The 144,179-nt window shown below is 44.1% G+C and overlaps 6 protein-coding genes, 1 long non-coding RNA gene and 3 pseudogenes across 11 annotated transcripts; 4 read left to right on the forward strand and 6 right to left on the reverse strand.

The window, feature by feature from the left end:
- Positions 1-18,073: 18,073 nt before the first annotated feature.
- Positions 18,074-20,261, reverse strand: LOC121270177 (gastrula zinc finger protein XlCGF26.1-like). Its single transcript, XM_041175484.1, has 2 exons — positions 20,219-20,261; positions 18,074-19,603 (listed from the first exon to the last, which is right to left on the reverse strand). Exon 2 carries the CDS (start codon positions 19,183-19,185, stop codon positions 18,094-18,096), a length of 1,092 nt encoding a protein of 363 aa, XP_041031418.1. The 5' UTR covers positions 19,186-19,603; positions 20,219-20,261; the 3' UTR covers positions 18,074-18,093.
- Positions 20,262-22,584: 2,323 nt separating this feature from the next.
- LOC121270178 (zinc finger protein 229-like) lies at positions 22,585-58,787 on the reverse strand. 2 transcript variants are annotated; one of them, XM_041175485.1, is made up of 5 exons: positions 58,776-58,787; positions 46,530-46,535; positions 41,723-41,828; positions 39,388-39,737; positions 35,533-36,982 (listed from the first exon to the last, which is right to left on the reverse strand). In XM_041175485.1, exon 5 carries the CDS (start codon positions 36,871-36,873, stop codon positions 35,833-35,835), a length of 1,041 nt encoding a protein of 346 aa, XP_041031419.1. In that variant the 5' UTR covers positions 36,874-36,982; positions 39,388-39,737; positions 41,723-41,828; positions 46,530-46,535; positions 58,776-58,787; the 3' UTR covers positions 35,533-35,832. The 2 variants fall into 2 exon arrangements, 1 of the variants encoding a protein (XP_041031419.1); XR_005941487.1 differs by lacking the exons at positions 35,533-36,982; positions 46,530-46,535; positions 58,776-58,787 and adding exons at positions 22,585-24,474; positions 32,734-32,783 and having other exon boundaries at positions 41,723-41,898.
- Positions 26,895-30,686, forward strand: LOC121270179 (zinc finger protein 239-like). The gene is made up of 2 exons (XM_041175487.1): positions 26,895-27,150; positions 28,418-30,686. Exon 2 carries the CDS (start codon positions 28,782-28,784, stop codon positions 29,622-29,624), a length of 843 nt encoding a protein of 280 aa, XP_041031421.1. The 5' UTR covers positions 26,895-27,150; positions 28,418-28,781; the 3' UTR covers positions 29,625-30,686.
- On the reverse strand, positions 52,228-58,769 carry LOC121270175 (zinc finger protein 239-like). 4 transcript variants are annotated; one of them, XM_041175483.1, is made up of 4 exons: positions 58,686-58,769; positions 56,038-56,156; positions 54,858-54,960; positions 52,228-53,597 (listed from the first exon to the last, which is right to left on the reverse strand). In XM_041175483.1, exon 4 carries the CDS (start codon positions 53,490-53,492, stop codon positions 52,371-52,373), a length of 1,122 nt encoding a protein of 373 aa, XP_041031417.1. In that variant the 5' UTR covers positions 53,493-53,597; positions 54,858-54,960; positions 56,038-56,156; positions 58,686-58,769; the 3' UTR covers positions 52,228-52,370. The 4 variants fall into 4 exon arrangements, with proteins under 4 accessions (XP_041031417.1, XP_041031414.1, XP_041031416.1 ...); XM_041175480.1 differs by having other exon boundaries at positions 54,858-54,965; XM_041175482.1 differs by lacking the exon at positions 54,858-54,960.
- A 3,088-nt stretch (positions 58,788-61,875) lies between the features above and the next one.
- LOC121270180 lies at positions 61,876-88,258 on the reverse strand (annotated as a pseudogene).
- Positions 88,259-94,897: 6,639 nt separating this feature from the next.
- Positions 94,898-101,335, reverse strand: LOC121270181 (annotated as a pseudogene).
- Positions 101,336-107,972: 6,637 nt separating this feature from the next.
- Positions 107,973-110,218, forward strand: LOC121270313 (gastrula zinc finger protein XlCGF26.1-like). Its single transcript, XM_041175617.1, has one exon. The coding sequence runs from the start codon at positions 107,973-107,975 to the stop codon at positions 109,305-109,307; it is 1,335 nt and encodes a 444-aa protein (XP_041031551.1). The 3' UTR covers positions 109,308-110,218.
- A 16,281-nt stretch (positions 110,219-126,499) lies between these two features.
- On the forward strand, positions 126,500-127,836 carry LOC121270182. The gene is made up of 3 exons (XR_005941488.1): positions 126,500-126,674; positions 127,069-127,191; positions 127,780-127,836. It is a non-coding gene; the product is annotated as an uncharacterized LOC121270182 (long non-coding RNA).
- Positions 127,837-129,489: 1,653 nt separating this feature from the next.
- On the forward strand, positions 129,490-133,596 carry LOC121270314 (annotated as a pseudogene).
- Positions 133,597-138,220: 4,624 nt separating this feature from the next.
- Positions 138,221-140,513, reverse strand: LOC121270552 (zinc finger protein 3-like). Its single transcript, XM_041175914.1, has 2 exons — positions 140,384-140,513; positions 138,221-139,855 (listed from the first exon to the last, which is right to left on the reverse strand). The coding sequence occupies exon 2, from the start codon at positions 139,754-139,756 to the stop codon at positions 138,890-138,892; it is 867 nt and encodes a 288-aa protein (XP_041031848.1). The 5' UTR covers positions 139,757-139,855; positions 140,384-140,513; the 3' UTR covers positions 138,221-138,889.
- Positions 140,514-144,179: the final 3,666 nt, after the last annotated feature.

Here is a 144,179-nt window from a genome sequence, read left to right on the forward strand (position 1 = left end):
CAGCAAAATTCACACTGAAGAGATGCCGTTCAGATGCTCTTCCTGTGGAAAGAGGTTCAGGCAGTCATCGACCCTCACAGCACATTAGAGAATTCGCGCTGAGGAGAAGCCATTCACCTGCTCCAATTGTAGGAAGGGATTTACTCATTTATCCAGTCTGCTGAAAAAGCAGCAAGTTCATACTGAGAAAAGGCCACTTATCTAACCTCATTGCACACCAGCAAGACCACACTAAGGAGATGCCGTTCACTTGCTCCTTGTGTGGCAAAGGATTCACTCAGTCAGCAAGCCTTATGTTACACCAGTGAATTCACACTGAGGATAGGCCGTTCAGCTGTATTTACTGTGGAAAGAGATTCAGGTCCTCATCCAACCTCAATGCACACAAGTGTGTTCACACTGGGGAGAGACCATTCACGTGTTCTATGTGTGGGATAGGATTCACCCAGTCAGCCAACCTGGTGGTACACCAGCGAGTTCACACTGAGGAGAAGCCATTCAGCTGCACTTACTGTGGAAAGCATTTTGGATTTTTATCCACTCTCGCTGCACACCAACGCACTCACACTGAGGAGAGACCATTCACCTGCTCAGTGTGTGGGAAGGGATTTACTCAGTCAGCCAGCCTCATGTGACACCAGCGAATTCACACTGGGGAGAGGCCATTCAGCTGCACTTCCTGTGGAAAAAGTTTCAGGCAGTCATCCGACCTCACTGCTCACCAATGAGTTTACACTGGGGAGAAGCCATTCATCTGCTCCTGTATGTGGGAAAGGATTCACTCTTTCATCTGGCCTTTGGTCACACCAGCGAATTCACACAGAAAACAAGCCATTCGGCTGTATTGTTTGTGAAAAGCGGTTCAGGCATTCATCTGATCTCAGTGTGCACAAGTGAGTTCACACTGGGGAGAGACCATTCACTTGCTCCTTGTGTGGGAAGGGATTTACTCAGTCAACCAATCTTCTGACACACCAGCAAATTCATGAGTGACTGCAGGGGTTGGATTCTGCTGTTGTTGCTGCTGTTAATCACATCCAGGATTGATTGTCTGTCAATATTTAGTTTGTTTCTGTTGATATTAGCAACACTATAACTGGCTGGAGTTTAATATTCTGAAGGTGTTGCTGACTTTCACAGTTGCAATGTCCCTTTTTAAAAGCACCATCTGTGATATTTCCCCTTGATTCAAGAACTCTTACCAGGAATTAGGTGAAAATAAAATTATGAACTTTTATTTCAATCCTAAATTGATCTTTGATGTAAAATCTACAATTCATTGTCTGAAAGGTTCCTTGATTAACATCTCCAATTAGAAAGTGCTGATTAATCCTTGCTGACAATTCTGACTGACTTACACATTCTTCAGAGTGACACGTCCATTATGAAATTAAGTTATCAAGGAACATAAAACAAAGAAGTAAAATATTTTATAGGCACATTATTAAAAGCTTCATCAATCAACCTTGATATTGATGAAGCTTGGAAGTCACTGAGTTCAATAATTTCTGATACAGCAGCAGCAACATTTGGTATAGGTGGAACCCACAACAAAGACTGGTTTGAGACCGACTCAGCAGAGATGACATCTGTCATTGAAGCAAAAAACAAAGCCAACCTGATGCGCAACATAAACCCAAAAGCTAGAACACTGCATAACTTGAAAGTAGCCAAGATATTCATGTAAAAGACAGGGAGACACTGTGTAAATAAAAACTGGATCAACCTACAAGAAATTCAAACTCCTGATGACAATGGAAATCTAAGTGCAATGCATGATGGGATCAAGAGGGAGCTTGGTCCAACCATCACCAAAGTTGTCCCCCTGAAATCGGCAGCTGGTGGAGTATTCTGCATTCAAAGTAAACATATGTCCTGCTGGGTTGAACATTACTGTGAGCTGTACTCCCATGAGACAGACATCTCCTAGCCTCTGTTTGACTCTCCCCAGCAGTTTCATGGTTGAATTGGACAAGAAAACCTCACCACTTGAACTCAAAAAGACCATTGAATGCTGAGCAAGCAGAAAGGTACCTGGCAAGGATGGAATTCCAGCTGAGCTGCTTAAGCAAGGAATGTCTCATCTACTGCCACACCTTCATGAGCTCTTCCTTCTCTGTCAGAAGGTAGGATCCTTTCCACAGGACATGTGTGATGGAAAAATCATCATAATGTTGAAAAATAAAGGTGACAGAGGAGATTGCAACAACTACAGGGACATTTCACTCCTTAAAGTCACTGGGAAGGCCTTCGCTAGGAGCATGCTTAAAGACTTCATCTACTTGCAGACTGAGTGTATCCAGAAGCACAGTGCGGTTTCTGTGCTGTCAGATCTACAGTGAGCATGATCTTCTCCATACACCAACTACAAGAGGAGTGTAGGGAACAGGATATACCTCTTTACCTTACTATCGTAGATCTCAGTAAAGCATTCGACACCGTTAGCAGGGCAGGACTCTACAAGATTTGAGAGAAAATTGACTGTCCCCCAAAGCTGCTCAGTCTCATCCACTCCTTTCATGACAACGTGCAGTGACTGTACAGTTTGACGGCACCACATCCAACAGTTTCAGGGTGAAGAATGGAGTGAAACAGACGCCTACACCGAAAACAACAACCCACAACGACACCTGATAACCCCGAATAATAATAACTTCTATCAGGGAGATAGAACAGGGAGATGTGACATTGATAATGAGATGAGTCATGAGATAAGTGCTTTTAAAGTCCAGAAAGGGGTTGTTTAAATCAGTGCCTCCCAAACTTATTCCCAGTGTGACCACATTTTAATTCCTTAGACTTCACCTGACCCCAAGTGAAAATTTGAGTGGACGAGAGTTGTTGTGTGGGGTAGGGACGGGGCTTCAGCGGTTGAGCAGGGGGGATTATTAAAGTATTTGAACTCTGATTATTACTGTAATAGCATCCTGATCATTCACCTTATAGGATCCTGATTATTGAAACAATTGGCAAATGGGCAAGATTCTTGAAACAATTATTTGGGATAGAATTAGCAGTCAAATGGAAATATATGGGTTCATAAGGAAGAGCCAACATGGATTTCTAAACAGGAAATTGTATTTAACTAATTGGCTGGAGCTTTTTGAAGAGGTAACAGAAAAGGTCGACGAGGGTAGTGCTGTCAATGTGGCGTACATGGACTTTCAAAAGGCATTTGATACAGTGCCATACAACAGACTTGTGAGAAAAGTTATTGCTCATGGAATAAAAGGAACAGTAGAAATGTGGATACAAAATTAGATGAGGAATAGGAAGCAGAGAGCAGTGGTCAATTTATATTATTCAGGCTGGAGGAAGGTTTGTAGTGGAGTTCCCAGGGAAGTATTGGGACTTTTGTTTTTCCTGATAAATATTAATGATTGAGATCTTGGTATGCAGGGGATAATTTCAAAGTTTGCAGATGATACAAAGCTGAGAATGGGCAGATAGGTGGCAGATAAAGTTCAATGTGGAGAAGTGTGAGGTGATGGATTTTGGGAGGAAAAATATGGACAGACAATATAAAATAAGTAAACAGTGTTGTTCAGCCTCAGATAGTTCCCAGGGAGAGGGATGGACTTGGTAGCGGTGACTGAAGACAATGGCTTTGGTCTTCCCAATTTTTAATTGGAGGAAATTTCTGCTCATCGAGTACTGGGTGTTGGATAAGCAGTTTAATAATTTAGTAACAGTGGAGGAATGGAGAGTGATGGTGGGGGGGGTAGAGCTGGGCGTTGTCAGTGTACATGTAAAAACTAACATGGTGCTTTTGGATGATGTCATCTCGTGGCAGAATGTAGATGAGAAATAGGAGGAGCCAAGGATTGGATGATCAGCAGTTTAGTGAGAATCAAGAGAGCAGAAGGCAGGTCTCAGGGACAAGGTGATCTCTGAGGGAAATAGAAGATAGAAGCAAAACTAGAGAAAGATGCAAGTTCAGGGCTTGGCCAATGGGAGACTTCAGAGACAGTTTTGCCCAGTGCGCTAGTGGAAGGGAGGGAAGCAGCAGAGGCAGCTGATCAGATTGTCTCAATCTTAGTGACAAAGAAGCTCTAGGAGCTCCTCACACTTGTTGGGGGTGAGGATGGAGGAGATAGGGGAGAGGGAGAGCCCTTCAAAAGGAACTAACTTATGTTAGAGATATTAAAAAGATTCAATACACCGTGTTTCACACAAAGCTGATTTATTTGACTTTTATCCAGAGTATTAGTCCATATGACTGGTCTGGAGTTTATGAACATCAGCAGCGACAGACGCCAATGAACATGGTTCAGTCCTGGATGTGATTAACAGCAATATCCCATCACCATAGTTACCTGTGAACTCGCTGGTGTTTCAGCGGGTGGATGAGGCAGTGAATCCCTTCCCACAGTCAGGGCAGCTGAATGGTCTCTCCCCAGTGTGAACGCGCTGGTGTGTCCGCAGGGTGGATGACTGAGTGAATCCCTTCCCACACATGATGCAGGTGAACGGTCTCTCCCCCATGTGAATTCGCTGGTGTGCAATGAGTTGTTCTAAGCCCCTGAACCCAGTCCCACAGTGAGAACACCTGAATGGTCTCTCGTCAGTGTGAACACGTTGATGGCGCATCAGGTCCCCGGAACTTTTATAGCACTTCCCGCAGTCTGGGCATTTAAAAGGTTTCTCATCAGAGTGAGCTCGTTGATCAGTTCCCAGGAACTTTTATAGCACTTCCCGCACTCTGGGCATTTAAAAGGACCCTCATTAATGTGAACACTCTGGTGCTTCAGCAGGGTGGATGGATCTGTGAATCTCTTCCCACACTCGGAGCAGGTGAACGGCCTCTCCCCAGTGTGAACTCGCTGATGTACAGTGAGTTCTTCTGATCGCCTGAACCCAGTCCCGCAGTGAGAGCACCTGAACAGTCTCTCATCATTGTGAACAAGTTGATGGCGCATCAGGTCCAGGGAACTTTTATAGCACTTTCCACAGTCTGGGCATTTAAAAGGTCTCTCATCAGTGTGAGCTCGCTGGTGTTTCAGCAGGTTGGATGACTGAGCAAATCCCTTTCCACACTGGGAGCAGGTGAACAGCCTCTCCCCAGTGTGAACTCGCTGGTGCGTCAGCAGCCCTGATGATCGAGTGAATCCCTTCCCACACTCGGGGCAGGTAAACAGCCTCTCCTCACTATGAACTCGCTGGTATCTCACTAAGTGGGATGACTGAGTGAATCCCTTCCCACACTGGAAGCAGGTGAATGGCCTTTCCCCAGTGTGAGCTCTCTGGTGTTGCAGTAGGTTGGTTGACCGACTGAATCCCTTCCCACATTCAGGGCAAGTGAACAGCCTCTCCCCAGTGTGACTGCATCGATGAGCTTCCAGTTCAGACGGGGATCTGAATCCCTCCTCACAGTCTCTACATTTCCACGGTTTCTCTCCACTCTGAATGATGTTTCTTCATTCCATGTTCAAAATGTGATGATATTCAGGTTATGGTAAATTGGCGACTCTGTCAGGTCCTGGTGTGATGTTTGGTTTGAATTTCCCGACTGCAAATCCTCCCCTTCTAATACCCTGTGAAACTGATTCGAAACAGAAAATAAACGAGTGAGAGAGAACCCACAAAATCACAAAGGCAGGTTGTGAAATTAAGCTGAATGAACCTGGTAATTTGTACAGATGGCACTAGGAAGAAGTGACCATTAAAGCTGCTGCATTTTTTGTAAATACCCAACTGGTTCACCAACTTCCTTTAGGGAAGGGAATCTGCCACCCAGTCTGGCCAACAAAAGACTCTCACCTCTCTAAGAACAAACACCCTGTGGAACCTGCTCCACCATTCAACATGATCATGGCTGATCTTGGTCTTCAACTCCACTTTCCCGCCCACTCCCCATATCCCTCGATTACCTGAGACCAAAAATCTCTCCAACTCAGCCTTAAATTTATTTAATGATGGAGCATCCAGAGACCTCTGGGCTAGAGAATTCTATGTACCAAGAAAGACAGAGAGAAGGAAAGGAGAGAAGCGGGAGAGAGAGAGAGAAAAAACATTGAGAGGAATCAGATAGAGAGAGAGGGTGGGGCAGGGAGTAGGAGAGGCAGAGGGAAATGGAGAGGCTTTTTATAGACCTACGAATGCTCCACAACTTGACAGAATCTCCCAAACCCTCAACCTCCACCATCTAGAAGGACCAGGGTAGCAGATATATGTGAACACCATCACCTCCAAGTTCCCCACCATGTCACACACCATCCTGACTTGACTGACATCCAATACTGGATGAGCAGAAATTTACTCTATGTAAATATTGGGAAGACCAAAGCTATTGTCTTCAGTCCCCTCTGTAAACTCCACTCCTGAGCCACCAACTCCATTCCTCTACCTGCCAACTGTCTGAGGATGAACCAGACTGTTCAAAACCATGGCAAAATATTTCACCCCAAGATGAACTTTCAAACACATATACACATCATCACCAAGACCGCCTATTTCCACCTTGGTAACATCTCCTGACTCCACCCTGGTCTCAGTTCGTCTGATGCAGAAACTGTCATCCATTCCCTTGTTATTTCTAGACTTAACTCTGGCTGGACGTTCTGGAGCCAGGGGAGAGAGTCTCAGAATAAAGGGCAGGCCATTTGGGACTGAGACAAGGAGGAATTTTTTCACTCAGATGGTGGTGAATCTTTGGAATTCACTGCCCCACAGGATTGTGGAGGACCAGTCATTGAGTATGTTCAAGACTGAGATCGAGAGATTTCTACATCTTAGAAACATAAAGCGATATGGGGATAGTGCAGGAAAATGGTATTGAAGTGGAAATGATCTCATTGAATGAAGGAGCAGCTTCGAAGGGCTGAATGGCCGACTCCTACTCCTATTTCTTATGTTCTTAGGCTCTCTCCTAACATTCAACCTCCCTGTAATCCTGATGTGATCCAAAATTCTGCTGCCTTTTATGCTTAATCACACCAAGACGTGTTCACCCATTACCCCTGTGCGCACTGACCTACAAAGGTTCCTTTTAAAAAGCAATAAAACTTCTAATTTCTCATCCTTGTTTTTAAACCCCACCGTGGTCTTGCCTCTCTCTATCTCTCTAATCTCCTCCGGTCTCACCTGTAACCATTCAATGATTCAATGATAAAGAACCGACATTGGAGACCAGGGACCAGCCTCTGGAACCAATGCCCAACCTGATACAAATGAGTAACAAAGTTGAAGAGAGTTGGGGGGCAGAGGTGAGTATGGTGGCCATTACCAAGGTGCTAGGAAAACTGAAAGGTCTGAAGGTGGATAAATCACCTGGACCAGATGGATTACACCCCAGAGTTCTGAAGGAGATAGCTGAAGTGGAGGTGTTGGTGGTGATCTTTCAGGAATCACTGGAGTCAGGGAGGGACCCAGAGGACTGGAAAATTGTTAATGTAACACCCCTGTTTAAGAAGGGAGTGAGGCAAAAGACGGGAAATTACAGGCTGATTAGCCTGACCTCGGTCGTTGGTAAGATTTTAGAGTCCATTATTAAGGATGAGATTTTAGAATACTTGGTAAAATCAGGCAAAGTCAGCATGGTTTCATCAAGGGTAGGTCATGCCTGACAAATCTGTTAGAATTCTTTGAGGAGGTAACGAGTAGGTTAGACAAAGGAGAGCCAATGGATGTTATCTACTTGGATTTCCAGAAGGCCTTTGAAAAGGTGCCGCATAGGAGGCTGCTCAGTAAGATAAGTGCCCATGATGTTAGAGGCAAGGTACTAGCATGGAAAGAAGATTGGCTGTCTGGCAGGAGGCAGAGAGTGGGGATAAGGGGGTCCTTCTCAGGATGGCAGCCAGTGACTAGTGGAGTTCTGCAGGGGTCAGTGTTGGGACCACAACTTTTCACTTTATACAGTAATGATCTAGATGAAGGAACTGAGGGCATCCTGGCTAAGTTTGCAGATGATACAAAGATAGGTAGAGGTACAGGTAGTATTGAGGAGGCAGGGAGGCTGCAGAAGGATTTGGACAGGTTAGGAGAATGGGCAAAGAAGTGTCAGATGGAATGCAATGTGGGGAAGTGTGAGGTCATGCACTTTGGTAGGAAGAATAGAGGCATAGACTATTTTCTAAATGGGGAGAGAATTCAGAAATCTGGAGTGCAAAGGGACTTGGGAGTCCTAGTCCAGGATTCTCTTAAGGTTAACTTGCAGGTTGAGTCAGTAGTTAGGAAGGCAAATGCAATGTTGGCATTCATTTCAAGAGGACTAGAATATAAAAGCAGGGATGTGCTGCTGAGGCTTTATAAGGCTCTGGTCAGACCACATTTAGAATATTGTGAGCAATTTTGGGCCCCATATCTCAGGAAGGATGTTCTGGCCCTGGAGAGGGTCCAGAGGAGGTTCACGAGAACGATCCCAGGAATAAAAGGCTTAACATATGAGGAACGTTTGAGGACTCTGGGTCTATACTCGATGGAGTTTAGAAGGATGAGGGGGGATCTGATTGAAACTTACAGAATATTGAAAGGCCTGGATAGAGTGGACATGGGGAAGATGTTTGCATTAGTAGGAGAGACTAGGACCTGAGGGCCTCAAAGTAAAGGGAAGACCTTTCAGAACAGAGATGAGGAGAAACTTCTTTAGCCAGAGAGTGGTGAATCTATGGAATTCATTGCCACAGAGGCTGTGGAGGCCAGGTCATTGAGTGTATTCAAATCCGAGATAGATAGATTCTTGATTGGTAAGGGGGTCAAAGGTTACGGGGAGAAGGTGGGAAAATGGGGTTGAGAAACTTATCAGCCATGATTGAATGGCGGAGCAGACTCGATGGGCCGAATGGCCTAATTTCTGCTCCTATGTCTTCTGGTCTAAACCGGCTCTTCATTGATCTGGGAGCTGCGGCCCCGCTCGGTGTAAACGGGGGGAGGGGGACCTGTCAGTTCATTTCCAGGGTTTGCGGTTTACACAACATGTTTCCGGAGCCTCTCGGTCCACGCGCCGGATCCATCCCTCCCTCTGCCCCACCCCCTTTTACCCATAATCCGCACTGCACATGCTTCAGTCACAGCCTGGCCCCGCCCCTCCATTCACTCCAATTGAATGGAGGACTAGACCCGCCCTCTCTTCCAATTGGTCCGGAGCTGCCGTCAATCACCCGGGCATTGTGATGATTTCAAATGCTGAGAGCGGCCACAGACTCAGTCTGACTTGCTGATTCTTGGCAGCATTTTCTCTTTGGGAATTAGAGCTAGAGATGGATGGTCAGTTCCCCTCTGTCCGGGGGGGATTCACACTCATTTCCCCAGTGCAGTGATTATTACATTTACTTTACATGAGGAAGTCCCCGGTTCAATCCCACCTGGAAACTTTGTGTTTAACATTGTTACTGATGAGGAATTAACAGTGAGTTTAGTTTCATGTCGAACAGGGTGACAGTTACTGTTGTCTCATTCCAGAGAAAACTGATCCACTCTGACCCAAAAGCAAAATACTGTAATACTCCAAGTGGAAATCCAACCTAGAACTTGGGGGTCACTGTTTAAAAATAAGGGGTGGCCAATTTAAGACAGTATTGAAGAAAATATTTTTCTCTCATCAGGTCACGAGCCTTTGGAATTGTCTTCCTCAAAAGGCGGTGGATATTTTTAAGGCAGAGCTCAATAGATTCTTGATAAGCAAGGAGGTGAAAGGTTATCAGGGATGGGCAGGCATGTGGAGTTACGGTTACAATTAGATCAACTCAATTAGATCAGGCTCAAGGACCGAGTGGCCTACTCCTCCTCCTAATTCGTACATTTGTTTGACATCAAAACATAAAATATTGGAAACTCTGAACCGGTCAAACAGCATCTGCAGAGAGGGAAACAGAGTGAATGCTTCAGGTTAGGAACCTTTGATCCAAACTGGAAAAGAATTAGAGATCGAACAGTTTACCAGCAAGTACAAAGTTAGAGAAAAGAGAGTGGAGGAGGATGGTGGGGTTGAAGGATTTTCTTATGATGAGAGACAACAGTGGATTTAAAGCTGTTTAAGGGTGAGAGGGACAGTACGAAAATAGAGAGAACCGTTAAGTATATTGTCTAAAATGTGGAAGTTGGATGGTCAGCAGTTTAGTGAGAATAGTGTCAAGGAAGCTGAAGGCAGGTCTCAGAGACAAGATGAGCTGAGGGAGATAGAAGATAGGAGAGAAACTGGAGAAAGATGCAAGTGCAGAGCTTGGACAAGAAGGTGCTTCAGACACAGTTTGGCCTGGTGGGCTAGTGGAAGGGAGGGAAGCAGCAGAGGCAGCTGATCAGATTGTCTCAATCTTAGTGACAAAGAAGCTCCATGAGCTTCTCACACTTGTTGTTTGAGGCGAGGAGGAGGATACGGGGAAAGGGAGAGCACTTCAAAAGGAACTAACTTCTGTTGGAGATATTAGAAGATTCACCACACTGTGCGTTTAGAACAAAGCTGATTTATTTGACTTTTATCCAAAATATTAACCACTATAACTGGGCTGGAGTTTATTAATATCAGCAGAAACAGACCCCAATGAACATGTTTCAATCCTGGGCATGATTAACAGCAAAATCCAATCAATGTAATTATTTCTGAACTCGCTGGTGACTCATCAGGGTGGATGACCAAGTCAATCTCTTCCCACACACGAAACAGGTGAATGGTCTCTCCACACTGTGAACTCATTGGTGTGTCTGCAGATGGGATGACTGAGTAAATCCCTTCCCACACTTGGAGCAGTTGAACGGCATCTCTCCAGTGTGAATTTGCTGGTGTTCAGTGAGCTGAGACGATTGCCTGAACCCAATCTCACAGTGGGAGCATCTGAATAGTCTCTCGTCAGTGAATACGTTGATGGGACATCAGATCCCCAGACCTTTGATTGCACTTCCCACAGTCTGGGTATTTAAAAGGTCTCTCGTCAGTTTGAACTTATTGGTGTTACAGCAGATTGGCTGATTGAGTGAATCCCATCCCACACTCGGAGCAGAGGAATGGTCTCTCCCCATTGTGAATTCGCTGGTGTACAGTGAGTTCAGATGATCGCCTGAACCCACTTCCACAGTGAGAGCACCTGAACGGTCTCTTGTCAGTGTGAATATGTTGATGGGACATAAGTTTATCTAAAGTTTGATAGCACTTCCCACAGTCCAGGCATTTAAAAGGTCTCTTGTCAGTGTGAACTTGCTGGTGTCTCATCAAGTTGGATGAAGAAGTGAATCCCTTCCCACACTCGAAGCAGGTGAATGGTTTCTCCCCAGTGTGACCTCACTGGTGGATCAGCAGGGTGGATGACTGAGCAAATCCCTTCCCACACTTGGGGCAGATGAATGGTCTCTCCCCAGTGTGAACTCTTCGGTGTGTCAGCAGGTTGGATGAATTGATGAATCCCTTCCCACACTCGGAGCAGGTGAATGGTCTCTCCCCTGTGTGAACTCGCTGGTGTGTCAGCAGGTTGGTTGAATCCGTGAATTCTTTCCCACAGTCAGAGTGGGGAAATATCCTCTCCCCAGTGTGACAGCGCTGATGAATTTCTAGCTTAGATGGGTAATTGAATCCCTTCCCATAGTCCCCACATTTCCCTGGTTTCTCCTCAGTGTCAATAGTGCTTTTTACTTCCATGTTCAAAGGCTGATGATATTCAGGTCCTGATGAATTGAGAGACTCTGTCAGATTCCGATGTGATGTTTGATTTAAATTTCCTGACTGCAATTCCTCTCTTAAATCAGTTTCATAGGATATTAGAACAGAAAAGAGGGACTGAGAGAAAAACCACAAAAATACAAGCGTAGGTTGTGAAATTGAGCTGAATGAATCTGGTAATTTGTGGAGCCGAACCAAACTGCATCACTAATATCCTTCAGGGAAGGGAATCAGGCGCCAGGATGTTTGACTTTCCCGTCCTTGAATCCTCCTCTTCTAACCCCCAGTAAAAGGAGTTTCCAAAATCCATCCCTGTCAGTCCAGGATAGAAATTCACACCATTCTCTCCTCCTGCTCCAGGATCAGTAAAGTGAGTTAAAGATAATTTCTCATTAACAAATCCATTGCTGCATTTCCTTCATTAACCCACATTTGTCCACTCGGGCCTGGCACCGGGAGAAAGCCCGCAGCTGCCGTTCCGTTCGGTGCAAAGGCGGGCCCGGTACTTTCTTAGTGAGGGTGCTGAGGCCTCCACTGGGTGTTTGTGAAGCCTCCCCTCCCATCCACTGCCTCTAACGCTGCCTCCGCTTATCCGCCTCCTTCCAGCCTGAAGATGAGACAAACAAGCGTCTATCCATGGACATAACCCGCACTGCGCATGCTCCAGATCGCAATGCCGGGGAATGATTGACGGCAGCTTCGGACCAATAGGAAGAGGGGACGGAGCTGGAGGACCGAGCCGGAGCGGCTGGTCCTCCAAGCAATCGGAGTGAATAAAGGGGCGGAGCTGAGCCCGCGTCTCCCTCATTGGCTGAAACTCTGCATCATTTTGAAAGCAAGTTTGTCTCAAACTCCAGGAGAAAACTGGACCTTTCTGTTAAAAGCAAAAAATTGTGGATGCGGGAAATACAAAACAAAAACAAAAATACCTGGAAAAACTCAGCAGGTCTGACAGCATCTGCGGAGAGGAACACATTTAACGTTTCGAGTCCGTATGACTCTTCAAAGTTCTGTTGAAGTCATACGGACTCTAAACGTTAACTGTGTTCCTCTCCGCAGATGCTGTCAGAAGTGCTGAGTTTTTCCAGGTATTTTTGTTTTTGTTTTGGACCTTTCTGTTTGTGGCTTTAACCAGATGAAACCCTGTGGGTGTGGAGCAAACATTTCAACATTTGTTACTGAAATAGATTCATTCAGGACAGACAGCAGGGATTATTTCAGGAAATTACACAGTGTAGCGATTGTTTCTCTTTGAACTCATCCCTTGGAGAACAGTGTGAATTATTGCAAGAATTCACAGGATGTTTAACGTTCCTTCCATGTCTAAAACCATTTAATTCCAGCTGATCTGTTGGTCCGGCTTAAACCGGGAGAGTTCGATGAACTCTCACAAACTCACACAGTGGGAGCGGTCAACCAGACTCACCGGACGTTCAGATCACGTAAACCTTTCCACCCCACTTTGAAAAGGGTTCTTTGCTTCCATGTTCAAAAGCTGATGATGTTCAGATCCTGATCAATTGAGTGACTCTGTCAGATCTTGATATGATGTTTGGTTTGTGTTTCCTATCTGCAAATCCTGCCGTAAAAGGAGTTTCCAAAAGTGATCACTGAAAGTTCAGGCTAGAAATTCAGACCTAACTTTTATTTTGGTTTGAATTAACTGTGTGTAAGTCCTCTACCTCTGAAAAAAATTCCAAAAACAATCACTGTCATAATACAATCAGAGACAACATAGTTTTCTGAAAGGGAAATCGTGTTTGACAATTTCATTCAAGTTCTTTGAGGATGTAACTAGCCGGGTGGATAATGGAAACCAGTAGATGTAGTGTATTTGGATTTTGAAAAGGTTAGCTATCACATAAAAGTTAACTGCACAGGCTAAGTGACCAGGTGCTGTGGTGATACAATAATATGGATAGAGGATTGGATAACTGACAGGATACAGAGGGTCTAGATAAATGGGTCATTTTCAGGCTGGCAAACTGTAACTGCTGGAATGCCACAGGGATCAGTGCTGGGACCTCAACTATTTACAACCTATATTGGTTTGAATAGGCCGAATGTATTGCAGCCAAATTTGCTGACAATACAAAGATGGGTAGGAAATCAAGTTGTGAGGAGACAAATAGCTAGGTTAAGTGAATGGGAAAACACTTGAAGATGGTGTATAATTTGGGAAAATGTTGGGGTTTCCACTTTGGCAAGAAGAATAGAAAAGCAGAGAAATATTTAAGTCGAGAGACACTGCAGAATGTTGCAGTACAGAGGGACCTCGGTGTCCTGGTGCATAAATTACAAAAAGTTAGCATGCAGGTACAGCAAGAGATTAGGAAGGCAACTGGAAAGCTGGCCTTTATTGCAAGAGGGTTGGAGTATAAAAGAAGAGAAGTTTTGCTGCAGCTGTACTGGGCATTGGTGAAACCACACCTAGAGTACTGTGTACAGTTTTGGTCTCCTTACTTAAGGAGGGATATACCCAGCATGTCCACCCTCCACTCCCTCTGTGTCCAGCACTGCCTGCATCCCTGGCACAAGGAAATGGAATTTCAAAAGAAGGAAAGAATCTGTCAGCATTTGAAAGATATTCACAGAGAATTGAAGGGCTCCTTGGAGAGTTAAGACATCAGACTGTCTCCTGTTAATATGGAGCTCCATTGTAGGGCTGGGACCATCTTTGAAGGAGCTGCCAATGAGTCCCTCTCCCCTGTCCTTTCCCCAGAGCCTTCATCAGAATCATAGAAGGAGGTCATTCAGCCCATCATGTCCATGCCCATGCCAGCTTTCTGAAAGAGCTACTCAGCCGGTCCCTATCCCTAGCCATTTCCTCGTCCACACTTTTTCTCTTCAGATAATTATCCAATTCTGTTTTGAAAGGCATGATTGAACCTTCCTCCACCACACTGTCAAGTCAGTGCACTCCAGATTCTAACCACTCACTGCATAAACAGGGTTTTCCTCATGTCACCATTGCTTCGTTTTCAATTCAGCATTAACTCATGTCCTCTGGTTCTCAACCCTTCTGCCAATCTACTCTGTCCAGAACCCTTATGATTCTGAGCATTTCTATCAAATCTCCTCTTAGTCTTCTCTTCTCTAAAGAGATCAGCCCCAGCTTTTCTGACCTATCCTCATAACTGTAACTTCTTATTAATAATCTGTTCTGCATCCTCTTCAATACCTTCACATCCTTCCTAAAGTGTGGTGTCCAGAATTGGACACAATACTCTAGTTGTGGTTGAACCAGAGTTTTACTCTAGTTTCTCATAACTTCCTTGTTATTCTCGGGGAGCTGAACACCAGCCTTTCTCCTGTCGTCATAGAGCTGCCTTATAGGGTTGTGGCCACCTTTGAAAGAGCTGCCAATCAGCCCCACTCCCCAGCCCTTTCCTCAGAGCCCTGCAAACTTTACCTTTTAACTGGAGATCCAACTCACTTTGGAAAGTTATTATTGAACCTGCTTCAATCGCCTTTCAGGCAGAACATTCCAGATCATAACTTATTGAGTAAAAAGTGGTTCCTCATCATCCTGATGGATTTTTGCCAATTATTTGATGTGACGTGTTTAATTGTTGATTTCCTGTTAAATACATTTCCTGAGTGGATTTAAGGGAACAGGCTCATGAAATCTTAGAGAAATCAAACACACGACACACTGTATGTTTGAAATAAAGCTGATTTATTTGATATACTAAAATATTAAACTCCAACCACATTACAAGAGATTGCTGAAAAAAGAGGCATGTCTAAACGTTGTCTTGCACTCATCAAGAATACTAATAACAACAATTTATATTGCATGTGAAGAGTGCCATTGCCATGGAGAACGCACCACTGATGGTGACTGACAGTGAACTGCCAAGCATTGTTTGAAATTTAAACCATGCAGCTTGCCCTGATTGGTTAAGGCATTGCCCTGAGAAATGAGTCAGCAAATGGCTGTCAGCTATATTGTTTAGCTGAGAAAGGCACAATGTATGCGCAGCTAAACAAAATAATTGACAGCCATTGGTTGATTCATTCCTCAGATAATGCCTTGACCAATCATGGACAAGCTGCCTGGTTTAAATTTCAAACAATGCTTGGCAGTTAACTATCAGTCACCATCAGTGGTGCATTCTCCATGGCAATGCTACTTGCCAACCAATCTGCACTCTCTTCACACACAGTATACATTGTTGTTATTGGTATTCTTTACACAGATTTTTAATCAGTAAGGAAATCAAGGGGTATGGGAACAAGGCAAGAGAGTGAAATTGAGGATTATCAGATGAGCCATGATCTCATTGAATGGCAGAGCAGATTCGATGGGCCGAATGGCCTACTTCTCCTCCTATGTCTTATGGTCTTATTCTTGCGAAGTGTCCTGATGAGTACAAGATGAAATGCTTGGCAATACTCAAGTCCTGTACGACCAAATGACTATTACCGGAGTTATTAACATCAGCAAAATCCAGAATTAATATGGTTCAATGCTGAATGAGACTAACAGCAACAATAACAGCAGAATCCAGCTCCTGCAGTGACTCACTGGTATCTCAACAGGGTGGATGAGTGAATCCCATCCCACTCGGAGCAGGTGAACGGCCTCCCCCAGTGTGAATTCCCTGGTGTCTCAGCAGGGTGGCTAACTGAGTGGACCCCTTCTTGCACTCAGAGCAGGTGAATAGCCTCTCCCCAGTGTGAACTGAGTTGGGATGATTCAGTGAACCCCTCCCGTTCCCAGTCATCTGCTAATTAGTTTAAATCTAAGCCCTCTGGTCATTGCCATCTCTGTTAATCAAAGTAGGTCCTTCCTATCAACTCCATCTGGCCCCTCATAATTTTATACATCTCAGTTAAATCTCCGCTCAGCCTCCTCTGTTCCAAAGAAAACAACCCCAGCCAATGCAATCTTTCCTCACAGTTAAAATTCTCCAGTCCTGTCAACATCCTCCTAAATCTCCTCTGTACCCTCTCTGGTGTGAACACATCCTTCCTGTAATGCAGTGACCAGATCTTTACTCAGTAATCTAGCTGCGGTCTACTAGTGTTTTACGCAGCTTTAGTATAACCTCCTTGAGCTTTTAATAAAAACAGAAAATGTTACAAATACTCAGCAGCTCTGGCAACATCTGTGGAGAGTGTAGAGTTTCAGGTCTGTGATCTTTCATCAGCAGAAAATGCTGGAAATATTTCCTGCTCTTGTAGTCTGTCTCAGTTAATAACAGAAAGTATCCTGCCTGCCTTTTTAATCACCTTATCTACCTCTCCTGTCACCTTCAGGGATCTGTGGACATGCATTCCAGTGTCCTCTACACTTCTCACCATCATACCAGTAACATTCTTTCCCTTTGCCTTGGTTTTCCTCCCCAAATGTATTTATTTCCTCACGCTTCTCCATTTAATCTCCATTTGCTCCTATTTTTGCCCACCTGATCAGTCTATTGATGTCTTTCTGCAGCCTATAGCTTTCTTCCTCACTGTTAACCACAAGGCTGCCAATATCTAAATCATGCCTCCTATGTTAAAGTCTAAATCAGTGATTTATACCATAAAGCATGGGATCCTGCAGTAAGCCATCCAGAGCTCCACTGCAAATAGCCTTCTGATCCCAAAAACACCTCTCAACCATTCCCCCTTGTGATCAGCCAGCACATGTGATGCATCCTGGTTTTCCCACATGGAACCAGATGTGCAATTCACAGGACTCGGATGCCCTGCCATCCCTTTATTTATCCAATTATTAATTCACTTAAACAAAATAAACTAGTGATTAAAATAAATAAAGATTCATTGGCTACTCTCCAATCAGCTTCTTCCATTGTGCTGAAGTCACCTTATTTTTATAGGAAATTAACAGAAATGTTTTTCTTAACTCTTATTACCTAAACACCTCAGAGTTTAATTTCTTGAAAAATTCAGACTTCTTCACTGTTTCAATTTCTGGTTAGTTTGCTTTATCATTATGCCCTAGATTTGATTAATTAAATACTGACTAATTATATGATAAATTATCAATTTGTCTTTAGTTTTAGGCTAAATGAGTACTTTATAGTTGATAAATGCAGTGAGCAGAGCTGTACCCAGTACTCTAGCTGTGCTCCAACTAGTGCTCTTACATTCTCATCCTCAGACATGAACGTGTCCCAAATACCTTTTTGACCACCTGCTCTACCCATCCAGCCACATTCAGGGATCTGTGGATCTGCACTCCAAGGTCTCTCTGTTCCTCAAAACGGGATGATGCTGAGAAGTATATTGTTCATTTCTTTGTCTTGTTTACCCTCCCAAATTCATTATCTCACACTGCTCCAGATTGAATTCCATTTGCCATTTTTCTGCCCATCTGACCAGTCTTTTGATATCTTCCTGCAGTCCACAGCTTTCTTCCTCATTCTCAACCACACCAGCAACTATTGTATCATCTGCAAACTTATTAAATGTAGGGGCAACGAGTAAGTCTAAATCATTGACATAAACCACAAACTGCGGAACCCCATTGGGAACAAACTTCCAGACATGATTCAGTCCTGGATGTGATTAACAGCAGCAATAACAGCAGAATCCAACCCCCGCTGTTGCATGTGAACTTGCTGGTGTCTCAGCAGGTTGTTTGACTGACCGAATCCCTTCCCACACATGAAGCAGGTGAATGGCCTCTCCCCAGTGTGAACTTGCTGGTGTGTCAGCAGATTCCTTTTACTTTTAAATCTCTTCTCACAGTCAGAACATTTAAAAGGTTTCTGATCAGTGTGAGCAAGTTGGTGTGTAGTGAGATGAGATGACTGACTGAATCTTTTGCCACACACAAGGCAAGTGTATGGTTTCTCCCCAGAGTGAACTCGCTGGTGTATCAGAAGGTCGGATGAATCAATGAATTCCTGCCCACACTCATTGCAGGTGAATGGCCTCTCCCCAGTGTGAACTCGATGGTGTCTCACCAGGTGGGCTAACCGAGTGAATCCCTTCCCACAGATAGAGCAGGTGAATGGCCTCTCCCCAGTGTGAGTGTGTTTGTGTTTCAGAAGATCCTTTTTGCTTTTAAATTTCTTCTCACAGTCAGAACAATGAAAAGGTCTCTGATCAGTGTGAACAAATTGGTGTATCAGAAGGTAGTATGAACAAGTGAATCTCTTACTACACACGGAGCAAGTGAATGGCCTCTCCCCAATGTGAGTGCGTTTGTGGTTCAGTAAATCCTTTTTACTTTTAAAGTTCTTCTCACAGTCACAACATTCAAAAAGTCTGTTGTCAGTGTGAACGAGTTGGTGTGTCAGGAGGTGGGATGACTGAGTGAATCCCTTCCCACACACTGAGCAGGTGAATGGCCTCTCCCCAGTGTGAGTGCGTTGGTGTGTCAGTAGATCCTTTCTGCTTTTAAAGCTCTTCTCACAGTCACAACATTTAAATGGTCTCTCATCGGAGTGAGCACGATGGTGAGTCCGGAGGTTTGATAAAGCATTAAATCCCTTCCCACATTCAAGGCAGGTGAATGGCCTCTCACCAGTATGAACATGCTGGTGTGTGTAGAGGCTGGATGACTGAGTGAATCCCTTCCCACACACGGAGCAGGTGAACGGTCTCTCCCCAGTGTGACTGCGTTGATGAGTTTCCATCTCAGATGGGGAATTGAATCTATTCCCACAGTCCCCACATTTCCATGGTTTCCCTATGGTGTGGGTATCCTTGTGTCTCTCCAGGTTACGCGCTTAGTTGAAGGCTGACCACACACATACATGTGCAGTCTCTCCCCGCTGTGAACAGTGTGATGTTTTCTCAGGCTGTGTAACTGGTTAAAGTTCTTTCCACAGTCAATTCACTGCAACACTGTTACTTGGGTGTGTGTCTGTCTTCGTGCTTTTCCAGTCACACTGATGTTTGAAATCTTTTCTCACAGACAGAATGGACAACATTTCTCCTTCCACATTCAAAGGCCGATGACATTCAGGCCCTCGTGGAGCAATTGTCTCTGTCAGATCTTGATATGATGTTTGGTTTGAATTTCCCATCTGTAAATCAAACCCTCCGAATATCCTGTAAAAAGGATTTAATTTGAAATACTCAAAATATGCAATGAACAAACAGGCCATTCTGTCCAACTATTCTGCTGGTTTTATGCTTCTCCTCCCATTCCATCCAAATTATCTCAGCCTTTCGGTCTATCTTTCTAATCCCTTTTCTCTCACGTACTCATCTAATTTCCTGTTGAAATTATCAATTTCCTTCCCTCAATGGTTTCCTGTGAGTTCCACGTCCTCACCACTCTCTGAGTAAAGAAATTTCAAGTGGAAACATTGTCTCCATATCTACTCCATCCAACCCATTGATCATTGTAAAGACCTCCATCAGCTCACTGTTCACTCTTCCTTTTCTCAAGAAAAAAAGCCCCAATCCAAACTTTCCCAACGCCTGTAATTTTTTTTTTGGTTTCCAAAACCCATCCCTGTCAGTCCAGGATAGAAATTCACAACATTCTCTCCTCCTGCTCCGGGTTTGTCACCGGGACATTTCCTCTCGGGTCCACTCGGTGCAAACGGGGAGTCGGTAGCTTCTCATTCGAGGTTTGCGGTTTACACAACATGTTTCCGGAGCCTCCCCGTCCACCCGCCGAATCCATCGCTCCCTCCACCCCGCCATCCCCCACTTTACCCATTGTGGATCCGGGAAACAATCGTTTGTCCCTGGTCATGACTGACACTGCGCATGCTCCCAGCGCTGTGTGGCACCGCGTCTGCGCACTGCTCCGCTGGGGTATGGATAGGGGACATTTTCCACCCGCGGGGTATGCTGGGTAAAAGCGACGCCATAGTCGCTTAATGCCATAGTCCCGATTGTAAACAGAATTTTTTATTGCTTTCAAACTGGGATCGGACGGCAAATAGATAAGATTAAATCCGTGCTGGTTTTCCTTTCCATATTTGTCGGCGTGATTATTAATTTTATCCCGAATCATTGATTCAAGAAGTTTCCCCACCGCTGAAATTAAACCTGTAGTTACTGGACTTATCTTTACCCTTTTTCAACAAAATTGTAATGTTTGCAATTCTCCAGTCCTCTGAACCACCTCTGAGTTTAAGTAAGATCGGAAAATTATGGCCTGTGCCTCTACAATTTCCATTCTCACTTCCCTCATTATCCCTGGATGCAACTCATCCAGTCCTGGTGCTTTATCGACTTTAAGCATAGACAGCCTACCTAATATCTCCTTCTTATCAATTTTAAATACTCCTAGTGTTTTAATTACCTCCTATTTCACCGTAGCCTGGTAGCATCTTCCTTGGTAAAGACAGATGCAAAGTATTCTTTCTCTGTGAAGTATTATTCTCTCATTTATTCTCTCTCCAGGAAGAATGAGTCCATTGCCCTTTGTTGTTTCATTGGCCTTTATTGCCTTTCATCATCTTATTTGGCCTTTGATGCGAGGGGATTGGAGTACAAGAATGAAGTTGTCTTGCTACAATTATACAGGGCTTTGCTGAGACCACAATTGCAACCCTGTGTGCAGTTTTGATTTCCAGATTTAAGAATACATTAGAGGTAGTACAGTGAAGATTCACCACCTTGGTCCCTGGGATGAAATGGTTGTCCTATGGTGAGTGACTGAGTAAATTGGTCTTATAATCTCAAGAGCGAAGATGAGAGGTGATCCCATTGAAACATATAAGATTCTGGAGGAGCTTGACAGGGAGAGGTTGTCTCCCTGGCTGAAGAATCAAAAACACAGGGTACAGTCTCAGGATTAGGAGCCAATCATTTAGGACTGAGAAGAGGAGAAATTTATTCACTCATGCTGTTGTGAGGCTTTGGATACTCCATTATTGAATGCATTTAAGGCTGAGATAGACAAATTCTTGGTCTCTTGGTGAATCAATGGAAATGGGGAACAGGAAGAAAAGTGGAGTTGAAGCCAACCATCAGCCATGATCATATTCAATGATGGAGCAGGCTCGAGGGGCCCAATGATCTATTCTACTGCTATTTCTCATGAACTTAGGTCCAGGAAATCCTTCTAACTTGTGAAACTGATTCGATTTCTGATTCCCAGCTGTTTGTGTTTTAATCTTGTCCCATTAAGTAATTTTAACGTGACTGAAGACGGTTTTACTGATCAATGGACATTGAGCTGTCAGTGACTGCAGTACAGAAACCATTCGTTTAATTGTTCTGTGTGGAAATGGGAAACTGAATAGGAAATGGTTAACAGGTTCACTTCTCTCCAATACTGAGGTTAGAGAGGGGAAATGCGTTGTTGACAGCAAGCAGTCTCAGGCATTTCATGTCTGATTGGATGTTTTTACTTAATTGGAAAAAATAGGCAAGTGTAACACAGAAATAAGAGAAGTTCATACACCACCACCCGCCCCCCTCCCCAACATTTTACATCATTATTTTGTTAAACACTCCAAGATTTAATCTTTTAAATCCCATTTGTCTTCAATACTCGACTTTCTAAGAGCTTCTTTTAAACTCTTCAACTCATCTGTGATGGGCCACTCTCTGTGCCAAACCTGCCTTTTAGGAAATAAATTGATCGTAATTTCTCTCTGTCAGGCTAACTTTCTCTCTTTCTATGTATCTGTCTTTCTCACTCTGCATCATTCTCCATCAATCCCACTCTCCACCGTATTTGGAAAATATATTGTTCTTCAATAGAAACAGGGGGAGGTCATTCAGCCATTGACGCTACTCTGAATTCACTAAGAGAATTGCTGATCTGCCTATCAGTATCATTCCCTTACCTCCATATTCCTCGTTCAACAAAAACGGAAACAACTCTGGCAAACCTCCAGGAGGAGGCTGGGTGGCGGGGGGGGGGGGGGGGGGGGGGGGGGGGCGGGGGGGGGGGGGGGGTGGTGGTATTCAACTCCACTTAAGCATTTGTTTATTGCGACGAGAATCTGTGTATCTACATATGTATCATTATTACACAGATAGAGAGATAAAAAGGAGGAAAACTGAAATGAATGAGGCGTATGAAGGCAGACATAAAGACAGAAGAATACATGATAGATGTATACTGCTAATAATGTACCTTTACTCTTCTGTGATTACAGATATCCTGTAACATGATAGTTCTGAACTTGATGTTGATTATCATATTTTGCTTCAAGATTCAAACATCCACCCAAGTTTGACACGTGGGGAATCTTCTCTGTTGCAGGGAGCTAGCTGCCTTTCCAGAGATTTATCAGAGGTTTCAATGATGATGATGGTGGTGGTGATGGTGATCATTACTATTATTTTATGTCTGTATAACAAAGAAACAGTGGAAAGTGGAAGGGATCCCCTTGTGACAGTCAATGAGGAAAGTAATGCTACACTAACCTGCACATTTAAATTGAGGAATCGTAGACTTCATGTGTGCTGATTTAGCCAGAAGGTCAGTAAACCTCCACCATGTCACACAGGAATGTTATTCCCACTTGGTCTGTAACAGTGGAACCATTCCCGCTGTAAACAGACTGACTGTAACCCAGCTCGGGGTGTTTCCATTCACTGACATGAGAAGGTGAGAACATCCTGAGACACGACAGCAGATTATTGAGGGTGGTGTTTTGAACGGTTGTCTTCAAATATCCAGCTCTCCTTTCACAGAGCAGATAGAGACAACGCGGTTCCTCAGCATCTGAATTGTGTGGGATGCGTTTCTGACAGGTAATTATGGGTTAAACACATTTACTTATTTAATTCGTTTTCTGAACATTATTTGAGTCAGAATTTTTAAAACCCACAGGACTGAGCTTTTCTTGTTCGAACATTTTCTTCAGATCTGAGCCTTGGAGATTCAGTCACTCAACCGCTGTCCTCAGGAAGTTACATTAGTGGTGACTTTGCACTGTCTCTATGAGGGTACACGGAGCATCAATTATTTATACTTGTCCCGGCATCCCCCAGACACACAGCCTGAGTTTATTCTGATGAAATATACCAGCGGTTATGCAGATAAAGCAGATTTTACAACTGCCCGTTTCTCTGCAGAGCTTAAGTTCACCATGTTGACTTTCTGGGGGCTGCAACTGACAGACACTGGAGAGTGTTACTGCTCCCCGAGACTCACAGTGACAGAAACCAGTGAAACTCTAAAACAGAAACTCCCCTCGCTCTGGATACCTGGGCTCCAGCTGCTGACGCCTGATATAAGGGCGGTCAGGTGCTGAAATGGTGCTGAGTCACGCTGCTGTGAGCTGACGCACACTGAGATGGAGACAGGAAGCAGCTTCTTGTGTGAAGGGCTCACAACAGACTGATTCTGTGACACTGAGGAATATTTTTGAGTGTCAGCAATCGTTGTCTCTGTGCTGATCTGAATATTGAGCCATGATTTTAAGGAGATAAATATTTGATCAGAAGCGGGAAGGAAGGTTTAACCTGTACATTGATTCTCTGACGGGTCTGTCCATCTGATTGGATTCTTCAATTTGTTTTCTCGGCTGCTCCTGGAGACAGTTGTGTGATAGTTTGACCCGAGGTTAATTTGATTTCCTCTAGATCTGTGTCTGAGCGCCTGACAGCCGCATTATGGCTGTATCTGCCAAGATCCTATCTGACACACAACAGACAGGAGCGCCCAGCCACAGTCCAAAGGTAGGTTTTGTACAGAGTTGAAACAGTTTTCCATCATTATGAGTCTGAGAGAGAGCGCAGCCCCGAAACAGTTAAACTGGTGAACTTAGTCGTGGCCTGGAGCTCAGATGAGAAACAAATTCCGAAGTCATCTCCTGTCTGTTGTTGTTCATCCCAAGACCATCTCCACACAACAAACTGGAGCTCCTTGTCTGGTTGTTGCCGGCACCAATATAAATAATACAAGTTTTATGCAGTGCTATAGGTACATATTGAAGTGATTGTTCCACCTTCTCTCCCGCTCTCTGATGGCTGAGTAACTGAATCTCCAACACTCTGATCTGTAAGATGCATTCAGGAAGAAGACAAGACCGAGTATTAAAAAGTGAAACAATATTAACACTTCAATTTGAATACAGTTCTACTGGAGTCATCCTTATCGAAAATAAACATCCCAAGTACAACCCAGATGCTCCATATCTCCCTGGACGCTGCCAAGCCCGAACCTGCCAGTCCCTTTATGAGGTTAAACCCAGACCAGAACAGACCCCGTCAGAGGATGCTGTAGATTCATCAATACTTCCTACTCCCATTGTTCTCCTACAATGAAGCAATGACCCCATAAATTTAAATCAGATTGAAATGAGGGCCCTGGGTCACTTGCAGCCATTTGGCGCACAGCATAAAGTCTCTGCTGATGGGGTCAGTCATTCAGTGAGTACAGTCTATGGATTGAGGTTAACTGCAGCCTTACTGAGGTTTGGATATTTAGTTCCTGGGCTCGAATCGGTCAGATTGCTGATTGTTTACTTCTGTCCGTGTATGATGACCTACAAAGAGCATAAACTTCATTGTCATGTCCATTCCATGTTTACACTCTGTGTGATAGATTTCCACTGATCACTTATATCACTGCCATGTGCCCGCTTTCCAGGTGACCTAGTGGTTAGAATTCAGTACTCTCTCCACTGTGACCTGTGTTCAATTCCCAGTTAATGCTGGGAATCTGAAGGAAAGAAAGAAAGTGCTGCAGATACTCAGCAAGCCTAGCATTTATGGAGAGAGAAAACGAGTTAACATTTCCAGTCATTACCTTATACAAAAAGAAATAAAACAAAATGGGAAATCAGAGATGACAGTCTGAAATTGTTGAGTCCAGGAGACAGTAAAGTGCTTAATGCAAAGATGAGGTGCTGTTGAGATTGTATTGAGCTTCATTGGAACATGACAGTAAACCATGGACAGAGATCTCAGCGTGAGAGGAAGGTGGAGAATTAAAATGGCAGGTTATCAGAAACTCGGGGTCATGATTGCAGACTGAGTAGAGATCTCTGCAAAGCAGTCACCCAACCAGTGTTTGGTTTCCTCAGTGTAGAGGAGGCAACATTGAGAACAGCAAATGTACTATATTAAACTGAAGGAAGTACTTATAAACTGCTGCTTCACATGGGAGGAGAGTTTGGGGCCTTGAATGGTGAGGAGGGGATAAAAGGGTAGGTGATACATTGCCTTTGTTCACTTGGAAAGATGCTGTGAGCAGGGGATTGATTGTAGTGGGTGAGAGAGAAGTGGATCGTGGATCACAGAGGGAATGGTCCCTTTGAAATTTTGAAAGGAGAGGGGGAAGGGGAACATAAGTTTGCTGGCAGCATCACACTGGAAATGACCTGTTGAATATGGGGGCTGGTGGGGTGGAAAGTGAGGATAATGGGAACCCCATCAGGCTTCTGTAAGGAAGTGGAAGATGTGAGAGAATTGGTTCGAGCATGGTCGAAGGACATGTCAAACACAATATCTGGGGGTTGGGGGTGTGGATGGGAGATCTTCAGTTGAGGAAAAAGGAGGATATATCCGAGGTGCTGTTACAGAAGGTTGCAACATCAGAACAGATGTGATTTTAATGGCGAAGCTAAGGGAATGAAATTGAATCCTTACAGGGTCTATGGATTAAGGAACTGTAGTTGTGGTAGCTCTGGGAAACGCTGCCTTATGATGAATATTTGTTGATAGCCTCTCCCCAGTGATTCATTCATTCACTCGACTCGCTAAGACACGAGTGAGTTCACATGTAAATGCACGGGTTGGATTCTGCTGTTATTGTTGCTGTTTTAGGGACTGTTGATTGTTCATCAATTCCCAATTCTCTTCTTTCTCCTGGATAATGGAGAGTCCGTTCACTTCAGTTTCAGTCCAATTTATTTCCTAATTTTATCAATTTCCCCAAGTGTCCACTCCATTACAACAAAAAAACACTATGAACTAAATAGAACTTTCAATGGCGGATCAGTCACCCAACATTCCCCGCGGTGCAGAATACCCCCTATCCACACCACAGGAGACCATTGCGCAGACGCAGTATGGAACAGGGCTCGGCGCATGTCGACCGACACAGGTTTGTTTTTCACATCTGCAGCTGGGAAGCAGCGGCCACTTGGTGGGATCGATGAGCCCAGAGATGTGCGGGGAGGCTTCATAAAAATCAGGTGTAGGCCTGAAGGTCCGAACAAGGATCTATCGGTGCGTTTGCACCTAACGAGTCGACAGTTGTAGTGCTTCTGATTACAAGCATGTTAACTGCTATCTTTATTGGGGTCAATGTACAATAGGCCGCATGCGCAGCCTCCATCTTTATCGGGGGGTCTATACACTCTAGGCCGCATGCGCCGTCGCGATCTTTATGCAGGGAGCATTGTGTAGACGGCGCATGCGTGATCGTTCTGCGGCCTGGAGCTGGAGGAGAGATTTCTATGCTGGACTGGCAGTGATGGCTTTTGAAAATTCCTTTTAGAGGGGATTAGAAGCCGTGGGGCACGAGGTGGAATTATAGACAGCAAACTCTTTGTTACTTCTGAGTATTTATTCTGCACTGATATTGGTGGCCTTTGAAGCTGTTTTTCCAGGGTATTAGAAGAGAAAGGATTTACAGATGGGAAACTCAAAGTAAAGATCACAATAAGATCTGACAGAGTCAATCGATTCATCAGAACCTGAATATCGTCAGCATCTTAATGTGGAAGGTAAAAAGCTGCAAATGCAACTTGTCTTTTGCACTGACATGCTGGGCATCATCATTCAGGTTGGAGATGTTTGTGGAGCCTCCTCCTCCAGTGAGTTGTTTGTCCACCACCATTCACCACTGGATGTGGCAGGACAGCAAAGCTTAGATCTAACCAATTGGGATCATGTAGCTCTGTCTATTGCTTTCTACTTCCACTGTTTGACATGTCTGTAGTCCTGTGTTGTATCTTCACCAGGCGGACGCCTCATTTCTCAATATGCCTGGCGCTGCCACACATTTTTAAAATTCATTCATGGGATGTGGGAATCACTGGCTAGGCCAACATTTATTGCCCATCCCTAATTGCCCTTGAGGAGATGGTGATGAGCTGCCTTCATGAACCGCTGCAGTCCATCACTGCTTCTTGAACTGCTGCAGTCTGCTGCTCTCCTACACTCCTCATTGAACCATGGTTAATTCCTAAGCTTGATGGTAATGGCAGAAATGAGGGATAGGCCAGGCCATGAGGTTACACATTGTGGTTGAATACAGTTCTGCTGCTGCTGATGGCCCACAGGGCCTCATGGATGTCCAATTTTGAGCTGCTGGATCCTCTCTGAATCTATTTCATTCAGCACACTGGTAGTGCCACACAACATGATGGAGGGTATCCTCAGTGTGTGAAGACAGCACTTGGCCCACCTGACTAGTCCAGTGATATCTTTCTGCACTTTTACAGCTTTTACTTTTATTGTTAATCAGTACTGAGGCCTGCAGAACAACACTGGAAACAGCCTTCCATTCACAAAAACATACATTGACCATGCACCACTGCTTCCTGCCATTAGCCAATTTTGCATCCAATTTGCCACTCCTTCTAGGGTCCAATGAGCTTTTACTTTCCTGCCCAGTCTGCCATGTGGGATCTTGGTCAATATGGAGAAAATGTTTCCATGTGTGAGAGAATCCAAAACTCGGGGCCAGAAATACAAGACAGTTCCTGAGAAATCCAATAAGGAGAAATGTGTTCACTCTGAGATTGGTTAGAATGTGAAACCCGCTGCCACAGGAAGTGACTGAGGCAAAATGCTTAGATATTTCAAAAGGAAACTAACTGATTACATGAGAGAAGAGGGAATAGAAAGATAAACTGAAAGGCTGAGTTGAGGCAGATGGAATGGAAGGGGATGAGTTTGGAGCATAAATATGGGCACAAACTTGCTGGACTGAATGGTCTGTTTCTGTGCTCTATATTCTAAGTAATTCTGTGTGAACTCCTTTTACAGGGGATTAGAACGGGAGGATTTACAGACAGGAAACTCAAGTCAAATATCACATCAGGATCTGACAGAGTCATTTGATTCATCATGACCTGAATATCATCGGTCTTTGATTGTGAAAGGAGATATGTTTGTCTGTTTGGTCTGTGGGAAAAGATTTCAAACATCAGTGTGACTGGAAAAGCATTGAGACACACACACCCGAGTGAGAGTGTTCCAGTGAACTGACTGTGGAAAGATCTTTAACCAGTTACAGATCCTGAAAAAACATCACACCATTCACAGTGGGGAGAAACCGTACACGTGTTCTGTGTGTGGATGAGGCTTCAACTGATCCTCCAACCTGGAGAGACACAAGGACACTCACACCATGGAGAAACCATGGAAATGTGGGGACTGTGGGAAGGGATTCAATTACCCGTCTGAGCTGGACACTCATCAACGCAATCACACTGGAGAGAAACCCTGTAAATGCGGGGACTGTGGTAAGGGATTCAATTATCCATCCCAGCTGGCAATTCATCGGCTCAGTCACACTGGGGAGAAACCATTCACCTGCTCCATGTGCAGGAAGGGATTCACAGAGTTATCCAAGCTGCACATGCACATGCGAGTTCATACTGGGGAGAGGCCATTTTCCTGCTTGGTGTGTGGGAAGGAATTTGCACAGTTATCCACCCTGCTGACACACCGACGTGTTCACACTGACAAGAGACCTTTTCAATGTTCAGAATGTGAGAAGAGTTTTAAAAGCAGAAGTGAGGTGGTGACACACCAACGCACTCACACTGGGGAGAGGCCATTCATCTGTTCTCTGTGTGGGAAGGGATTCACTCAGTCTTCCACGTTGCAGAAGCACCAGAGAGTTCACACTGGGGAGAGGCCGTTCATCTGCTCCGTGTGTGAGAAGGGATTCACTCAGTCTTCCAGTCTCATGCAGCACCAGAGAGTTCACACTGGCGAGAGGCCATTTACCTGCTCCAAGTGCAGTAAGGGATTCACCCATTCATCCCACCTGCTGACACACCAGCGAATTCACACTGGTGAGAAGCCATTCATCTGCTCTGTGTGTGGGAAGGGATTCACTCAAAAATTCAGCCTGCTGGGACACCAGCGACTTCACACTGGGGAGAGACCATTCACCTGCTCTGAGTGTGGGAAGGGATTCACTCGGTCATCCAATCTGGTGACTCACAAGCGAATTCACAAATGACTGCAGAGGTTGGATTCTGCTGTTGTTGCTGCTGTTAATCACATCCAGGATTGAACAATGTTCATTCTGACAGCTGGTGTTTCTTTCTGCTGATGTTTATAATCCCTGTAACTGGGCTGGAGTTTAATATTCTGTGAAATAAATCAGGCCTCGCAGTATCTGTGGAGAGAGAAACAGAGTTAATGTTTTGAGTCCATATAACTCTCGTCCTTCGAGGAAGAGTTATATTGGACTCAAAACATTCAATCTGTTTCTCTATCCACAGAAGTTGACAGACTTGCTGAGTTTTTCTGGCATTTCCTGTTTATATTTCAGAATTCCAGCATCCGCAGTTTTAAAAATATTCTTGTTGATTTTTGTCCTGAGTGTTTAACATCAGCTGGCTGGAGGTCAGAAAGGACAATCTGGGGGAAGGATCATACGGCAGGAACAGAACTTCAGCCTGGACACAGTCCTTCAAGGTCACACCGAGAGGGACAAACGGCACTTTGGTCTTTCTCATCTCTCTTCACTGACCAAAGTCCCCGTGTGGGTTAATCCTGAGGTGTGTAAGAAATATGTCCCAGCCACTCATGGTTCAAAGCTCCTAGACACAGACCAGAAGGCTCCTTTACAACTGGGTTTAGAGTCAAGAAGAACAACAGTGAATGCTGGAAATGTGCTGTCAAATCAGAGATTGGTGTAAAACTGTGATCTGTTCCTGACTGAGAGTGAAACGGCAGGTTTAAGTTTCCAGTCTGGAAATGATTGTGGTAATTATTCTAGAATCTTTAATGTGACCGTCTTGAATCTACCATTTTGAGGCAGGTGTTACTTTGTTTTCAAGAAAACTTCTGAAAATAAATTGGTTAAAGTCTGCAATTAAATTAGGAGGAGTTTGCATGAGCCTGTTAACTGTTGCTATAATTATACAACAGGCATTTGATCTTGATATAAAGAAGGGTACAGTAGCCTAATGGTTATCTTACTGGGTTAGTAATGCAGAAGCTGACCTGATAATCTGGTAAATGTCAGTTCAAATCCCACCACAGAAGTTGGGGAATTTAAATTCTATTAACTGAATAAAAAGCTGGTATCACATGAAACTACTGTGTGGTTGTAAAATTCTAACTGGTTCACTGACATCCTTTAGGAAAGGAACCTGTACTCCTAACCTCACCTGGTGACTCCAGAATCAGAGTAACATGGCTGACTCTGAAATGCTCTCTGAGCCACTCAGTTATGTCAAAACCATGAGGAGAAACTACAATGCAAACAGACTGCAGTGGCTCTAAAAGGCATCTCATCACCACCTTCCCAAGGACAATGATGGATGGGCAATAACTGGTGGCCTTGCCAATGACACCTGCAAGAGCTTGTCCTTGCTGACCTGATCAAAACCTGTCATAACATCCCAGAAATAGCTGCAAATCAAGAAATGGAAGGGAGGAAGTAACTCAAGAAAATTACAATCAGCCATGATCTGATTGAATGGCGGAGGAGGCTCGAGGGGCCGAGTGGCGGCCTCCTGCTCCCAATTTATATGTTCGTATGTACATCAATCAATCTCCTCTCAATCTCTTTTGCTCCAAGGAGAACAATCCCAGCCTTTCCAGCCCAACTTTATAACTAAAACCCCAATTCCTGGAACCATTCTGATAAATCTCCTTTTCATTGTCTCAAGGACCTTCTCATCTTTCCTAAAGTGTGGTGACCAGAACTGGACTCGAATTGGGCCGGAACCAGATCTTTATAAAACTTTAGCATAACTTTCCTGCTTTTATGCTCAATATCTCTTTTTATTGAAGTCCAGGCTCCCATCTGGTTTGCTAATCACTCTCAATATGAACTGCCTCCAAAGATCAGTGGACATGCAACCTCCCTTTGTCCCTCCACACTCTTTAGAATGGGCCATTAGGTCCATATTGCCTCTTCCAATCCCTTCTGCCAAAATGCATCACCTCACATTTCTCTGTATTCAACTCCATCTGCCACTTGCCTGCCCATTCTGCTAGCCTATCATGCCCTGTTGCAGGCAATTTGTATCATTGTCACTCTTTGCCTCTCCTCCAAGTTTAGCATCATCGGCATATTTGGAAATTTTTTTCTGCATTCCAAAATTCTAGTCATTTATATATATAGTATACAAGGAGTGGTCCCAGCACTGACCCTTGGAGAACATCACTGTACCAGCCTCAAATGATAGAAGAATAGAGCAGGAATGGTGGCCAATTGGCCCATTGTCTCTGTTCTGTCTCTGAAAATGTTACCATTCTGTCCCACTCCCCTGGTCTTCTGGTATTGACAAGGTGGATGTGGAAAGGATGTTTCCTCTTGTGGGTGAGTCCAGAACTAGGGGGCACTGTTTGAAAATTAGGGGTCGCCCTTTTAGGACAGGGATGAGGAAAATGTTTTCTTCAGAGGATTGTGTGACTTTGGAACACTCCGTCTCCGAAGGAGGTAGAAGCGGGGTCACTGAATATTTTTAAGGCAGAGGTAGATAGATTCTGGTTAGGTAAGGGAATCAAAGGCTATCGGGGATAGATGGGAAGGCGGAATTTGAATCACAAACAGATCAACCATGATCTTATTGAATGGCGGAGCAGGCTTTAGAGGCCGAGTGACCTACGTATGCTCCTATTTCATATGTTTGTATAAATCTTTCCTTATTAAGTAAAAGCTGAAATCACTTTTGAAAGTTACTATAGGATCTGCTTCCACCAGTCATTCAGGCAATGTGTTCCAGATCATCAGAACTCACTGAGTAAAATAATCTCTCCTCATCTTCACCCTGGATTTTTTGCCAATTATTTTAAATCTGTGTTCTGCAGCTACCAACCATTCTGCCAATGAAAACAATTTCTCCTTTGTAGATGATAACTCCTCAAAATGTCCACACCTCTATTAAATCACTTGGTAACCATCTCTGCTCTAAAGAGAACAATCTCAGCTTCTCCAGTCTCTCCTCAAAACTGAAACTGCTCATTCCCAGTTCCATTCTAGTAAATTTCACATGCTCCCTCTGCAAGGGCTTGACATCTTTCCTAAAGTGTGGTGCTCAGAACTGAACACCCAACTTAAAATTGAGGATGAATCAGTGATTTATAAAGATTCAGGATAAGTTCCTTACTTTTGTTCTCCATGTCTCCATTGATAAAGCCAAGGACCCCAAAGGGTTATCTGTAAAACAAAACAGCTGGATAAACCTTTCCTGCTCCCTTCAAAGATTTGTGTCTATACACTCCCAGGTCACTCTGTTCCTGCACTCTGTTTAAAATTGTACCATTTAGTTTATTCTGCCTCTCCTCATTCTTCCTCCGAAAATTCGTCATTGACTGTGAATCACTTTGGGATGTTCTGAGGGTGTGAAAGGTTCTAGAGGAGCACAAGAACTTTCTTTCTCTTTTACAGCTGATTAAAAGTTGTAGATTTTGAATCAAAGATTAAATTGAGATTGATATTCAAAGTTAACTATTTTACTACAGAGACAAGTCCAACTGGGAGTCAGTGAATTAAGAGGAAAGATCCCAGACAGCGGCTCTTCAAGGTACACTGCAGGCCTGACAGCTCAATCAGCTCCACTTTCAGCTCAGGAGACCTCAACAACTCCACATACTGTCCACAGGGGAGTTCTCCTGGTGCAGTGGGACCAACATTTGTGTTTTAACTAACACCACCAAAAAAAACTGGATTAATCGGCCACTGGTCTGATTGCTGCTTATAGAATCTAACTGCACAAACTGGCTGTTGTGAAACAGTAACAACTTGTATTTATATAACACAATTAATGTGCTTCAGACAAGTTTCATAAAACAAAAATTGACACTGAGTCACATCGGGGTTATTTTGCTAAATGGCCAAAGTTTGATTGGAGAGTCAGATTGTAACAAGAATCTCGAATAGGAGAGAGGTTAAGAGGTTTAGGGAAGGAATTTCAGAGCTGCACACCTGGGCCTGGTGACCAAAGGAGTAATTAAAATCAGGGGTGCTAAACAGTTCAGAATGTGAAGAGCGCAGATATCTCAGAGGGTGTGTGATTGGAGATTACAGAGATAGGGAGGGAAGAGGCCATGGAACAATTTGCAAACAAGGATGCAAATTTTAGAATCAAAGCATTGCTTGACCAGGAGCCAATCACACACTACATCAACATTATCATTGACCAGAAACTGAACTGAAACAGCCATATAAATACTGTGGCTACAAGAACAGGTCAAAATCTAGGAATTATATGGCAAGAAACTCAGCTCTTGACATCCCAAAGCCTGTCCACCATCTACAAGGCACAAGTCAGGTGTGTGTTGGAATACTGCCCACTTGCCTGGATGAGTTCAACTCCAACAACACTCAAGAATCTCAACACCATCCAGGCCAAAGCATCCTTTGGCACCTCGCTTGCTTGGCACCCCATCCACTAGCTTAAACATTCACACCCTCCACCAGTGACGCATAGTGACAGCAGTGTGTACCATCTACAAGATGTACTGCAGCAACTCACTAAGACTCCTTCGACAGCACCTTCCAAACCTGCAACCTCTACCGCCTAGAAGGTCAGCAGAAATATGGGAAGACCACCACCTGCAAGTTCCCTTCCAAGAAACACTCCATCCTAACTTGGAACTTTGTGATCATTCCTTCAATATCATTGGGTCAAAATCCTGGAACTCCCTTCCTAACAGCACTGTGGGTGTACCAACACCACTGGACTGCAGCAGTTCAAGAAGGCAGCTCACCACCACCTTCTCAGGGGCAACTAGGGATGGGCAACGGATGCTGGTCTAGCCGGGATGCCCATATCCTGTAAAAGAATAAATCAAAAAAGGTGAGGAATGGGTGAACGGGACTTGGTGTGAAAAAGCACAGGGGCAGAGTTTTGGATGATCACATGTTTCCGCATGGGGGTGGGATGAATATGAGAGTCTGACCTGGAATGTATTGGAATTGTCAAGTGTAAAGGTAACACAGGCATGGATGAGGGTTTCAGCAGATGAGCTGGGGTGGGGTTGAGACAGGCAACGTTATGAAGGTTGAAATATCTGGTATTAGTTATGGTGTGGATATGTGGTCACAAACTCATCTTGGGGTTATCTGACACCATGATTGTGAAGAGTGTTGTTCAGCTTCAGACAGTTCCCAGGGAGAGGGATGGGCTCAGTAGTTAGGGAACGGAATTTGTTGTGATGACCGAAGACAATGGCTTTGTCTTCCCAATTTTTAATTGGAGGAAATTTCTGCTCCAGTACTGGGTGTTGGATAAGCAGTTTGAAAATTTAGTAACAGTGGAAGAATGGAGAGGGATGGTGGTGTGGTAGAGCTGGGCGTTGTCAGTGTACATGTGAAAACTAACACGGTGCTTTTGGATTATGTCACCTACTGGCAGCATGTAGATGAGGAATAGGAGCGGCCAAGGATAGATCCTTGGGGGACACCAAGTTCAAGGGCTTTGGAGAGGAAAGGGAAATTGGAGATGGGGAGTAGGTTGCAACGAGTAGAGTCAAGGGTTGTTTTAGGATGTGTGGTGATGGTGTAGTTAAAGATGAGAAGGACAATATCAAGAGGAGAGAAAATTGTTAACAATATCAGCTAACAAGGGGAAGATGGATGGACTGTAGTGTATTGAGAATAGGGTGAATGGAGCAGAAAGTGGGTCTGGGACAAGATGAGCACTGAGAGGGAGATAGAAGAGAAACTGGAGAAAGATGTGAGTTCAGGGCCCAGACAAACAGGAACTTTAGAGACAGTTTGGCCCGGTGGACTAGTGGAAGGGAGGGAAGCAGCAGAGACAGCTGATCAGAGGGTCTGACACTTAGTGATAGAGAAGATCCATGAGCTTGTTGTTGGAGGTGAGGATGGAGGAGAGAGCACTTAAAAAGTAACAAACTTATGTTTGAGATATTAAAAAGATTCAACACCCTGTGTTTAGCGCAAAACTGATTTATTTGCCTTTTATCCATAACCTTAACCCCTTTAATTGGGCTGGAGTTTATTAACATCAGCAGAAACAGAATCCAATGAATATGGTTCAGTCCTGAATGTGGTTAACAGCAAAATCCCATCACTGTGGAAACTTGTGAACTTGCTGGTGTTTCAGCAGGGTGGATGACTGGGTAAACCTCTTCCCACACAGAGCAGGTGAAAGGCCTCTCCTGTGTGGACTCACTCATGGACAGTGAGTTCAGATGATTGCATGAACCCAGTCCCATACTGAGGGCACCTGAATGGCTTCTCATCAGTTTAAGTGAACTTGTTGGTGTCTCAGCAGGTGGGATAACTGAGTGAATCCCTTCCCACACTTGGAGCAGGTGAACGGCCTCTCCCCTGTGTGAACACGCTGGTGATTCAGCAGGTGGGATGTTTGAGTGAAGCCCTTCCCACACTCAGAGCAGGTGAATGGTCTCTCCCCAGTGTGAACTCGCTGGTGTATGGTGAGTTCAGATGATCGCCTGAACCCAGTCCCACAGTGAGAGCACCTGAACGGTCTCTCATCAGTGTGAACATGTTGATGGGACATCAGTTCCCCAGAACTTTTATAGCACTTCCTGCAGTCTGGGCATTTGAAAGGTCTCTCAGCCGTGTGAACTCGCTGGTGTGTAAGCAAGTGGGATGAATAAGCAAATCCCTTCCCACATTCAGAGCACATGAACTGTCTCTCCCCAGTGTGAATTCGCTGGTGTACAATGAGTTGCGATAATCGCCTGAACCCAGTCCCGCAGTGACAGCATCTGAATGGTCTCTCATCAGTGTGAACACGTTGATGATGTATCAGGTCCAGGGAACTTATATAGCACTTCCTGCAGTCTGAGCATTTAAAAGGTTTCTTATCAATATGAACTCGCTGGTGTCTCATCAGGTTGGATGAATTAGTGAATCCTTTCCCACACTCAGAGCAGGTGAGTGGTCTTTCCCTAGTGTCAACTCGCTGGTGTCTCAGCAGGTGGGATGACCAAGTGAATCCTTTCCCACACTTGGAGCACGTGAATGGCCTTTCCCCAGTGTGTATTTGCTGGTGAGTCAGCAGGTCAGATGACTGAGCGAATCCCTTCCCACACTCGGAGCAGGGGAATGGTCTCTCCCCAGTATGAACTCGCTGGTGTGTCAGCAGGTTGGATGACTTAGTGAATCCCTTCCCACACTTGGAGCAGGTGAACGGCCTCTCCCCAGTATGACCTCGCTGATGAATTTCCAGCTCAGATGGGTAATTGAATCCCTTCCTACAGTCCCCACATTTCCATAGTTTCTCCCCGGAGTGAACAGTGCTTTTTGCTTCCATGTTCAAAGGCTGATAATATTCAGGTCAGAGTGAATCGAGTGACCCCGTGAGATCCAGATGAGATGTTTGGTTTCAGTTTTTTCACTGCAAATCCTCCCCTTCTAATACCCTGCGAAATTGATTTAAAACAGAAAAAAGGGAGTGAGAGAGAACCCACAAAAACACAAAGGCAGGTTGTGAAATTGAACTGAAGGATTTGGTAATTTGTGGAGCTGGCACTAGGAAAAAGTGACCATGAAAACTGCTGGATTGTCCTAAAAACGTAACTGGTTCACTAATGTCCTTCAGGGAAGGGAACCTGCCACCCAGTCTGGGCCTACACAAGACTCTGGTCTCTATGGGAAGAGAGGAGGAAGAAGGCAGGGAGCAAAGGAGAGGGATAGGAAGCAGATTTTATATATATATATACAGCTTGACCATAACTCTGACAGAATCTCCAATACCTTCAACCTACACACCACCTAGAGAGACCAGGGTAGCAGGTGTTCCTGCTCCAAGTCACACACCATCCTGACTTGTCTGACATCCAGTACTGGATGAGCAGAAATTTCCTTCATTTAAATATTGTGAAGACTGAAGCCATTGTCTTCAGTCCCTGCTACAATGTCCACTCTCTAACCAACTCCATCGGTCTCCTCAGCAATTGAACCAGACTGTTCACAATCACAGTGAAATATTTCACCCCAAGATAAACTTCCAACCACATATCCACATCATCACCAAAACCATCTATTTCCACCTCAATAACATTGTCCAACTCTGCCCAGTCTCAGTTCACCAGCTTCTGAAACCATCATCCATTCCTTTGTTACCCCTAAACTTAACAACCCGAATGCACTCCCAGCCGGCCTCCCACATTCAACCTCTCTGTAATCCTGAGGTCATCCAAAACTCCGCTGCTCGTGTGCTACTCGCACCAAGGGCAGAGTTTAGCCCTCACCGGGTGGGCTTGGCAGGGGCGAGTGGGAGCAATTGGGAAGCTGACCGCTGCCTGCGATTGGGGCCCGAGCATAATTTCACACTGGCAGATCAATTAAGGCATGCCCAGCATGAATTGTGTGCTGCAGCACTGCCTGTGTGGAGGAGAGCGAGCATGCGTGTGGAAAATCTCCCTGAGGCACAAAGCTGCCTGACCTCATCGTGCGTCATTTTACACTCATTCCAATTGGGCACACGCCCACCTGACGAGCAGAAAATTCTGCCCCAAGTCACCTTTTTATTCATTCATAGGATGGCTGGCTGGACCAGCATTCATTGTCCATCCCTAATTGCCCTCGAGAATGTGATGCTGAGCTGCCTTCTTGAACCACTGCAGTCCATGTGGTGTAGGTACAGCCACAGTGCTGTTAGGGAGGGAGATCCAGGATTTTGACCAACTGACAGTGAAGGAACAGTGATATATTTCCAAGTCAGGATGTTGTGCGACTTGGATGGGAACTTCCAGTTGGTGTATTTGCTGCCCTTGTCCTTCTAGATGGCAAGGGTCACGTGCTTGGAAGGTGCTGCCGAAGGAGACTTGCTGAGTTGCTGCAGTGCATCTTGTAGGTGGTACACACTGCTGCTACTATGTGTCAGTGGTGGAGGGAGTGAATGATTAAGGGTGGTAGATGTGGTGTCAATCAAACAGGCTGCTTTGTCCTGGATGGTGTCGAGCTTCTTGAGTGTTGTTGGAGCTGAACTCATCCAGGCAGGTGGAGAGAATTCCATCACACTCCTGACCTGTGTCTTGTAGATAGTGGGCAGGCTTTGTGGAGTCAGAAGACGAGTTGCTCCTCACAGGATTCCGAGCCTCTGACCTGCTCTTTTAGCCACAGTATTTTTGTAGCTAGTCCAGTTCAGTTCCCGGTCAATTGTAACTGCGCCCCCTCCTCCCCCGGATGTTGACGTTTGGGGATTCAGCGATGGTAACATTGAATTTCAAGCGGAGATGGTTAGATTCTCCCTTATTGGAGATGGTCATTGCCTGGCACTTGTGTGGCACGAATGTTCACCCACCTTCCCTGTGCCCACTGACCTACAAAAGCTCCAGGTATGAAATATCAACATTTTAAAATTCTCACCCTTATTTTCAAATCCTTTTGCCCTCCCTATCCCTATAATCTCCTTCAGCCCAACCAACACCACCCTCATCCATCCCCACACACAGATCTGCGCTTCTCTCATTCCAACATCCTGAGCATTCCTGATCTTAATCGCTCCGTCTTTGGTTGCTACACCTTCAGCTTCCAAGGCCATAAGCTGTGGAATTTCCCTCCTCAACCTCTCCATCTTTCTGACTCGCATTCCTCCTTTAAGATACTTCTTCAAACTTGCCACTTTGACCAAACTATTGGCCATCTACCCTCATATCTCCTTATGTGGGTCAGTGTCAAATGTTATTTACAGCATTTCTGTGAAACACCTTGGAAATTTCTCTTCCATGAAAGGCGTGATATAAATACAAATTGTTGTTGTTGATTTGGACATATATCACTTCCTTCATCATTGCTGGGTAAATAACCTGTAACTTCTTACCTAATAGCATTGTGGGAGCACCTTCACCACAGATTGCAGCAGTTCAAGAAGGTCAAACATCATCTTCTCCACAGGTAACTGGGGATTGGTCATATCTGCTGCTGGTCTTGTGTTCGTGAAAGGGCAGGGGAGTGGGACCAGCTAGTTTATTCTTGCAGACAGCCAGCACAGGCAGGACAGGTTGAATAGCCTCCGTCAGTACTGTAATCATTCAATGATTCTATGACTTGATGAAAAAGGACCCAGACTGGAGTCAAGGAATTAACATCTGCAACGAAAAGGCCACTGTCCTATAAACTGGCTCTTAACTGGTCTGTCGCTGATTCTAATCTCAGTTCTGTGAGCAACACCTGCAATAAAATATGTCAGAAAGATATAATAATTCTCATTATATTGTTGGAATTTATTGTAAAATAGAGTATTAGTAGGATGTGTCTATATGTGGCTGTGTGTGTGTGTGTGTGTGTGTGTGTGTGTGTGTGTCTAGGACTTGATTGGATAAGAGGCAGCTAGTCTGGGTGCTTTGATGTAAGGAGGAGTAAGATTTCAAATGTTAATTAGGTAAACATGGAGAAGTTTAGAAACATAGGTGTCAAGGGAACATTTGCATTTTTAAATAAACCAGGCTAGATTGTTTTCAAAAGAGGGAGTGAAATGTGTCACCTAGCCAGGTGAAGTTTAGAAAGTGTGTGTTTATTTTTCCCAAAGGTGCATAGTAAAACTTAGTGCTACGAGAGGTTTTAATTATCAGGGAGATAAAGTCTAAAAACATAGTGAAACAATGGGTATTTGCATTGAAAGAGGGAAATATGTATAAAGGAGAGAAGACTGTTTGTAAGGGAAGGCATTTTTAAGAGCTTACAAGTGTGAAAAAGCCTTCAGCCTCTATGCCTCAGGTTGCTGTCTTCAAAGGACTGAAGTTAAGAAAATTCTCTTTGAATTCGACTTGCTCAGGGTATTATGTTTCTTTGCCTTGGTCTTTTAAAATCTATGTGTCTTACTGTTGCCTTAATGAGTTAGGTTGATTAGGGGATTTAGAAGTTATCATAGTAGTAATTTGTAGATTTATGTATGTATTTAAAAATAATTTCTCTTATTAATAAATGTTTAATTTAGTTTTATAAAAACCTTTAAGACTTGGTGGTCTTATTACTACTGAATTCAAGGCACACATCTCAAAATTTACACAAACTTCAAAACAAGTTGTGGCAGTTGTTTCAAGTTTCCCTTTGGGATTTGAACAACTCAGCATTTACCATCAACTGTGTCATAACAAATAATAGCAAAATACCACAGCTGATGGAAATCTGAAATAAAAGGAGAAAATGCTGGAAATACTCAGCAGATCAGGCAGTATCTGTGAAGAATGAAAGAGTTAACATTTCAGGGTGTGTGGAATCAATTATGGAGAATAAAAATGGTGCAGAATTTGACGGTCAACATAAGCTCAAAAGCAGAAGAGAAATGGCCTATAGTGCAGAAAAAAACAATCCTTGACTATGAAAGGTACTGTGGGAAGATAAGCTGGGAAGCCAGCAGCATATGGTCGGGGGAATGGGCAGCAGTGGAAACCACATTTAGGCATGGTCGGCAGAAGTAACAATAAAATACTAAACATAGTTAAAATACACCCAATATTAGAGATAGAGGAAGTTAGACAGTAACAGAGAGGTGATCAGGAGGGCAGAGGTGAAACAGAGCAATGGATGCACATGGATTCAGATCCACAAAAAAGGAGCCACACCAGCCCCAGGGCCATGGAACCAGAGCACAGATAACAGAGCAGAGCAGTAAAAACTCTAAATTGTAGACAAATGTTCAAAAATACTCACATCTGAAACAATTTCACACTTTTCAATTTTATAATCTCCTGTTGGAGCCTGCAGCTAAGAGATATCAGAAGCACTGGAGTCAGAGAAAAATATCTCAGTTGAGGAAATACCCGGGGAGCGGGGTGATGTCACCTCGCAATTGTCGGTGTGTGATGACATCACAGACACGAACACAGAACATCTGGGTCTGTGCAAACCAGTGATCACCACACATTATGAAGGATGTGAGCGCCCTTGAGAGGGTGCAGAGGAGATTTACCAGAATGGTTCCAGAGATGAAGGAAAGGTTAGGTTGGAGAAACTGGGGTTGAGAGAAGATTTGATAGAGGTGTACAAGTTTATGACAGGTTTAGAGTAAGTAGATAAAGAAAAGCTGTCCACATTAGCTGATCATAAAAGGATTTCAGGACACAGATTAAGATTTTGGACAGGATCTACAGGATGGATGTGAGGAAGAACAGTCACATGCAGTGAGTGGTAATGATCTAGAACTCAATGCTTACACTGAAAAGACGATTATATCCAGGTTCTGATGAATTGAGTGCCGCTGTTAGATTTTGATGTGATATTTGGTTTGAGTTTCCTTTCTGGATGTCCTCTTCTAATACACTGTAAAAGAAGTTTACAGGTCATCACGGATCGACCAGGATAGAACTTCAGAAGAGACAAACATTTCCCTTGGTTTGAGTTTGCTGTGTGTTAATCCTCCCCTTCCAACCCCCTGTAAAAGGAGTTTCCAAAATCCATCCCTGACAGCCCAGGATAGAAATTCACAGCATCCTCTCCTCCTGCTACCTGGCCTAGGATGAGTGCACATGGGCCCTGCTGCAGATTGCCCCTCATTGTCATCAGCAGTCCCTCTGTTAGAGGATGGCGTCTACTCAGGGTCGTGAGTTTCTGCCGTGGATCTTCATGTGACTGGACAGACCCGCAGATCATTGGACACATGGGGCAGGACATCCCATGAGGTGGTGGGATCAGGAGAGCAGGATTTGCTTCCTTTTCTTTGCTGCTCTGCCTCAGTAATAAGACACTGGGACTCAAAGCGTGATGCAGCTTGATGGACAGGTTGTCCCCATTCTGAACTATTGGCCACAGGCTCACCCCAGTCATTGAAAACATTGCCCAGGGCGGCCGTTAACCCGCGCCAAGCCCTGGAACCTGCGGCCACGCTCGGTCTAAACGGGGACCGTTAAGTTCTTTTTCGGGGTTTGCGGTTTACACAACATCTTTACGAAGCCTCTCCGCCCATTCGCCGGGTCCACCGGTCCCTCCAAATGTGGACCCAAGAGAAAAAGTCTCTCCATCGCCATTACCCTCACTGCTTCAGTCATTGTCCCACCCTCACTCACTCCGATTGGTTGGAGGACCAGCCGCACCAGCTCGGTCCTCCAGTCCCGCCCTTTCTTCCTATTGGCCCGGAGCTGCCGTCAATCACCCGGGCATTGTGACGGTTTCCAAAGCTGAGAGTGGCCACAGACTCAGCCTGACTTGCTGGTTCTTGCCAGCATTTTCTGTTTGGGAGTTAGAGCTAGAGATGGATAGTTAGTTCCCCTCTGTCCGGGGAGGGATTCACACTCATTTCCCCAGTGCAGTGATTATCATGTTTACTGCACATGAGAAAGTCCCCGGTTCAATCCTGGCTGGAAACTTTGTGTTTAAAGTTGTTTTTGATGATGAATAAACAGTGAGTTTAGTTTCATGTTGAACATAGTGGAAGTTACTGTTGTCTCAATCTTTAAAATTTATTTCTCTTACTTATTTAAACAATAATGTTAAGTGATTCAAAACTGATCCACCATGATCCAAGAACAACATACCGCAGATGCTGAAAATTCTACCTCAAACTTAAGAAATTGAAGCAGCAATCAGCCATTTGGCCCATCGAGGCCACTCTGCGATTCATTTAGATCATTGCTGGTCATCCACCTTAACACCACTTTCTCGCACTTTCCCCATATCCTCTGATGACATTAATATCCAGAAATCTATTGATTTCTGTCTTGAACATGCTCGGTGATTGAGCTTCCACGGCTGTCTGGGATAGAGAATCCCAAAGATTCACCACCCTCTGAGTGAAAAAAATCCTCCTCATCTGTCTTTAATGGCCTGTCCCTTATTCTGAGACTGTGTCCCCTGGTTCTAGACTCGCCAGCCAGATGAAACATCTTATCTACATTGATCCTGTATGAATTTTGTAAGTTTCAATGAGATCACTTTTCATTCTTCGAAACTCTGGAGAAGAAAGACCCAGTTTCCTCAATCCCTCCTCATAAATCAATCCCGCCATCCCAGGGATTAGTCTGGTGAGCTTCTGTTGCACTCCCTCTATGGAAAGTATATCCTTCCTTAGATAAGGAGAACAAAACTGTACACAATACTCCAGGTGTGGTCTCACAAAGGCTGTACAATTGCAGCAAGACATCTTTACTCCTATTATCAAATCCCATTGTAATGAAGGTCAACATACCATTTGCCTTCTTAATTGTTGCTCCACCTGTATGATAGCTTTTAGTGACTCATCAACAAGGACACGCAGGTTCCTTCGGACACCAACACTTCCCAATCTCTCATCATTTAAGAAATAATCTGTCTTTCTGTTTTTTTTCTACCAAAGTAGATAACTTCATACTTATTCACATTATATTCTGTCAGCCTTCTTCTTGCCCATTCACTTAACCTGTCCAAGTCTGCTTGAAGCCTCCTTACATCCTCCTCACAACTTACATTCACACCTACCTGTGTGTCATCAGCAAATTTGGAACTATTACATTTGGTCCTATACCCAAATTATTTATATAGATTGTGAACATTTGTGGCCCCAACACTGATCCTTCAGGTACCCCACTTGTAACAGCCTGCTACACTGAACATGACATGTTTTTAATTGAATGAATTTGGTTTATCTTTTAATCAGGAAAATGCACAAACAAGGTGCACACAAATTTCAAATCCACCATCTTGCTATTCAGCAATCATATTAATTTAGCCTGTCCTAGTGTCACCATGCTGAAATCCAGTCATTCTCCAGCATTGTTCTTCATGGCATAATTGCTGAATTAAGAATGAAAATGGATCCCTGCTTCATTATAATCGTCAGAGACAAATTTGTAGATGCTCCAGAATGTCATAGACTGGCTCGTTGGATTTGTTCATTTAAACTGGTCTTATTTTCTGCTAATGTGAAAAATGGCTGAATAAGCGATGTTGAATCACAGCTGGAAACCACAGTCCTTTCTCCTACTGATCCTTCCAACAAACTGGCATTTGGGACAATGGTGCGTTGGAAACTCAGGTTAGCTTGGTCTCCATATTATAAAATGGATCTAGCAGCACTGAAGAAAGCATAAGAAAGATCTACTGGAATGATGCCAGAAATGAAAAGTTGTATTAAACACAAAAACTGAGCATGTTAAATAGGTTTTCTCGAGAAAAGAAAGTATGGAATGCCCTGACCGAGGAATTTAAGGTTATACAGGGATTTGACAGGGTAGACACGTGGAAGATGTTTCCACTTGCATATAGATGAGAATAAATATGTTAGTCATGAATGAATGTAATGTCCAACTTGTTTAACCAGAGATAAGAACATAAAATGCTGGAAATACTCAGAATATCTGACACATTAGTGGATTGAGAAACAAAGTTAAATTTTCAGGTCTGTGCACTGACAGTGGAGTTCTGAGAAAAGGTCATAGACCTGAAATGTAAACTCAGTTTCTCTCTCCATATATACAACCAGGCCTGCTGATAATCCCAGCATTTTCTGTTTTTGTTTCAGATTTACAGCACCCACTTTTCTCTATTTGGAACTCCCTCCCTACCAGCACTGTGGGTGTACATACATGACATGGTCTGCAACAGTTCAATAAGGCAGCTCACCACTGCCTCAAAGGTAATTAAGGGTGGGCAACAATTGCTGTCCTAGCTAGCAATGCCCACAAGCCATGAATGAATAATTAAAAAATGGTTGAGAATTTAGAACTCATTTCTGCAATGGTTTGAGATCCCACCATGAAAAGGTCATTCAATAGGTGAAAATGGAAATGGATTCACTCGATCATCGTATTTGCTGACATAACAGCAACAGTCACGCCTGAGGGAGATTATTCAGACACTTCATGTGTTCAAAGGAATTCACTTAGTCTGCCCAGCTGTTAATAACCTTACTTTAAATGTTCAAAACATTTCATCCACAATCGGAACGTTCTTACTGACAAGTTGGAGTTGAAATGTTGTTTGTATAGGGGGAGAAAAATCACTTTTTCACCCCAGCTGCTGAGACTCCAGTGAGTTCAAATCCAATTGTACGGGATTGCTCTGCTGTTAATGGCATCCAGGATGGAACTGTGGTGGAGAGCCCGTGTATTTTTTTGCCGCATTTATGCCGGCTTTAATAATTTTATATCTTGACCCCATGGCTCCAATCGTATTTGGATCACAAAATATAATATTTTCTTCAAAAATTAAACCACTCAATGGCAGGGTGCTTACCCAGCATTCACAGCGGGGCTGAATGTGCCCTATCTTCATGACAGGAGTGCCTTGTGCAGTCGCAGAACCGGGCTGTGGTTCAAGCATGCGCCTTAATGGCTCTAACTGGAGCATGTGCAGTATGAGCTGTACCAAGAGCTGAGAAATGGCGAGTGAATGGAGCCGGTGGCCGGGGAGGTTTCACAAACACCCAGTGGAGGTTTTAACCCCAGCAGATTATCACATTGAAAACTGAAATTGTTTCAGAGGTGAGTACTTTTGACCATTCACCTGCAATTTAGAGCTTTTTGTGCAATGCTCTGTGATCTAACAATGGGTGTATTTTAATTCTGTTCAGTATTTTACTGTTATTTCTGCTGACTGTGTCTCAGTGAGGTTCCCACCGCTGTCCATCCCCTGACCATGTGCTGCTGGCTTTCCAGCTTCATCTTCCCACAGCATCTTTCACAATCAAGAATTGTTTTTCCTGCACTATAGTCCATTTCTCTTCTGCTTCTGCACTTATATTGACAATCAGATTTTGCATCATTTTTATTCCCCGTAATTCATTCTACAACATTAATCCTGTTTCTCTCTCCACAGATGCTGCCAGACCTGCTGAGTTTTTTTAAACACTTCCTGTTTTATTTCAGATCTCCAGCATCTATAGTATTTTGCTTTCATTGAAGTCAGGATGGTGTGTGACTTGGAGGGGAACTTGGAGGTGATGGTGTTCACATATACCTGCTACCCTTGTCCATCTAGGTGGTGGAAGTTGAGGGCTTAGAAGATCCTGTTAAAGTTCTGGTTGAGTTGTAGGTATATGAAATCCCTCACCTTCACCTCCTTACCCCTCCATCTTTCTCTCTCTGCTCCAATAGAGGTCAGTGTCCTGTGTAGACCCAGATCAGGTGGTCGGTTCCTTCCCTGAAGAACATTAGTGGACCAGTTGGGTTTTTACAACAATCCAGCAGCTTTCACAGTCATGTTTTCCTGGTGCCAGCCCCACAAATTACCAGGTTCATTCAGCTCAATTTCACAACCTGCCTTTGTCTTTTCACTCCCTTTATTCTGTTTTAAATCAATTTCACAGGGTATTAGAAGGTGATGATTTGCAAACATCAAACTAAACATCACATCAGGATCTGACAGTCGCCCAATTTATCGTACCCTAAATATCATCGGATTTTGAACGTGGAAGGAGAAAGCAGCTTTCACAGTGGGGAGACACTGTACACGTGTTCTGTCTGTGGACGAGGCTTCAGTCAATCATCTGGCCTGTCAGAACATAAATGCAGTCACATCAGGGAGAAACCACGGAAATGTGGGGGCGATGGTAAAAGATTTGGTTACCCATTCTAGATGGAATTTCATCGGGGCACTCACACTGGGGAGAGGCCATTTACCTGCTCCGACTGTGGGAAGGGATTCACTACCTCGTCACACCTTCTCACACACCAGTGAATTCACACTGGGGAGAGGCCGTTCACCTGCTCCAAGTGTGGGAAGGGATTTGCTCATTCATTCAACCTGTTATGACACCAGCGAGTTCACACTGACGAGAGACCTTTTAAATGCCTGAACTGCGGGAAGTGCTATAAAGGTTCCCAGGACCTTGCGTCCCATCAGCGTGTTCACACCAACGAGAGACCATTCAGCTGCTCTCACTGTGCATCTGGTTTCAAGCAATCGTCTGACCTCACTAAACACCAGCGAGTTCACACTGGGGAGAGGCCGTTCACCTGCTCCAGGTGTGGGAAGGGATTTTCTCACTCCTCCAACCTGCGAAGACACCAGCAAGTTCACACTGAGGAGAGACCTTTTCAAAGCCCAGACTGGGAAGTGCTATAAAAGTTCTGGGGAACGGATGTCCCATCAACATGTTCACACTGATGAGAGACCATTCAGGTGCTCTCATTGTGGGACTGGGTTCAGGCAATCATCCACCCTGATGAGACACCAGCGAGTTCACACTGGGGAGAGGCTGTTCACCTGCTCCAGGTGTGGGAAGGGATTTGTTCACTCCTCCAATCTGCTAACACACCAGCGAGTTCACACTAGGGAGAGACTTTTTAAATGCTCGGATTGCGGGAAGTGCTATAAAATTTCCCAAGAACTTGCGTCCCATCAACGTGTTCACACTGAGGAGAGACCGTTCAGGTGCTCTCACTGTGGGACTGGGTTCAGGCGATCAGCTGACCTCACTGTACATCAGTGCACTCACACTGGGGAGAGACCGTTCACCTGCTTCGAGTGTGGGAAGGGATTCACTACCTCATCCCACGTGCTAACAAACCAGCGAATTCACACCGGAGAGAGGCCATTCACCTGCTTTGAATGTGGGAAGAGATTCACTCAGACATCCCACCTGCTGACACATCAGCGAGTTCACACTGGGGAGAGGCCATTTATCTGCTCTGAGTGTGGGAAGGGATTCACTACCTCATCACAATTGCTGACACACCGGCACACTCACAATGGGGAGAGGCCATTTACCTGCTCCGAGTGCAGGAATGGATTTACTTGTTTATCCCACATGCTGACGCACCAGCGAATTCACACTGGGGAGAGGCCGTTCATCTGCTCCAAATGTGGGAAGAGATTTTCTCACTCATCCAACCTGCTGAGACACCAGCGAGTTCACACTGACAAGTGACTTTTTAAATGCCCAGACTGTGAGAAGTGCTATAAAAGATCCGAGGAATTAATGTCCCATCAACGTGTTCACACTGATGAGAGACTGTTCAGGAGCTCTCACTGTGGGACTGGGTTCAGGCGATCATCAGATCTCATTGCACACCAGCGAGTTCACACTGGGGAGAGATCGTTCACCTGTTGTGTGTGGGAATAAATTTGGTCGTTTATTCACTTGGCTGAGTCACCAGCAAGTTCAGAAGTAACGACAGTGATTAAATTTTGCTGTTAATCGCATCCAGGACTGAACCATCTTCCATTGGGGTCCGTTTCTGCTGACGTAAATAAACTCCAGCCCAGTTATAATATTCTGGACAAAAGTCAAATACATCAGTTTTGTGTTAAACATAGCGTGTTCACTCTTTTTAATATCTCTAACACAATTTAGTTCTTTTGAAGGGCTCTCACTCTCCCCTGTCTCCTCCATCCTCAGCTCCAACAAAAAAGTGTGAGGAGCTCACGGAGCTTCTTTGTCTCTAAGACTGAGACAATCTGATCAGCTGCCTCTGCTGCTTCCCTCTCTTCCCCAAACCCATCGGGCCAAACTGCCTCTGAAGCTGCCCCTTCTCCAAGCCCTGAATCTGCATCTTTCTCCACCTTTTCCCTATTGACCCTCAGGCCCTCTCAGAGCTCATCTTGTCCATGAGACCCATCTCTTCCCTCAATCCTATTCCCACTAAACAGCTGAACACCCGGCTTGCCCATGTTCACTGATGTTGTTCACAGTTCCCTTTTCTCGGATACGGGGAACAAAAGAACATAAAAAACAGGAGCAGGAGGAGGCCATTCAACCCATTGAGCCTGCTCTGCCATTCAATAAGATCTGATATGATTGTGGCCTTAATTCCACTTTCCCACCTACCTACATAATAACCCTTGACTCCCTTGAAGATCGAAACTTTCTCTAACTCAGCCTTGAATCTATTCGATGACCCAGCCCCCACTGCTCCCTGTGGAAGAGAATTCCAAAACTAACAACCCTCTGAGAGGAGAAATTCCTCATATCCTCCTCATATTTTCCTCTCATCAACAGGCAAATGCTGTTCAGATGAACACACCTGTGATTGGACAAGAGCCACATGATTGTGTAGTGAAATGTACATGGACAGTTCTGATTGGTAGCCTCAGGGGAGTGAATTGGGGGGAGCTTCCAGCATAAGAACAGTCCTCTCAAGGGGTTTGGTGAAGTGGAGAAAATAACAAAGGGAAGATGACAAAGAAATAAGAAAGAAGCAAGAAAGCTGGAAACTCCACACGAAAACCAGAAGCTACAGGGAAAGAAGTGCACTCTGCTGTCCAGATACGACACGGGAAGTATAGAGCTCACATTATTCTGTAAATCACTGTCTGAATTTTTTCTTTAGTCTAGAAGTTTGTCCTGTCTTTCTCTTAATAAAGCTGCTCAATAACTGAACTATATTTTCAGGTCCGATCCTGTTGTAAGTAAGGAGTTCAATCCCTACAACCCATAAGTTCACATCAAGGAGATTCTATCCATCTGCTTCATATGTGGGAAAGGATTCACTTGCGTGTCCAGCCTCACTGCCCATCAAGTTGTTCACTCTGATAAGAGACCTTTTAATTGTTCTCACTTGTGTGAAGAATTTTAAAAGCTCTAAAGATCTGATGAAATACCAACTCACACACACTGAAGTGAAACCATTCACCTGCACTGAGTGTGGGAAGAGATTCACTCAGTCATTCAACCTGTTGACACACCAACCATCTTGCCAATGGAAATAATTTCTCCCTATGTAAACAAAAACTCCTAAAAATAAATATTACCACACGTCTATTAAATCAGTCCTTAACCTTCCCCACTGTAAAGAGAACAACACCAGCTTCTTCAGTCTCTCCACAACTGAAACCCCTCATATCTGATACTATTCAGGTCAATTTTCTCTGCACTCTCTCCAAGGCCTTGACATCTTTCCCAAAGTGTGGTGCTCAGAATTGAGCACAAGATTTCAGATGAGGATTAATTGTGATTTATAAAGATTCAGTATAATTGTCTTGCTTTTCCACTCCATACCTCCATTAGGAAACCAAGGGCTCCATTAGACTTTTATAAATAATTTGATCAACCTGTCCTGATAGATTCGAAGGTTTGTGTCTATACACTCCCAGGTCACTCTGTTCTTGCACTCTGTTTAAAATTGTACCATTTACTTTATTCTGTCTCTCCTCATTCTTCCTTCCAAAATGCATCATTGACTGTGAATCGCGTTGTAATGTTCTGAGGATGTGGAAGGTGCTAAATGGACACAAGAATTTTCTTTCCCTTTGACGGATTATTTAAAATTGTAGATTTTGCTTCAATGAATATTAATCCAATTTAATCTACGTTAACTATTTTGCTGCAGAAACAATTTCACCTGGAAGTCAGCAAATCTTACTTTGCACAAACTGCCTGTCACGAAACAGTGACATGGTGAATTTATATAACACGATTAATGTAATAAAACATCCTGAGGTGCTTCAGAGAAGTTTCAGGAAGAAAATGTTGATACCGAGTCACAGGGCGATATTTGAGTTGATGTCTGAAACCTTGATTGGAGAGGCAGATTTTAACAAGTATCTTTCATCAGGAAAGAGAGGTGGAGGGGTTCAGGGAGGGAATTTCAAAGTTTCATGACTGGACACGGCCAAGAATGGTGGAGCGATTAAAATCAGGGAGACTAAAGAGGCCAGAATGGGAGAAGTGCAGATATATCAGTGGGTGTGTGACTGGAGATGACAGACACAGGGAGGGACAAGGCCAGGGAAGGGTTTCTAAACAGAATGTAAATTTCAAAGTCTTGGTATTGCTTGACCATGAGCCAATGTACTGAGCATATGGGTGATGGGTGAACGGAACTTGGTGTGACAAAGCACATGGGCAGCAGAGTTTTGCACGATCTCGGATTTCCAGGTGGGGTGGGGTGAATGTGAGAGGTTGGTCAGGAGAGTATTGGAATCGTCGAGTCTAAAGGTAACACAGGTGTGGATGAGGGTTTCAACAGCAGATGAGCTGGGGGTGGGGCAGAGACAGGCAACGTTATGGAGATTGAAATATCTGGTATTAGTGATGGTGTGGATATGTGGTCAGAAACTCATCTGACACCAAGATTGTGAAGAGTGTGGTTCAGCCTCAGACAGTTCCCAGGGAGAGGGATGGACTCAGTAGTTAGGGAACGGAATTTGTAGTGGTGACCGAAGACAGAGGAAATTTCTGCTCAGTGAGGTAGAGCTGGGCGTTGTCAGTGTCCACGTGAAAACTAACATGGTGCTTTTGGCTGATGTCACCTAGTGGCAGCATGTAAATGAGAAATAGGAGGGGCCAAGGATAGATCCTTGGGGGACATCAAGTTTGGAGAAAAAGAGGTTGGAGATGGGGCAGCAGTTTGCAAGGACAGTGGGGCCAAGGGTGGTTTTTTTTTCAGGAAGGATGAGGATGGTGTATTTAAAGATGAGAGGGACAAAACCAGAAGAGAGAGAGAGAGAGAGTTGTTCCCCAGCAACATGGGGAAGATGGATGGTCAGCAGGTTAGTGGAAATGGCATCATGGACAAGACGCAGTCTGACAGGGATTGACAGGCAATAGAAGAGAAACTGGAGAAAGATGTGAGTTCAGGGCTCAGACAAAAGGGAACTTTAGACACAGTTTGGTCCGGTGGGCTAGTGAAAGGGAGGGAACCAGCAGAGGCAGCTGATCCAATTTTCTCAATCTTAGTGACAAAGAAGCTCCATGAGCTCCTCACACTTGTTGTTGGTGAGGATGGAGGAGACAGGGAAGAGGGAGAGCACTTCAAAAGGAACTAACTTATGTCAGGGATATCAACAAAATTCAACAGACCGTATATTTAACAAAAAGCTGATTTATTTTACTTTTATCCAGAATAATACATGTAATTGGGCTGGAATTTGCTAACATCAGCAGAAAAAGACCCCAATGAACATGGCTGCATCCTGGATGTGATTAACAGCAAAATCCAACTCCTGCAGTCACTTGTGAACTCGCTGGTGACTCAGCAGGTTGGATTTCTGAGTGAATCTCTTCTCACACTCGGAGCAGGTGAATGGCCTCTCCCCAGTGTGAATACGCTCATGTACAGTGAGTTGAGATGATCGTTTGAACCCAGTCCCACAGTGAGAGCACCTGAATGGTCTCTCATCAGTGTGGATACGTTGATGGCACATCAGATCGCTGGAATTTTTAAAGCACTTCTCACAGTCTGTGCATTTAAAAGGTTTCTCCTCAGTGTGAACACGTTGATGGGACATCAAATTGCTGTAACTTTTGCAGCACTTCTCACAGTCTGGGCATTTAAAAGGTCTCTCATTAGCGTGAACTTGCTGGTGAGCCATGAGGTGGGATGACCGAGTAAATCCCTTCCCACACTCAGTGCAGGTGAACGGTCTCTCCCCAGTGTGAATTCGCTGGTGTTCAGTGAGCTGAGATGGCCACCTGAACCCAGTCCCGCAGTGAGAGCACCTGAAAGGTCTCTCATCAGTGTGAACACGTTGATGAAACATCAGTTCCCTGGAACCTTTATAGCATTTCCCACAGTCTGGGCATTTAAAAGGTCTCTCCTCACTGTGAACACGTTGATGGAACATCAGTTCCTTTAAACTTTTATAGTACTTCCTGCAGTCTGGACATTTAAAAGGTCTTTCCTCAGTGTGAACACGCTGGTGTGTTTGCAGGGTGGATAACTGACTGAATCCCTTTCCACACTTGGAGCAAGTGAACGGTCTCTCCCCAGTGTGAACTCGCTGGTGTCTCAGCAGGTTGAAAGACTGAGTGAATCCCATCCCACATTTGCAGCAGGTGAAGGGCCTTTCCTCAGTGTGAACTCGCTGATGTGTCAGCAGGGTGGATAACTGAGTGAATCTCTTCCCACATACAGAGCAAACTAATGGCCTCTCCTTGCTGTGGCTGCATTGGTGAATTTCCGGTTCAGACGGGTAGTTGAATCTTTCCTCACAGTCTCCACATTTCCCCGATTCTTCCCCACTGGAACTGCACTTGTGTCTCGACAGGCCAGATGATTGGCGGAAGCCTCGTCCACACACAGAACACGTGTACAGTTTCTCCCCACTGTGAACGGGGCTTTCTCCTTCCATGTTCAAAATCCAATGATATTCAGGTTACAATAAATTGGGCGACTCTGTCAGATCCTGATTTGTTGTTTCGTTTCAAAAATGCTCCCCTTCTAATCCCCTGTGAAACTGATTTAAAACAGACAAAAGGGAGTGAGAGAGAACCCACAAAAACAGAAGGGCAGGTTGTGAAATTGAGCTGAATGAATCTGGTAATTTATGGGCTGGCACCAGGGAAAAGTGACCATGAAAATTGCTGGATTGTCATAAAAACCCAACAGGTTCACTAATGTCCTTCAGGGAAGGGAACCTGCCTCCTGGTCTGGGCCTACACAAGACTCTGGCCTCTGTATGCAGAGACAGAGAGAGAGATACAGAAAGAGAAAAACCCTCAACTTCCACCACCTAGAAGGACCAGGGTAGCAGGTGTATGTGAACACCATCACCTCTGAATTCCCCTGCAACTCAGAGACCATCCTAACTGCCTGACAACCAGTGCTGGATGAGGAAAAATTTCCTTTAATTAAATATTGGGAATTTAAAAGCCATAGTCTTCAGCCTCCACAACAAATTTCACATCCTAGCCACCGACTCCATCTGTCTCCCTGGCAACTGTCAGGGGTTGAACCAGAGTATTCACAACCTCAGTAACATGCTTCATCCCAAACTGAGCTTCCGACCACATATCCACATCATCACCAAGACCTTCCATTTCCACCTCAGTAATATCGCCCCACTGCACCCAAGTCTCAGCTCATCTGCTTCTGAAACTCTTGTCCATTCCTTTCTTACCTCTAGATTTAACTATCCAAACACATTCCTGACCAACCTCCGACATTCAAGCTCTCTGTAATCTTGAGGTCATCCAAAACTCTGCTGCCCGTGTGCTTGCCCACAGCAGGTCTTGTTCACCCATCGCCCCTGTGCTCGCTGACCTAAGAGGCTCCAATTTAAGAAGCACCAAAATTTAAAAATTGTCCTCCTGGTTTTCAAATACCTCCAGGCCTCTTCCCTTCCCTATCTCTGTAATCTCCTCCAGCTACAACCCTCTGAGATCTTTGCACTTACCTAATTCCTGCCTCTTGAACATTCGCAATTTTAATTGCTCTGCCATTGGTGGCTGTTCTTTCAGTTGCCTAAACTCCAGGCTCTGGAATTTCCTTCTTAAACCTCTCCATCTCTCTACCTCACTTTCCTCCTTCATGATACACCTTAAAACCCAGCTCTTTGGCCAAGCTTTTGGTCACCTGCCCTAATATCTCCTCATGTGGCTCAGTGTCAAATGCTGCTTTGTAACATCTCTGTGAAAAGCTGGAGAACATTGTATTGATGTGGACATATATCACTGTTCCTTCATCATCACTGGGTGAATAACCTGTAACTCCTTACCCAAAAGCATTGTTGGAGCAGCTTCACCACACGGACTGCAGCGGTTCAAGAAGGTCAAACATCATCTTCTCCACAGGTAACTAGGGATGAGTGATATCTGCTGCTAGTCTTGTTAGTGACGCCCAAATCCCAAGGATATTTTAAAAATATGTATAAGTAAAATAGATTAAAAAAACATTTACAGGAACACCTAATCCTAAAATGATCCCTTTTTACATTGTACAGACAGTGTCCGTTTAACAACCTGATCTCCCCTAGAATCTACCTCCCTTGACATTGGAAATTGCCGAGCCTGACTGGGTTCCATCGTCTCGGGGTTAATCCCAGCAGCTTCTCCTCCATCTCCCCTCCAGCTCAAACTGATGCAACAAAGGCTTTCAAAGGAATTGGACAAGACCCTGGAGAGATTAAAAAAAATACTGCCGGGCTATGAGGAAAGGGCAGGGGAGTGGGACTCACTGATTTTCACTTGCAGAGAGCCACCATGGGCAGGACGGGCTAAGTGGCCTCTGACTGTATTGTAATCATTCTGCGACTGCATGGAAACAATGCTACACAGGAGGCCAGGGATCAACCTCTGCAACCATCTGACATAAACCGACTCTCAGTTGGTTCATCTCTGTTTATAGACTCAATTCTGTGAGAAACGACTGCAATAAAACAAAAGCAAAATACTGCAGCTGTTGGAAATCTGAAATAAAAAGAGAAAATGCTGGAAACACTCAGCATGTCAGGCAGTAACTGTGGAAAGAGAAAGAGAGTTGACGTTTCAGGATGTGCAGGATGAATTATGGAGAGTAAAAATGGTGCAATAAAAATGATCGATATAAGCACAGAAGCAGAAGAGAAATGGACTATAGTGCCGGAAAATCAATTCCTGACTATGGAAGATAAAACAGCAGTGAATAGGCCACGGGATGGACAGCAGTGGAAACCTCATTTAGACAGTTTGTGGAAATAACAGTAAAATACCAAACGTGGTTAAAATACACCCATGATTAAAGGCAGAGGAAGTTAAACAGTGGCAGAGAGGTGATCAGGGAGGGCAGAGATGAAACAGAACAATGGATGGACATGAATTCAGATCCACAGTAATGGATCCACACCAGCCCCAAAGCTATGGAACCACAGCACAGCACGAAAAGCTCTAAATTGTAGATGGATGCTCAATAACACTCACCCCTGAAACAATTTCACTGTTTTTAAATTTAAAATCTCCTGCTGGAGTCTGCAACCGTAAAGTTACCAGAAGTGCTGAAGTCAGAGAAAGGTCTCACAGTCTTCATATCTTCTAACTCCCTGTAAAAGGAGGTTACAAAAGTCATAAGTGCCAGTTGAGGTTAGAAATTCAGAAGAGACAAACATTTCTCTTGATTTGAGTTTGCTGTGTGTAAATCATCCACTTCTAACCCCCTTTAAAAGGAGTTTCCAAAACCCAGGATAGAATTCACAACATTCTCTCCTCCTGCCTGCTGATCCAAGATAACTTGAGCAGGGACATAGTTGCATTGAAGCAGTTCAGAGAAAGTTCACTGAGCTGATTCTAGGAATGAGGATGTTTGTGTCATGAGGAAAGGTTGAGCAGATTGGGCCCATACACATTGGAGTTCAAAAGAATGAGAGGTGATCTTATTGAAACATGTAAGATTCTGAAAATGCAGGAAAAATTCAGCTCTGAAGAAGGGTCAAACAGACTCGAAACATTAACTCTGTTTCTCTCTCCACAGATGCTCTCAGACCTCCTGAGATTTTCCAGCATTTTCTGTCTTTATTTCAGATTTCCAACATCAGCAGTACTTTGCTTTTAATTATGTAAGATTCTGAGGTAGCTTAACGGGTTGATGCCGAGAGGATGGTTCCCCTCATAGAGGAATCTAGAACTAGGAGGCTCAGTTAAAAAATAAATTGACTCTCATTTGGCACTGAGAGAAAGAGAAATTTCTTCTCTCTGAGGGTCATTAGTCTTTGGAATTCTCTTTTCCAGTGAGCAGTGGAGGCTGAGACATTGAATATATTCAAGGCTGAGTTCAACAGATTTTTGATCCATAGGGGAGTCAAAGGTTTGGGAGGGGTTGATTGCAGGAAAGTGAAGGCCACAGTCAGATCAGGCATGATCTTATTAAGTGGGGAACCAAAATTGATGGGCCAAATGGCCTGCTCCTAATTCTGATGTTCTTGTTTTTGTGTTCTTCAGAAGGCCACACATGCGCCCTACAGCACATTGTCCATCTGTTAACCTGGACCTGTCACCAGCTCCTGTGTGTGGAGTGAGAGTAAAACCAATGAGTCGCCGATTTTCTCTCCCGGTCACTGGAACCCTGAAGTCACGCCCACTCCGTTACATCACCAAGATGGTCACACAAAAGAATCCTGAGGGACAGAATATATTTGCACTTGGAGAGACACGGATTAATCAGGGATAGTCGGCATAGATTTGTTAAAGGAAGATCATGTTTGACAAATTTGATCAATTTTTTTGAGGAGGTAACCAGGAATGTTGATGAGGGCAATGCATTTTATGTGGTCTGCAAGGGCTTTAGCAAGGCTATTGATAAGGTCCCTCATGGCAGACTGGTCAAGAAAGTAAGAGCCCATGGGATCCAAGGCAATGTGGCATGCTGGATCCAAAATTGGCTGAGAGGCAGGAAGCAGAGGGATGTTTCTGTGTCTGTTTCCAGTGGGGTTCCGCAGGGCTCGGTGCTAGGGCTCTTGCTGTTTGTGGTATACATAAATGATTTGGACATAAATGTAGGGGGTATGATCAAGAAATTCACGGATGACACGAAAATAGGTAGGGTGGAAAATATTGAGGAGGATAGCTGTAAACTGCAGGAGGATATCAATGGACTGGTTAGGTGGGCAAATGGAAGTCAGCCCAGAAAAGTGTGAGGTAATGCACTTGGGGAGGGCTAACAAGGCAAGGGATTATACTATGACTGGTATGACCATGGAAGATCAGAGGGACCTTGGTGTGCATATCCACAGATTCCTGAAGGTAGCAGGATAAGTAGGTAAGGTGGCTAAGAATGCATATGGGATACTTGTCTTTACTAGCCAAGGAATAGAATACAAGAGCAGGGAGGTTATGCTGGAACTGTATAAAACGCTAGTTAGACTACAGCTGGAGTACTGTGAACAGTTCTGGTCACCACATTATAGGAAGGATGTGATTGCACTGGAGAGGGTGGAGAGATTTACCAGGATGCTGCCTGGGCTGAAAGTTCTGAGTTATGAGGAAAGATTGGATAGGCTGGGGTTGTTTTCCTTGGAGCAGCAAAAGTTGAGAGGGGACCTAAAAGAGGTGTACAAGATTATGAGGGGCACAGATACAGTGGATAGGAAGTCACTTTTTTCATTAGTGGAGGGGTCAATAACCAGGGGGGCATAGATTTAAGGTAAGAGGTAGAAGGCTAAGAGGGGGAGTTGAGGAGAAATGTTTTTACCCAGAGGATGGTGGGAGTCTTGAACTTAGTGCCTGAAAGGATGATTGAGTTAGAAACTCTCGTAACATTTAAGAAGTAATTAGATATTCACTTGCGTCGCCATAGCCTCCAGAGCTATGGGCCAAGAGCTGGAAAATGGGATGCATGACGTCAGATCTTTGTTGACCAGCACAGATGCGATGGGCCGAATGTGTTGTAAATGTCGATGAGTCTGGGGTGGCGTACGCGCATTGCTGCCTCTGAAACAAGATGGCAGCTGCTAACCTGGGCCTGTTGCCCGGAAACAAAGTCTCCGAGCTGCAAACGCGGGACCTACAATGTCTTATTTGGGGCTTGAGGCCTACACTGGGTTTTTATGAAGCTTCCCCTCCCTTCCCATTCTCACCTTTGGGCTCCATTCCTCCGTCCGCCCCGCACGCTCTCACCCATTTCCAAAAACCTCTCCGCAATCGCCCGGCTCTGAACAAAGTGGCACTGCGCATGCTCCTGGTAGTTCAGCACCGCGCCTGCGCACTGAGCTCCTGTAGTGTTAATAGAGCACATTCACAGCCGCAGGGGATGTTGGGTACCAGCAGCGCCATTGAAATATACAATACTCGAAAATAATTTTGTTACGCAATTAAGATTTCTAAAAATGATTTAAACTGCTGCTCTCTGGTGGGAGCTTTTAAAACTTTTCTCACTGGTTTCCCTCCCTCTCCTCCCCTGAAGGTGATGACTATAGCTGGGTTTAATGCCACAGTCACTGGTTCCTCGCTCTTCCTGTCTCTATCCCGACACTGAATTTTCACTGTTTTGTAGATAACACAGCACAGATGGCTTTTTGGAAAATCTATCCAATTAATTCCATTTCCCTGCTGGCACTGTCAGAACAATGTCTGTCTGCTGTAGAAATGGAAGAGGTGAATAGAAAAGGTTTTCCGGCTGGGTACCTCTCATACTTGCTGACCCCTGTGGAAATATCGAATGACCAGTGTACTGAGCAGATATTAAGGGTTCACTGAAATAAAAACAAAAGTCTGGAAAAACTCAGCAGGTCTGGTAACACCATTGGAGGGAGTAACAGAGTTAATGTTTCAAGTTCAATACAACTCTTCTTCAGAACAGAACTGGACAATCTTTTGTTCTTTATTCTGATTTTAAAACTGACTGTGCTTTGTTTATTATAACCACTACCATTTTCTTTGCCTTTCGTTCAATCACACCATTGTTATTTAGTTTCTCCCGACTTCCTCGTCTTCTCTTTTGTTCTACCTGACCCTCCCCACACACTTTCAATGCCATAAAACCCATCTGATTTCTCCCTCTCTTCAGTTCTGAAGAAAGTAATATTGCACTTGAAACATTAGCTCTGTTTCTTTTTCCACATCAACACCTTTATTTCAGATCTCCAGCATCCGCAGCATATTGCTTTTATTTAAGGATTCAGTGGTTAGTCAAGCATAGAGTACCTGGTAGAGTTTAATTCAATAATTCTACATGCCCCCACAGATCACAGTGACATTATTAATAAAGGGTCAAGTGAAGGGAGTATCCCCAGTGCGATAGAGTAGATGAATTATGGAGTTACAAATCAAGGATATTAAAATGCTGTAACCTCACAAATACCAATTGTCTGGGATGTTGCAGTATGAAAGAAACCAACATACTTGTCAGGTGAAAGAGGCCATGTTCAGTGAATGTATTAAATCCACACCACTATCCAATTCCACTGGTGTTTATGTGGATGGGTCTTGGTTTTATGAACAAGGGCTGTATCAGACGGTGCTGCATCTTTGCTTCCCTGTGCAAATGAGAACAATATTTTTACCTCATTCTGGGATGTGGGCATCACTGGCTATATCAGCATTTATTGCCCAGCCCTAATTGCCCTTGAGAAGGCTGTGATGAGCTGCCTTCTTGAACAGCAGCCTATGTAGTGTGGGTACACCCACAGTGCTGTTGCGGGGGGGGGGAGTTCAGCATTTTGACCCAGCGACAGTGAAGGAACGGCAATATATTTCCAAGTCAGGTTGGTGAGTAGCTTGGATGGGAACTTCCAGGTAGTAGTGTTCCCATGTGTCCGCTGTCATTGTCCTTCCAGCTGGCAGATGTTGTAGGTTTGGAAGGAGCTGTCAAAGGAGCCTTGGTGAGTTACTGCAGTGCATCTTATAAGATGATGTCACTGTGGGTCGTTTGAGGAGGGTATGAATGTTTAAGGTAGTGGATGGGGCACCAATCAAGCTCGCTGCTCTGTGATGGATGTTGTTGAGCTTCTTGTATGTTATGAAACTGCACTCATCCAGGCAGGTAGAGAGTATTCCATTACACTCCTCACTTGTGCCTTGTAGATGATGGGGAGGCTTTGGGGAGTGTCATGACATGGCAGGAGATGCTTGCCAGGTGCACCAAATCCACAAGGAAAACTTGGTGACGCTAACACAATCGTTTTGCAATTTGTATTTATTTCAAAAAGATTCATGCACTGTTCAGAAGTAATGAGTTGACTAACACCTTTAGAGACTTAAACTAAATTGAAACATTTATTAACCAAAGAAAAGATTTCAAGCACATACATAAGATTACAGTTACTTAATACTTCAACAAATCTCAAAATTCCTAATTAACCTGACTCCCAACTACACACCCCACTTTAAGGTAACAGTCCAAATAGATTTTAAATTTAAATAGCAAGACAGCAAGTCTACCAAAGCACCTACTCAACTGAATTCGACTGAATTCCAAAGGCTTTTCTCCAAATTTAGTTACTGGACACAGCAGAGTTCTGCAAAAATGGCCGGAGGCTTCTCTAAGGTTGTTTCACATACTCCTCTTAGATCTTACATGGCCCCACAACAAAGCTTTTCATTCCTCTTTACATATATTTCTCACTCTTTAATCTGTAAATTCCACTGTTCTGTATGTCTTTGGAAATTTAGCTTTCCCATAATATAAAAATCAATATGGTCAGTACCTTTTGGAAAAATAAACACACTGCTTGCCCTTGCTTATCTTGCTAGTTGTAAATATCCTATCATCCCTTTGAAACCCAACAACTTGTTCATTTATCTAAAAATGCAAATTTCCTTCACATCTTATATGCTAAGCCCTCGTCTATGTTTACTCATTAGCATTTATAATATCGTTTGTACACCTAACTTCTTTTGATAACTTCAACCTAACAGTCTACATGAATCTAATTAAATCTCACAGACAGAACCATGTACATTCACAACCATAAACCTACTTTACCATAAACCACAATAATATTATGAAAATTATTATAGTTTTGTGACAGGAGCTGCGAAACATGCCACAGAATTCCCAGTGTCAACCTGTTCTTGTTGCCACACTATATATAAATATATATGGCCAGTCCAGTTCAGTTTCTGGTCAATGGTAACCCCCATGATGTTGATGTTGTTCGTGGGGATTTCAGTGATGGTAATGCCATTGAATGTCAAGGGGAGATGATCATTGCCTGGCACTAATGTGAAGCAAAAGTAACTTGCCACCTGTCAGCCCAAGCCTGAATATTGTCCAGTCTGCTGCATATGGACATGGACTGCTTCAGTATCCGAGGAGCCATGAGTGGTGCTGAACATTGTACAACCATCAGTGAACATCCTCACTTCTGACCTTATGATGAAGGGAAGGTCATTGATGAAGCAGCTGAAGATGGTTGGGCTGAGGTCACTTCCCTGAGAAACTCCTGCAGCGAAGACCTGGGGCTGAAACGATTGACCTCCAAAACCACAACCATCTTCCTTTGTAGAAGGGAAAAAACAGATTCCAAATGACATGATTCAGTCCTGGATGTGATTAAAAGCAAAATGAAATCACAGTAGTTACTTGTCAACTCACTGGTGTGTCAGAAGGTGGGAAGACTGAGTGAATCCCTTCCCAGTCTTGGATCAGGCAAAAGGCCTCGCCCCAGTGTGAACTCTCTGGTGTCTCAGCAGGCTGGATGACAGCGTGAATCCCCTCCCACAGTCAGAGCAGGTGAATGGTCTCTCCCCAGTGTGAACTCGCTGGTGTATAAGCAAGGTGGATGACAGAGTGAATCTCCTCCCACAGTCAGAGCAGGTAAATGGTCTCTCCCCACTGTGGACTTGCTGGTGTTTCAGCAGGTCGGATGACAGGGTGAATCCCCTCCCACACTCGGAGCATGTGAATGGTCTCTCCCCAGTGTGAACTCGCTGGTGTGTCAGTAGGTGCGATGACTGAGTGAATCCCTTCCCACACTTGGAGCAGTGGAATGGTCTCTCCCCAGTGTGAATTCGCTGGTGTGTCACTAGGTGGCATGAGTGAGCGAATCTCCTCCCACACTCTGAGCAGATGAATGGTCTTTCCCCAGTGTGAATTCGCTGGTGTGTCAGTAACTGGGATGATGAAGTGAATCCCTTCCCACACTTGGAGCAGTGGAATGGTCTCTCCCCAGTGTGAATTCGCTGGTGTGTCACTAGGTGGCATGAGTGAGCAAATCGCTTCCCACATTCAGAGCAGGTGAATGGTCTCTCCCCAGTGTGAGTGCGCTGATGTGCCAGTAGGTGGGATGACTGAGTGAATCCCTTCCCACACTCTGAGCAGGTGAATGGCCTCTCCCCAGTGTGAGTGCGCTGATGTGCCAGTAGGTGGGAAGACGAAGTGAATCCCTTCCCACACTCGGAGCAGGTGAATGGTTTCTCCCCAGTGTGAACTCGCTGATGTGTCAGCAAAAGAGATGACGCAGTGAATCCCTTCCCACAGTCAGAGCAGGTAAATGGTCTCTCCCCTGTATGAAGTTTCTGGTGTGTCAGTAGGCTGGATGACCAAGTGAATCCCTTACCACATTCAGGGCAGTTGAATGGTTTCTCCCCAGTGTGAACTCGCTGGTGTGTCCGCAGATGGGATGACGCAGTGAATCCCTTCCCACAGTCAGAGCAGGTGAACGGCCTCTCCCCTGTATGAAATTTCTGGTGTGTCAGCAGGTTGGATGCCTGAGTGAATCCCTTACCGCACTCAGGGCAGGTGAATGGTCTCTCCCCAGTGTGTACTCGCTGATGTATCAGCAGGTAGGATGACTGAGTGAATCCCTTTCCACAGTCTCCACATTTCCATGGCTTCTCCCTGTTGTGACAGTGCTTGTGTCTCGACAGGCCAGATGATTGGCTGAAACCTTGTCCACACACAGAACACGTGTATGGTTTCTCCCCACTGTGAATGGTGCTTTTTCCTTCCATGTTCAAATTCTGATGATATTCAGGTGACAACAAATTGAGCAACTCTGTCAGATTCTGACGTGAGATTTAGTTTGAGTTTCCTGCTGCAAATCCTCCACTTCTAATATCCTGTGAAATTGATTGAAAACAGATAAAAAGGGAATGAGAGAGACCCCACAAAAGCACAAAGGCACGTTGTATAATTGAGCTGAATGAATGGGTAATTTGTGGGGCTGGCACGAGGAAAAAGTCACCACAAAAGCTGCTGGATTGTCATCAAAACCCGACTGATTCACTCATGTCCTTCAGGGAAGGGAACCTGCCACCCAGTCTGAGTCTGGGTGTACACAACAGTCTGGAAATGAGGTGAGGAGAGAGGGAGACGTGGGCGAGGGGGTGAAGGAGAGGGATTTTATGTTTACGGCTTGACCAGAACTTTGACAAAATCTCCCAACCCCTCAAACTCAACCATTCAGAAGGACCAAGGTGGTAGGTGCACATGAATATCATCACCTCTAAGTTCCCCTCCAAGTCACACACTATCCTGATTTGTCTGACATCCAGTACTGGATGAGCAGCAAGGTCTTTCATATAAATACTGCAAAAACTTTCCTTTATTTCTTTCATTCATTCATGCGATGTAGCCGTCTCTGGCTCGGCCAACATTTATTAATTGCCCTTGAGAAGGTGGTGGTGAGCTACCTTCTTGAACCGCTGCAGTCCCTGTGGTGTAGGTACACCCACAGTGCTGTTTGGGAGGGAGTTCCAGGATTTTGATCCAGTGGCAGTGAAGGAACAGCGATATATTTTCAAGTCAGGATAGTGAGTGGCATGGAGAGGAACTTCCAGGTGGTGGTGTTCCCATGTATCTGCTGCCCTTGTCCTTCTAGATTTGAAACATGCTGTCTAAAGAGCCTTAGTGAGTTCTAGCAGTGCATTTTGTAGATGGCACACACTGCTGCTACTCTGTGTAAGTGGTGGAGGGAGTGAATGTTTGTGGATGTGAAGCCAATCAAGCGGCTGTTTTGTCCTGGATGGCGTCAAACCTCTTGAGTGTTGTTGGAGCTGCATTCATCCAGGCAAGGGGGAGTATTCCATCACAATCCTGACTTGTGCCTTGTAGATGTTGGACCAGCTTTGGGGAGTCAGAAGGTGAGTTACTTGCTGGAGCATTCCTAGTCTCTGATCTGCTCTTGTAGCCACAGTATTTATATGACTGGTCCAGTTCAGTTTCTGGTCACTGGTGACTGCCAGGATGTTGATAGAGGGGGGTTCAGCAATGGTAATGCTATTGAATGTCAAGGGGAGATTGTTAGATTCTCTTTCGTAGAGATGGTCATTGCCTGGCACTTGTGTGGCATGAATGTTACTTGCCACTTGTCTAAGCCTGGATATCGTCCAGGTCTTAGAACCATTGAAAAGTTACAGCACAGAAGGAGGCCATTTGGCCCATCTTGTCCAAGCCAGCCCAAGGACATCCAGGTGCCCTTTCTAATCCCACCTTCCTGCACCCGACTCATAGCCCTGCAGCTTACAGCACTGAAGGTGCAGATCCAGGTACTTTTTAAAAGAGTTTAGAGTTTCTGGCTCTACCACCAACTTGGGCAGCGAATTCCAGGCACCCACTACCCTCTGCATAAAAAAGTTCTTCCTCATGCCCCCCCTACACCTTCTGCCACCTATCTTGAATCTACGTCGCCTGGTTCTAGAATTCTCCACCAAGGGAAACAATTTTATCCTGTCCACTCGATCTATTTCCCTCATAATTTTGTACACCTCCATCAAGTCACCTCTCAGCCTTCTTTGTTCTGAGGAAAATAACCCCAACCTGTCCAATCTCTCGTTGTAGCTACACTTTTCTAACCCTGGCAACATTCTTGTAAACCTCCTCTGCACTCTCTCCAGAGCTATTACATCCTTCCTGCAATGTGGTGACCAGAACTGCACACAATACTCCAGTTGTGGCCTCATCAGTGTTTTATACAATTCCAATATTATATCCTTACTTTTATATTCTGTAACTCTGCCAGTGGAGAGCATTCCATATGCCTTCTTTACAACCTTGTCCACTTGAACTACTGCCTTCAGGTACCTGTGTACTTGTACGCCAAAATCTCTCACTTCATCTACCCTTCTTAGTATATTCCCATTTACTGTGTAACCCCTGTGACTGTTTGACCTCCCTAAATGTATGACCTCACATTTCTCTATGTTAAAATCCATCTGTCACTTTACCACCCACTCCACCAATCCATCTATATCATTTTGGAGATTTTGGCTACCCAACACTATCCACTACTCGACCGATCTTTGTGTCATCTGCAAATTTCCCAATCGTGCCTCCCACATTCACGTCCAAATCATTAATGTATAACACAAACAGCAAGGGTCCCAACACCGAGCCCTGCGTAACACCACTTGAGATATTCACAAGGGCATCCATCGACCATAACCCTTTGTTTCCTGTTACAAAGCCAACCTTTTATCCAGTTTGCCACATTACCCTCAATCCCATGGGCTTTTGCTTTCCTGACCAATCTGCCACATGGGACCTTGTCAAATGCTTGGCTAAAATCCATGTACACAACATTGACTGCACGACCTTCATCAACCCTTCTTGTCACTTCCTCAAAGAATTCAATCAAATTTGAGAAGCAAGACCTTCCTCCATCAAATCCATGCTGATCATCCCTGATTAGTCTTGCTGCATTTGGACGTGGTCTGCTTCATTAACTGAGGAGTTGCGAATGGTGAACATTGTGCAATCATCAGCGAAAATGCCCACATCTGACCTTACGATGGAAAGAAGGTCATTGATGAAGCAGCTGAAGATGGTTGGGCCTAGGACACTACCCTGAGGAACTCCTGCAGTGATGTCCTGGAACTCAGATGATTGACCTCCAACAACCATAATTTTCTTTTGTGCTAGCTATGACTCCAACCAGTGGAGAGTTTCCCCCCTGATTCCCATTGACCTCCAGTTTTGCTAGGGCTCCTTGATGCCACACTCAGTCAAATGCTGCCTTGATGTCAAGGGCAGTCACTCTCACCCCACCTCTGGAGTTCAGTTCTTTTGTTCATGTTTGAACCAAAGCTTTAATGAGGTCAGGAGCTGAGTGGCCCTGGTGAAACACAGACTGAGTATCATTGAGCAGGTTATTGCTCTGCCAGTGCTGCTTGATAGCACTGTTGATGAACCCTTCCCTCACTTTACTGATTATCAAGATTAGACTGATGGGTCTGCAATTGGCCAGGTTGGACTTGTCCTTTTTGTGTACAGGACAAATCTAAGCAATTTTCCATGTTGCTGTGTACATGCCAGTGTTGCAGCTGTACTGGAACAGCTTGGCCAGGATCGTGGCAAGTTCTGGAGCACAAGTATTCAGTATGATTGTTGGAGGGCCCATAGCATTTACATTATCCACTGCCTTCAGCCATTTCTTGATAGCACATGGAGTGAATCGAATTGGCTGAAGACTGGCATCTGTGAGGACGGGGACCTCTGGAGGAGGCAGAGCTGGATCACCCACTCGGCACTTGTGGCTAAAGATTGTTGCCCAGCATTGAGGGTGGGGATATTTGTGGAGCATCCACCTCCAGTGATATTTAATTGTCTACCACCATTTACGACTGGATGTGGTAGGACTGAGAGCTTATATATGATCCATTGGTTGTGGAATGGCTTAGCTCTGTCTATTGTTGCTGCTTATGCTGTTTGGCACTCAAGTAGTCCTGTGTTTAGCTTCATTTTTACGTTTGCCTCGTGTTGCTCCTGGTATGCTACCTGCACTCTTGATTGAACCAGGCTTGGTGGTAATGGTAGGGTAGGTGATATGCTGGGCCATGAGGGTACAGACTGTGGTTGAGTACAATTCTGGTTGTCCTGTCTTGAGTTGCTAGTGTTGTGCCACACAACACGATGGAGGGTATCCTCAATGTGAAGGTTGGTCTTAGTCTCCACGAGGGCTATGATTCCTTGAGTATGAGCATGTCAGGCTGTTGCTTAACTCGTCTGTGAGACAGCTCTCCCAATTTTGGCAGCAGATGTTCGTAAGGAGGACTTTGCAAGGTTGACTTTGCAAGGTTGACTTTGCAAGGTTGACTTTGCAAGGTTGACTTTGCAAGGTTGACAGGGCTGAGTTTGCTGTTGCTGCTTCTGGCCTAGGTCAATGCCAGGTGGTCTGTCTGTTTTCATTCCTCATCCAATTTCTGGCAGTTGTTTGATAGAGTCAACCACATTGCTGTGGTCTGGAGTCACATGTAGGCCAGTCCAGGTAAGGACAGCAGATTTCCATCCCGAAAGGGCATTAGTGAGCCAGATAGGTTTTTATAACAATTGACAATGGTTTCAAGGTTATCATTAGACTTTTAATTCCACCATCTGCCATGGTGGGATTCGAACCTGGGTCCCTAGGGCATTACCCTGATCTCTGGATTACTTGTCCAGTGATAATACCACTATGCCACCGCCTTCTCTATAACTGAAACCAATGTCTTCAGTCCTTTCTCCACTTGATAGCCACCGACTCCATCCCTCTCCCTAGCAACTGTCTGGGGCTGAACCAGACTGTTCACAACGTCAGTGTCATGTTTCACCCCAAATTGACCTTCCAACCACATATCCACATCATGCGAACATGCAAAGTAGGAACATAAGTAGGCTATTCGGCTCCTCGAGCCTGCTTTGCCATTCAATATAATCATGACTGATTTAGTTGTATTTCAAATTTCACAGTCCTATCTATCCCCAATAATCCTTGATTCCCTCGCCTAACAAAAATCGATCTACGTTAAAAGTAAAATGCTGCAGATGCTGGAAATCTAGAACAAAAACAAAAATACCTGGAAAAGCTCAGCAGGTCTGACAGCATCTGTGGAGAGGGATACAGTTGACGTTTCGAGTCCGTATGACACTTCATCAGAACTAAGACATATAGAAATGAGATGCAATATAAGAAGTGGATGGGACAGGACAGCTCAATAGGGGGCCAGTGATAGGTGGAGGCCAAGGAGAGACTGCCAAAGATGTCATAGACAAAAGGACAAAGGGGTGATGATGGTGGTGATATTAGCTAAAGAATATGCTAAAGGGGACATTAAGAGAAGCAAGCAGGACAAGCCAGTGGCAGATGGCCCTAGTGTGGGTGGGGTGAGGGGGAAGGAATCGAAATGAGCTAAAAGGTGGAGATGAAACAATAGATTGAAATAAATCTGCAAATAGGAGGGAAAATAAAAAATAGATAGTTGTAAAAAAATTATAAATTATTGGAAAAAAGGGGATCGGAAAGGGGGTGGGGATGGAGGACAGAGCTCATGATCTGAAGTTGTTGAACTCAATATTAAGTCCGGAAGACTGTAAAGTGCCTAGTCGGAAGATGAGGTACTGTTCCTCCGGTTTGCGTTGAGCTTCACTGGAACATTGCAGCAGGCCAAGGACGGACATGTGGGCATGAGAGCAGGGTGATGTGTTGAAATGGCAAGCAACAGGGAGGTCTGGGTCATGCTTGCGGACAAGCTGAAGGTCTATCCACCTCTGCCTTAGAAGTATTAAATGAACCTGCTACCACCGACTTCTTAGGCAGAGAGTTCCAGAGTCGCACAACCCTCAGAGAAAAAAATTCTCATCTCTGTCCAAAAAGGTTGACCCCTAATTTTCAAACAATGTCCCGAGTTCTGGATTCACCAACAAGAGGAAATACCCTTTGCACGTCCACCTTGTCAAGACCATTCAGGATCAAGTCACCCCTCACTCTTCTAAACTCCAGTGGAATCAAGCCCAGCCTGACCAATCTTTCCTCATAAGACAACCCACTCATTCCAGGTATCAATTGAGTAAACCTCCTCTGAACCACCTCAAACACATTTATATCCTTCCTTAAATAAGGAGACCAAAAATTGCACACAGTATTTGAGAAGTGGTCGCACCAATGCCTTGTATAACTGAACATAACAACCTTACTCTTATGTTAAATTCCTCTCATAATAAAGAAAAACATTCCATTGGCCTTCTAAATTACTTGATGTACTTGCAAAATAATTTTTTGTGACTCATGCACTAGAACACCTAGATCCCTCAGCACCTCAGAATTCTGCAGTCATTCTCCATTTAAGTAATGCTCTGCTTTTTTATTCTTCCTTCCAAAGTGAACTTCACCTTTTCCCACATTATACTCCATTTGCCAGATCTTTGCCCACCCACTCAACCTATTATATGTGTCTGCAATCTTCTCATGTCATCTTCCCAACATACTTTCCTACCTATCTTTGTGTCACCAGCAAATTTAGCTCCCATGACTTCGCTGCCCTCATCTGAGTTATTGATATAAATTGTAAAATGTTCAGCAGAGACTCCTGCAGGACTCCACTCATCACATCCTGACAATCAGAAAAACACCCATTTCTGCACACACACTGGCTGGATGGCAGAAAACAATCTTCTTTCCATGCTAATATGTTACCCACTACACCATAAGCTTTTATTTTCCACAATAACCTTTGATGTGGCGCCTTATCAAATGCCTTCTGGAAATCCGAGTACAGTATGTCTACAGGCTTCCCTTTATCATCACCATGACCACCCATTTCCACCTCAGTGACATCGTCCAACTCCATCCTTGTCTCAGTTCATCTGCTGTTGAAACCCTCATCTATTCTTTTATTACCTCTAGGTTTAACTATCCTAACAAAATCCTGGCTGGCACAAAATAAATACACATTGTTGCTGTTGTTTTAGACACATATCACTGTTCCTTCATCATCACTGAGTGAAAATCCTGTAACTCCTTATTTCACAGCATTATGGGAGCACCTTCATCACACGGACTGCAAAAATTCAAGATCAAACATCATCATCTCCACAGGTAACAGTGCTGTACAATTCTAGGATTCAACGATTCTTTACAGGCATTTCCTGTTCATCAGCATGTTCTCTTCCTTTTTAAGCACTCCATGCTCAGTCATAATTTCCTTCATTTGCAGACATTTCCTGAAAATCACCATTTTTAGAGACGCTCTCTAACATTTATCACTTTCTCTCCATTTGCAGACGCTTCCTGAACGAGCTGACAATGCGCATGCGCTAGGGCCTCGGCGGACTCACCCCAAAGTCAGACCCGAGCGGGAGAAACCGAAAACCGGGGAGTCGGGGCTAATTTTCACGCTTTCTATTCGCGTCTTAGGTAGAAAATGTTGCTGGTTTTATTTTGGGATCTGGATCCGCACTGGGTCTTTGTAAAAAAAACCTCAATTTTAAACCCCCTCGCTCGAACTCGCTTACCGTCTATCGCCATCGCCTGCGCATGCTCAGATTACAATGCCCGGTATGTGATTGACGGCAACTCGTACCAATAGGAAGACGGGGCGGGGCTGGAGGACCCAGCGGAAGTGGCTGGTCCTCCAACCAGTCGGTATGAATGAGGGGCGGGGCTGAGCCCGGATCTCCCTCATTGGATGAAACTCGGCATCATTTTGAAAGCTGATTTGTCTCAAACTCTAGGAGAAAACAGGACCCTTCTGTTTGTGGCTTTAAACAGATGAAACCCTATGGGTGTGGTGCAAATATTTCAACATTTGTTACTGAAATGGATACATTCAGGACAGACAGCAGGGATTATTTCGGGAAACTACACAGTGTAGCGATTGTTTTCCTTTGAACCCATCCCTTGGAGAACAGTGTGAATTAGTGGAAGAATTCGCAGGCTCCTTAACCCTCCTTCCGTGTCTGGTACCGTTTAATTCCAGCCGATCTGTTGATCCGGCTTCAGCGGGAGAGTTTGATGAGGTCCTACAACTCATAATGGGAGTGTTCAGCCAGACCCGCCGGACACACCTTTCCTGATGTCAACCCAGAATGAGCTGGAAAGCTGTCTCCACTCGCCAGGACTATCTGCAAGAGTGGTTTCTGGCTCAGAGGCGGGAATGTTTCATTTTTATCAACAACCCTAAATCCCTCAAGTTCCATTGAACTGACAGGGCCTCTTCGTTTCTAAATCCACTTCATTGTTTAAATAAAGTTTTGATTTTATGTTTGCAGCTTAATGGTGACACTTACATCATCTAACCACCTACTTCCTTGTGAGAGTGCACAACTACAGTAAGCTGCAGAAGCACTTGTGTATCCTCTACCAAGCCTCTCCTCATCCCCTCAGAATCAAACTATTCCTATCTTTGTCTAGTATTTTCATTATCCTAAAATGAAAGGTCTCTGTTTATTATGCTTAGTTATTGTGAATCTAATAAAGCTGTTCCAATGGTCATTCTAATTCAGTTTGCATTATGTTTAATCTTGGGCTATCATGTCTGCTCCTGTTTCTGCCTCATCTTCATGTTCAGTCTGGTTTCACTGGAATGAGCTTTCTGTGGTCAGAATTCAGTTAAACAACCTGTTCATCTGCATGTATTCTCCCAGTGCCCTGGTGCCTGTGTTAGTTATTCAGTCGTTGTTTAATACTTCGTCAGCAGCCTCTCAATTCAAGGATGACATCTATTCAGCATGGTGAGTTTCTGCCATTGGTCTTCTTGTGACTGAACAGATTGATTCTTGGCCTGCAGATCTTTGGACTCATGGGGCAGGACATCCATGAAGTATTGGGATCTGGAGCACAGCATTTGCTTCCATTTCTTTCCTTCTCTGCTGCTGCTCTGCCTCATCATGAAGATGTTGTGACTCAAAGTGTGATGCAGCTTGATGGAAAAGTTGTCGCCATTCTGAACAATTGGGAGAAAGCTTCTCCAGGTCAATAAGATCAAAGCTGCTGCACTACAAGGTGAGCAGGCTGCAGAAAATTGGTTTGCATTTCATTAAATATTGAAGTTTCAGGGGTGATATGATGCTGGTTTTTAAAATGATCAATGTGCTTGTGAGGGTAGATACAGGGAAACTATTTGCCGTGCTGGGGGATCGAAAACTAGGAGGCAGAATCAAAACAATAGAACCTGGAGTGAAATCAGGAACAACATGTTCAGACAAAGGTGATGGAAATCAGGACCAACCTCCCCAAAAAGCTGTGGATGGTAGGGGTGTGGGGGGTGGGGGGTCAATTGAATTTTTCAAGACATGAATTGATTGAATTATGTTAAGTAACGATAGCAAAGTAATTTGATCAAAGATGGGAAAAGGGTTGTCACATGGCTGTGAGACAGTGTCTTTAATATTTAACAACACAAATGTAAATGTCTTGATAATGTTTCTGCTCAGTTTCAAATCAGGGTCCTTTTGCGTATTTGGTGAACATGATAACAACTACAGCACAGAAACACTGCGCTGCCGAAACCCAATGGACCTGTGCACAATGTTAACCCGTGCAGTCTTGCAGCAGCACCTTGGGTCTTTGTTTGGAAGAAATGGAATTCAGCTGCTATAATCAGTAATGCTGGAATCAGACTGATTTAGCAATGTCATCATAAAATAACACAGCACATTAGGAGACAATTCAGCCCATCGTGTCTTTGTCAGCTTTTTACAAAGAGCTTTCCAATCAGTCCCAATTTCTTTCTCTTTTTCCTGAACCCTGATTTTTCTCTCTTTCAAGTCATTGTCCAATTCCCTTTTGAAAACTCTGAGTGAAGAGAAACAATATTGAAAGAGGTGCCGGAGTTTCTGCAGTGCCCATGCGCACTGTGTGATCATTAACAATGTTTCCCTGACCCAATGACATGAAGAGTTGGACTCGAGATTCTTCTATAGTTTTTGAACAAGAAAAAGTATTTATGCAGCTTTCATTCCAAGCTTTCAAAAGAAGTTTAATCAGACCAAGCATGCCCTCATTTTTCACAGTCACTCTATACAATCTAATTCCCCTTTCTGTACAACCTCGAACAGATGCCTATATAGAAAAGGAGTATCATGGCCAAGCGGTCTAAGGCTCCAGCCTCTTTGGAGACATGGGTATGAAACCCACTGCTGCCAGATTTTCGGACGGTTCATCTTTTCAGTCAATTTAGTCAAATCCTTCCATGTGTGTCCAGGACATGTGCAGTGCTCCATTCTGGCAGAAAGATTGAGGAGAGGCAGCAGAAATTGCAGAGCAGCCAGGAATAGGTGGGGCTGTATATCTTCATTCACTGCTGTAACCATTGTATGCTCTTAGGCACAGAACATTAAAAGGTACATGGTGCTTGTTTACAGAGCTGAGCAGCTAAGGTAATTGGGTTTGAAATCCTTCAGAGTTTTCTGATATAAGTTCAGATCCTGCCAGACTACATTTCTCACTGCTCCTGATTTAAGAATGATTTACAGAATTAATTATCTATTAAATGGACTAAAAGATTTTCCAAATGCTCCTGTGTATTTTTCATTTCCGTTCATCAGCAGGCATTCACCAAATTTGCAGATGGAAATGGAACAAAAATGGAGCCAATTTGGTGACATCTATGCTTTCTGGATGTTTGTCTCCCCTGACACCTCTGTCACTCTCGGTGTCTATGTCTTTGTGTGTTCCTCACAGTGTGTCAATGTGGTTGAGTTCTCTGAGTGGGTAAATGCATTTTTACCATCGCAACCTTGACTCACTTTCATTCTGTATCTTCATGGAAATGGCACAGAGAATAACGGTCGGTTTAAAAGTTGCAAGAGGAGATTGACCTTTCTGTATTCTTTCAGCAGTTGGCTCCATAGCTCTGTGATTAGCACACTGGCCTTGTAAACCAATCTCTGGTTTACGAGGTTAATCCTTGCTGGACCTCCAGTTGAATTTAGCTTCTGCTGAGGTTAGTTGTGCGGAAGAATATAGATTGGCTTTAAGGAGACTTGGACAACAAAGATAGCAGATAAAGCATAATTTCATAATAGGTGAAGGTGTTTGATTTTAAAATTGGTAAAGTGAGTAGTTATGTGATGAACTGAAAAAGCAGGGAGGTTATGTTTCAGTTGTACTGCGCACTGGTGAGACCACGTGTGCAGTAGTGGTCTCCTTCTTTAAGGAAAGATACAACGTTAGAAGTAGTTCAGAGAAGGTTTACGAGACTAATACCAGGAATGAACGGGTTGCCAAAGTAGATTCTTTCTATTCCTACATATATTACTGACATAGTTATGCATTGCAGGTTGGATAAATTAGGCTTGTATCCACTGGAGTTTCAAACAGTAAGAGGTGACTTGATCAAAACCTTTAAGATCCTGAGGGGTCTTGACAGGGTGGATGTGGAGAGGATGTTTCCTCTTGTGGGGGAATCTAGAACTGGGGGTCACTGTTTAAAAATAAGGGGTCAGTCATTTAAGGCAAGAAAGAGGAGGACTTTTTACTCTCTCAGAGAGCCGGGAGTGTTTGTAACTTCTTTCCTCCAAAGGCATTGGAAGCAGAGTCCTTGAATATTTTAAAGGCAGAGCTAGATTTTTGATCAACAAGGGAGTGAAAGGTTATTGGGGATAGGCAGGAGATTACCAGCAGATCAGCCATGATCTTATTGAATGGTGGAACAGGCTTGATGGGTCAAGTGGCCTACTCCTGCTCCTAGTTCATATTTTCACATGTTCTTTGAGTCCAGGCTGTTCACCAACTCAGTGCCCGTATGTCACAAAGTCGAGAATGTTTGAAATTTTCACTGAGCAACGTGTAAACTGACAGTGGATTCACTCAGTGTGATGGTGTGTTCCAGTTCTATATGTGCAATCATAGAATCAATTTCTATTTGTTGCTTTGAATCCAATATTTCTAATGGGTTGGATGTGATGCACATGTTTGATCTAACTTATCTAATTTTCTTTGAAATGAATATTCATAAAACTATTTGTGTGGGAACTTACTGGATAACAGCAGGGCTGACAAAATTTGGACAACATTGTAGCTAAAGGACACAAAGAAGAATTGTGTCAGCAATATAAGTAGAAGCAGGAATAGAGAGAACCTACTTGGCCCTGGATGGTGTCAAACCACCAATGTTCGGGTTGACAGCTGAAGTCACTAAACAAGATGTTACAGAAACATCCTGGTGACCTAGTGGTTAGGATTCGGTGCTCTCATTGCCCAGGTTTGATTCCCGGTCTCGCTGTTGTGCAAAATATCACAACCAGAAACCAATTACTGATTCAAAAAAGTCTATCACCCCCAAAATCTCATCCCCTTCTCACAGCACCTTCCCTGCAATTACAGGAGGTGTAACACCTGCCCCTTTACCTCCTCCTTCCTCACTGTTCAAGGGCCCAAACACTCATTCCAGGTTAAGCAGATATTTATTTGCATTTCTTTCAATTCTGTCTACAGTATTCACTGCCCCCAATGTGGTCTCCTCTACGTTGAGGAGACTAAATGCAGACTGGCTGCCTGCTTTATGGAACACCTTTACATAGTTCTCAAGAATGACCCAGACCTGCCTGTCACTTGCAATTTCAATTCACCATCTCGCTTTCATGTTCACATGTCTGTCTTCAGCCTTCTATAATGTTCCAGTGAAGCCCAGTGCAAGCTGGAGTAACAGCACCTGATCTTCTGATTAGGCATTTTACAGCCTTGAGGGGTCAGCATTAAGTTCAGCAAATTCACACCATGAACTCTGTCATCCATGTTGTATTTTTCCACTTTTCCCACCCATCACCACCAACCCTCCCCTCCACCCCCCAAGAGTCAGTCTGTATCTTGTTCTCAGACAGAGCTGACCCTCTGGGCGGGATTTTCTGGCCCCGCTCGCCGCCATTTATTCTGCGATCAACACCAGCTTTAGTCATGAATACTATCATTATCATTCCCTTTTCCTTTTGTTCCATGACATCTTTGTCATTTATTCTCTCCTGACCTCCAGCATATGCCTGACCTTTTATTTTGCTTCACCTGCTCCCTCCCCTACCCCTTCACCAGCATTAAAACCTTCACATTCCTAGTTCTAAGAAGAGTCACATGGACTCGAAACGTTAACCACGTCCCTGTCTCTACAGGTACTGCCAAACCTTCTGAGTTTTTCCAGCATTTTCTGTTTCTTATGTCAGATTTCCAGCATCTGCAGCAATTTGCTTCTATTATAGATAAAAAAGAATCATATTCAACACAAACATTAACTCTGTTTCTGTCTCCACAGATGGGAGCAGACCTGTCGATAATTTTAGTGCCCTCTGTTTTTATTAGAGCACAAATTACTGGCTTTATCATAACATAAAATACATAGCAAGTTGATGAAATCAGTGAAATGATGGGCAGAGTTAAAGTTTCACATGGATGATATTAGATAGAACTGGAAATGTCTGAGATGGAGAATGGGAGTTAAAAGGTGTAACATGAAAGTGGAAGAATTTGATGTCAGTCAAATCCTTTTCATGGTGAAAGTCTGCCGTGCATTACCTTGTAAGTTTTACAGGAGCTGCAATGATTAGGTTGGTGGGTTTTGGATGTGCAAATTTGCATTTCTACAGCTTTTGGTACTATTTCGCCACACTGTCGGTTTCATATTCCAGCCAAAAGCAATGGTTGTTTTAATTGTCTGAAGAAGTAATTTGTGTTCTATTTGAACATGTCATTTTGTAGGAGGTCTCTGTTGAAAGTGGTCTGGAATGAAAAAACAATGGCAGAAGTAACCTCGATAAATTCCATTTCATGGCATTTTCCATAGTGGTTAGGGTTCTCCACTCTCAGCACCATAACCTAGGCTCGATTGCCAGTCATGGATTAAAGATTTATTGCTCCTACTAAAAAGACATGCTTTAATTCCTGATTGTAAACAAAAAACGCAACAGCTTTTTCAGAATCAGTGGAGTGAGTTGAAGTTTCGCATCAGAAATGGAATGTCACACCTGCAACAGGTCAAGAACAGATGCTGAGCTGGGAAGTGAAAGAAAAAAATAGAGCTGCAAAGCATTTGCTTGGAGATGTTGGTGCAAGGCAGAATATGAGTGGGAATGGCGCCTTGGAAAGGATCAACATTGATCATGGAAACAGCACTGTGCCGATCCACCAGGACATCAGTTCTGGGATGTAATTGGACATTTTACCCTGCATAAGATTGAGGTCATTTGAAACTGCTACCCATATCTAAATTCGCAGCAAGTCCCATTTCCCTATCACCTCTGTGCTTGCTAACATACACTGGCTCCTGGTCAAGCAGTATCTTTAGTTGAAATTCTCCTCCTTGTTTTCAAATCCTTCCATAAACTTGCTCATCCCTATCTCTAATTGCCCAGAATCTCAAAACCTTCTGAGATATCTGTGCTGCACTAATTCTGGCCTCATTCCTAATCACAATTGCACCACTATTAATGACTGTGGTTTCAGTCGCCCAGGCTCCAAGCTCTGGAATTCCCTCCCTTCATCTCTCCGCCTCTCTACCTCACTCTTCTCCATTTAGACACTCCATAAAACTTACCTCTTTGACCAAGCTTTTGGTCATCTGATCCAATATCTTTTAATGCGGGTCAATGTCATATTTTGTCACATAATGCTCCTGTGGGAGGTTTCGCTGTGTTAAAGGCGCTATATAAATATAAGTTGTTGTGGCTGTATTGGTTAAGGAGAGCATTGCAGTGCTGGAGAAAGAGGATGTCCCAGAGGGTTCAAGGGCAGAATCAATTTGGCTAGAGCTAAGGAACAAAACGGGTGCAATTACATTGCTGGGTGTAGTCTATAGACCACCAACTAGTGGGATGGATGTAGAGGAACAGATCTGCAGGGAAATTACAGAGGTGCAAACATCACAGAGTAATTATAAGGGGGACTTTAATAACTCAATATTGATTGGGATACTGTAAACGGCGGAGACGGGAAAGAGTTCCTAGTGTGTTTTCAGGAGAACTTTCTACAGCAGTATGTGTCCAATCCAACAAGCAAGGAGGCACTTCCAGACCTCGTTCTTGGAAATGAGGTGGGCCAAGTAGATCAAGTGTCGGTGGGCGAACATTTAGGAGACAGTGATCATTGTATTATAAGGTTCAGGATGACTGTAGAAAAGGACAATGGGCATAAAAGCAAAATACTGTGAGTACTGGAAATCTGAAATAAAAACACAAAATGCTGGAAAGCCTCAGCACATCTGACATCATCTGGGAAGAGAGAAACAGAGTTAACATTTCGAGTCCATATGGCTCTTCTTCAGAGCTAAGGAGAAGTAGAAATTTGATGAAATTCATACCATTTAAGGGGGTGAAGCTGGAAAGAAGGTGGGAGCTAAGGAGAGACTGACAAAGATGTAATGGACAATAGGCAATCCAGAGTAAGAATAATTAACTGGGGAAAGCCGACTTCAATGGGACAAGAATAGAGCTGAGCCGGATAGACAGGAACCAAAGATTGGCAGGAGAAACTATAACAGAATAATGGGCTACCTTCAAAGAAGAATTGGTTCAGGCAGTCAAGCTATATTCCCTCAAAAGGGAAAGGTAGGGCAAACAAATACAGAGCTCCCTGGATGAAAAATGAGATAGAAATTAAGATTAAAAAGGAAAAAATGTGATTATCACAGGTGTCAGGTACAAAATACAATTGAGAACCAAACAGAATACAGAAGGTTCAGAAGAGAGGTGAAGAAGCAAATAAGAAGCAAAGGAGGATTATGAGACAAGACTCTCAGTCAGGGAATGAAGCTTACAGCAAAATTCAGTTAATGTTGGGAATCTGAAGTAAAGCAGAATACGCTGCAAATACTCAGCAGGCCCAGCATATATGGAGAGAGAAACTGAGTTATATTATGATCCCTGCTGATGTTACTACTGGACAAATCATATATTAGGGTGGAACACGGCTTGAAGATCCCGATTTTTATTTTTTGTTTAGAAAGGTGGAGGACAGCTACTGAACAGAGTCACAGAAGTCAGCTGATGAACTTTTAACAAAAGAATAAAGCATTTATTAAACAAGAAAAGATTAACTATATTACAATACTCCTTCACCCACAACTATATCTTTACAGATATATACAGGTTTGTAAGGATAACACAAGTTACAAAGGCTGTCTTATACTCTAATGTTCACAGTTAGTACACACTCTATGTAAACCAATAGGAGACTTGTGGTCAGGCGCACCACACTCTGAAACCAAGTGACAGATGCCACCCCAAACAGATGCAATGGATCTTTCATCAAACCCCCCTTCCCCAGACACTTATCACACCTTGAGCCAACCGGTCTCAATGAACTCAATCTTTGCTACACTCAAAGAACCTGCATGGAATCTTCTCCCAAATGACATGTTTTCTCGGATGCCTTCCACAAGGTTCCACCTCCAGGGTTTCAAACTCTCCATCTGATGTCCCTTTCCCCTGGATCACCACGTTCATTCAAGCCTTCTTCCACACACTCTCTCTCCGGTTCAGCCAAACCAACAGTTCACCACTGCTTCACATGCCATAGTAAAGAGTTACAGAACTTCAACTGTCTACTTGGATCATCTGACTTTTTGCAAGCCTATTTTGCCTTAAGTCTGCTTCCAGTAGCTTTCTCCCCTTTTAGCTGGGAGCCTTCCTTTCTGCTCCTTGCTTTCACTTGCATTGAACAGGATCTTTTCCAGATTCCTGTCCTTGTCCTTAGACTTAACTGTCCTCTTGGGACCTTTCCTGTTCTACTCCCTGATTTTGGGGACTTTCTTCTTTAGTTTTTGGAACCTGCTCCTGAATGTTCCATCTTCTGAGTCTAGCTTCTCCTGGCACCTGACTTCAACTGAACTCAAACTGATTTCTCTGTGTCTCTCTGTTTGGGCCCTGCTAGGGAACAGCACAGTTTTATCTACCTTGTGTTTGTTTAACTCCCCTTCAAGAGCCGTAAAACCTAATTAAAATGCAGGGATCTTTTAAAGTGAAGCTGAAACTCAAGCTCCACCCTTTCTTAACACACAAATACAGAAATACAAATCAAACTTAAACTTAAAGATAAAACTAATTCCTATCAACCACAAATACAAATACAACTTACTTAAACTTCCTATAGTTCATAACAGTTTAACCCTTGAAAGAAAGAAAACTTCACAACAGTGAATGTGTCTTTACAATGGCCTTACATCGCCAAACACAAACTTAACATCACAAACCTCTAACAATTGCTTATTACATAATATATAAATAAATCTACCATCTATTTTCACAACCACACGTGTTATATTGTACATTTACAAAAATTTAAGTAAAACAAAGTCCATAAATGTAACAAAACTGGCAGAATTTGTCCATCGTGGTATTATCATAACTCAACCCCTGTGTTTCTTTTTTCTCTTATTCCCAGTCTTTAACTCAGCAACGAATGTTTCATTTAAGGCTACAACCCAATCATCCTTTTCATCAGATGTAGGTGTAATTCCATCCTCAAGCTCATTTTCCGAACTCACGTGGTAAATTTCCATTTCGATTTATCTAAGTCAAAATGCCATTTTTGCACATTAACATATCATTTCTTCTTTGATCAAAATCTCTTTTCATCATTTCATGGATGGTGTTGAGATGCCTTTTATGTTTACACAAATGGGTTTCATACTCCTGCTTGGTTTAATCTTTAATTTTTTTATGATCATGTTTCTCCCAATCCCATTTTAAACAGGTCTTTTCCACTTCTCTTTCAGCAGCATTAATTGTTTTCTCCCTTTGGAATTTCATTGTTTGTTCTAACTCTTCAACTCTTTTGCACAATCCATGAACTATATCATGCCACTCCTCAGCAGGCTTTGAATGGTCATTTGCAAATGTCGAACAGCCTGGATTCTGACCTCTGTATCTTGTATATTAGCACTGGCAAGCCCTTGTAAATCAGTGTCTCTAGTGAATGAACTGAAAGGGTCATTTTGAGCTTTAAGTCCTTTTTGTTGATGCTTCTTAGTTTCCAATTCTGCAGGCACTTAAGTTTTTTCTGTCCAGCCCATTACTGAAATTGATATACCAGCAATGTTACTTGAATCAGTTTTTTGTTCAATTGGACCACAATTCAGCAAGAAATGTTTACTCACAGAACAACTTCAGAACGGTGACACTCCATACCACACACTTTCTCCTTCATTTCCTCCAGTTTGCATTGAAGTTCAAGAATCTCATTATTCTTTTCCTGTTGAAGCTCTAACCGTGCATTAGTTTTGGCTTTTAATTCTACATTCAACCAATTATTCTGATTTAACAACAATTCCTTTTCTTGTTGAAGGTATTTTCCATGATACTTCATAAGGACTTCTGATGCTTGAAGATCATCAAGTTTTAACTGAAGATTGACCTTTGTTAAATTTGCTTCTACAAATAAATCATTCAGGCATTTCAAGTTCTCTGCCAAGTGCCCTAGTCTCCATGGCTGATTCTCAATTGTTCTCACTAATTTCGTTTTTCATTAGAAAACTCCTCTTTCATCCGTGAAAGTTGGTTTTCTCCATTAATAAGGTTTTCCTTCCATAATTGCTTCATTTCTGGCCACAGTAATTTTCTGAAGTTTGTTAAGGTCAGCATGATCAACTACCTGCTGCAATACAGTTATCACCACATTACCGTCTCCACTAGCCAAATCCTTACCTAGAACAAAACCTACTCCCTCAATAGCTGATTTAGGAATAATTCCCACTGTAACAATTCCATTTACAAAGTGACTTTACAAGTTGACTTTACACAAAGAAACAGGTTAATAAATTCCATTAATACCTCGTATTGATAGTTCTTCCTTCATAAAACTACCTGGAACACAAATCGTATCATCAGCCACCATCAATGGCTGATCTGCTCCAGTATCCCTAAAAATTTTGATCTATTTATTTATTTTGTTTGAGGAATAAGGGAACACTTCTCCCTTCCAGGCTAAACATCCAGAATCTCTAATAGCCTGCTTTCTTTCACCAGTAATCAAATAAGAATTCTCTGGACTATCCTGAACCATACCCCCCTTTCCTGTGGGTTCTAAGGGCACACTTTTCACCTGGACCACTGCTACAGTTTTAACAACCATTTCCTTTTCTGATGCAACCTTTACTGAGGATTCCTTAATCCTTAGACTGCTCATATGCCCATCGTAAAGAGCTACAGGCCTTCAGCTGTCTCCTTGGATCGTTTTACTTCTCGCAAGGCTATTTTGCTTTAAGTCTGCTTCCTGCAGCTTTCTCCCTTTTAAGCTCGGAGCCCTCCTTTCCACTCCTTGCTTTCAATTCCGCTGAACAGGATCTTTTTCAGATTCCTGTCCTTGTCCTTGACTTAATTGCCCTCTGGTACCTTTCCTGTTCCACTGCTTGGTTTTGCAGATTTTCTTCTTTAGCTTTTGGAACCTGCTCCTGCAGTTCCCACTCCTGTGTCCAGCTGCTCCTGGCACCTGGCTTCAAATGAACTCAAACTGCTTTCGGTTTCTCTGTGTGAGCCTCCCCTTGGCAGACAACAAAAGATTTTTTCTACCTTGTGTATAGCTCCCCTTGTGTTTAGCTCCCCTTCAAGGGCTGTGAAACCTAATTGAAATGCAGGATTCTTTTAAAGTGAAACTGAAACTCAAGCTCCCCCCTTTCTTAACACACAAATACAGAAATACCAATCAAATCTAAGCATAAACTCATTCCTAACACCCACAAATACAAATATATCTCACTTAAACTATCTCTACTTCCTAACAGATGCAGCAGCAAGTAAATGGGGTGGGGTGAAGACAGATGGCGTTACGGAGATTTAAATATCTGGTATTAGTGATGGTGTGGATATGTGGTCAAATCTGACACCAAGATTGTGAACAGTGTTGTTCAGCGTCAGACAGCTCCCAGGGAGAGGGATGGACTCAATACTTAAGGAACAGTATTTATAGTGGTGACTGAAGACAATGGCTTTGGTTTTTCCAATTTATAATTGCAGGAAATTTCTGCTCATCCAGAAATCTGGATGTCAGATAAGCAGTTTGATAATTTAGCTACAATGGAGGAATGGAGAGGGATGGTGTTGAGGTAGAGCTGGGTGTTGGCATTGTACATGTGAAAACTAACACAGCGCTTTTGGATGATGTCACCTAGTGGCAGCTTGTAGATGAGAAATAGGAGAGACCAAGGATAGATCCTTGGGGAACACCAAGAGCATGAACTTTAGAGAGGAAAGGGAGGTTGGAGATGGAGTGGGAGTTTGCAAAGATGATGGGGTCAAAGGTTGATTTTTAGGATGGGCGATGTCAGTGGATTTAAAGGTGAGAGAAACAGTACCAAAAGAGAGAGAGAACTGCTAACAGTATCACCTAAAGCGGGGAAGATGAATGATCAGCAGCTTAGTGAGAATAGGGCAATAGAAGTAAAAGGTCAAGGACAAGATGAGCTCTGAGAGGCCATAACAGGAGACAGGAGCAAAACTGGAAAAATATGTGAGTTCAGGGCTCAGATATGAGGGAACTTTAGAGACAGTTTGTCCCGGTGGGCTAGTGGAAGGGAGGGAAGCAGCAGAGGCAGCTGATTGGATTGTCACAACCTTAGTGACAAAGAAGCTCCATGAGCTCCTCACACTTGTGGTTGGAGATGAGGATGGAGGAGATGAGGAGAGGGAGAGCCCTTCAAAAGGAACTAACTTACGTTTGAGATATTAAGAAGCCTCAACACACTGTATTTAACACAAAGATGATTTATTTTACTTTTATCTTCAATATCAGCAGACACAGACCGCAATGAACATGGTTCAGTCCTGAATGTGATTAGCAGCAAAATCAAATCACTTGTGAACTCACTGGTGTTTCAGAAGTTGGGACATCTGAGTGAATCACCTCCCACACTTGGAGCAAACGAATGGTTTTTCCCCAGTGTGAACTCACTAGCGTGTCAACAGGTGGGATGACCGAGTGAATCCCTTCCCACACTCGAAGCAGGTGAATGGTCTCTCCCCAGTGTGAACTCGCTGGTGCGTCAGCAGGTTGGGTGACTGAGTGAATCCCTTCCCACACTCGAAGCAGGTGAACAGTCTCTCCCTAGTGTGAACTCGCTGGTGTCTCAGCAGTGTGGATGACTGACTGAATCCCTTCCCACACTCAGAGCAGGTGAATGGTCTTTCCCCTGTATGAGTGTGAAAGCACCTGAACGGTCAGTCATCAGTGTGAACACGTTGATGGAACATCAGCTCCTTGGAGCTTTTATAGCACTTCCTACAGTCTGAGCACTTAAAAGGTCTCTTGTCGGTGTGAACTCTTTGATGTGCCATCAGGTCGGATGAATTAATGAATCCCTTTCCACACTCAAGGCAGGTGAATGGCCTCTCCCCAGTGTGAACTCGCTGGTGTGTCAGCAGGTGGGACGGACATGTGAATCCCTTCCCACACTTGGAGCAGATAAATGGCTTCTCCCCAGTGTGAGTTCGCTGTTGTACAGTGAGGTCAAATAAATGCCTGAAACCAGTCCCACAGTGAGAGCACCTGAATAGTCTCCGATCAGTGAGAACTCTTTGGTATGTCAACAGGTTACATGAATGAGTGTCTCCTTTCCCACATTCGGAGCAGATGAATGGCCTCTCCCCGGTGTGACTGTGCAGAAGAGTTTCCAGTTCAGATGGGTGATTGACTTCTTTCCCACAGTCCCCACATTTCCACATTTTCTCCCCATTCTGGCTGCATTTATGTTTCGACAGGTCAGATGATCGGCTGAAGCCTCGTCCACACACAGAACACGTGTATGGTTTCTCTCCGCTACAAACTGAGCTTTTTCCTTCCATGTTCAAAATCCAACGATATTCGGGTTACAATAAATTGGGCGACTCCGTCAGATTCTGAAGTGATATTTGGTTTCAGTTTCCTGACTGAATCCTCTCCTTCTAACATCCTGTGAATTTAATTTAAAACAGAGAAAAGTGAGTGAGAGAGAACCCACTAAAACACAAAGGCAGGTTGTGAAATTGAGCTGAATGAATCTAGTAATTTGTGGGGCTGGCACAAGGAAAAAGTGACCATGAAAACTGCTGGATTGTCATAAAATCTAACTGGTTCACTGATGTCCTTCAGGGAAGGGAACCTTCCAACCAGACTGAGCCTATGCAAGACTCTGGCCTCTATGGGAGAGAGAGAGGGAGAGAGAGGTGATAAAGGCAGAGGGTGAAGGAAAGGGATTTTATATGCCGACAGTTTGACCATAACTCTAACAAAATCTCTCAAACCACTTACCTCCTACCACCTAGAAGGACCAGGGTAGCATGTGTGTGTGAACACCATCACCTCCAAGTTCTCCTCCAAGTCACACACTATCCTGACTTGTCTGATATCCAGTATTGGATGAACAGAAATTTCTTGCATATAAATGCTGGGAATCCTGAAGCCATCATCTTCAGTTTGCACGACAAATTCTATTTCCCAGCCACTGACTCCATCCTTCTCTCCGACAACTGTCTGAAGCTGAACCAGACTGTTCAAAACTTCAGTGTAATATTTCACCCCAAGATACACTTACAACACATATCCACATCATCACACAGACTGCCTCAGTAACATTACCCGACTCCATCCTAGTCTCAGCTCACCTGCTGCTGAAACTCTCATCCATTCCTCTGTCACCTCTAGACTTAACTATTCTAATGTACTCCCAGCCAGGCTCCCAGATTCAATTCCACCATCTAAAACTCTGCTTTCCATTTCCATACTTGCACCAAGTCTTGTTCACCCATCGCCATTGTGCTTGATGACCTACAAAGCTTTCCGGTTAAGAAGAACCTAAATGCTCAACTTCTCATCCTTATTTTCAATTTCCTTCACAGCCCCTCCCTATGTCCGTAATCTGTTCCAGTCTCACAACCCTCCGCGATATCTGCGCTTATCTAATTCCCACCCCCGGGGCATTCCTGATTTTAACTGTGCCACTTTGGTGGATGCGCCTTCAGATTCCAAGGCCATGAGCTCTGGAATTTCCTCCAAAAACCTCCCTGCCTCTCTACCTCAATTTTCTACTTTAAGACACTCCTTAAAACCTATTTAACCCAACCTTTCATCACCTGGCCTAATATCCGCATATGTGGTTCGATGTCAAATGTTGCTTTCTAACATTTCTGTGAAATGCCTTGGAACATTTTATTTTGTTAAAGATGTGATAGAAATACGGTTTGTTGTTGCTGATTTGGACATTTATCACTGTTCTTTCATCATCACTGGTGAATGACCTGTAGCTCCTTACCTAACAGCATTGTGGGAGCACCTTCACCACACGTGCTGCAGCAATTCAAGAAGGTCAAACATCACCTTCTCTATAGGTAACTGGGGATTGGCAATATCTGCTGCTGATCTTGTTAATGATGCCAAATGACACCAAAATCCCAGTTAAACTTTTAAAATATATACATTTGCAAAGCAAGTTAAAAGCATCCACGGAAATACTTGTTTCTAAAACAATACTCATTTATGTTGTACAGTGCCTGTTCAATAACATGCTCTTCCCTAGAAATTACCTCCTTTGACAATTTTACTTTGGAATTTTCTGGGCCTGACTGGGTTCCACTGTCCTCAGGGTCAAACCCTGCTATCTCCTCTCCTCTATCTCCACAACAGCTCAAACTGATGCAACAAAGGCTTTGAAAAGAAAATTGGATCAGCACCTGGAGAGAAAAAGTTGGGCTGCGAAGAAAGGGCAGGGGAGTGGGACTAGTTGATTTGCTCTTGCAAAGAGCCAGCACAATGGGTGAAATGGCCTCCTTCTGTTTTGTAATCATTCTTGGATTGCATGAAAAAAGACCAACACTGGAGGCCAGAGGCCAAGCTCTGGAACAAACACTCACCCCAATACAATTCAGTTCCTAATTAGTTCATTTCTGTTTCTAGACTCAATTCTGTGAGCAACACCTACAATCAAACAAAACCAAAATAATGCAGTTGCTGGAAATCTCAAATATGATGAGCAGGTGCTGGAAATGCTCATAAGGATAGGCAGTAACTAAAGGAAGGCAGAGAGAGTTAATGTTTCAGAATGTGCAGAATGAATTAAGGGGAATAAAACTGGAGCAGAATTTGATGGTCAATTTAAGCTCAGAAGAAGAAGACCAATGATCTCTAATGCAGGAAAAACAATTCCTGACCATGGAAAGATAAAACTGGTAAATCAGCAGTGAATAGACAGGAGATGAACTGCAGTGCTCATTTAGACACAGCTGGTAGGAATAGCAGTAAAGCACCAAACATGGTTAAAAGATACCCATTGCTCGAGGCAGAGGAAGTTACACAATGGCAGGGATTGAGGACAGCAGAGGTGAAACAGAAGGATAGATGGACATGGATTCAGATCCACAGAAAAGGAGCCACACCAGCCCCAGAGCAATGTAACCACAGCACACCACTAAAAGCTCTAAATTGTCAATGAATGTTCAATAATACTTACATCTGAAACAATTTCAGTTTTCAATATTAAAATCTCCTGCTGGAGTCCACAGCTGGAAACATATCAGAAGCACCGGAGTCAGAGAAAAATCTGGCAGTTTTCAAATCTTCTAACTCCCTGTAAAGGGAGATTACAAAAGATATAAGCATCAGTCGAGGTTAGAAAATTAGAAGAGACAAACATTTCTCTTGGTTTGAGTTTGCTGTGTGTAAATCCTCACCTTCTAATCCCCTGTAAAAGGAGTTTCAAAAATCCATCACTGTCAGTCCAGGATAGAAATTCACAACAATTCAAGAGACCCCTCTCTTGCCCAGGATTACTTAAACAAGGGCACAGGTGCATTGGAAGCAACTCTGAGAAGATTTGGAATGAGGATACTTATCTTCTGAGGGAAAGTTAAGCAGGTTGTGCCTATAATCATTGGCGTTTAAAAGATTGAGAGGTGATCTTATTGAAGCTTGCAAGATTCCAAGGTAGCTTGACAGGATAGACACTGAGATGATGTTTTCCCTCACAGAAGGATCTAGAATCGGGAGCACAGTTTAAAAACAAAGGATCTCCCATTTAACACTGAGGAGGAGAAATTTCTTCCCTCTGAGGATTGTCAGTCTTTGGAATTCTCTTCCCCAGTGAGCAGTGGAGGCTTGACATTGAACATATTCATGGCTAAACAGCCATGACATTAATAAGAAGGGAAGCAAACTTGATGGGCCGAATGGGTGCTCCTAACTCTGATGCTCTTATTTTTATGTTCTTCAGACAGCCACCCATACACGCTGCAGCATTTTGCCCATCCTCTAATCTGGGTCTGTCATTAGCTCTTGCGCACAAAGTAGGTGTAAAATCAATGACAGAATGATTTTCTCTCCTGGTCACTGGGACCCTGAAGCCCCGTTACGTCACCAATATGATCCCGCATGCGCACTGCTGCCGCTGAAGCAAGATGGGCCTGTTCGCGGGGAAACGCCCCGGAGCTGCAGACTCAGGACCAGTAAGGTTTTATTTGGGGCTTGACACCTACAGCGGGTTTTGCATTTCCCTACATCTCCCTCCCCAGCCGCGTTCCTCCCGCCAGCCCACCCGCTCTCGCCCATCGCCCAAATTCTTCTCCCGCATTCGCACGGCTCCGAGCAAAGTGAGACTGCGCATGCTCCGGATAAGTCTGCGCTGCGCCTGCGCACTAGTCTCCTGCGTAGGGAATAGAGCACATTCACACCCGCAGGGAAGCCTGGGTAACAGCAGCGCCTTTGTAATATCCAAACACAGAAAAAAATCATTTTGTTACGCAATTGAGATAAATTAATTTTAAAAATCCCTTGAATCTGTGCGCTGCTATGTTCGATTTTTAAAAGTGATTTAAACATCTGCTCTCCTGTGGAAACACCCTGAGATTTTAGAACGGTTCCCATTGGTTTTCCTCTCTCTATCACCTCTGAAGGTTCTCACTTTGCCTGGCTTAAATCCTACAGTCACTGGTTGCTCTATCTTTCCCTCGCTATCTCCCGATACTGAATATTCGCCGTTTTATAGAATGATACAGCACAGATGGAAACCATTCTGTCCACCTTGCCTGTGCTGGCTCTTTGAATGATAGAAACATAGCAAGTAGGAGCAGGAAAAGAGGCTGTACACTATAGGAAAGACTTTCCCTCATCCCTCGCAGCTAATAAGGACTCACCCATCCTACATGATTAGGTTTTCTATCACAAGGGTGACCTCAATTTGAATTGGGTCTCAGAAAATAATTAATTTTGTTTAGGGATCAAATAGGGAGCATGTTTCCCTTTAGAGCCCTTGGAGAATAAACACTGTGATTTTATCCAACTGGAATACGATGTGATCGTGCTCCTGGACTGTGTCCAGGCTGAAGTTCTGTTCCTGCCATATGATCCTCCCCCAAGGTTGTCCTTTCAGAGCTATTTACTATTGGTGGCTGAGTATGCATCCAGACCTGTGTGTCTCATATGTGTCCAAATTAATCCGGCCTTGCAAAATGAAAGGTCCCAATGGCCATATCCTATCTGAATGATGGCCCTGAGGAACATTGCAGATTTATGATACAGGCCCACTACCCACAGTAAAAGGAGGAGACCAGTATATCCTCGTAGCAAATGGAATATTTACCTAGTGGATTGAAGGATTCCCTTTCTGTAAAAATGATGCAGTCACTACAGCTAAAATCTTCTGGAAACAGATCTTTACCAGATAGGACTTTCTGAAAAGGATAGAGAATGATAATGGTTCGCATTTCACAGCAGAAGTAATGCAGAAGCTCTGTGATCTTATGGGTGTGGAACAACATTTCCACATCCCCGACCACCCAGAGTCCAGTGGGATGGTCGAGAGCTTTAATCACTCTATAGAAATGACACTGAAAAATCTGTCATGAATGGAGCTGATGATCTGGTCAAGGTCAATGACTGGGTCACTGCCTTGCCTGGTGTCTTAACCATTCACTCCCCTCCTGTTCAGTCCTGGTCACAGCCCATGATAGATCGGCCAATCCAGATTGTGAATCCTCCCGGGGTCCCACTCCTCATTGCTACTCGACAGGCTCTGGACCAGTTTCTCTAGAACCTCCAACAAACCTCAGCATTCTCCCTGCTAAAGGCAGTGGAGAAGATGGTGCTGCCCATCTCAACACCTCCAGGGAGAACTGCCCCACCCATTACTTTAATTATTCAATGTGAGATGAAGTTATGTTAAAAGCATTGTGAGAAGGGGTGGGATTGGGAAGCTAATTGGGAAAGTCCATTTGATGTTCTGGATAGATTGGGAAAAGCAAATCTTATATTAACAAATTGGAAACGAGAGAAGGGAACACAATATCTGAGTTACCATGAAGATCAGTGCAAACTGTACAAAATGAAAAGGTCAGATAACCAGATGGAGAATAAATACTGTGTTTAATTTTATCCAACAGGGACAAGATGTGAATGGCGATCGTGCTCCTGGACTGTGTCCCGGCTGAAGTTCTGTTCCTGCCTTATGGAGCTGCAGCCAGGTGATGTTAAGCACTCAGGTGGGAAAGACAAAAATCCAGAACAATAGTTTCAAAACAAAGCTGATTGATTTCATATTTACCCAGAATATTAAACTCCAGCCAAATTAGAGAGGCTATTACCATCAGAAACAAACACTGACTCTCAGGATGAACATGGTTCTGCCCTGGGTGTGATGAACAGCAGCAATGATAGCAGAAGCCAATCCCTGCAGTCACTTGTGAATGTGTTGGTGTCTCACCCGGTTGGATGTCTGAGTGGATCCCTTCCCACACCCACAGCAGGTGAATTCTATCCCGCACTGATTGTGACACTGACACTGTCAGCTCCTTTTACAGGATAGCAGTGAGAGATGATTTACAGACAGAAACCTCAAACCAAACATCACATCAAAATCTGACAGGGTCACTCACTTCATCAAGACCTGAATATCATCAGCGTTTAAATGTGGAAGGAGCAATGTTCTGCTTGTGGAAAAAGATCTTAAAAATAAGTGTGGTTGAAAAATCCTGAGACACACACACCTGAGTGAGAGTGTTCCAGTGAACTGACTGTGGAAAGAGAACCAGTTACACATCCTGAAAAAAACACCACACCATTCACAGTGTGGGGGTGCAGGGGGGGAAGCACAGGGGTAAACTGTACACGTGTTTGTTGTGTGTGAACAAGGCTTCATCTGATCATCCAACCTGGGGAGACACAAGGAAACCACACCACAGAGAAACAGTGGAAATGTTGGGACTGTGAGAAGGGATTCCAGACTCCATCTGTGATGGAAATTCATTGACACAATCACACTGGGGAGAGGTCATCCGAATACGGGATGGGATTCACTCCACTATCCCACCTCACTGCATACCAACATGTTCACTCAGGTAAAAGAGTTTTTAAATGTTCCAACTGTGAGAGGAGCTTTAAAAGCAAAATTAATCTGCTGACTCACCAGCGAGTTCACATTGGGGAGGGGCCATTCATCTGCCCTTAGTGTGGGAAGGGATTCACTCAACTAACCCACCTCACCTCACACCAACATGTTCACTCTGACACAAGGCTTTTTAAATGTTCCAACTGTGAGAAGAGCTATAAAGTCAAAATAGATCTGCTGACTCACCAGCGCATTCACACTACAGAGAGGCCATTTGCCTGCTCCAAGTGTGAGGGGGATTCACTCAGTCTTCCAGCCTGCTGACACACCAGTGAGTTCACACGAGGGAGAGGCCGCTCATCTGCTCCGTGTGCTGGAAGGGATTCTTTCATTCATCCACCCTGCAGACTCACCAACGAGTTCAGAAGGGACTTCAGGGTTTGGATTCTGCTCTTATTGAGGCTGTTAATCACACCAGAAGGGAACCATGTTCATTCTGACAGTTGGAATTTGTTTCACTTGATGTTAATAATCGCTGTTCTTGGGTTGGAGTTTAATATTATGGATATAGATTAAATAAATCAACTTTGTGTCAAACACACAGTGTTCAAGTCCTTGATTTCTCTCGGATAGGAGGAGACTGGTTGATGTCCTGTTACCGACTGTTCCATTTTTGGGCCTTTTCTCCTTTGTTAATGGAGACTTGTATTTATATAGCGCCTTTCACAACTTCAGGATGTCCCAAAGTGCTTTACAGTCAATGAAATTCTGTTGAAGTGTCGTCACTGTTGTAATGTAGGAAATGGAGTCACCAAATTGTGCACAGCAAGATCCCACTAATAGAAATGTGATTGTGACCAGATAATCTGTTCAGTGATGTTTGCTGAGGATAAATATGAAGCAGTACAACAGGGAGAACTCCCCTGCTTTTTGGAATAATATCATAGGAACTTTTACACCAACTGAGAGGGCAGATGGGGCCATAGTCGAAGGTCTTATCTGGAAGACGGGACCTCTGACAATGCAGTGCTCCCTCAGTACTGCATCAAAATATCAACCTAGATTTTCTGCTCTTGTTTCTGGATCTGGATTTAAACCCACAATCTCCTGACTCAGAGAAATGAATACAATCACTGAGCCACAACTAACACCTCATCATTACTCCAGATTATTTCAGTCCTCATACCTTCAGTTACTCTCATGGAGTGTAAGATTTTACTCTGGGAGTCACAGATTACCCAAAAATGGGGTTGAAGTCGTTGGTGATTTTTAAGCATTTTATTAAGAAGCAACAGATATGATACATCAGTTAAATTAGCAAAAAGGACATATGACCCATAACAGGTGAGAATGGTTTACTGCTCCCAGATAGGACAAATGGATAGTGAGAAGCAGGGGGGAATGCCGATCTCCATGGCTGGAATTGGCAGATAACTCGGAATGGTTTTCTGGTCCCGGATCAGGGGGATGCTGATCTCCGTGGATGAAGGTTAAAGTCTCCTCTGAATCGTTTTCTGATTCAAGATCTGATGAAGCTGATCTCCGTGGCTGGCGGTGGCAGCTTTTTTCTTTCCTCAGTCTTCTTGAGCCAAAGTGTTTGGCCAAATCCAGCATGGATCACTTTGAGAAGCTGTTTCTTGTCTGAAGTGATTTCCCTCTCAAAAGGGCATTCATGTACCTTATTTCTGGGTGGGGGGAGGGGGTTTGTCAATAACTTATTCAATTGTCCATTAGCAAGGGACAGATATTCAAGGTAATCCTTGCTATTTCCATCCAAAACCATGAAGTCATTTTGTGGCTCATTACTTGCTGGAACATCCTGTTTAATCTTTATTCATATGGTTCATGAGAAATCCCCCAACCTATCCAGTTTGTCTTGTTTCAGGGTCTGTGCTAGGGAAATATTGTTGGAAGAGATAACAGAGCTACACTGTCCTGTGTTTGTCAACCCAAGAAGCTTTCTTCAAAAGTGACACAGAGAGAGAGAGAGCAAGAGAGACAGAGAGAGCAAGAGAGAGAGAGAGCTATTCCTATAATCAATAAATGTCTTAAAAAATTATAAAGTTATTTGGCAATGTTTTCTTACACATTTCCCAACCTTGAGAAGAGAACATCCTTATTGAGTTTTCACTACTGCTTTCTGGCTAACCCAGCTAAACTACGAGCTTGTTCTCCAATTTCTTGATTACATACCATCGATAACATACTAAAGCTACTGGAACTATTGGACTCAGCAACACAAGCCCTTGAGCTGCCATCAAGAATACATGTAAAAACTTTCCGAGTAAAATGTGATAACTACTGACTTTGATTCATCCTCCCACTTGCAGATCATCTCACACAATTTGAAATTATTAGCATGTCGTAAATACATATGGTTCAATCAAAAGTTCATAGATGGATTTTAAAGATTCCCCAGCTCTCAGTTCACTTGCATCCACCTTGTGGATATTTTCTAAAACCAGATTGTAAATCCCTCTTCACTTTAATTTTACTCCTTCTGATAGATACCAGTGTGATTAATTCAATCCTGATTGTTTTAAAGTCAGTTTCCCCATAGAGTTTGTGTCAATACCTTGATGATTTAAAATGTTGTCTCATTCTCCTGCCCACATTAAGCACTTCAATGTTTTTATGTTGACAAGTAGCTGAGCATGTCTGGGAACCATTCTTTAGTGCAGCTTCACCAAGCATTTCTGCACTTTAGTTACTCCACAAATAGCAAATCACATCTGCACACTCATACCAGTATCCCAAAATAGTGCTACATTTGCCACCTGATATAAGCCAATCTTGACTTTCAGATAAGGTTACCAAAAGATTAGGGGAGTGTCGATCTGAAGATCTTTGCTTATGTCCCCCTGCATGGTTCAATACCTTAGGTGATGGCCAGGCTATCAGATGCAGTTTAGAGGCAAGGGTACAAACATCTCAAAGCAATCAATATACTAGCCTGATTTACACTTTCCTGGCCTTCACTTGAATTTAGCAGATACCAGATTAATGTATTCTATTGAACTATACCCAGGGTTAATCATTCCAATTCCCAGTTGGTGGTGTGATTTTTCTCTCTTATTCTAAGTGGGCTGTCACATTAATTGCCATTCTATCTCATTCAGGAGCCCTGGAGAACTTTATTGACCAATTCAATATTCTCATAATATGGTGTTTTTACATCAGTGACAGAAGTATTTGCAATCAGTTTGGAAATAACTCCCATATGTCCCATTCTCAAGCACTTTGTCTTTGAAAGATAACAAATGGGATAAAGTCAAATCTTTAAAAGGCAAAGTCTTTAGTTCAAATCATCACTATGTTGTCAGTGGAGGAGGTTAACTCTTATGCTTGTTTGCAGAAGGATTGGTGCTCAAATGTGTGCACAATTATGTCAACTTTACATAACTTTATTTTCAGATCAAAGACAAACCAAATACCATTTTTATCTTTGTTTTTCCAATTATTTTGGTATTTTCTCAGCTTTGACCAAACATGAGTGGGGTTTTTTTTGTCCTTTCTTCAAACACCTTTCCAAATGAGTGAAGAAAAATCACACAAAAAAATCAGCTTTCATAGGTAAACAAAAGCTTCAACATTCTTCAATCAAAGAATGAAAGAATGTGGACCTTCCCACAGCTGGTGAGCTCTGGGTCATAAGCTCAAGGCTGAAGCTTATCTTTACAGAATCAAACATTTCAAAACCTTTCACAATTATACAAGTAAATTGTAATTCACACTTAAAGATATACTTTCACTCAGTAATGATAATGTTTCACTTTTCTCCACACAGAAGCTGGCAGCATATTAGCTTTAATACACTTTGCTTGTTGCTGGCGTATGGAGAAGATCGTGTTCACTGTAGATCTGCCAGCACAAAAACCGCACTGTGCTTCTGGATACACTTGCTATGCAACTAGATGGAGTCTTTTAAATGTGACCCGAACAAAGGCCTTCCCCATGATGCTAAGGAGTGAGATGCCCCTGTAGTTCCAATCCCCTCTGTCACCTTTGTTTTTGTTTATTGCCATGATTTTTCCATCACACATGTCCTGTGCAATGGATCCTACCATCCAACAGAGAGAAGAGGTCATGAAGGTGTGGCAGTAGATGGGACTTTCCGTGCTTGAACAGTTCAGCTGGAATTCCATCCTTGCTGGTGCCTTCCCACTTGCTAAGCAATCAATGGACTTCGAGCTCAAATGATAAGATTCCTTGTCCAACTCAACCATGGGAGAGAGTCAAACAGAGACTTAGAGATGTCCGTTTCAGGGAGTACAGCTCACAGTAAGGCTCAACCCAGTGGGACATCTGTTTACTTCTGTCGGTGAGCACTTCATCATCTGCCAAATTCAGGGGTACAACTTTGGTGATGGTCGGACCAAGCGCCCTCTTGATCCCATCATGCATAGAACATAGATTTCTGTTGTCACAGGCAGTTTGGATCTCTTGATGAAGGCTGATCCAGTGTTTATTTGCACAGCATCGCCGTCTCTTTTACACAACTGTCTTGGTTACTTCAAAGTTATGCACTGCTCTAGCTGTTGTGTTTATTTTTGCACCAGGTAGGCTTTGCTTTTTGCTTCGATGACAGATGTCATCTCTGCTGAGTAGGTCTCAAAACAGTCTTTGTTGTGGGTTCCACCTTTACCAAATGTTGCTGCTGCTGTGTCAGAAATGATTGAACTAAGTGATTTCCAAGCTTCATCAATATCAATGTTGATTGATGAAGCTTTTATTGATGTGCCTGTAAAATGTTCTACTGTTTTTTTGATGTTCCTTATTAATTTAATTTCATAATGGAGGTTTCACTGTGAAAGTCAGTAAGTGTAAGTCAGGAAGAATTGTCAGCAAGGATTAATCAGCACTTTCTAATTACAGATGTTAATCAGTGAAATCTTTCAGATTATAGATTTTGCATCAAAGATCAAGTTAGGATTGAAGTAAAAGTTCATCATTTTATTGTAAACAAGTTCCTGGTCAGAGTTCTTGAATTAAGAGGAAGGATCAGTGGTGGCATTTTTAAAATATGACATTGCAGCTCCAAAAGTCAGTCACATCTCCAGAATATTAAACTCCTGCCAATTATAAGGATCGTTAACATCAGCAGAAATAAACCTGATATTGTCAGATAATTAATCCTGGACATGATTAACAGCAGCAATAATGACAGAATCCAACCCATGTAATCATTTATGAATTTGCCTGTGTCTCAGCAGGCTGGAGGACCTTGTGAATGCTTTCCCACATGAGGAGCAGGTGAAAGGTCTCTCTCCAGTGTGAGTGTGTTGGTGAGTCAGAAGGTTGGATGACTGCCTGAAACTCTTTCCACAGGTAGTGCAGCTGAATGGAATCTCCTCAGTGTGAATTCGGTGGTGTGACTGGAGGGTGAATAACCGAGCAAATCCCTTCCCACACACGGAGCAGGTGAACGGTCTCTCCCCAGTGTGAAGACGCTGGTGTCTCACCAGATCGAATGACTGAGAAAACTTCTTCCCACACACAGAGCAGGTGAACGGTTTCTCCCCAGTGTGAGTGCGTTTGTGCGCAGTGAAGGTGGATGACTGTCCAAAACTCTTTCCGCAGTGAGTGCAGCTGAATGGCTTCTCCTCAGTGTGAACTCATTGGTGTGTCCAAAGGCTGGATGACCGAGTGAATCCCTCCCCACACATGGAGCAGGTGAACGGTTTCTCCCCAGTGTGAGTGCGTTGGTGCGCAGTGAGGGTGGACGACTGCCCGAAACTCTTTCCGCAGTGAGTGCAGCTGAATGGCTTCTCCTCAATGTGAACTCGCTGGTGTGTCCAAAGGCTGGATGACCAAGTGAATCCCTCTCCACACACGGAGCAGGTGAACGGTTTCTCCCCAGTGTGAATTTGCTGGTGTGTTGTGAGGGTGGATGAACTGTTGAACATCTTCCCACAGTAAGTGCAGCTGAAGGGCCTCTCCTCAGTGTGAATTCTCTGATGTAACATCAGGTAGGTTGTCTTCGTAAATCCCTTTCCACACACGGAACAGATGAACGGCCTCTCCCCAGTGTGAATGCATCAACGGATTTCCAACAGGGATGAAGAATTGAATCCTTTACCACAATCCACACATTTCCAACAGAACACGTTATGGTTTCTCCCCATTGTGAATAGTGACATTTCTTCAAACTGTGTGATTGGTTACAGCTCTTTCCACAGTCAGTTCACTCAAACACTCTCACTTGGGTGTGTGTCTTGGTGCTTTTCCAGTCACACTGATGCTTAAAACCTTTTCCACAGACAGAACAGACAACATTTTTTCCTTCCAAATTCAAAGGTTGATGAATAATCAAGTGACTCAAAGCAAGACATTTGTTTTGAGTTTTGTGTCTACAAATTCTTCCTTTCTAATACCTGTAAAAAGAGTTCACAAAATTAATCATTGTAAGTACAGGATATAAATTCAGAATAGACGATTCCAGCTTTGATGGAACATTTTTCCTCCCTTGTACCCCCAAAGCTGTAAATCCCCATCCCACACACACTTTCTCCTCCTTGGGTTAAAATCTGAACCCAATGCACCGCACCATCTCCACCATTTTGTTCTTCCACTCCCAGTTTTCTCCCTCCCTCCACTATGGCTGGGTTCAGTTCTCCAGCCTCTCTGTGCAGAGTGAGAATAAATTCAAGAATCAATAATTTTCTCTCCTGGTCACTGGGACCCTGATGCCCCACCCATTCTGTTGTTTCAAACAAGATGGCCACATGTAAAGCAAAAAGCCCCAGAGCTGCACGTGGGATGTGTGCGTCACTGGCTAGGCCAGCATTTATTGCCCATTCCTAATTGCCCATAGTGTCAGGGAGAGCTGCATATTGTTCACTTTTACTAATGGCTGGAGACACCAATCCGTGAGAAGCAGGTTCTGCCACAAATGTCACATATGAAGTGCTTATCAGGTGTAGTTGTGGGTTATTGTTTTTGGTGTTGGCACTTGTTGCCAAGCCACTGTAGTGACCATCCTCCATCTTATGAACATACCTGAGCCAGCGAAGTCACCTCTGCTTGATGAGAGCCAGCATATTTTGGAGATTCGTCTTTGAGAGGACTGCCGCATTCCTGATTCCGTCCCTGAGACGCCTAGAATGTGCTGCAAACAGTGAAGGTGAAAGTTGTTGAGCTTCCTTTCCTGATCACCGTAAATGTCCATGTTTCACAGACAGGCAAGAAGGTGCTGAGGACACAGGCCTCAAGAAACCAGCATCTTGGTGCTGAGAGGCAGCTTGATGTTATTCCATGGACGATTTGTGAGTCGGCCATAGGTGGAGCTGCTTTCCCTACGCGTGTATCAAGTTCTGCATCAAGAGACAGATTAACTGTCACTGTGGACTCTAGGTCACAGAATTCACTGACCACTTCTAGAGGGGTATTATTTAGTGGGATCAAGGGCAGAGTTGTGATAACCTGTCCCATGACCAGTTTTCTTGATGCCTAGGGTAATGGAGAACCACGTACGGGCATGTGAGAGACAATCTATGAGACTTTGTAACAGAGAGGGAAGTGGTCATGAAGGTGTGGCAGGAGATGGGAATTTCTATGTTTGAGCAGTTCAGCTGAAATTCCACCCTTGCCGGTGCCTTTCTGCTTGCTAAGCGATCAATGGGCTTTTCGAGCTCAAGTGATGAGGGTTCCTTGTCCAACTCAACCGAAACAGAAAGCTGTGGGAAAGAGTCAAACAGAGACTGGGAGATGTCCATCTCACGAGGGTACAGCTCGCAGTCATGTTCAACCCAGTGGGACATCTGTTTACTTTTGTTGGTGAGTACTTCATCCCCTGCCGATTTCAGGGGGGCAACTTTGGTGATGGTCGGACCAAGCGTACACATAGATATTCACTGTCACAGGCAATTTGGATTTCTTGATGTGGGCTGATCCTGTGTTTTTATTTTGTGCATGAGGTGGGCTTTGCTTTTTGCTTCATTGACAGATGTCATCTCTGCTGAGTGAGTCTTAAACCGGCCTTTGTTGTGGGTTCCACCTTTACCAAATGTTGCTGCTGCTGTGTCAGAAATGATTGAACTTAGTGACTTCCAAGCTTCATCAATGTCAATCTTGATTGTTGAAGCTTTTATTGAAGTGCCGGCAAAATATTTTACTGTTTTGTTTAATATTCCTTGTTAATTTCATTTCATAATAGGTGTCACTGTGAAGAATATGTAAATCAGTAAGAGTTGTCAGCAAGGATTAATCAGAAGTTTCTAATTGGAGATATTAATCAGTGAAATCTTTCAGAAACTGAATTGTAGATTTTGCATCAAAGATCAATTTAGAATTGAAGTAAAAGTTTATAATTTTATTGCAAAAAAGTTCCTGTTTTCAGTTCTTGAATTAAGGGGAGAAATCACAGACAGCGCTTTTAAAAAGGGACACTGCAGCCCTGAAAATCAGCAACACATCCAGAGTATAAAATTTCTGCAAATACGGGTTAACGTCTGCAGAAACAAACCAAATATTGTCAGACTATCAATCCAGGACATGATTAACAGCAGAATCCAACCCCTGCAGACATTTACGAACTCGCTGATGTGACAGCAGGTTAGATGATTGAGTGAACCCCTTCCCACACACAGAGCAGGTGAATGGCTTCTCCCCAGCGTGAGCGCGCTGATGTGTCAGCAGGATGGAAGACTGAGTGAATCCCTTCCCACATTTAGAGCAGATGAATGGCCTCTCCCCAGTGTGAACTCGCTTGTGTGCAGTGAGATCAGATGAACACTTGAACCTCTTTGCACAGGAGGTGCAGCTGAATGGCCTTTCTCCAGTGTGAACTCGCTGATGTGTCAGTAAGGTGGATGACCGAGTGAATCCCTTTCCACAAATGGAGCAGATGAATGGCCTCTCCCCAGTGTGAACGCGCTGGTGTTCAATGAAGCTGGATGAACTCCTGAACCTCTGTCCACAGGAAGAGCAGCTGAATGGCTTCTCCTCAGTGTGAATTCGCTGGTGTGACCAAAGGCCAGATGCATGAGTGAATCCCTTCCCACACATGGAGCAGGTGAACGGCTTCTCCCCAGTGTGAAGTCGCTGGTGTGCAGTGAGGCTGGACGAACACCTGAACTGCTTTCCACAGGAAGGGCAGCTGAAAGGCCGCTCCTCAGTGTGAATCCGCTGATGTGACATGAGGCAGGTTGTCTGAGTAAAACCCTTCCCACACACAGAACAGGTGAACGGCTTCTCCCCAGTGTGACTGCGTCGATGGTTTTCCAGCTGGGATGGATAATAGAATCCCTTCCCACAGTCCTCACATTTCCATGGTTTCTCCAGGGAGTCAGTACCAATGTGACTGCGCCGATGGATTTCCAGCAGGGATGGATAACTAAATCCTTTACCACAATCTGCACATGTCCACGGTTTCTCCATAGTGCTGGTATCCTTTTCTGTCTCCAAGTTGGACGATCGTTTGAAGTCTTGACCCCAACAGAAAAGATGTAAGGTTTCTCCCCACTGTGAATGGTGTGATGCTTTTTCAGGCTGTGTAACTGGTTAAAGCTCTTTCCACAGTCAGTGCACAGGGACAAGCTCACTCGTGTGTGTATCTCGGTGCTTTCCCAGTCACACTAATATTTGAATTCATTTTCCACAGACAGAACAGACAAACATCTCTCCTTCCACATTCAAAGGCCCAGGATATTCAGGTCCTGATGAATCTTGACTCAGATTTTGACCTGATGTTTGATTTGATTTGGTTTTTCGTCTATCAATCCTGCTCTCAACTCCTGGAAAATGAGTTGAAAGAGTCCTCACTGATAAGCACAGGACAGAAATTCAGAACAGACAATTCTAGTTTCTGTGGAATATTATTTCCCCAAATCTGTCAAACCCAGTCTCTAACTCTCATGGGAAAGACCTGAACCCTGTCCAAGATGGCGGCCAGTTGCCTGGGTAACCCGGGCCTGTCACCCCGCCTCCCTGAACACCGCACACAAGATGGCGGCCAGTGAACCCCTCCCCTCCCCCCCGGGACTGTCACCGACGAGGAAACCACGACTACTCCCTCGCCAAGATGGCCGCCCATGCCGCCTCGCGCCATGAACAAGCCCCGCCTTCCTCACCCAACATGACGTCAAGTTGCCTGGGTAACCCTGGTTGTCACTGGGGAGGAAGCCCCGCCTCTCTGAACCGCACTGAACAACGCACGCCAGTGAACCCCCTCCCCCCCCAGGGCCTGTGTCCTCTTATTCGGGGCCTGGGGCCTACCCCAGAAGTTGATCCAGTTCCCAGTCCAGCCGTGGTTTCCATTCCTATCCTCCCGAACCGTCCGCTCTTCCTCATTCTGTCACCATGACTGACACTGAGCATGCTCAGAGCGCACATTCACACTGCACCTGCGCACTGGACTCCTATAGTCATTGATAGAGGACTTTCTGCAGCGCGGGGTGTTCTGGATATAGAAGCCGCCATAGGGACGGGTCAGTGATCAGGAAGATTTTCCCGCAGTAAGCAAAATAGAACAGCCACGGATAAGGAGGATACTGGACACGAAGCACAATGAGGAGTTCTGACACTTTATTAAATGTAGGAACACATTACACTGAGAAGATATCAGTTAGACATGATGGTTTGGAGCCTCCTGAGAGTCCACCCCCTTTACCTCGAGTATTTACAGGAGCTGGGACATGGAAAAAACATCTCACTTAAATCAGTGATATATTTGTTTACTGCTTATAATTGCCACTGGGGTCACATTTGAACTTCATTCAACCTGCAGCTCCCCGGTTTTATTAAACCACTTCCTACAGACTTCTTTCACCCCCAAGAATCTTGACAATGGCACCAGTTTTTTTTTTCTATTTGCTTAGGCCACAATGCCCAGCAGGTAGCCGCTCCTGCACTGGAGCACACGGAACAGTCAGCCTCTCCAGCATTGGCGCACTGCATCTCTCTTATATCATAGTATCATACAATGGTTATGGCATAGAAGGAAGGCATTCAACAAATCATGTCTGTGCCAGCTCTCTGCATGAGTTGCTCACCTAGTCCCACTGCACATACCCCTCCACTGCCCCAACCCCCAACCCCCCACCACCCACCCCCCAACCCCCCACCACCCACTCCCCCCCACCCCCACCACCACCACCACCACCACCACCCCAATATTTGGCACATAGCCCTGCTTTTTTTTTCACTTCAGATAATTGTCCAATTCTCTTTGGAAGACTGCAATTGAATCTGCCTCCACCACATTCTCAGGCAGTGCATTCCAGATCCCACTTGAAACACAGAAACTTTTTCCTCATTTCACAATTGCTTCTTTTTTTCAATCACCTTCTATTGGTGTCCTCTGGTTCTAATCTTATCTTAAATATGACTTGCTAGAAACAGCCGTTATTGCAGATCTTCAGTTTTAATGTGTGCCTTTACTTTACAGAAATGCTTAATACAGTTATTAGAATTATTTATGAACAGAGGACTTAGGAGCAGGCGTAGGCTATTCAGCCCTTCGAGCCTGCTCCGCCATTCAATAAGATCAGGGCTGATCTGGTTGTGTTTCAACTCCAATTTGCTATGTGTCCTCCATAACCTTTAACTCCCTTGTCTATCAAAAATCTGTCTAACTCTGCCGTAACCCAGCTTCTACTGCTTTCTGGGGAAGATAATTCTACATTCCAGCAACCCTTCAAGAGAAAAACTTTCTCCTCATCTCAGTCTTAAATGGAGGCCTCTTATTCTTAAACTGTGTCCCCTGGTTCTAGTCCCTCCTACAAATGGAAACATTGCCCAAGTAGCTACCCTATCAAATTTGTGTCTTCCACATCTGGCTTCCCTCTGTCTACATTCTCCACCTCGGAGCTGAAATATATTATTCATTTTGTAGCTTCGAAGATTATTTCTTTGTCAGTGCAAACATTTCCATGATATTCTTTCTCCTTGTAACCTATCTAAGAATTATCTTCATCAAGGAGAACATCGATATAAGAATTAACTTCATCTGTAAAATCAGGAGGAAAATAATGGCTGAAATTATCCAAGGATGTTGTCCTGTATTGTATAATATCTTTCGCTGGGGCTGTTCACAAGGGTGGCAATATAACTCTCAATGTTGTTTTTTTGTTGTTTCTCTGCCAGATGCTATTCAATATTGATTTAAGGTTCAGAGAAAGGGGTGGAATTGGACAGCCAAAACAGTTTGCAGTCCCTTAAGGGTAATGTTCACTTGAATTTCTGGAACATTGTGGCTCTTATCCCAAGTATTGATCAGGTTGGTCGTTGTGAGGCAAAATGTTGTCCACCTGATCAGACAGGAAGCGTCCCCATGTGTGTCTGTGAGCATGTGTGTGTGTGTGTGTGTGTGTGTTTGTGTGTGTCTGTGTGCCTGTGTATGTGAGTCTTGTTTAAACCTGACATTTACACACACAGACCCCACTTCTCCTGGAACAACATGAAGAGTCTGCTGCTTTCCAGATCCTTCTTTTCCCTTCACTATTATCCTCAAATAGTTCACAAATTCCTTTTGTACATCATCCACCAACACGTCTATGTTCTCCATTTTAAATAGTCCCATCGATCAAACCAACAGAGAGCAATGAGATTGCTGCTGTCACAGGATTCAGTTCTGAAATATTATCAACTTGATTTTAAGGCTTCCTGAACTACATATGAGTATATGAATTAGGAGCAGAAGTAGGCCACTCAGCCCCTCAAGCCTGCTCCGCCATTCTAGAGATCATGGCTGATCTGATTGTAACCTCAAATCCACAGTCCTGCCTACCCCCAATAACCATTCACCCCCTTGTTCATCAAGAATCTATCTAGCTCTGCCTTAAAAATAGTCAAAGACTCTGATTCAACCACCTTTTGAGGAAGAGAATTCCAAAACCCACAACGCTCTGAGAGAAAAACATTTCTCCTATCTCTGTCTTAAATGAGCGACCCCTTGTTTTTAAACAGTGACGCCTAGTTCTAGATTCTCCCACAAGAGGAAACATTCTCTCCACATCCACCCTGTCAAGACCCCTCAGGATCTTAAAGATTTCAATTAAGTTGCCTCCCACTCTTCTAAATTTCAATGGATGCAAGCCTGACCTGTCCAGCCTTTCCTCATAAGACAACCCGCCCATTCCTGGTATTCGTCAAGTAAACCTTCCTTGAACTGCTTCTAACGCATTTACATCTTTCATAAATAAGGACACCAGTACTGTACACAATACTCCAGATGTGGTCTCACCAATGCCCTGAACAACTGAAGCATAACCTCCCTACTTATGTAATCAATTCCCCTCACAATAAATGGTAATATTCTATTAGCTTTCCTAATTATCTGCTGTACCTGTATACTAACCTTTTGTGATTTATGCACTAGGTCCCTCTGAATCTTAGAGCTGCTCAATCTCTCACCATTTAGATAATATGCTTCTTTTTATTCTTCCTGCCAAAATGAACAATTTCACATTTGCCCATGTCATACTCCATTTGCCAGATCTTTGCCCACTCACTTAACCCATCTATGGCACTTTGTAGCCTTCTTACGCCCTCTTCACAACTTCCTTTTCTACCTATCATAGTGTCATCAGCAAATTTAGCAACCATTCCTTCGGTCCCTTCATCCAAGTCAGTTATATAACTGGTAAAATGCTGAGGCCCAAGTGCTGATCCCTGTGGCACACCAGCCGTCACATCCTGCCAACCAAAAAAAGACCCATTTATGCCAAATCTCTGCTTCCTGTTAGCTAGCCAATCTTCTATCCATGCCAATATGTTGCCCCCTGCACCATGAGCTTTTATTTTCTGCAATAACCTTTGATGTGGCACTTTATCACTGATCCAAATCTGCCCACCTAATCACCATCTATGTTCCAGATTTTAATATTATTGTTCAGGGTAGAAAATGTACATCATTTAACCCCGTTAAACCTGATTCAGCACAATATACTACAAGAGATTGTCTTTGAGATCAGTTTTTTTTTGTCTATGTGTAGTTCTGAATGATAACAGTATTAAACCTCTCCCTAACCTGTCCTAACCCTTCTGCCGGGTTCATTTATTGAAACAAGGACTCGCCTTGTTCTAATGGTGACATTCCCTGTCTGCCCAGTTATTCCTTTAAGTCGGACCTTGAATTGTTTTTTAAAAACAAAAAACTGTGGAATTGTTTGTGCCTTGTTTCATCATGTTCCCACATTTCACATAAATATGTTGAAATGTTTGCTCCACACCCACAGAGTTTCATCTGTTTAAAGCCACAAACAGCAAGGTCCAGTTTTCTCCTGGAGTTTGAGACAAATCAGCTTTCAAACTGATGCAGACTTTCAGCCAATGAGGGAGATCCGGGATCAGCCCCGCCCTCGTTCACTCCGATTGGTTAGAGGTGCAGCTGCTCCCTTTTGGACAGCCAAAGCTGCCCCTCTTCCTATTGGTCCGGACCTGCCGTCAATCAGCCGGACGTTATGAGCTGGAGCTTGCGCAGTGTGGCTGACGAAGCTGGACACCAGTACGCAGGTACAGTGTCAAAGAGTTTAGAGCATGCGCAGTGTGATTGATGGCCTTGCGGGAAGAGGCGCCTGTTTGTCCAGGAGAAGCGGAGTCAGAGCGAGATGGTGGGTGGGAGGATTTGGAAACACTTTGTGGATCCGCAAACCCTGAGGAATAATTGTCAGCTCCAGGTTTGCAGCTGCGGGGCTTCTCCCTCCCGGGAACAGGCCCAGGTTAACGGTCGCCATCCTGGGTCAGCGAGTGGAGGATGGTTCACATCAGAAGATGGTGGAGGGGAGACAATAAATAAGCACTTTGGGCTCAAATCAATGAGGAATCTGATCTATGGGAAGGAAGGAAACCCTGGGAGGTGGGCGGGGAGGATTCAGAAACACCCGCTGGAGGCCCCAAACCCCCAATAAGACTCATTGATTTTATTATAAAAGCAAAAAACTGCGGATGCTGGAAATCCAAAACAAAAACAGAAATACCTGGAAAAACTCAGCAGGTCTGGCAGCATCGGCGGAGAGGAACACAGTTATCGTTTCGAGTCCGAATGACCCTTCAACAGAACTAAGTAAAAATAGAAGAGAGGTGGAATATAAGCTGGTTTGAGGGTGGGGGGTGGGACAGATAGAGCTGGATAGGGGGCCAGTGATAGGTGGAGGTAATCAAAAGATGTCATAGACAAAAGGACAAAGAGGTATTGAAGGTGATGATATTATCTAAGGAATGTGCTAATAGGTGACATTAAGGGTAGAAAGCAGGACAAGCAAGGTACAGATAGCCCGATTAGGGGTGGGGTGGGGTGAAGGAATCAAAAAAGGCTAAAAGGTAGAGATAAAACAATGGATGGAAATACATTTAAAAATAATGGAAATAGGTGGGAAAAGAAAAAACAATATAAATTATTGGAAAAAAGTGGGGGTGGGTATTGGAAAGGGGGTGGGGATGGAGGAGACAGTTCATGATCTAAAATTGTTGAACTCAATATTCAGTCCGGAAGGCTGTAAAGTGCCTAGTCGGTACAGCCCCAGGCACTTTACAGCCTTCCGGACTGAATATTGAGTTCAACAATTTTAGATCATGAACTGTCTCCTCCATCCCCACCCCCTTTCCAATCCCCACCACCCCCCCCCCCTTTTCCAATAATTTATATTGTTTTTTTCTTTTCCCACCTATTTCCATTATTTTTAAATGTATTTCCATCCATTGTTTTGTCTCTACTTTTAGCCTTTTTTGATTCCTTCACCCCACCCCACCCCCACTAGGGGCTATCTGTACCTTGCTTGTCCTGCTTTCTACCCTTAATTAGCACATTCCTTAGATAATATCACCACCTTCAACACCTCTTATTCCTTTTGTCTGTGACATCTTTTGGTTATCTCCAACTATCACTGGCCCTCTAACCAGCTCTACTTGTCCCACCCCCCTTAAACCAGCTTATATTTCACCTCTCTTCTATTTTTACTTAGTTCTGTTGAAGGGTCATTCGGACTCGAAACGTAAACTGTATTCCTCTCCACAGATGCTGCCAGACCTGCTGAGTTTTTCCAGGTGTTTTTGTTTTTGTCATTGATTTTATTGTCAGTCAGCAGACAGGAGCTGGGGAACTGAACCCAGGCAGCGGAAAGGGAGGGAGAAAACTGGAAGTGGTGGAAAAAAATGGTGGAGATGGTAAGATGGGTTTGGATTTCAACCCAGGGAGGAGGGAGAGTGTGTGGGACGGGGATTTAGAGCTTTGAGGTGACAAGAGGAAGAAATGTTGTATAGAAACTAGAATTGTCTTCTGAATTTCAATCCTCAACTTATGGAGATGACTTTTGTGATCACGTTTTACAGGGTATTGGAAGAATGCAAAACTCAAACCAAACATCACATTGAGATCTGGTTGAGTCACTCAATTAATCAGGGCCTGAATATCATCGGCAGTTGAATGTGGAAGGGAAAATGTTAGTCTGTCCTGTCTGTAGAAAAAGATTTCGAACACAAATGTGACTGGAAAAGTACCGAGACACACACATACCTGAGTGAGAATGTTCCAGTGCACTGACTTTGGAAAGAGCTTTAACCAGTTACACAACCTGAAAAAAAACACACCATTCACAGTGAATAGAAACCATACATGTCTTCTGTGTAAACAAGGCTTCAACTCATCATTCAACCTGGAGAGACACGAGGATACCCACACCACGGACAGACCGTGGAAATGTGGGGACTGTGGGAAAGGATTCAATTACCCATCTGAATTGGATATTCATCGACACAGTCACACTGGAGAGAGGCCATTCACCTGCTCTGAGTGTGGGAAGGAATTTGCTTACTCATCCAGTCTCTACACACACCAGCGTGTTCATACTGGTGAGAGGCCATTCACCTGCCTTGAATGTGGGAAGGGATGTAATGCTTTATCAAACCTCCTGATTCACCAGCAGGTTCATTCTGAGCAGAGACCTTTTCAATGTTCTGACTGTGAGAAGAGCTTTAAAAGCACAAAGGACCTGCAGAGACACCAACGCATTCACATGGATGTGAGGCCTTTCACCTGCTCAGTGTGTGGAAAAGGATTCACTCAGTCATCTCACCTTCTGACACACCAACTTGTTCACTCTGATCAGAGACCTTTTCAGTGTTCTCACTGTGAGAAGAGTTTTAAAAGTAAAAATGATTTACAAGCCCATCAACGCACTCACACTGGGGAGAGGCCGTTCACCTGCTCCCTGTGTGAGAGACAATTCAGACTTTTATCCCAGCTGCTGACACACCAGCGAGTTCACTCTGATAAGAGACCATTTCAATGTTCTGACTGTGAGAAAAGCTTTAAAAGCAAACAGGATCTAGTGACACACCAGCGAGTTCACACTGGTGAGAAGCCATTCACCTGCTCTGTGTGTGGGATGGGATTCACCCGTTCATCCCACCGTCTGAGGCACCAGCGCGTTCACACTGGGGAGAGGCCATTCATTTGCTTTGTGTGTGGGAAGGGATTTGCTGATTCACCCCACCTTCTGATACACCAGCGAATTCACACTGGGGAGAGACCTTTCACTTGCTCTACATGTGGCAAGAGATTCACTCAGCCATCCCAGCTCACTGAACATCAACTTGTTCACACTGATCAGAGACCTTTCAAATGTTCTGATTGTGAGAAGAGCTTTAAAAGCAAGAAGTATCTGCGAACACACCAGCAAATTCACACTGGGGAGAGACACTTCACCTGCTCCGAGTGTGGGAAGGGATTCACTCAGTCAGCCCACCTTCTGAGACACCAGCAGGTTCACACTGGGGAGATGCCATTCACTTGCTCCGTGTGTGGGAAGAGATTTGCTCGTTTATCCAACTTGCTGAGACACCAGCGAATTCACACGTGACTCCACAGGTTGGGTTCTGCTGATGTTAACTTCCCTGATAACTGGGCTGCAGCTTAATATTCTGGACAGAGATCAAATAAATCTTGATGACAAGCCAACTGATCAGCCAGAGTCTATCTGAATGGCGGAGCAGGTTCAAAGGGCTGAATGACCTGCTCCAGTTTCTGTGCAGTTTCTACCAAGACTTCTCTCACTCTCTAACTCTGCTCCAGTGCTGGTTTCTGGTGAACTGTATTCTTCCCGGTTCTCCCATGACTTTCCATTCATCAGCTGGTGTTTGAGTCCAAGTTTATTAGGAGCAGGAGAAGGCCATTTATACACTCGAGCCTTTTCTGTCACTCATTGTGGTTATGGCTGATCTGTGATCTAATTGCATTTACCCAGATATTTTAATCCTGGTTTCCCCAGTCTGTTACAGTTTGATTGAAAAATAACTTTCATTTACATCTCACCATTAGGAGAATGTCCCAAGGCGAGCCATAAACTGACATCCAAAAAAAGATTGACACGGAGTCAAAGAAGGAGATTTTAGGAGGGCTAGCTAAAGGCTTAGTGTAGTGTAAAGGGTTATTATTAAATATGTAAATCTTCTTCATCATCAGTAATGTAAGATCATGTGATAAGTGTGCTGAGAAATGGTTCTATGTGAAGCCTCGTGCTCAGCCTTGTACTGTACATAGAAGAACGTGCAATGAAAGGTTAAGTTTATCAACAGCCTTGCCCCCAGCAGTCTCTATCGATCCTAACCAATTTCCTTGTCTGTTTGATCTAAACCTGTCCGAATGGTGTTCACCTCAATCACCAAACTTACTAATTAGCCCAGTTACATTTTCCTCCAAATCATTTATATATACTACAAACAGCAAAGGTCCCAGCACTGATCCCTGCGGAACACCACTAGTCACAGCTCTCCATTCAGAAAAGCGCCCTTCCACTGCTACCTTCTGTCTTCTATGACCAAGCCAATTCTGTATCCAGCTTGCCAGCTCACCTCTGATCCCGTGCGACTTTACCTTCTGTACCAGTCTGCCATGAGGGACCTTGTCAAAGGCCTTACTGAAATCCATGTAGATAACATCCACTGCCTTTCCATCGTCGATCATCTTTGTCACTTCCTCGAAAAACTCGATCAAGTTAGTGAGACACAACCTCCCCTTCACAAAACCATGCTGCCTCTCACTAATACACCCATTTGCTTCCAAATGGTAGTAAATCCTGTCACAAAGAATCTTCTCCAATAATTTCCCTACCACTGACGTAAGACTCACCGGCCTGTAATTTCCTGGATTATCTTTGCTACCCTTCTTAAACAATGGAACAACATTGGCCATTCTCCAGTCCTCTGGGACCTTACCCGTAGCCAGTGAGGATACAAAGATTTCTGTCAAGGCCCCAGCAATCATCTCCCTTGCCTCCCTCAGTACTCTGGGGTAGATCCCATCTGGCCCTGGGGACTTATCCACCTTAATATTATTCAAGATGCCTAACACCTCCTCTTTTTGATCTCAACATGATCTAGGCTTTCTACACACTCTTCCATAGACAATTCGACCATTAAGTCCTTCCCTTTGGTGAATACTGATGAGAAGTACACACTGAGTATCTCTCCCATTTCTCCTGGCACCACACACAGATTCCCACCTCTGTCCCTGATTGGGCCTAGTCTTTCCCTGGCTACCCTCTTGCTTTTTACATATGTTATTATATAAACTTAAGAGTTACTTCCTTTATAAGAGAGGAATCTGTTAGGGAAGTAAACAGTTAAAGAAGTTCAATTGCTAATTATTATTTGTTTAACTAAGTACTCATTGGTTGTACAAAAGTGTTAACAGCTGAGACTAGTGGGGTCTGTGGAGAGTTTTGACAAACAATAAAACTCTGTCTGAAGGAGTCTGTCTTGGTTTCGGTCTTCATTTCTAAACAACTATTGGAGCTTAACAGAAATGATGTGTGACACAGAGAATTCTGAGGCTGAAGATAATTAGAATGATCACTGAAGGAATTTTACTAGTCACAAAAAGCTTTGGTCCAGTCCAATGATGAATGTCTTAGTCACAGACAAATTCAACTGTGCTGTGTTAGATAGTGACAGCACCTCGACAGTATGTGGATCAGATTGGTGAAAATGTTATCCAGACTCACCTCATGGTGAAGATAGACACAAAGTTAAGGAGAATGAAAGTTATCCTTGTTTTGATTTGGTAATGTCACACATTGTCCTGAATCTTAAATTGGACTCTGATCATTAATATAATAGGATTTCATTATTGATGCAGTGGGATTCTGATTATTAATCTAACAGTGTCCTGATTACTGATACATTATGATCCAGCTTATTAATACATTATGATCTTGATTATAAATACATTATGATCCTGATTATTAATATATTACAATCCTGATTATCAATATATTATTATCCTGATTGTTAATACATTGTGATCCTGATTATTGAAAAAATCAGCTTTCCAGAAAAAAATTAACACTGACCTTTTCACAAGCTTTTCTTGCAGCAACAACTGGGCCTCAATTGGGTCCATTGGGCTGTGCCCAACAACAAATAAAAACTGGGAGGATTTAAAGGGGCCTCACAGCTGTCAAGAAGCAGTTGGAGCTACATGGCAGCTATTGATGTCACAGAGCTCGCAAGCCCGAAATCTCATTTCTGATCCCACCAGGGGTCACAGACCTTCAGTTTGGGAAGCCCTGAATTACACTGAGACTATAAAATGGGAACAGTGCTTTTCACAGAATCACAGTGCAGAAGAGGCCCTTTGGCCCATCAAGTCTGCACCGACATGTAAGAAACACATGACCTACCTACCTAATCCCATTTCCCTGCACATGGCCCATAACCTTGAATGTTATGACGTGCCAAGTGCTCATCCAGGTACTCTTGTCACAGTCTAAGCATTTAAACCCTCTCTCTCTCCAGTATGAACTCACTGGTGTGTTCGGAGGCTGGTTAACTGAGTGAATCCCTTCCCACAAATGGAGGAGGTGAACAGCCTCTCCCCGCTGTGCATGTGCTGATGACTTCCTAACTCAAATGATTAATTGAATCCCTTCCCACTGTCCCCACATTAACACAGGTTCTCCCCAATGTGACTGGGCTTGTGCCTTGTCAGGCTGAAACCTCATCCAGGGATATGGGGAAAGAGTGGGGGAAGTGGTATTAACTGGATTGCTCTTTGAAAGAGCCAGTGCAGATTCGATGAGCCGAGTGGCCTCCTTCTGTTCTGCACTATGATGAGATCATGTGATTCTATAACAGGATAATGATTCATAACAAACATCATGCGATCGATTCCTGGAGCTCACAAGGTGGCCATTCAGCCCATTGTGTCTGTACTGTCTCCATGAAAATGTTACCATTCTGTCCAATTCCCCTGACCTTTCTCCTGAGCCCTGAAAATCTTTCCTTATTCGGTAAAAGTCCAAATCCCTTCTGAGAGTTACCATTGAATTTGCTTCCACCAGTCATTCAGACAGTGTGTTCCAGATCATCAGAACTCACTGAGTAAAATAATCTCTCCTCATCTCCATCCTGAACTTTGGTAATTATTTTAAATCTGTTTTCTGTGTTTACCATCCATCCGGCCAATGGAAACAATTTCTTCTGACTGGATCAAAATTCTACAAAAATGTCCACACCTCTATTAAATCACTCCTTAACTTTCTCTGTTCTAAAGAGAACAATCCCAGATTCCCCAGTCCCTCCACATAACGGAAACCCCTCATCGCTGATACTATTCTGGTCAATTTTCCGTGTAATCTCTCCAAGGCCTTGACATCTTTCCTGAAGTGTGGTGCTGAGAACTGAACACAATATTTGAGCTGAGGATTAAAAAGTGATTGATAAAGATTCAGTGTGACTTCCTTGCTTTTGTATTTCATGTCTCCATTAATAAATGGAGGACCCCATTTGTTTTTTTTTAAACAGCTTGATCAACTTTTCCTGCTCCCTTCAAAGATTTGTGTCCATACACTCCCAGGTCACTCTGTTCCTGCACTCTGTTTAAAATGGTACCATTTAATTGGTTGATTTCTTACCCTAAAGGACATTAGTGAACCAGATGGGATTTTACAACAATCAATGATAATTTCATGGCATCATGACTGATACTAACTTCCACACAAACAGCAAACACTTTCTGTCTGATTCAGGTCACTGTGTTTATGTATAAATACTGTTTGGAAATTTATTCTGAAAATGTCTGAAGAAGGTTTGGGTGGAATGTGGGAATTGAACCCACATTCCCAGGTCATAAGCCTCGGCCTCTGGAATACTAGCCCAGTAACGTTATCACTGACACCATTTCCCCTCCATTCAGAATGAGAAAGCACACGGGCAGCAGAGTTTTGGATAGCCTAACTTTTCCAGGGGGTGGTGGTGGGGTGGGGGGCAGAGTGAATGTGAAAGCCTGGTCAGGAATGTATTAGAATCATCAAGTCATGGGTATCAGGAGGATTTCAGCAGCAGATGAGCTGGGGTGGGGTGGAGACGGGTTATGTTAGGGAGGTGGAAATATCTGGAATCTGGTATTAATAATGGTGTGGATTGTGGTCAGATACTTCTCTTGGGGTCAAGTCTAACACCAGGATTATGAAGAGTGTGGTTCAGCCTCAGACAGTTACCAGGGAGGGAAGGACTTGGTAGTTAGGGAATGGAATTTGTCCTGGTGATCGAGGCAATGGCTTTGGTCTTCCCAATTTTTAATTGGAGGAAATTTCTGCTCATCCAGTACCGGATGTCGGATAAACAGTTTGATAATTTAGTAACAGTGGAGGAATGGAGAGGGATGGTGGTGAGGTAGAGCTGGGCGTTGTCAGTGTCCATGTGAAAACTAACACTGTGCTTTTGGATGATGTCACCTAGTGGCAGCATTAGATGAGGAATAGGAGGGACCAAGGATACATCCTTGAGGAAAATGAAGTTCAAGAACTTTGGAGAGGAAAAGGAGGTTGTAGTTGGGGCAGTAGTTTACAAAGAAGGTGGGGTGAAGGGGTGTTTCTTTTCAGGAAGGGTAAGGATGTTGTATTTAAAGGCAAGAGGGGCAAAATCAGAAGAGAAAAGAGCCATTAACAATATCAGCAACATGGGGAAGATGGATGGTCAGCAGGTTAGTGGGAATAGAATTGAGGGACTAAGAAGTGGGTTTCCAGGACAAAATGAACTCTGACAAGTCATGATGGGAGATAGGAGAGAAACTGGAGAAAAATGTGAGTTCAGGGCTTGGACAAGAAGGAACTTTAGACACAGTTTGGTCTGGTGGGCTAGTGGAAAGGAGGGAAGCAGCAGAGGCAGCTGACCGGACTGTCTCAATCTCAGAGACAAAGATGCTCCATGAGCTCCTCACACTTGTTGGAGGTTAGGATGGAGGAGACAGGGGAGAGGGAGAGCCCTTCAAAAGGAACTAACGTGTTGGAGATAGGAAAGATGATGGTGATGACGTAGTGGTTTTGTCGTTGGACTAAGAACCCAGAGACCCAGGCTATCGCTTTCGAGACCGGGGTTCAAATCCCATCATGGTGAATGGTGGAAATTAAATTCAGTAAAAAATTGGACTTAAAAGTCTAATGATGACCATGAGATCACTGTTGATTGTCGGAAAAACTCATCTTCTTCACTGATGCCCTTTAGTGAAGGAAATCTGCTGTCCTTTTCTGGTCTGGCCTACATGTGACTCCAGAACCCCAGAAATGGTCTAGCAAACCACTCAGTTGTACCAAACCACTGTGAAGTCTGTAAGGAATGAAACTGGACTGACACCACATGGACAGCAGTGGTTCAAGAAGAGTTCACCACTACCTTCTCAAGGGAAATTAGGGATGGAACAATAAATGCTGGCCTAGCCAGCAAGGCTCACATCCCATGAATTAAAAAAAAGATTCAACACATTGTGTGTTTAGCTGATTTATTTTTCTTTCATCAACAATATTTTCCCCCATGACTGGTCTGGAGTTTATTAACATGAACAGAAACAGACCCCAATGAACATGGTTCAGTCCTGGATCTGCTTGGCAGCAAAATCTAATCACTGTAGTTACTTGTGAACTCGCTGGTGTTTCAGCAGGTTGGATGAATGAGTGAATCCCTTCCCACACTCAGAGCAGGTGAGTGGCCTATCCCCAGTGTGAATTCGCTGTGTACAGTGAGGTCCGATGATATCCTGAACCCAGTCCTGCAGTGAGAGCACCTGAACAGTCTCTCATCAGTGTGAACACGTTGATGGCGGAACTTTCATAGCACTTTCCGCAGCCTGGGCATCCAAAAGGTCTCGCGTCAGCGGGAACACGCCGGTGTCTCAGCAGGTTGGATAAGTTAGAAAATCCCTTCCCACATATGGAGCAGGTGAACAGCCTCTCCCCAGTGTGAATTCTCTGGTGTACAGTGAGCTGAGATGATCGCTTGAATCCAGTCCCACAGTGAAAGCACTTAAGTGGTCTTTCATCAGTGTGAACCCGTCATTGTCAGTTCCCAGGAACTTTTAAAGCACTTTCCACAATCCAGACATTTAAAAGGTTTCTTCCCAGTGTGAATTCGCTAGTGTCTCAACAGGGTGGATAATTGAATGAATCCCATCTCACACTCTGAGCAGGGGAATGGTCTCTCCCCAGTGTGAACTCCCTGGCATTTCAGCAGGGTGGAGGATTCAGCGAATCCTTGCCCACACGTGCGGCCGGTGAACAGCCTCTCTCCAGTGTGAACTTGCTGGTGTATTACCAAGATCGATGATCGAGTGAATCCCTTCCCACATACGGAGCAGCTGAATGGTCTCATCCAGTGTGACTGCATTGATGAGTTTCCAGTTCAGACAGGTAAATAAATGCATCCTCACAGTCCCCACATTTCCATGGTTTCCCCCCCGTGTGAATGCGCTTGTGTCTCTACAAGCCAGATGATTGGCTGAAGCTTTGTCCACACTCAGAACACATGTACAGTTTCTCCCCACTGTGAACAGTGCTTTTTCCTTCCATACTCAAACTCTGATGATATTCAGGGTAGGATAAATTGGGTTACACTGTCAGATACTGATGTGACATTTGTTCCTCAGTTTACCGAATGCAAATCTTCTTCTAACACCCTGTGAAATCGATTTAAGACAGAAAAAACACAAAGGCAGGTTGTGAAATTGAGCTGAATGAATCTGGCAATTTGTGGGGCTGGCGCTAGGAAAGAGTGACATGAAAACTGCTGGATTGTGGTAAAAACCCAACTGGTTCACTAATATCCTTCAAGGGACGAAGCCTGTCACCCAGTCGGGCCTTTTTAAAATGTTTCTGTTTATTCATTCAAGGGATGTGGGCTTGCTGGGCCAGCACTTATTGCCCATCCCTAATTGCCCTTGAGAAGGTAGTAGTGAGCTGCCTTTTTCAACCACTGAAGTCCATGTGGTGTAGGTACACCCACAGTGCCGTTCAGGAGGGAGTTCCAGGATTTTGACCCAGCGACAGTGGAGGAACGGTGATATATTTCCAATTCAGGATTGTGAGTGACTTGGAGAAGAACTTCTACGTTCCCATCTATCTGCTGCATTTGTCCTTCTAGGTGGTAATGGTTGTGGGTTTGGAAGGTGCTGTCTAAGGAGCCTTGGTGTGTTTCTGCAGTGCATCTTATTGGTGGTACACAATGCTGCCACTGTTCATTGGTGTGAATGTTTGTGGATGGGGTGCCAATCAAGTGAGCTGCTTTGTCCTGGATGGTGTCAAGCTTCTTGAGTGTTGTTGGAACTGCACTCATCCAGGCAAAGGGAGAGTACACAAAACTCTTCCCTCAATGGGGAAAGAAGAGTGAGAGAGGATTAGGAGCAGAAGCAGAGGAGAGGGCTTTTATATATCTCTAACTCGACCAGAACTTTGACAGAATCTCCCAAACGCTCAACCTGCACAACCTAGATGGACCAGGGTAACAGGTGTATGTCAACAGCATCATCTCCAAGTCAAACACCGTCCTGACTTGTCTGACATCCAGTACTGAATGAGCAGAAATTTCCTCCATTTAAACATTGGGAAGGCTGAGGCCATTGTCTTCAGTCCCCACTACCAACCCCTAGATACTGACTTCAGTCCTCTCCCTGACAACACTCTGAGTCTGAAACAGGTTATTCAAAACGTCAGTGTCATATTTGATCCCGAGACAAGCTCAAAGCCACATATCTGCATTATCACCAAGACTGGATCCACCTCAGTAACGTTGCTGGACTCCACCCCAGTCTCAGCTCATCACAGCATCTGTACAGTGTAGAAGAGGCCCTTCGGCCCATCAAGTCTGCACCGATACTTAAGAAGCACCTGACCTACCTAATCCCATTTACCAGCACATGGCCCATAGCCTTGAATGTTATGACATGCCAAGTGCTCATCCAGGTACTCTTGTCACAGTCTAAGCATTTAAACACTCTCTCTCTCCAGTATGAACTCACTGGTATGTTCAGAGGCTGGCTAACTGAGTGAATCCCATCCCACAAATGGAGGAGGTGAACAGCCTCTCCCCGCTGTGCATGTGCTGATGACTTCCTAACTCAAATGATTAATTGAATCCCTTCCCACTATCCCCACATTAACACAGGTTCTCCCCAATGTGACTGGGCTTGTGCCTTGTCAGGCTGAAACCTCATCCAGGGATATGGGGAAAGATTGGGGGAAGTGGGATTAACTGGTTGCTCTTTGAAAGAGCCAGTGCAGATTCGATGAGCCGAGTGGCCTCCTTCTGTTCTGCGCTATGATGAGATCATGTGATTCTATAACAGGATAATGATTCGTAATAAACACCATACAATCGAATCATAGAGCTCATAAGGTGGCCTTTCAGCCCATTGTGTCTGTACTGTCTCTATAAAAATGTTACCATTCTGTCCAACTCCCCTGACCTTTCTCCTGAGCCCTGAAAATCTTTCCTTATTCGGTACAAGTCCAAATCCCTTCTGAGATTTACCATTGGATTTGCTTCCATCAGTCATTCAGACAGTGTGTTCCAGATCATCAGAACTCACTGAGTAAAATAATCTCTTCTCATCTCCATCCTAGACTTTGGTAATTATTTTAAATCTGTTTTGTGTGTTTACCTTCCATCCGGCCAATGGAAACAATTTCTTCTGACTGGATAAAAATTCTACAAAAATGTCCACACCTCTATTAAATCACTCCTTAACTTTCTCTGCTCTAAAGAGAACAATCCCAGCTTCTCCAGTCTCTCCACATAACAGAAAGCCCTCATCCCTAATACTATTCTGGTCAATTTTCCGTGTACTCTCTCCAAGGCCTTGACATCTTTCCTGAAGTGTGGTGCTGAGAACTGAACACAATATTTGAGCTGAGGATTAAAAAGTGATTGATAAAGATTCAGTGTGACTTCCTTGCTTTTGTGCTTCATGTCTCCATTAATAAATGGAGGACCCCATTTGTTGTTTTTTAAACAGTTTGCTCAACTTTTCCTGCTCCCTTCAAAGATTTGTGTCCATACACTCCCAGGTCACTCTGTTCCTGCACTCTGTTGAACATTGTACCATTTAATTGATTGATTTCTTACCCTAAAGGACATTAGTGAACCAGATGGGATTTTACAACAGTCAATGATAATTTCATGGCATCATGACTGATACTAACTTCCACACAAATGGAAGGCAAACATTTTACGTCTGATTCAGGTCACTGTGTTTATGTATAAATACTATTTGGAAATTTATTGCTGAAAATGTCTGAAGCAGGTTTAGGTGGAAATGTGGGAATTGAACCCGCATTCCCAGGTCATAAGCCTCAGCCTCTGGAATACTAGTCCAGTGAGGGTATCACTGTGACACCATCTCCCCTCCATTTAGAGTGAGAAAGCACACGGGCAGCAGAGTTTAGGATAGCCTAATGTTTCCAGACCGGGGATTGGTTGGGGTCGGGGGCGGGGATGGGGGCGGGTTGGAGGGAGAATGTGAGAGGCTGGCCAGGAATGTATTAGAATCATCAAGTCATGGGTATGAGGAGGATTTCAGCAGCAGATGAACTGGGGTGGGGTGGAGACGGGTGATGTTAGGGAGGTGGAAATATCTGGAATCTGGTATTAGTGATGTTGTGGATATGTGGTCAGATACTCATCCTGGGGTCAAGTCTAACACCAGGATTATGAAGAGTGTGTTTCTGCCTCAGACAGTTACCAGGGAGGGAAGGACTTGGTAGTTAGGGAACGGAATTTGTTCTGTGACCGAGGCAATGGCTTTGATCTTGCCAATTTTTAATTGGAGGAAATTTCTGCTCATCCAGTACCGGATGTCGGATAAACAGTTTGATAATTTAGTAACAGTGGAGGAATGGAGAGGGATGGTGGTGAGATAGAGCTGGGCATTGTCAGTGTCCATGTGAAAACTAACACAATGTTTTTGGATGATGTCACCTAGTGGCAGCATTAGATAAGGAATAGGAGGGGCCAAGGATAGATCCTTGGGGAAAACCAAGTTCAAGAACTTTGGAGAGGAAAGGGAGGTTGTAGTTGGGGCAGTAGTTTGCAAAGAAGGTGGGGTGAAGGGGTGTTTTTTTTTCAGGAAGGGTAAGGATATTGTATTTAAAGGCGAGAAAGGCAAAATCAGAAGAGAAAAAAACCATTAACAATATCAGCAACATGGGGAAGATGGATGGTCAGCAGTTTAGTGGGAATAGAATCGAGGGACTAGGAGGTGGGTCTCCAGGACACAGCGTTATGGGAGATAGGAGAGAAACTGGAGAAAAATGTGAGTTCAGGGCTTGGACAAAAGGGAACTTTAGATACAGTTTGGCCCGGAGGGAAGCAGCAGAGGCAGCTGAACGGACTGTCTCAATCTCAGTGACAAAGAAGCTCCTTGAGCTCCTCACATTTGTTGTTTGGGGTGAAGATGGAGGAGACAGGGGAGAGGGAGAGCCCTTCAAAAGGAACTAACGTGTTGGAGATAGGAAAGATGATGGTGATAACGTAGTGGTATTGTCATTGGACTAAGAACCCAGAGACTCAGGCTAATGCTTTGGAGACTTGGGTTCAAATCCCACCATGGTGAATGGTGGAAATTAAATTCAGTAAAAAATTGGACTTAAAAAGTTTAATGATGACCATGAAATCACTGTTGATTGTCGTAAAAACTCATCTTGTTCACTGATGCCCTTTAGGGAAGGAAAGCTGCTGTCCTTTTCTGGTCTGGCCTACATGTGACTTCAGAACCCCAGAAATGGTCTAGCAAACCGCTCAGTTGTACCAAACCACTGTGAAGTCTGTAAGGAATGAAACTGGACTGACACCACATGGACAGCAGTGGTTCAAGAAGAGTTCACCACTTCCTTCTCAAGGGAAATTAGGGATGGAGCAATAAATGCTGGCCTAGCCAGCAAGGCTCACATCCCATGAATTAAAAAAAAAGATTCAACACATTGTGTGTTTAGCTGATTTATTTTTCTTTCATCAATAATATTTTCCCCTATGACTGGTCTGGAGTTTATTAACATGAACAGAAACAGACCCCAATGAACATGGTTCAGTCCTGGATGTGATTGGCAGCAAAATCTAATCACTGTAGTTACTTGTGAACTCGCTGGTGTTTCAGTAGGCTGGATGAATGAGTGAATCCCTTCCCACACTCAGAGCAGGTGAGTGGCCTGTCCCCAGTGTGAATTCGCTGTGTACAGTGAGGTCCGATGATATCCTGAACCCAGTCCTGCAGTGAGAGCACCTGAACAGTCTCTCATCAGTGTGAACACGTTGATGGCGGAACTTTTATAGCACTTTCCGCAGCCTGGGCATCCAAAAGGTCTCGCTTCAGCTTGAACACGCCGGTGTCTCAGCAGGTTGGATAAGTTAGAAAATCCCTTCCCACATATGGAGCAGGTGAACAGCCTCTCTCCAGTGTGAATTCTCTGCTGTGCCAGCAAATTCGATGATTGAGTGAACCCTTTACCACATTTAGAGCAGGAAAATGGCCTCTCCCCAGTGTAAATTCTGTGGTGTACAGTGAGTTGAGATGATCGCTTGAATCCAGTCCCACAGTGAAAGCACTTAAATGGTCTTTCATCAGTGTGAACCCGTCGATGGGACATCAGTTCCCAGGAACGTGTAAAGCACTTCCCACAATCCAGACATTTAAAAGGTCTCTCCCCAGTGTGAATTCGCTAGTGTCTCAACAGGGTGGATAATTGAGTGAATCCCATCTCACACTCTGAGCAGGGGAATGGTCTCTCCCCAGTGTGAACTCGCTGATGTTTCAGCAGCGTAGAGGAATCAGCGAATCCTTGCCCACACATGCCGGTGAACAGCCTCTCTCCAGTGTGAACTCGCTGGTGTATCACCAAGATCGATGATCGAGTGAATCCCTTCCCACATACGGAGCAGCTGAATGGTCTCTCTCCAGTGTGACTGCATTGATGAGTTTCCAGTTCAGACGGGTAACTAAATGCATTTAGTCCACACATTTCCACGGTTTCTCCCCCGTGTGAATGCACTTGTGTCTCGACAAGCCAGATGATTGGCTGAAGCTTCGTCCACACTCAGAACACGTGTACAGTTTCTCCCCACTGTGAACAGTGCTTTTTCCTTCCATATTCAAGCTCTGATGATATTCAGGGTTGGATAAATTGGGTTACACTGTCAGATCCTGATGTGACATTTGTTCTCAGTTTACCAAATGCAAATCTTCTCCTTCTAACACCCTGTGAAATCGATTTAAGACAGAAAAAACATAAAGGTAGGTTGTGAAATTGAGCTGAATGAGTCTGGTAATTGTGGGGCTGGCACTAGGAAAGAGTGACATGAAAACTGCTGGATTGTGGTAAAAACCCAACTGGTTCACTAATGTCCTTCAAGGGATGGAGCCTGTCACCCAGTCGGGCCTTTTTAAAATGTTTCTGTTTATTCATTCAAGGGATGTGGGCTTGCTGGGCCAGCGCTTATTGCCCATCCCTAATTGCCCTTGAGAAAGTGGTAGTGAGCTGCCTTTTTCAACTGCTGAAGTCCATGTGGTGTAGGTACACCCACAGTGCTGTTCAAGAGGGAGTTCCAGGATTTTGACCCAGTGATGGTGATATATTTCCAATTCAGGATTGTGAGTGACTTGGAGAGGAACTTCTATGTTCCCATCTATCTGCTTCATTTGTCCTTCTAGGTGGTAATGGTTGTGGGTTTGGAAGGTGCTGTCTAAGGAGCCTTGGTGGTACACATCTTATTGGTGGTACACAATGCTGCCACTGTTCATTGGTGTGAATGTTTGTGGATGGGGTGCCAATCAAGTGAGCTGCTTTGTCCTGGATGGTGTCAAGCTTCTTGAGTGTTGTTGGAATTGCACTCATTCAGGCAAAGGGAGCATACACAAAACTCTGCTCTCAATGGGGAAAGAAGAGTGAGAGAGGATTAGGAGCAGAAGCAGAGGAGAGGGCTTTTATATATCTCTAACTCGACCAGAACTTTGACAGAATCTCCCAAACGCTCAACCTGCACAACCTAGATGGACCAGGGTAACAGGTGTATTTCAACACCATCATCTCCAAGTCACACACCATCCTGACTTGTCTGACATCCAGTACTGAATGAGCAGAAATTTCCTCCATTTAAACATTGGGAAGGCTGAGGCCATTGTCTTCAGTCCCCACTACCAACCCCTAGACACTGACTTCAGTCCTCTCCCTGACGACAGTCTGAGTCTGAAACAGGTTATTCAAAACGTCAGTGTCATATTTGATCCCGAGACAAGCTCAAAGCCACATATCTGCATCATCACCAAGACTGGATTCCACCTCAGTAACATTGCCGGACTCCACTCCAGTCTCAGCTCATCACAGCATCTTTACAGTGCAGAAGGAGGCCATTTGGCCCATTCAGCCTGCACCGGCTCTCTGAAAGTGCATTCCACATATTCCCACTCCCTGCCTTATCCCTGTACTCTTTTCAGAGAGCAATCCAATTCCCTTTTGAATACCTCGATTGAACCAGCCTCCACCACCCTTCCAGAAAGTTTGTTCCTGAGCCCAACCATCCTCTGAATGAAAAAGCTTTTCCTCAAATTACATTTACACCTTTTGCCCATTATTTTGAATCTGCGCCCTCTAGTTCTTGATGTTCTTTTGAGTGCAGTTTCTCGCTATTTACCCTGTCCATACCCCTCAGGATCTTGAATACCTCTATCAAGTCTCCTCACAGTCTTCTTTTCTCCAAGGAAAACAAATCCAACCTCTCTAATCTTACCTCGTAGCTACAGTTCTTCATCCCAGGAATCATTCTTGTGAATCTCCACTGTACTCTCTCCAATGCCTTCACATCCGCCCTCAAGTATAGTGCCCAGAACTGGACGCAGTACTCCAGATGAGGCCTAACTAGTGTCTTACAGAAGTTCAATATGAACTCCTTGCTCTTTTACTCAATGCCCCTAATAATAAAGCCTAAGATACTATATGCTTTATTAACTCAACATGCCCTGCCATCTTCAATGACCTATATAGGTATACACTGAGGTCCCTCTGTTCCTACACCTCCTTTAGAGACTATTCCTTTATTCTATACTGTCGCGCCATACCTTTCCTGCCAAAACAAATCACCCCAGACTTCTCTGCCTTGAACTTCATCTGCCACTTGTCTGCTCAATCCATCAACTTGTCTATATCCGTTTGAAGTTCAAGGCTATTCCCATCACAGTTGACAACATTTCTAATCTTTGTACCTTATGCAATTTTTGAAATCATGCCATGCACACCACAATCTAGGTCATTAATGTATATCAGGAACAGCAAGGATCCCAACACTGACCCCTGAGGAACCCCACTACAAACCTTCTTCCAAATGAACAACAACTATTTATCACTATTCTCGGTTTCCTGTCACTCAATTTCTTATCCAAGTGCCTACTTTCCCCTTTATTTCATGACCTAAAATTTTGCTCACATGTCTGTTGTGTGGCACTGTATCAAATGCCTTTTGAAAATCCATATACATCACATCAACAGCATTTCCTTTATCAACCTTCTCTGTTACCTCCTCAAAAAACCAAACTACTCATTCAACACCTCTGCTATTTCTCCAGCCTCCACATGCAAGTACCCTTTGTGCCCCTAATCAGCCTCACTCTTTCTTTTACCACTCTTTTATTATTTACATGCTTATAGAAGACCTTGGGATTCCCACTGCCAGCCTATTTTCATGCTTTCTTCTTGCTTTTCTTATTAGTTTCTTCACTTACCCTCTTGTCCTTCTATATTCAGCCTGATTCTCCATTGCATTTTCTATCTGACATCTGCCGTATGCGCACTTCTTTCTTTTCATCTTTACCTCTCTCTCTCATCATCATCCAGGGTGCTCTAGATTTATTTGTTCTACCTTACCTCTTCAAGGGAATATACCTTAACATTGTCAGCAATGTGTTTTCTTTGAAGGAGGCCCCATTGTTCAGCCACTGTCTTTTCTGCCAACGTTTGACTCCACTCACTCAGCTCAGATGCATTCTCATCCCTTCAAAGTTGGCTTTCCCCCAATTAATTATCCCTGCTCTGGATTGTTCTCTGTCCTTTTCAATGATTAACCTAAACCTGCTGATCCAATGGGTCACTGTCCCCTCGAGGTTCTCCCACTGATATTTGATTCACTTGGGCCAACTCATTCGACAGAACCAAGTCCAAAAGGGCATGTCCCCTTGTTGGACTGGAAAAATACTGCTGTAGAAAATTATCTTGAACACATTCCAGGAACTCTCGGCCCTCTTGTCCTTTTGTACTATTGCTATCCCAGTCAATATTTGGATAACTGAAGTCCCCCATTATGATTACTCCATAACTCTTGCACCTCTCTGTCATTTCTTTACAAATTTGTTTCTCCACATCTGTTCCACTAGTTGGTGGTCTATATCCTACACCAATTAATGTTATTGCACCTGTCCCATTCCTTACCTCTAGCCAGAGAGATTCTATCCTTCACCCATCTGGAACAGCCTCTCTTTCCAGCACTGTAATGCCATCTTTAACCAGTATTGTAACTCCCAACCCCTCCCACCCAGCCCCCCACTTTTCTTCCTTTCCTGTCACTCCTAAACACCTTAAACCCAGGAATATTTAACACTCAGTCCGGCCCTTCTTTGAGCCAGATCTCCATTATAGCAAAAATATAATTCCATTTGTTAACCTGTGCCTGCAGTTCACCAATCTTACTAATCCCATTCCATGCGCTCACATACATGCACATTAGCCCAGATTTAGGCATTTTTCTACTTTCCGGTTTAAAATGACCCCATCTAATGATCTTGTGTTGCCTACTCTAATTCTATCAAACTCTCCAAGTATTCTATCTCCCTCGATGTAACTCTCTGATATATCCTCATTATCAGAAGATACTTCACAACTTCCCACTGCCAATTTTTATCCTCTGCACTCTGAATTTCGCCTCAGGTTCCCAACCCCTTGCCAATCTAGTTTAAACTCTCCCCAACAGCACCAGCAAACCTCCTCACAAGGACACTAGTCCCAGTCATGTTAAAGTGTAGCCCATCCTTCTTGTACAGGTCCCACCTGCCCCATAACTGGTCCCAATGCCTCAGAAATCTAAAGCCCTCCCTCCTACTCCATTTCCCCAGCCAAGTGTTGAACTACTCAATCTTCCTATTCTTATGTTCATTAGCATGTGGCACTGGGAGTAATCCTGAGATCAATGCTCTTGAGGTCCTGCTTTTTAATTCCCTTCCTAACTCCCTAAAATCTACTTTCAGGACCTCATCCCTTTTCCTATCTATGTCATTGGTCCCAATGTGCACTATGACCTCTGGCTGTTTACCGTCCCCCTGTCTCTCGGTCATCCCATTTACTAACACAACAGCTCAGTCACACTAGGGTAAGACCATTCAGATACTTCACTTGTGCGGAGGGATTTATTCAATTTTCCCACCTGCTGGCACTCGAGCTTTGAAAGTTCAAAGCATCTGTTGCACAGTCAGCATAATCTTATTGCCAAGGAGCAGTTTAACTGCTTTGTTGAAGGAAAACAAATCATTTGTTCACCCCACCTGCTGAGACTCCACTAAGTTCACATCCGACAGTAGGGTCTAGTTCTCCCGTTAGTCACATCCAGGACAGAAAAGTAATGGACTTTGGTTGCTGTATGAATTGGTTTTAATAAGGTTATACCTTGGCCCTGACAAATCCGAACAAAATCGGATCACAAAGCAAAGCAGAATGAGCGATTCAATGGCGGTGAGTTTACCCAGCATACTCCGCGGAGAAGAATGTGTCCTACCAGACTACGAGCTTCCTGCGCATGCGCACTGCTGGGCTGTAACCGGAACCTGCGCACTGCGGTCTCTGACTGCGGCATGCGCAGTGCAGGTTGTACCTGGAGTTAGACGGAGAAGCGAGAAATAATCGAGTCAGGTTGAGTCCTGGAGCGGCTGGGTGGGTGGAGAGGATTAGAGTCAGCGGAGCGGGCGGGGAGGATTCATTAATACTCGGTGGAGGCCTCAAACCCCGAATAAAAAGTTGCCGATCCTGTTTTCACGGGACGGGGCGAGAGATCGTGAACTCCTGGTTCACAGGCCGCGTTAACGGCCGCCATCTTGAACAGTGTAAATGTGCAGCAGGGCGCATGCGCGGTCATCCCTGCTCTTGTCAGCAGGAGGAGAGAATGTTGCGCATTTCTATCCTGGACTGGCAGGGATGGATTTTGGAAACTCCTTTTGCAGGGGGTGAGAAGGGGAGGATTTACACATAGCATACTCAAACCAAGAGAAAGGTTTGTCTCTGCAATTTCTATCCTGGACTCACAGTGAAGGTTTCCATAAACTTACAGGTTACTGGAAGTGGAAGATTGACAGATGGGAAACTCAATCCAAACATCACATGAAGATCTGACAGAGTCCCTCAATTCATGAGGACCTGAACATCATCGCCCTTTGAATGTGGAAAGGAAAAGGTTTGTCTGAACTGCCTGTGAGAGAAGATTTTAGGTATCAGAGTGACTGGAAAAGCACCAAGACACACAAACCGGGGTTAGAGCACACCTGGAGAACTGTGTTCAGTTCTGGGTAACAAACATCAGGAAGGATAGAATGGCCTTAGAGGGAGTGTAACACCTGAGTGATCTGAGCTCCAAGGGTTAAACTACAGAATGAGATTACTACACAAAAGAGTCACAGAGGAGGCCATTCAGCCCATTGAGTCCACAGCAGCTCTCTAAAGCAATCCAATCAGTTCCAGTTCCCTGTTCTATCCCTGTATCTTTGCAAGTTTATTTCCCTCAAATGTCTATCCAATATCCTTTCGAAATCATTCATCATGTCCATTTCCACCCCCTCATAGGCAGTAACATCCAGATCATTTTCAATCACTGTGTAATAACATCCTCCTTCATATCTCCCATACCTTTTACCCAAAACCTTAAATCTCTGTCCTTGAGTCCTTGTACGATCAGCTGATGGGAACAGCTTTTATTTGTCTACCTTATCTAAACCTGTCATAATCTTGTGCACCTCTGTCAATCTTCCCTCAACCTCCTTTGCAGGAACCAGTCCGGTACATCTCCTCTGCACCTTCTCAAGGACCTTCACATACTTCCTAAAGCGAGGCGACCAGAACTGGATGCAATTCTCGAATTGTGGCCGAACCAGAGCTTTATAAAGATTCAGCATAATTTCCCTGACAAGTGGGGGGCTTTCAAACATCAGTTGATAAGAATTCAGGATCGGCATGTTCCTGCTCGGATGAAGGATAAGCATGGCAAGTTTCAGGAACCTTGGAATAGGAAGGATATTGTGAGATTAGTTAAAAAGAAAAGGGAAGCATTCATAAGGGCTAAAAGGCTGGGAACAGATGAAGCCCATGGACAATACAAAGAAAGTAGGAAGAAACTTAAGCAAGGAGTCAGGAGGGCTAAAAGGGGTCATACCAGAAGATATGGAGGCGTTGGAGAGGGTGCAGAGGAGGTTTACCAGGATGCTGCCTGGTCTGGAGGTTATTAGCTATGAGGAGAGGTTGGAGAAACTCGGATTGTTCTCACTAGAGCGACGGAGATTGAGGAACGACTTGATAGACGTTTACAAAATTATGAGTGGCATGGACAGAGTAGATAGTCAGAAGCTTTTTCCCAGGGTAGAAGAGTCAATTACTAGGGGACATAGAGAGGAGAAAACTATAAAGATGATGTGCAGGGCAAGTTTTTTACACAGAGGGTAGTGAGTGTCTGGAATTCGCTGCCAGAGGAGGTGGTGGAAGCAGGTACAATAGTGGGGTTTAAGAGACAGCTTGACAAATAAATGAATAGGATGGGAATAGAGGGATACGGACCCCGGAAGTGCAAAATGTTTTAGTTGACGGGCAATATGATCGGCGCAGGCTTGGGGGGCAGCCTGTTCCTGTGCTGTACTTTTGTTCCCTGTTTTTGTTCTCAATACCACTATTTATGTAGCTGAAGATCCAACCTGCTGTGCTAACTTCTCTCTTAATACATCCTGTTACCTTCAGAGATCAAAGCACATGAAGCCCCAAGTCCCTCTGTCCATGCTCACTCTTTAGAGCTGTGCCATGAATTATATCTTCCCTCTCCCTAATCCTCCTGCTAAAAATCACCTCACTGTGAGGGTTGTAATCCCTGGAATTTAGAAGACGAAGAGGTGATTTGATCAAAGTTTTCGGGATATTAATTGGAACTGTCAGGGTAGATAGAGAGAAACTATTTCCACTGGTTGGGGAATCTATGTTGAGTGGGCGGAGTCTAAACAAAGAATCAGGTTCCAGATGCTTTTCAGGGAGAGAGTTCCAGATCCTGACAACTCTCTTTTTATATCAGTGCCTCTATTTATGAAGCCCAAGACCCCATATGTTTCCCTGATTACTCATCAATCTGTCCTGCCATAAGAAATAGGTCCCACAAATGGTTTAATCATCACCCATACTCAGAAAGCCTCTTTTACGATACAAGATTTAAAATAGTTCCTGTACTACGTGCCCTGAATACCACACACCCGTCCCCAAGGTTATGTCATCCCATCTACAAGGACCTTGATGTTCAGATGATAAGGGAATTATCCAGGAATTTCCTAAGTCAGAACGCAGAGAGAGAGATGGGTGGACTATGACCACCAGTAGCCATGACCCCGGTGTTAAGGCAGTTTTGGGAAAACATTGTGATCGTCCCTGTGATAGTGACACCTGTCAAAAGGGTGGAGGGAAGAGAGGGATCAGTGACTGGGCTGGAATAGGGGCCACGGCTGGCATGGCCGCTGAGAAGCACTTATACCTGGAGAATATGTGGGAACAGGACGAGGCCGTGAGGCAGCAATGGACAGGAATCTTCAGTAAAAGAAATAAAAGGCAGAGAAATGAAATCCTGGAACAACAAGAAGGAGTGAAATCCAGAAAAGAGATGATGGACGGACTGATCGAGAGAAAGGGAACGGTCAGTGAGATCATTCAGCAGAATAAGAGTGAGGTGAAAAGTCAGAACATGTCTAAAGCTGTTCTCTGTGTGATGTGAGGAGGGTTTTTATTGGATCAGGTACAACAAGGCCAGGAGGACATTGAAAAACAATAGAGAGTCCAACAATAGAGAGCCCAAAGGGTCTGGAGGGGGAGAGTTAATAAACTCAGGGAATCACAGGCTGCATAAACATCGAGTGTGAGCCCAGACCCATTTTAAAACAGTGAACAAATAAATCCCTGATTTTACTGAGACTCTTTTCCGTGTCCCAGCTCCTGTAAATACTGACGGGAGAGGGACCGGAATCTCCGGAGGCTCCACTCTGCTGGCTGCTCGTGAGGAAGTGATCTCCGATCAGATTAATGTGCTTATGCTGTGAGTATTTAATAAGGTGTCCAAACCTCTCATTGTGCTTCCTGGCTGGAAGAGATTGTGGATGCCCAGGAGGAATTGGAGTCTGGGGTGGGCCAAAATTAGATGATCTCAGATAATCCTGGAGGGTTTTAGAGCTGGAAATCATCACAGTGTTGGTCAGCGAGCACAGGGGGTGGATGGTAAACAAGAGTTGGTGCAAGTTAGGGTATAATTGAAAATTTGACTGAATTCTTTGAGGAGGTGACCAGGTGTGTAGATGAGGGTAGTGCAGTTGATGTAGTTTCTATGGATTTCATCAAAGCATTTGACAAGGTCCCACATGGGAGACTTATAAAGAAGGCAAATGCACATGGGATACAGGATAATTTGATAAGGTGGATTCAAAATTGGCTTAGTTGTGGGAGACAGAGGGTGATGACAGAAGGATGCTTTAGTGACTGGAAGCCAGTGTCCAGTGGTGTACCACAGGGATCTGTGCTGGGTCCCCTATTATTTGTCATTTATATAAATGACATAGATGACTATGTGGGGGGTAGGATTAGTAAATTTGCGGATGACACAAAGATTGGCCGGGTGGTTAACAGTGAGGTTGAGTGTCTTGGGCTACAGGAAGATATAGACGGGATGGTCAAATGAGTAGATTTGCAGATAAGTGGCAGATGGAATTTAACCCTGAAAAGTGTGAGGTGATACAATTTGGAAGCAGTAATTTGACAAGGAAGTATTCAATGAACAGCATGACACTAGGAAGTTCTGAGGAACAAAGGGACCTTGGCGTGTGTGTCCATAGATCTCTGAAGGCAGAGGGGCATGTTAGTGGGCTGGTGAAAAAGGCAAATGGGACACTTGCCTTTATCAATCGAGGCATAGATTCCAAAAGTAGGGAGGTCATGTTGGAGTTGTATCATCCTTGGTGAAGCCACAGCTGGAGCACTGTGTGCAGTTCTGGTCACCACATTATAGGAAGGATGTGATTGCACTGGAGGAGGTGCAGAGGAGATTCACCAGGATGTTGCCTGGGATGAAACATTTAAGTTATGAAGAGAGGTTGGATAGACTTGGGTTGTTTTCGCTGGAACAGAGAAGACTGAGGGGCGACCTGATTGAGGTGTACAAGATTATGAGGGGCATGGACAGGGTGGGTCGGGAGCAGCTGTTCCCCTTAGTTGAAGGGTCAGTCATGTGGGGACACAAGTTCAAGGTGAGGGGCAGGAGGTTTAGGGGGGATGTGAGGAAAAACCTTTTTACCCAGAGGGTGGTGACAGTCTGGAATGCGCTGCCTGGGAGGGTGGTGGAGGCGGGTTGCCTCACATCCTTTAAAAAGTACCTGGATGAGCACTTGGCACATCATAACATTCAAGGCTATGGGCCAAATGCTGGTAAATGGGATTAGGTAGGTAGGTCTGGTGTTTCTCACGTGTCAGTGCAGACTCGATGGGCCAAAGGGCCCCTTCTGCACTGTGATTCTGTGATGCACAGCTGAGTTTTGGGTGACCTCCAGTTTCTATGGAGTTGAATCGGGGAGGCCGCCAAGACGCACTTCAAATAGTCCAGTTTAGAGGGAACAAAGGAATGGATGAATTTCAGCAGCTGATGAACTGAGGCAGGGGCACAGCTGGGCGATGTTACTGAGGTGGAAGTGGGCAATGTTACTGAGGTGGAAATGGGCGATCTTAGTGATATGTCATCAGAAGCTCAGCTTGGGCTGAAATATGACAACAAGATTGTAAACAGTCTGGTTCAGCCTCAGAGAGCTGCAAGAGGGATGGAGTTGGTGGTTAGGGAGTGGAGTTTGTAGTGGGGAATGAAGACAATGGTTTCGCTCTTCCCAGTATTTAAATAGAGGACATTTCTGCTCATCCTGCACTGGATGTCAGACAAGTCAGGACGGTGTGTGAGTTGGAGGCGATGGTGTTCACTAGCAACTGTTACCCTTCTCCTTCTCGGTGGTGGTTGAGGCTCCGGGGATTCTGTGAAATTCCTGGATGAGTTGTAGATGTGCAGAACATTTCTTCACCCCTTGCATCTCCCACCTCTCTCCTCCTATGAAGGCCAGAGTCTTGTGTAGGCCCAGTCTGGGTTTCCGGTTCCCGTCCCTGAAGGTCATTAGTGAACCAGTTGGGTTTTGATGACAATCCAGCAGTTTTCATGGTCACTTTTTCCTTGTGTCAATTCCACAAATAACCAGATTCATTCAGCTCAGTTTCACAACCTGCCTTTTGTGGATTCTCTCTCACGCCCTTTTTTCTGTTTTAAATCAATTTCACAGGGTATTAGAAGAGGAGGATTTGCAGTCAGGAAACTCAAACCAAACATCACATCAGAATCTGACAGAGTCGTCCAATTGATCGGAACTTGAGTATCATTGGATTTTGAACATGTAAGATAAAAGCACTGTTCTCAGTGGGGAGAAACAGTACATGTGTTCTGTGTGTGGGCGAGGCTTCAGGCAATTGTCTGGCCTGTGGAAATTCCTTTTATAGTGTGACTGGAAAAGCACCAAGACAGACACACACCCAAGTGAGAGTGTTCAGTGCGCTGAGTGTGGAAAGAGCTTTTGCCAGTTACATAACCTGAAAAAACATCACACCGTTCACAGTGGGGAGAAACCGTACATGTGTTCTGTGTGTGGACAAGGCTTCAACTGATTGTCCAGCCTGGAGAGACACAAAGACGGCAGCACCATGGAGAAACCATGGAAATGTGGGGACTGTGGGAAGGGATTCAATACTCCATCTCAGCTGGAATCTCATCGACGCAGTCACACTGGGGAGAGGCCATTCACCTGCTCTGTGTGTGGGAAAGGATTTGCTCAGTCAGCACATCTTAGAAAACATCAACTTGTTCACACTGATCAGAGACCTTTTAACTGTTCTGACTGTGAGAAGAACTTCAAAAGCAAAATGGATCTGCTGAGACACCAGCGAGTTCACACTGGGAAGAGGCCGTACACCTGCACTGAGTGTGGGAAGGGATTCACTCAGTCAGCCAATCTGCTGACACACCAGCAAGTTCACACTGGGGAGAGGCCATTCCCCTGCTCTGTGTGTGGGGAGAGATTTAATAATGTATCCAACCTACAGAGACACCAGCGAGTTCACACTGGGGAGAGGCCATTCACCTGCTCCAAGTGTGGGAAGGGATTTCTTCACTTATGCAACCTCTCTGAACATCAACTTGTTCACAGTGATCAGAGACCTTTTAAATGTTCTGACTGTGAGAAGAGCTATAAAGGCAAAAGTGACCTGTTGAAACACCAATGCACTCACACTGGGGAGAGGCCATTCACCTGCTCTATGTGTGGGAAGGGATTCACTTCATCATCCCACCAGCTGAGACACCAACGACTTCACCAGTGACTGCAGGGGTTGGATCCTGCTGTTATTGCTGCTGTTCATCACGTCCAGGACTGAACCACGATCATTCTGATAGTTGGTGTTTGTTTCTGCTGATGTTAATAACCCCTATAACTGGCTGGAGTTCAATATTTTGATATCTGTCAAATGAATTCATGTTGTTTCAGACACACACTTTGTTGAGTCTTTAATTTCTCCAGGATAAGACGAGATTACTTGATGTCCTGTTATTGACTGTTCCTTTCTGGGTCTTTTCTCCTTTCTAATTCTAGATTATTTCAGTTCTCACACCTTCGGTTACTCTCATGGACAAGTCCCAGCTCCCCATACCTTCTGGAGTGGCTCCCCTAGCTTTGTGATCCAGGGAAGGTGTCGGTAACACTCCTGGGATCACTGAGCACAAAACCCAGTCTGTTAATCACTTTCAGCTACTGGACTCTGAGTGTGTCCCACAGCATTGCTCTCACCTTCGATGTGTGAAAAGAGCATCACGTTTGTAAACATGGTTTAAATTTAAATCCACTCAGCAAAAGTATTGAACAGGAATCTGGAGGCCGATGAGAATTTCTGAAGTTTTTTTAAATTCATTCAAGGGATATGGGCTTCGCTGGCTGGGCCAGCATTTATTGCCCACCCCTAGTTGCCCTTGAGAAGGTGGTTGTGGGCTGCCTTCTTGAACCTCTGCAGTCCGTGTAGGTACACCCACAGTGCTATTAGGGAGGGAGTTCCAGGATTTTTACCCAGCGACAGTAAAGGAACGGCGACCGATACAGCTGAGATTTCCATTGTCACTTCCGGTGCCTAGGCCGATGTCAGGTGATCCGTCCACTTTCATTATTTTTTTATCACCTTGTCACAGTTTGATATGACTGAATGACATTTAAGAGTCAACCACATTGCTGTGGGTTTGGAGTCACATTAGGCTAGACCAGGTAAGGACAGCAGATTTCCTTCCCTATAGGATGTTAGTGAACCAGATGGGTTTTTTTATAACAATTGACAATGGTTTCAGGGTCAACATGAGACTTTTAATTCCAGAGTTTTATTGAATTCAAATTCCACCATCTGTCACAGATCCAGAGTTGTCCAGCAACAATAGCTCTACACCATTGCCTCTTCCTAGGTGCCAAGAATCCAAACACACAGCTAAACCTGGAGACAATTAATTCAAATCACTTCATTCCCAGGTTTGAAATTACATTGGAATTTATACTGTGGCAAATTTTACATATCTGGAGAAATCAACATTGCTGCTGCGCACAAGTCAGCTGTTTCCCAACATTCATAGTAAGGAGCTAGTGATATCACAGAAAGGGAAGATCGGTGGGGCTCTGAGTCAGTACCTGACTCATAGAGTCATAGAGATCGACAGCACAGATAAAGGACCATCAAGACTGCGCTGGTCAAACAAGTACCCATTTTCCAACACTAGGCCCATAGCCTTGTATGCCATGGAATCGCAAGTGCACATCCAAATACTTCTTAAATGTTATGAGGGTTTCTGCCTCTACCACCCTTTCAGACAGTGAGTTCCAGATTCCCACCACCCTCTGGGTGAAAAAATTCTTCCTCACATCCCTGCTAAACCTCCTGCCCCTTACCATAAATCTGTGTTCCCTGGATATTGATCCCTCCACCAAGGGGAAAATTTCCTTCATATCTATCCCTCTCATAATTTTATACACCTCAATCATGTCCTCCCTCAATCTCCTCTGCTCCAGGGAAATAACCCCAATCTATCCAATCTCTCCTCTCTACTAAAACTCTCCAGCCCAGGCAACATCGTGGTAAATCTCCTCTGCTCACACCAGGATGAGTCTGATTTCCTTTTACTCTGGTTAATATTGTTCTTATTCATTGTCAGCTTCATCGACTTTGACTGGAAGTGACTGGGAACATTGGTCCAATTGTGTTCAATGTGAGGTCACAGCTCTGGGCTCATCTCGGGTGTTGTGTTCACCTTGGAGTGGCAGAGACTCTGTGTCTGAAATGGAGAATCAATGTCAGTGAGATAGGAAATGAGACAGAAAGTGAGAGACAGAGGGTGAGAGACAGACAGAGGGTGAGAGGCAGACAAAGGGTGAGAGACAGACAAAGAGTGAGAGCCAGATGGATGGTGATAGACAGACAGGGAAGGAGAAACAGACATAGACTGAGACACAGAAAGAGGATCAGAGACATACAGACAGAGGGGTAGATACAAATGGAGTGCGAAAGACAGTCACAGAAAGAGCAAGAGACAGTGAAACAGAAAGATTGAATGACAGTGTGACAAAATGCAAAGGAGAAAGATAAATAAAGAGATTAATACAGTCAGAGAGAATGTGAGACACAAAAAGAGACAGAAATTGTTTCAAAGCAAAAGGCAGAAGGACCGGGAGAGAGGAGACAGAGACACAAAGAGACCAGGGGGAAAGATAGAAGGACAGAGAGAAAGAAACAAACAGAAAGAGAGGTTAACTCTGCATCTTCTGACTGCAATAAATAGGAGAGATTCAGGGGGTTTGTGCATTCTGAATCATTCACCCCATTATCACTTTGAGAAATATGAACTGATCAGAGAGAGACAGCATGGATTTATAAAAGACTAATTCATGTCTAACTGACTGTACTGTATTTTTGAGGAGGTCACTAATGTAGTCAGTAAGGGAATGTCAATGGATATCACTTATATTGACTTCCAGAAGGCATTTGATAAAGTTCCACACAAGAGACTTTAACAAAATGAAAGTGCCTGGAATTAAAGATTATCACTTAAATAGAGAACTGGTTTGGAAATACTGGACAACAGCCTCCTTTTCCTAGGCACATGATCCCGATTGTGAGGTGCTGTATAGTCCAGAGAGATCCGTGGGTGGACACAGTACGTGTAGTCATTTTAGTAATAATCTCACCTTCAAGAAACAAACTGCTCCTAGGAGTGAAATATGGAATTGGTGCAGAAATCCTGAAAGAAAAGGAGCTGGAATTCTACCTGAGGACTTTAAGAGTTTTGATAGAGTTTGTGGCTGAAATTGGTACCATATCTGCTGGGTGGACTTCTGAAAAATGCAGATTTCCCTTTGTTGCATTTGCTATTTAATATTTAATTTTTAGTTAATGGTGACTGCACTGTGCCTTTTAATTCATGTTTAATTTGTGTTGATTTTGGTTTGATTGTTAAAGTAAAAAGTATCAAAAGTAAAATCTTGTCCAATGATTTTCTTGTTGGGGTCGTTTGGTAAATTTGGTTCTTTTGGTTTGTTGATCTCCACAGAGATCATAACATGGTGGATACATTGGATTTGATCTTCCAGAATTCCTTGGATTTTAGAACAGTTCCCAAGGAATGGAAGGTAGCAAACATAACCTCACTATTCAAAAAGGAGGAAGAGAAAATGGGAACTACAGACAGTAATTGGCAAAATGCTAGAGCCTATTATTAGATGTGGTAACAGGACACTTAGAAAATCATTAACTGATTAAACAGTCAGTACAGATTTATGAAAGAGAAATCATGTTTGTTTAGAGCTTTTTGTGGGTGTAATGGACGAGGTGGATATTGAGGAAATCAGTGCACGTCGTCTAGTTGGATTTTCAAAAAGCATTTGATAAGGTGCCACACAAGAGATCATTACACAAAATCAAGTCTCAGATGATTGGGGTCATATTCTAGCATGGATTGAGAGTTAATTAATGGGCAGAAAACAGAGAATAGGAATAAACGGGACATTTTCAGGTTGACAGGCTATAACTTGTGGGTACCACAAGGATCAGTAGTTAAGCCTCAGCTATTCACAATCGATATCAATGATTTAGATGAGGAGACTGAGTGTAATGTATCCAGATTGCTGTCGAAAAAAGCTAATTGGAAAAGTCAACGGTGATAAGGATGCAGAGTTTGCAGAGGGATAGAGAGATTGGGAGAGTGGGTAAGGGAATGGAAGATGGAATACAACATGGTGAAGTGTGAAGTTATCAATTTTGATAGAGAAATTATAAAAGGATATTTTATTGAATGGTGAGAGACTGGGAAATATTTGTTTTCAGAGGGACCTGGCTGTCCTTGTACATGAATCACAGAAAGTTAACACACAGGTACAGTAAGCAAATGGCAAATGGTCTGTTAGATTTTCTTGCAAAGGGATTGGAGCATAAGAGTAAATAAGTCTTACTACAATTATACAGAGCATTGGTGAGGCCTCATCTGGAGCACTGTGTGCGGGTTTAGTCTCCTTACCTACTTGTCTTAGAAGGAGTGAAACAAATGTTCACCAGACTGGTTCCTGGGATGAGGAGATTGTCCCATGAGGAGAGATTGAGCAGACTAGGCCTTTATTTAATGGAGTTTAGAAGAATGAGCGGTGATCTAATTGAAATTTAAAATTCATAAGGGGCCTGCCAGGGTAGATGTTGAGAAAATGTTTCCCCTGGCTGGGGAATCTAGAGGGGGGTGGGGGGGAGGGGTGGGGTCACAGTCTCAGAATAAGGGGTTGACCATTTAAAATTGAGAAGAGGAGGAATCTAGGAATCTCCTCACTCAGAGGTTGTGAATCTTTGCAATTTTCCACCCCAGGGTGCGGTGGTTCTCAGTTAAAATTAAGGCAGAGGTCAATAGAGTTTTGGATATGAAGAGAATTAAGGGATATTGGGGGAGTAGAGCTGAGGTAGAAGATCAGTCATGATCATATTGAAAGCAGAGCAGGCTCAAAGGGCCAAATGGCCTATTCCTGCTCCTATTTCTTATGTTCTTTAAGCCTCAGTCTGGTCCCCCTCAAGCTGCTGAGTGAATGAATTAAATCTTTCTTCACAAATCACCCGGATACCAGACTACAAGTCAAGCCATAAACATTGTTTATTGTTTACAAATTACAGTGAAATGTGGGCACACAGACCCTTTCTAGACATGTCTAAATGTAATCAGAGTTATCTGGCAGTTCATCACTAATGGGGAGAGCTATTTCACAAAACAAGGAACAAAGATTCAACAGGATATTCAGTGATTCACTGAAAATCAGCACAAATGGATGCTGCGTATTAATTACAGCAGGGAGCAGGTTCTGAGGTTATAAATTGGTGAGTTTTCTTTCAGAGTAATTCCTTAAATATCTAACAAGTTAACAGCTTTGAACAGCCCATCTCTCAAATGACACAAGCCTACTTGTGATTCACAGCTTACCGAATCTCATTCTTGAGTTACAGAAAAGACTTTCTCATGTCAACATAGAGCTGCAGGATTGGACGGTGATCTGTTTGTTGTTCGTCTTTAGTTCAATACAGTTTATGAATGGATTTAAATTTTAAAAAAGGCTTGCAGACATAATAATCTATTCACGCATGGATGAGAGATGGTATAGGGTACAGGCTAAGTCTAATGGGAAGGGTAAATGACCTCAGGAATAAATCCCAGCTATCAGAATAAACACAGTACAGTCACAGTCTTGATTAACAGCAGCAATAACAGCAGAATCTAACCCCTGCTGTCATTAATGAACTTGCCGATGTCTCATAAGGTTGGATAGACAAGTGAATCCCTTCTCACACTCAGAGCAGATGAACGGCCTCTCCCCAGTGTGAATGCGCTGGTGTACAGTGAGGTCACCTGATTGCTTGAACCCAGTCCCACAGTGAGAGCATCTGAATGGTCTCTTGTCAGTGTGAACACGTTGATGGTACCGCAGTTCCTCAGGACTTTTAAAGCACTTCCCACAATCTGGACATTTAAAAGGTCTCTCTTCAGTGTGAACTCGCTGGTGCCTTAGCTGATGGGATAACTGAGTGAATCCTTTCCCACATTCAGAGCAGGTGAAAGGCTTCTCCCCAGTGTGAATGCGCTGATGTCGAATAAGATCAGCTGATCGCCTGAACCCAGTCCCACATTGAGAACATCTGAACGGTCTCTCATCAGTGTGAACACGTTGATGGCGCCGCAGTTCCTCTGACCTTTTATAGCACTTCTCACAGTCTGCACATTTGAAAGGTCTCTCGTCAGTATGAACTCGCTGGTGCATCAACAGCTCAGATGATACCCTGAACCTCTTCCCACACTGTGAGCAACTGAATGGCCTGCCCCCAGTGTGAATGCGCTGGTGCATCCTTAGTACATTTAGGCTTTTAAAGCTCTTTCCACAGTCAGTGCATTTAAAAGGTCTCTCGTCAGTGTGAACCGGCTGGTGTTTCTGCAGGGAAGAGAAACTAGTGAATCCCTTCCCACACATAGAGCAGGTGAAAGGTCTCTCCCCAGTGTGACTGCGCCGATGAATTTCCAGCTCAGATGGGTAATTGAATCTCTTCCCACAGTCCTCACATTTACACTGTTTTGCCCCAGTGTGAACGGTACTTTTTGCTTCCATGTTCGAAAGCCGATGATCTTCAGGTCCTGATGAATTGAGTGACTCTGGTATGATGTTTGGTTTCAGTTTCCCACCTGCAAATCCTCCCCTTCTGTGAAACTGATTTAAAACAGAGAAAAGGGAGTGAGAGAGAACCCACAAAAACACAAAGGTAGATTGTAAAACTGAACTGAATGAATCTGGTAATTTGTGGGGCCGGCACCAGGAAAAAGTGACCATGAAAACTGCTGGATTGTCATAAAAACCCAACTGGGAGGAGAGAGAAAAAGATACAGACAGAAACAGACAGGGAGCTGGTGGGAGAGTCAGCGGGTGATGATTTTCCTATTTCGACAACTCAATCAGCTGTTCCTCCCACACTTTCTGTTTCGATTGCAAAGGGGCGGAGATGGAGGACTGATGGGGTCATCTGGTCCTCCCACCAATCAGAGTGCGTGTTGAAGCTGGACTTGCAGCAGAGTGGGCGCGGTTCAGCAGGAAGCTCATTGGCTGATTGACAGGATTGCCCCCTACAACAATGGCGGCTACGCATGCGCCCTATTCCGCATTGCCCACTATAAAAATGGCGACAGTTAATCAAAGCCTTATTCCTGAAGAAGGACAAATACAGTATCGGGAGCTTCTTACTGGGGGTTTGGGGCTTACACCGGGTTTTGTGAAGCTCTCCTATCAAAACCACCAGCCGGCTCCATCCCTCTCGGTCACCCGACAGTTTCTGTCCCGCTGCGAATTTTCACGCGACCTCCTGAGACCAGCTTCGTATCCGCACTGCGCATGCTTCACCTCACAATGCCAAGGGTGCGGGGCCCCCCGTGATTGACTGAAGCACCAGACCAATAGAAAGGGAGAGAGTGTTTGGTATTCCAACCAATCGGAGTGAAAAGGGGCGGGACTGAGCCCGGATCTCGCTCATTGGCTGAAACTCTGCATCTTTTGGATTTGCCTCAAGCTCCAGGAGAAAACTGGACCTTTCTGTTTGTGGCTTTAAACAGATGAAACCATGTGGCTGAGGAGCAAACATTTCAACATTTGTTAGTGAAATGTAGAAAAAGATGAACCAATGCACAATTCAAGGGTTGACGTCAAGGCATAACTGGGCAGACAGAGAATGTTTACTGTTTTATATTCTGGTCTGGGGGATAATGTTCACTGTTTTATATATTGATCTGGGGGTTAATGTTCACTTTTTTATATTCGGATCTGGGTGATAATGTTCTAGTGAGACCATATTTGGAGTACTGGGTGCAGTATAGGTACCATATTTGAGGAAAGATGTAAATGCGTTGGAAGCAGTTCAGAGAAGGTTTGCCCGATTGATACCTGGAATGGACAGGTTATCTTATGAGGAAAGGTTGGACAGGCTAGGCTTGTATCTGCTGGAATTTGGAAGAATAAGAGGCGACTTGATTGAAACATATAAGATCCTGAGGGGTCTTGAGAGGGTGGATGTGGAGATGATGTTTCTTCTTGTGGGAAAATCTAGAACTAGGGTGTTACTATTTAAAAATAGGGTGTCCCCCATTTGAAACAGAGACGAGGTGAAATTTTTTCACTCCAAGAGCCATGAGTCTTTGGAGCTCTCTTCCTTAAAAGGCGATGGAAGCAGGGTTTTTGAATATTTTAAAGCCAGAAGTGGATAGATTCTTGAGAAACAAGGGGGTGATAGGTTATTGGTGGTAGGTGGGACGCAGATTTCAGGTTACTATCAGATCAGCCATGACCTTACTAAATGGCGCAGCAGGCTTGAAGGGCTGAATGGCCTACTCTTGCTCCTTGCTCATATGTTTGTCTGTTCACTGTTTTATATTCGGGTGTCAGGGATAATGTTCACTGTTTTATATTCAGATCTGGGGGATAATGTTCACTGTTTTATATTCAGATCTGGGGGATAATGTTCACTGTTTTATATTCGGGTCTGGGGATAACGTTCACTGTTTTATTTCTGGGGGAATGATCTGCCTGGTTTGAATTTAAACAAAAGCTTGTGCATTCTCCATGGGAATGCCTCTTCCAATCAGAGTCCAAATGCCAAACAATTAGCACCATTTTCTCATACAAATGGTTGTTCCTTTTACTATTGATATTCTTATGAACTATTCTGCTGTGTCCAAGGCGTAAAGCTTTGACAGCATGTCTCTTTTTTCAGCAATATTCTCTGTCTCTTCATCTCAGTCATTAACATTGATTGTAAATAGCTGAGGCCCCAGCTCTGATCCTTGAGAATGGTAAAAGTCATGTACTTCTGTTCCACCGTTCACAACCTCCGTGTTTTACAGGCAATAAAGTACTTCTGAAGCGTCGACACTGTTGTAATGTAGGAAAAGTGGCTCGAAAATTGCACACAGCAAGATCCACAAATAGCAATCTGATAACGAACTGATAATCTGTTTTTGTGATGTTGATTGAGGATGGAAGAGGATGTGTAAAGAGCTGGTTTTTGCCTGGAGATGTGAACCAAGGAAACTGTATCTGTGTGTGATAGTGACACAGCCTTGTGCTCAACTCAGGACAATACACATATATCCTTGCGGTTATGCTTTGAGCAGGACCAGATCACGAATGTTGTGAACAAGTTAAATATAAATAGTGTACCAGTATAGCTGCTGCTTGTTAGATAAGGCTGGGCAGAAGAGGGCTCTGGACCCACTGTGTTATCTTCCCAATACTTAATTGAAGGAAATTTCTACTAATCCAGTACTAGATGTCAGGTCAGCAGTCTGATAAATGACCAACAGTGGGGGAGTCAAGAGAGGGGATGGTGAAGTAGAGCTGGTGCCAGTGTAGATTTGGAAACTAATGCAGCATTTTCAGATCATGTTACCTGGTGGCAGCATGTGAAGGAGAAATAGGAGGGACCAAGGATAGATCTTAGGAGATACCAGAGGTAAAGGCCTGGGAAAGTGAAGAGAAGCTCTTGCAAACGGTTCTCTGGCTACGATTAGATTAGAACGGAACCAGGTGATTGCAGTCCCACCCAGATGGATGACAGTGGAGAGGTGATGGAGGAAGATGGTGTGATCAACTGTGTTAGACGCTGCAGACAGGGCGAGAAGGAAAAGTTTACCCTGGTCAGTGACAAAGGATGTCATTTGTGACTTTGATAAGAGTTGTTCATGTACCATAGCTGGGGCTGAAATCTGATTGGAGGAATTCAAACATGGAGTTCTGGGAAAGATGGACATGGGTTTGGAAGGTAACAAAACATTGAAGGACTTTGGAGAGGAAAGGGAGATGGGATAGTAGTTTGCAAGGATGTGGGGTCAAAGGTTTGTCTCTTGAGGGGGGCGCGATGACAACAAATTTGAAGGAGAGAGGGAACTATTAACAATATCAGTGAACATGGAGAGGTTGTGTGGTCAGTAGTTTAGTGGGAATAGGGTCAAGGGAACAGGAGGTGTGTCTCATGGATGGGATGGGATCTGAGAGGGCATGAGGGGAGGTAGGAGAGAAATTAGAGAAAGATGTGAGTTCAGGGCTCGGGCAAAGGGGAGCTTTAGAGGATTTAGCCCAGTGAGTTAGGGGAAGGGAGGGAAGCAGCAAAGGTGACTGATTGGATTGTCTCAATCTTAGTGATCATGAACTGCACCATGAGCACTTGTTGGAGGTGAGGATGGAAGAGACAGGGGAGAGGGAGAGCACTTCAAAAGGAACTAACTGCTATTAGACATATTAAAAATACTTGAAATATTGTGTATTTCAAACATAGCTGATTGATTTAACTTTTATCCAGAATATTAATCCCTATAACAGGGCTAGAGTTTATTAACATCAGCAGAAATAGACAATGACAATAGGTCAGTCCTAAAATGTGATTAACAGCAAAATCCAATCACTGCAGCTTTTAAAAATGTATTCATTCATGGGATGTGGGCATAACATGCTAGAACAGCATTTATTGCCCATCCCTAATTGCCCCTGGAGCAGATGGTACTGAGCCGCCTTCTTGAACCGCTGCAGTCTGTGGGAACGTCCACAGTGCTATTCGGGAGGGGGCCGTGATGGGTTCCAGGATTTCAACCCACTGACAGTGAAGGAACAGCAATATAGTCCCAAGTCAGGATGGCGTGTAGCTTGGTGGGGAACTTGAAGATAGTGGCATTCTCATGCATCTTTGTGAACTTGCTGGTGTCTCAGGAGGGTGGATGAATGAGCAAATCCTTTCTGACACACAGTGCAGGTGAATGGCCTCTCCCCAGTGTGAATTCGCTGGTGCTCCAGCTGGTTGGATAATGTAGTGAATCCCTTTCCACACAAGGAGCAGGTGAATGGCCTCTCACTAGTGTGAATGCGCTGGTGTGTCAGCAGGTTGGCCAACTAAGTGAATCCCTTCCCACAGTCGGAGCAAGTGAACGGCCTCTCCCCAGTGTGAATTCGCTGGTGTACAGTGAGATCAGATAATTGCCTGAACCCAGTATGGCACCGA

The sequence above is a fragment of the Carcharodon carcharias genome, chromosome 27, assembly GCF_017639515.1.
Source record: "Carcharodon carcharias isolate sCarCar2 chromosome 27, sCarCar2.pri, whole genome shotgun sequence".
Classification (NCBI taxonomy): Eukaryota; Metazoa; Chordata; class Chondrichthyes; order Lamniformes; family Lamnidae; genus Carcharodon; species Carcharodon carcharias.

What these genes read in the sequence shown, in the direction of transcription:
- LOC121270177 (XM_041175484.1), bottom strand. Translation starts at nt 19,185, where the DNA reads ATGGAAACTCATCAACGCAGTCACACTGGGGAGAGACCGTTCACCTGC.
- LOC121270179 (XM_041175487.1), top strand. Translation starts at nt 28,782, where the DNA reads ATGGAGAAACCATGGAAATGTGGGGACTGTGGGAAGGGATTCAATTAC.
- LOC121270178 (XM_041175485.1), bottom strand. Translation starts at nt 36,873, where the DNA reads ATGGAAGCAAAAAGCACTGTTCACTCCGGGGAGAAACTATGGAAATGT.
- LOC121270175 (XM_041175482.1), bottom strand. Translation starts at nt 53,492, where the DNA reads ATGGAAGGAGAAAGCCCCGTTCACAGTGGGGAGAAACTGTACACGTGT.
- LOC121270313 (XM_041175617.1), top strand. Translation starts at nt 107,973, where the DNA reads ATGTTCCAGTGCACTGACTTTGGAAAGAGCTTTAACCAGTTACACAAC.
- LOC121270552 (XM_041175914.1), bottom strand. Translation starts at nt 139,756, where the DNA reads ATGGAAGCAAAAAGTACCGTTCACACTGGGGCAAAACAGTGTAAATGT.